Here is a 139999-nt window from a genome sequence, read left to right on the forward strand (position 1 = left end):
CCAGTCTTGCACTGGTTTAAGAAAGCCTACATTTTTTGTACAACGAAGGATACGCAGCAAGTTCATGAGCACTCTACATCAATAATTGCACGCATACATCCCCGCTACTTTTTTTATTCGATGTTAATTGAAAACAGTTAATGAGTTCAATTAGGCAAGCTAGGCCATTGTGAGTGACAGTATGTTAGCATGGTTGATCAGGTTGCTTCAGATGATGTTGTTCTTGTAGTCCCTTGCACTGCTACGCGCGCGACAGCGATACTAGAAAGTTGTAATTATTTGAGGAGCTAAAACCATTAGGCTGTTTTATTGCAGCTAACCGTGGTCACAGTGTTGCGTTAAGCTAACAACGCCACAATGAAGAGCGAAAGGAAAATTATAATAGCCGCCATTCAACTGAGTGGTACTACGTCCCTAAGTCTAGAGACTGCAGTTTCACACATGATTCTCATATATATAATGTCCAATTTTAGCGTTCCTTTATAGCAGCAAATCATACTACAAAAGCCCACGATTTATGTGGGAGGCAAAGTGAAATCACCGTAGGGCCCTGAAAAATTCTCGTCGAATAACCTTTAAGCGAGAGTCATGCAATTATCACAATAATCACAATGCACTAAATTGCAATATAAAGTGATATGATATAGGTGCATACTTACAGTTCATTTTTCTACTGATAAGTAATGTTTCACATGAACAAATCCTGCCTATTCACTAAAGCGCGGCATTCACTTTCGCTGTTGCAACTTCAATTGTTAAAAAGCGCGGTGAAATGCTTTTTCAGGATGTACTCGAAACACGATATGATGATAAAATTTGTAGGACGGTGGCGAGCAGAGTTTGCGACAATCACACATCGCGCGCTCGACACGTGCATTCACTAATCTTACTACAGCGCAAAGACGACAGCGCAAGGCTAAATGTTTTTGTGCATTGTCAAGAAATGCAGACCAAGCCTTTACGGCGGCTATAACTGCAGGATAAACTGCATTTAAAGATATTCACACCGCACACGCCCATGTAAGCACGTATAGTGTAGACTACGCGTGGCGCAATTCACACTCTCCGCTGTTCGGCCAGTGCCAGCCATGCGGCGACTCTGTACGATCTCGTGGCCAATATATTCTAGGCTTTCGAGGCCTCTGTGTTCTTTCACTGTTCTTTCAGCGCATAGTTGAATGCCATTCGGTGCCACTAACGACGTGCCCAGGCTCATGCTTCTTGTCTTGCAGGAAGTGACGGGCCCCGTGCAGCCAAGCATGGTGTGGGGCATCACGTGCGATGGCTCGGACAGAATAAAGAGCGCCTGCGGGCTCCCAAACATGGACGTGGGTGACTGGTTATGCTTCGAAAACATGGGCGCATACAGCATCACCATTACCTCCCCCTTCAATGGGTTCCCCAACGCAGACATTCATTACCGAGCCAGCAAGTTTGTGCAGTGAGTGCAAATGTGTATCGATCAATACCCTTTGAAATCAGTGATTCTGAATGTCTCAGACCTCATCGGTACAATGGCTCGAGCCATGCCGGCTAAGTCCCTATGGCTTTCTTCTACTTAGCACGGTGTGGTGGCTTCGATTTTGCCAGTCAATGCTGACAGGCGCGTGACGCAATAATGCCCGTGTACACATTAGATTTATGTGAATATTAAAGAACTGCACACTCTCAAAATTAGTCAAAAAAGCATTCCGCTTGGGTGCCTCACATAGACCCGTCTTTGCTTTCGGACAACAAAGTCAGAAAGTCACCAACTCCAGTGATCACCTCCCAATATTTCTTAGTCACGGACCTACATAAACCACGTCGCTCATCGGATAAAGAGCAAGTCTCCTTTCAAAATATTAATCAGATTTCACTAGAATAATTCCGAAACGATGTACTGAACATTGACGGGTCGGAAACATACAAAAAGGTTGATCCTGAATTAGCCTATAACTCCTTTTTACATCTATTCAAATGCACTTACATCAGACATTTTCCGAATAAAACGAAAACGCGCAACAGATAAGTACGGAAACTTTATATCACAAAGAGCCTTTTATCTTAAAAAACGAAAAATATCGACTATAAATTTTTACAAACGAGAGATTAAAATAATTTCCAGAATTTCAAGTCCTTTAGAAACAAATTACCACAACCTTAGCGAGGCTAAAAATAATTATAATGGAGAGATATTGACAATGTATTCAATCCACAGACAAGGAAACGTAACGACGTCGTCTCGTAAAGGCTACTAGGGAGAGTAAACCGGAATGCACAGCAGTCTCAAGGAATCATTCTAAATTGCACACCAATGGCAGGTTCTTTATTAGCACATTCATTTGATGATTACTTTCTCTTACATACAGCCCCCATCATCCTGCTAGCTTAGACCATCTTGCATCTGATAATGCTGTCATAAAATACTCAACGTCCATGCTCTTTCGCTTTGATTCCTGACTTGTCAAGGTCTGGTCAGCACGGTGTTACTACAGATCGTGGCACTAACCGTCTATGTGCCGTATCCTTATCCTATTAGTTCGAGTAAATTGACTGGAGAGACGTTCCGCTTCTTGGAGTATCCCAGTGTATGCATGTCGGATGAAACGAAACATAAGTTTTACGTGTTTGTAGTACGTGTTTCTCACTCAGTAGGCGCTCCAAAAAAGCTGTTGTCTCGATAGGTTTGTGACACTGGCACCGTACCAGGTTGATTAGGCAGTATACGTACAGAGCACACAGTGGCACGTAGAGTTGCCAGACATCCATATCAACCTCCGCCATATAACATGGACATAAGCTGCAATGTTCAACAACCCAGAGTCATGAACCGCACTATCCCTTCTATTATTATTCTACTATCCCTTCTAGCATATTGAACCATAATATACCATAATATGGTAAAGAGCACATCGTCCATGGGCGACGGTGTGTTGTTTAGCATGCATCGACCTCAAAGGCACTGGACCTTCTCGCAGAATTTTAATGGGACTCGACCCCATTTTTGTATCTTCATGTACTCTGTTCGGTCGCTTTAATGTTCCTCTCTACTTTCACATCTACTTTCTCGTTCGCATTCTACCAAATTGTGCATTACTGTTACTGCAGTTATGGATTACCTGTGTAACTGATATGCATGATACTTGTAAAAGCGCAGACCTTGTCAAGCTTCTCTTGCTTATCGTGTGTGCGAATATAGGCACCCTCCTAATAAGAAAGTACACAAAACTTCAAATTGCAGTTTAAAGGAAGAAAAGGTTCTTTGTAACCTGTTAGTGACATGATCCCCTCTTGAGACATGGCATGCAAGTGTTTCATATTTACCTGGTTGTGGCACTTTAAAGCTCAACTGATATTTACTAACCTTTGCTAGTGATACAAAATGTTAAACGAAATTTTAAGAGCGGAGCTGTTTAAGCTGAGCGGTAGCCCGTAACGTGCGAACAGAAATTGTGGGCGGATCCTGGCGGTGGTGCAGAAAGGGTCCAAGCGCAATGGCACATAACCCTGTGAACTAGCGAAGCTGATCCTGGCTAAGTCAAACTAAGCATACTTGGGACTACTTAAGCTTAGTCAGTCACCGATAGACAATCGATAGCCAATGAATGGCAAATCGATAATCGATCAATAATCAATAAATTGCGGGAAATGCTGGGGATGACTTGGTGGTGCTTAGCCTAGCCCAAATACGTGGCCAATACCTTGCGATAGCCAATCAATAGCTAATCGATAACCGACAAATAATCTATCAATTCCGGGAAATGCTGAGGATGACTTGGTAGTGCTTTGCCTAGCAAAATACGGGGCCAATACTTTGCAATAGCCAATCGATACCCAATCAATAGGCAATTAATAATCGATCAATAATAAGTAAATTCTGGAAAATTCTGGGGAGGACGTGGTAGTGCTTAGCCTAGCCCAAAAGCCAGGACTAGCTAGGTGCCTATCAGCTCCCCTGTCTCTTTAGCATTGCGCCTCCAGTGCTAGCTACGCTAATTTTTTGTCTGTCTTTTTTATTTTTCAGAGAACGCCTGCGCCGAAAACAAATTGCTGCGCTCCTGGCTACCGCTTGATAACATCCATACCCTTCTTACCAAGTGACATTTTCTGCTAAAATTGCTAGAAGATCATGTGTCCCTGAGAACGAGACGATGGCTAGAGGCATATTCAGAGGTCGATGTCATTAGGAGAACTTATAGCTTAGTTAACCTCAAGTCGGAAAACCTGTGGACCTTCTGTTGGATACGTATCACCACTGGACAACAGCGAACTGGAGCACATCTAGGCAAACTCGTATAGAGTATCTCAACGCCCTTGTATTCCCGACAGTGCATGTGCCGTGCTGTCAAAGGCTCCGTACCTCCTGCGAGTATATATTATACTTCTGAGATATGACAACGGATTGTACTGTTTTGTGCGTCGATTTCATTTGTCAGCGTTCTTAGAGTCCCACATGATGGCTTTTGTTAACTGAGATATTTTTCTTTGAAAATCCGTAAACTCGGCCGTCATGACAGTGACGGCCTGATGTCTCAGCTAGCAGCGCAAGAATTTATGGTAAGTCTTCAACGCTGGAACACAGCTAACCCAACTCACTCTAACAAATGCGACGCATGCATGTTCCCAGCCCCTGACGAAATATACATGCGCAATGCGGAGAGAATTAATTTTCCGCCCTAAAAACAATTAAACACATTCTAGGCGCTTTCATCTGACACTTCAACTGGCTTGATTTTGCGGAGCCAATGTCTTGCTTTGCGACTTCACGGCATCATTGGTGTACAACTAGCGCGTTTCTTGAATGGGAACGGGCGACGGTGGCATTCAGTTGGTGCGGATGCTGTTTCTCTTCAAAATACTTAACTTCTTTGGCAGTAACTAATGTTTCGTGTACAGTTCGATATGTTCGATATTTCAAGTTTTCTAAGCCCCGATTATGCTCCGCAAGTTTTGATGAACTGAGCTATGATCCAGCAAATAATGTTAGAAGAAAAAAAAAGATATTTTTTGAGGGGTTTACGTGCGGAAACCACGATTTGATTAGGAGACACTCCCTAGTGGGAGACTCCGAATTCATTTTGGCCACCTGCGGTTCGTTAACATGTATCCACTGCTTATATTACGCGGGCGTTTTTGCAAGTGGCCGTTTTGTAAGTTCGAACGGAAAAACACTAAACAGACAAAAGCATACTTGACTGCCTGCATAACTTTGCAAAATCACGTACAACGTAAGCCTCGTAGGATACCTGGTCATCTCAACATAGTTTCCAAACGACTTCACAAAGCACTTCAAGAGATTGTCAGCGTAGACAATGCGATAATGAATTGAGCTTGCGTAGGATGCAAATAATTTCGCGCAACACAATGTAAGTAATCCTCCTAAAGGCGCGACGGGCAGAGCGTGCCTCAGTAGCATTTAGCATGCGCATTAGCAATGCCCAACCATCATTTCTCTGACTTTCTTTAAGATTTCTTTAAAATTCGCGAAACCATAAATGTGGTCAGTGTCATCCAGTGTAAGCCGCTTAGACGAAAAGCCCCAACGAACCACCCGCAATGTCTTAATCAGCGAAGATATATGATTTATGCCGTGTGTATAAAATGTCTTTCCGATGAAAGTAAATTTCAGGAGGATACTATTCTGTGCTTGTTGGTGGAGAGCTATTTGTTTGGGTAAAAATGCAAGAAAGAAAACCATACAAGAGGAGCGCCAGCTTTCAAGTCAATCTATCATCAGGAAGCAACACCCAATATATAAGCGGATCTAAGGTGCGCAGATCAACATTAGAAGCGGGGCACGCAGACAAGTTATCAAAGAGCAGTATATAAAAATGAAATTCACTTCTGTGAGGAGAAGCGAAAGCAACACTAATGCAATAATCACCCTCTTTCTTAATGTAATTAGGCTTCCAGCAACACTCGGCCCAGCACCTCTCGGCTTCTTCTCACAAGCGTATCCTCAAACTGCGGTACGCGGCCGAACGAGGTCCAGTAGAAGGGCAGGTGTGATCCCGAACCTTGCGCCACATCATTGAATAAAATAATATCATTCGGTAGTGGCGTTTGCGCATCCATCTACACCGCTGTCGATGATTCCGTGCGCTGCGATGGAATAAAAGTGACACTTGTGCGTTGTTGGCCAGATTGGGAGACAATTGCTTGTGACCTCCAGAAGTTGTCAACACTCCCGGACAACATTGAATCGGCTATGCCTTGAACCTATATACTGTTTTGTGAACACTCTTTATTTGCTCTGCAGAAATGTGCTCAACCACCTTAGACAGAAGTGCAGATGTCTGTACCTGCCCGTGTTCACGTTGCGTGTGTATCACTTTCACGCCCGATCGCCTGTGACCGTAGTAGCATACCTCGGAATAATATAGACCACCTGGGAGTTCTTTAACGTGCAGCTAAATAAGCTACATGCACGCTCTTTTCTCTGCCGCCCTCATCGGAATGCGGTCCCCGCTGCATACCATCGAATCCAAAAAGGGACGGGTGGGGGGCGGGGGGGAACACAATCACTACAATCACCCAAAGTAAACGTCATGTGCAAGAACTCTAGTACAGTGTCACGGGCGGGGATACTGAGCGTTTCGCCAGATGCTATCAAACGAGTGGCCCTGAATCTTCATTTCCCAAATAGCGGTCACGTTGATAGCCACAGATTACCGTTTCGCCATGCCTTGACCTTCGCTGTTTACCGCCGCGTCGCTTTCAAAATTGAATTACTTTTTCTCACCCCAACGGCAGCTACAGCGTAGCGAAACGCGTGGTTTCGGTATCGTGACGTAGCCGTAGCTGCAGGAAAAACTATTACCGCCCGCAGCGGATAACCGAGTTTAGAGCATCATGTCAGTGTACCTCGACCGTATGTTGCCAAGGAGGCGTACGTGTACAAGGACACATTCATTTACGTTGCTGCGTTTGGTACCCCCCCCCCCCTCCCCCAGTGCACATGTACCACACAGTAAACCATCGTTCCTCTTCAAGGCGCCAAAGGTCTGTATGCTTCGGTATAATTCTCAGTTAATGTTACTTCCGTCTAAACAATGCTCCTGAGTTTTCTCTACAATAACAAGCTCTTGCATACCGGCCTCGTATCAATAATATTGTCTGTCAGGGAACTCTTTTGACGTCCCTTAAATTTCTTTCGAACAAAGTTTTGCTAGATACCGTTACTCACAAGGCCATGCCTAGCTCACATTATCAACACCTGATGATTGTGGCGTTTCAACTTTTACTGGCGAATGTTGTCTACCAGAATTTCTTTTTCTAGCTGAGTTTTGTTGTTGAGTATGCGTAGGATGGATAACCGGTGGACCATTAGATTTACAGAATGGATACCAAGAGATAGGAAGCGCAGTCGAGCACGGCAGAAAACTAGGCGGGGTGATGAAGTTAGGAAATTTGCAGGCGCAAGTGGGAATCAGGTAGCTCGAGACAGGGGTAATTGGAGATCGCAGGGAGAGGCCTTAGTAGACATTAGTATTAGTAGACAATTCTCAGAATTTCTGTAGCTTTTCTTCTTTAATTGAAGTGCACAAGAAACATGTTGAGTAGCAATATAAGTGCATTACTTTCTTATTATTGTATTGTGATCATGCACTAGAAGTCGTATGCAATGTGTGGTTTGCTTCAAAAAAGACTTCATAGTTCTATATTTTCTGCGACTCTTCACCAATAGTTTAGACACGCAGTAAAGTTTCTTCTCCGTAGTGTTGAGGGACGAGGTCCCTATGATGTAGTTCGGCGGGGGTGAAGTATCAGACAGGAAACGTGGTAAAAACTTCAACGAACTGTATTTACAGAGAGTGCGAAGGGCAGGCCCTCGCTCTTCTACACTTTGCTGGGTGTTAGAGCCGACGACACTGTCAGGACGTACATACGTACTACGGAACCTCACCGTTCTACCACTGCATGGTTACAGCCCAGACTGCCCGTGATGCCCCGTACTGCGGTTATAAAGGCAATAAAAAAAAGAAGGAAAAACAAAAATGGGAAAGAGAAAGCAGAAGACCCTAGCAAGAATGGAGTTGTGCTCCCTCTCGCTGCTAGCGCTGGCTGTGCAACCGGCTCACCCCTTTCCCTGCTCGTGGCATGCACAGTTGTAGATGGTCACGTACACTTGACCCCCGCTCACCCCGCTGCCAGTAGCGGTCAAGGCTGCCAGACACGACAACGCGGCTAATTAGGTGCGAAGAGGGGGGGGGGAGGGGGTTGCCGGCAATCGGTTTCCTGGTCCGTTCTTCCTGTATGCCAAGGGAAGTAAAGGTTCAGCGTCCGGCAATGCATTGTGTGCTTAGCTGTGACGAGCGAGAGCCGGTCATTAACTTGGGTTAGGCCGTTCTTTCTGAGAGAGCACAACCTGTCACTGCTGTCAATCATTCGGCCTTACAAATGACGCGTACCTCAATGACGCATGCTCGGCCTTACACACGGGTAACGAAAACACCAGGAGCACAGTGGCCAAGTGGGGCGACTGTGTGAGTACACGGCGCGGTGCATTTTCTTCTAATGTTCATTTTGCTCACTGATCTGCTAGTCCTCTTGCAGACGGCATATACCTTGCATGTCCAAAAGATGCACTCGGTTATGTGTGCCCTTATTGTATTCAAAGAGCTTAGTTCTATTCCTGGGGAAAGGCGTATTTGTTCAAAAGCCAAACTTTCTATATAAATAAATTCCACTGGACCGAACTTATGACACTTGCGAGCCGTGTTAACCAGGTACAGCACACCTTCTGTTATGGACATATACTGGACTGTCCTCACAGCGAGACATCTGCCTTGCTTGGTTACAGAGTTTATTCGTTATGTTAAACGACTGGGTCCTCCGAAGAGAAACCCCTGCCCATCAGAAAGCCATATACGACAGCGTGCTGCGATACTAACTTAACCGGGGAACACTCCGGAAGCACCAATATGGTTTCCTTTTAATTATTTATTTATTTTTGGAAATAAACGTATACTCACTGTCTTTACAGCTTCTCTGCATACACGTCTCCACAACGACTCGCCATTACAAAATCCTTGGCATAACATTCCAAGGATCCAGCATTTGGAATGGTATGTAGGCGCCATTTGTGGAAGCACTTCAAAGCAACGACAAATCCGCCAGTGTTTTCGATTTTTACTCTAGAATGGCGTTACTTTACCCACAAAGCTGCCCTCGACAGTTGCTGATGTTTGTGTCACGTCGCGTATGCCAAATATTTCAGTTACGTCGAGCAGGTGATCTTGTAGGGTCGGTCCGCTGACATGGTATTCACACCCGAAGGCGACGAAGGCACTACCAAAGTTGCTCCGGTCAAGCGACGTAGTGAACGACTTTGACACTCCCGCGTTATTTTGTGCATGGGCGTGCTTGTTTTTTTAAATATCTCTATCTCTCTTTAACTTCCCCGTTTTTCGTATCTCATTTATCTCTATCTTGCTTGGCAGTTTCTTTTTTTAATCTTCTGGATCATTTAGTTATGGCCCCGCCTCAAGGTCTGAGTCATCCCTCTTTGCAACTTTCACCCTCCTCGGCGATGTCGGTTCGTGTTCGTCCAAAATTCTGCATGCCTAATGTGGCATTCGTTAAAAAAATATTTCCGGTATATCCTTTTGCTCTTTACGTCGCTGCTCATTTGCATGTTTTCTTTCTAGCTTATATAAGATGCGTGATTATTATCATCATCACCGAATCACTCGCCGACATATTTCTGATTCCTTCGAAACACCATTACGTTATATAACTTCTCTTGGTGAACACAATTTTCTTGTCAATGTTTGGTTCAGCACATTTTTTTCTTTTTACAATTTTTTGTAACTGCATCACTCCGAACTGTTTGGGCAGAGGCCTCGTCAGGCACAAACTGCTTTTAGGTTCTGTCCCGGCATCAGTCTTTATGTGTTGTGTGCTGCGAAAACTGAAAAAAAAAAAACGTTTACATATAATCACAAGAGGGTTCTTTACCACTTTGCTTCGCTGATCGCTCACGTTTTTTTATTTAATGAAATACTGGGATGATAGGTAATGTCAGCTTAGGCCACGCGCCCAGCACTGTAATAGATTGCCGTTATACAGCTATTTATTTAGGCATTTGTCGAAACGACACGAGAGGCGCACGGTTCGCTTGGCAGCGAAACAACATTTAAACTTCGTGGAATCGTCGTCACGTTTCGCTTGTGTACCGTCGGTTCCGCTTATAGCTGACTTCATAGCGGAGCCACAAAACCATTCAGCTTGATGCAGCAGCCACGAAGATACAGCGGGCACGCAGTACTTTCACCAACCTGGAGCAGTGCATGGCTTGCAAGGATGCAAACGTATGGGCGCGGTCGCATTGTAAAGGCTTAGCTTAAAAACGCCTCGTTAAATCTTGTCGTGACTCATTGACTAGGCACTCTGCTGCCAAGCACAAGCTCGCGGTTTTGATTCCAGGACTCACCGGCCGGCTTACGGCGGAGGAGGAATGCAAATTCACTCGTGTAGCGCGCTTTTCGAGAACATTAAACAACTACGTGTGGTCAAATTTGACCGGGAGCTCTACAGTACGTCGCCACTTCATATAGTCCCGTTTTGCTATTGGAAGTTTAACGCCAATCAGGCAGTATTGCAAGATAGCGCGCAGGCTTGGTACAAAAATAATCTACACATAGAACGGCGCCGTCATTGATTGCCTATTGAATATAAGCATCAAGTCTTCACCAATACAAACCCAGGCGCTACGAGGGAAGGTGGACGTTGTGGGCCATAAGCACTTCAATCTTGCAGCTCCCGATTTGATTATTCGAATCGTGCATGTATTGTGCATATTGTTCACAGTACGAAGGTTACAATAAAGGAGTCAATGTACGTAGCGATAACGAAGAAGCGCGTTTAATAGTAAGACTACATTGCAAAATATTTGTTTACAAAAAGGAAACAGAAAACAAAATGAAGGCGCTGCCAACTATTGCACGCGACTGTCTCCATGCATGGGCTATTTGTCGCAGTTATTTAGGCTCAACAGTCACTCTAAAAAAGAAAAAAAAACACCCTGTTGGCCCTTTATTGAATCAGCAAATCTGTCCGATATATCCGGCACACTGAAGGTCCCTTTTTATTTAGCCACGCAGGACTCTTCATGTCACTGTCTATTTCAGATAAGACATGGGGCCTACGACCTTTCTGTTTCTTTTTTTTACCATCCGTCCAGACACTGTGAGTTCTGCTGAAACGTTGTTTACACTTGGACTGACAGCCTGACACACCTTATCTGACAGCGGCGCATCCGACGTCCTGTATGTCAGGCGGCAAAAGCCCTCGCAGCGCTCAGTCCAATTGCCCGCGTGGTACAATCGCAGACAGCTGGAATTCCGGCTCTGTGAGACGAGGCTCGCAATGCGTCCGCTGTCGGCTGGGAAAACCGGCTCTCAGTTCATTTTGGATGTGGGAGGCTACAATGACTTTGAACACTACACGGCAAAGGAAGATCTCGATGCCTTGAACAGAATACGGTTCCATGGAAAGCCACGTGACTGCCATCGACACTTGGACATTGGGTGCGGACCGGGGACCTTCACGAAAGACTACCTCGTTCCCTCATCCTTGCCCTGCAAGACGATCCTGGCCATCGACAAATCGCCTTCGATGATCGACTTCGCGAAGAGAAACTCCGTGCACGACAGCGTAGAGTACGGTGTGTTCGACTTCGGTGGCAGTGACGTCGCGGAGCTGCTGAATGCATACGGCCACTTTGATCGCATCTATTCGCTCCTGTGCTTCCATTACGTCAAAGATCAGCCCAAAGCCTACAGGGATATTGCGCAGCTGCTGACACCGAATGGCGGAGAGTGTCTTGTGACGTCAGGGGTTGCCTGTGAGCCAGTGGATGCTTGGCTCCACCTACACCTAATGGAACGCTGGCGAGATGTGATTCCCGTGAGTATCGGACAACTTCGTACGGGCGCCGTTTCAGAATCGATGTTTTACTCGCGCACGCCATCTTCCCAAATTAAAATGGTGCTTACGTTATAGAGCTTATTGTATTTTAGCTAAAAGAAAGCGTGCTCGTTCCCGCACAAATATGCCTGATTGGCATGCCCAATTAACGAAAATTTGTGTGGTTGTTGAAAGTGATGAGTGTTCGTGCACTCGAACGCTCAACGAGCCGAAGTATCCGCCCATCGTACTACTAAAGACTCCGTCCATACTAAGAGAGAGAGAGTAAGAAAGAAGTGAAGGCAGGGAGGTTAAGTAGGCGGGCGTCCGGATCGCTAGCTTGTACGTGGGAGAAAGGATGAGATATTAAACAAAAAAGGAGAAGGCGAAAATGTGAGATTGTTCCCTCGCACAAACGCAGAGAGTGCTTAAAGTCAGGGGGGGGAAGGGTTTGCCCCCCCCCCCTGACTTTAAGAAGGGGCTTGCACCCCCCCCCCCCCCCCCCTTCGGCAGGTCAACTTTAGCACTGCGGCACACATTCGACAAGCGCTGGAGGCGATGATATTACCAGTAGTGCTTTCTGCGGAGTTACTCTAACGCTCCAATTTCTCGATTAATTATTTACTCCTGAATAATTGGTTGATAGCGCATGAGTAAGAACAGGAAAGCAGGTATTGTCGCACTTCTCCTGGTATTTCTTCTCTTCTTTGACTTGTTTCACTATCAGATCATGCGAATCAACGCCTAACTTATATATAATAAGCGTGTGTCCGCGCGCTATACTGGTCGCCCCCCCCCCCCCCCCCCCCCTCTCCGCTGAAGCTAGACTTTAAGCCCTGCTGGCAAACACAGGGTACCTATAAGTGTCTTTTTGGAGGTGCGTTGATTTTAGGAATGACAGCATGTCTAGCCTTCTGGGTTGACGATGGATGGGGCTAAGCACCCAGGACCATTGCCTCTGTAAGGGACTTCAATGATGCTATTGGATCTTGAAATCAATGCCCACAACTTCAAAGTACTCATTGCTGAAGCTAGCCGAAATTTTTCGTTATATACATGTATTTCTTACCTTAAATACGGTGCGCCATTCTCGTAGTAAGGAAACAATACAGCGTGTAAGACCACATATTTAGACCACAGATGTAAGATGCGTGTTGTTGCCATTCCTTGAACTGATCAGCAGCTATAAGAATTTCTTTTTAAATATGCTATGTGATATACGAATGGCGCTGTAACTAAGTACACTCGAATGCGATGAAAGAAGCATCTGCTTTCTGACCGATACCAGCAGAAAAAAGAATGTAGAAAATTTATTCAAGCAAAGGTCAACATTTCTTTTTTTTTGCACAAAAATGCGCTCAGGCAATGCTTAAGCTTTGGCTTTATGTAGCCGTTAAAGTACAGTCAAATATGTTCTGTAAATGAGTAATATACCAAGAGAACCAACTACGTACATCACCATGGTGAAAGGAATGGGTACAAACGTTCACTTTGCTACTGCGGTCTAGCCAATGCGCATTCAGTTTACTTTACCAAGCAAACGTTGCATGGTAGAGTCAGGTGGTACTCATCTTAAGCGTTAAAGCCTTCGAAAAAAAAAAGAACACACAACCAGAATGTGAGTACGCTACTTGAACACTATTTACCGTCGACCGAATCGCGAATCTATGGCTTTAGCAGAAATCGGATCATCGCAACCGAGGGAAAGCGTATACGCAGTGTCGTTGTGCAACTCTGGGAGTTCGTATTCAGCCTACACTTCTTGCTAACGTCTCGATTGCTTAGCTGATGTCGGCAGCCATGTATACATCAGTCATGATTGCATAGCTTGATCGCGAAGTTGCGCATTACTCGCATTCCTCTAGAATTAACAATATGGCATCCGTGCTGCAAGAAGGGACGCGATGCACTGTTTAGATTACGGATATCAATTGCCTTCTTGGCTACAGACTGTCAACCGCATCGGCAGCTTCCATCTTGTAAAACATTGCGCCGCTCGTATACAGTCAGCGAGACCCAACGAACCCTAGATATAAAACGTAGCCTGCACGCTCCAAATTTTGACGTCGCGCGTGACGGTGAACAGTACGCAACTCGTTGAAAAGCTTCCTTAGGAAAACAAGATGATCTGAGGGATCGGCTTCGCCGTCTGACGTGGGGTCACGGTTCGGAGCGTGCATGATGAACTTTAAGAGGTATTGTGAAGGGCAGAAAGAACCAGGGGTACTACGCTGACCAAATCACAGATTTAATAGGAAAAAAAAAAACGTTTCGGCCTCCGCGCGGGGCCCTTGTTGACACGTAAAACGAAATTTTTACTTATTTATTGAATACTGCCAGCGGCCTTTTGGCAGCCAAGGCAGGGGTGGTACAGGAAGAAACACGATAACAAATACAAGGGTAACAAAACATTGTCGGAACATGAAAACAACACAGGTGCCGAGGGTATTAGGATTACAAAATAAAACGAAAAGGACACTAAGTCACCGTACGTAGCGGGAAAAACAGAAGTTTGTGAAAATAATAAAAAGACCCCCCCCCCCCCTTCTTTTTATTGCGATAGCATTGATATGGACACTGCAAGCCGATTTCAGCCGTCACCGTCGCCGTGAGGTTCCGTATAGTCCAAGGGCGATAAGATCGTCGCCGCGTGCCGTATGCTGTACGTGCGAGTGAAAGAAAGCGCGAGTGACGCGCACTTTCACGGAGAGCGAACGCACGGCGGAGAGCAAACGTGACGTCTCCGTCGCGCGAAAGACCATGGGGGGATGGACGCGAGAGGGGGGGGGGGGGGCGCCGCTGTGCTCCGGAACCAACTGCGCATTACGACCCGGTGCAAGGGGATCTGGCTATTCATTATCACACGCGAAAGGAGCAAAGTGGGAAGGCAGCGCGGGAGGGAGGGGGTCTGCGGCGTGGATCTATTCATGTTTGCTTGTGCGCGAGCACCAATCCAGGTTTTTTCTGACAATGATGATGATGATCATAGTAGCCTTTCTTATTTCTCGTTTTTCCTCACGTCGCGCGAAAGCAACACCTGTAGCTCTGGGGGGATGGACGCGAGAATCAAATACCGGCCGCGGGGCCCATTTCGGGGGGACATGGCCCGTGTTCTTGCGTTGTAGTGCTGTGCAAAATTAATCCGGCCTTCCAACGGCGTGCCTGATAATCAGAACTGGTTTTGCACGTAAAATCCCACCTTACGACCAGGTATCGGTTTCTCCGAGCTTATAGGAGAAGGGGCCATGTGCTTCTGGCTGATAATACAGGGTGTTAAAAACTCATGGTTTTCTTAAAGTTAGGCACAGGCACGAAGACCACCGCAAATAAGTTATGTGGAGCACAAAGTGGATGATAATTAAGCAGCGGCAATTGTTTTTTGTTGACTACAGTAAGTGGGATGTTTGGCTATTCATTATCACACGCGAAAGGAGCAAAGTGGGAAGGCAGGCGCGGGAGGGAGGGGGTGCGACTTCTACTCTGCCAACAACTGCGTACTTGTACTTTGCGCGGCGGCGAGCGGTCGCGCGCACCGTATCTTGAAAGCGATCTGCACACAGCTGCTACCTTTGTATGCGCTGTTTGCAGCTCAGTTTCCGTTGAAGCGATAAACCGCACGAACCTCGCTCGCTGCTGACGCCGCGCTTGCACACGCCAGCATTTTGACAGCGGTTGTCTGCGGTCATCGCGTGTGATCTATTCATGTTTGCTTGTGCGCGATGACACTGTGCTTGTTATTTCAGTTAATGCGCGTACACACTAGCGGCAAAACGTACGCGGCGCGCCGCCGGTGGCATGACGCGCGCCGCATAATTTTTACCGCGCGCCGCGGATGAAGGAGACCAATGAGAGCGACCGCTTCCATGACGTGCGCGCGGGAAACCGGTTGATGTGGACCCGCCCGACCGCTCGTTTCGTACTCGCGTCCGGTGTCAGCCGGAAACTCGTTTCTCACTACCGTCTGCACGCGTCACGGATAGTTCGAGAAGGGGGGAGGAGTCTATCCTGTCACGTGACTGCCGCAGCGGCCCGCCGCCGGTTGGTGTGGCCGCCCTGCCGCAGCTGCGCTTTGCCGCCGGCGGCGCACCGGGTGCGTTTTTCCGCTAGTGTGTACGCGCCTTTAGTAAGCGAATGTGTCCAAGTTTATGCAGCCGATAAAACAACTATATCCTTACTCCGTATAGCTCTCTACTAATTAGCTATCGCAATTGATGCTTCGCATTTCGTGCGAAACTGCGACTTTTTTTCTTTCCTTCCCTTAATTATTTTTCACATTTTCTTTATTTCGAATCAAACGATGGGCAAGGAACCTTACTAAGCAATATTAGACACGGCTGATAAAAAGAATGCGGGAGACGTCATTTGTGCCACCTCGCGTGGCAGTGAATTCCATTCCGATATCGTTCGTGGAAAGAAAGGGTAGGGATAGGCGTTGGTTCTCGTTTTGGGCATTAATAATGTTTTCTCGTGTTTGCCTCGTGTCTGTCATCATCATCATCAGCCTATATTTATGTCCACTGCAGGACGAAGGCATCTCCCTGCGATCTCCAATTACTCCTGTCTTGTGCTAGCGTATTCCAACTTGCGCCTGCGAATTTCCTAACTTCATCATCCCACCTGACTTTCTGCCGTCCTCGACTGCGTTTCCCTTCTCTTGGTATTAATTCTGTAACCCTAATGGTCCACCGGTTATCCATCCTACGCATTACATGGCCTGCCCAGCTCCATTTCTTCCGCTTAATGTCAACTAGAATATCGTCTACCCCCGTTTGTTCTCTGATCCACACCGCTCTCTTCCTGTCTCTTAACGTTACTCCTAAGATTTTTCGTTCCATCGCTCTTTGTGCGGTCCTTAACTTGTTCTCGAGCTTCTTTGTTAACCTCCAAGTTTCTGCCCCATATGTTAGCACCGGTAGAATGCAATGACTGTACACTTTTCTTTTGAACGACAGTGGTAAGCTCCCAGTCAGGATTTGGCAATGCCTGCCGTATGCACTCCAACCCAATTTTATTCGTCTGTAAATTTCTTTCTCATGATCAGGGTCCCCTGTGAGTAACTGACCTAGATAAACGTACTCCTTTACAGACTCTAGAGGCTGACTGGCGATCCTGAATTCTTGTTCCCTTGCTAGGCTATTGAACATTATCTTTGTCTTCAGCATATTCATCTTCAACCCAGTTCTTACACTTTCTCGATTAAGGTCCTCAATCATTTGTTGTAATTCGTCTCCATTGTTCCTCAATAGGACAATGTCATCTGCAAGCCGAAGGTTGCTGAGATATTCGCCGTCGGTCGTCACTCCTAATCCTTCCCAGTCTAAGAGCTTGAATACTTCTTCTAAGCATGCAGTGAATAGCATTGGAGAGATTGTGTCTCCTTGCCTGACCCCTTTCTTGATAGGTAACTCTACTTTTCTTGTGGAGAACCAAGGTAGCTGTGGAATCCTTGTAGATATTTGCTAAGATATTCACGTATGCCTCCTGTACTCCTTGATTAAATTGCATATACGAATGGAAGTCTACTTTTGTTCGGCCGGTGACGATGCTGAAGAGCATCTGTAAGCGGTGAAGTTTGCGGCGCGATTCAAGCAAGGGCAGTCCGGATTGCGTGTGCAAGCTTCAATATAGGCATCGTAGGTAAATCAGAGCGCCTTGTTTTGCAGCTTTTCTATGCGACTAGTATCCCTCTTTGTGTGCGGGTCCCACACGGCATCGGTATTAGAGCACATCACGGGCCGATGTTTACACTGGGCTGCCCGCCCGAACCCGACCAAAAATTTTATGGCGAGAACCGGGCCCAGCCCGGGCCCGGAAATAATCTACGTTACCCGCCCGGCCCGTCCCCCCCCCCCCCCCCCTTTATCCTAGGCCCGGCCCGAGCCCGGCTCGAAACCGGCCCGAACCCGGTCCGAGACTGAAAAGGACACGTTTTTCAGAGTCGAGACGCGCGAGGATAACTCGCTGCACGTTACATGCACACCACCAGAAAGTCCGGTAACATATTCTTGATATAAGCGCGAAGAAGACACGGACGGTGGAGGAAGAAGACAGGACGAGCGCTAACTCACAACTAAATCTTTATTGGAAATAACAAACATATATATATATATATATATATATATATATATATATAAGTGATTGCAGAAACCGTAGCAAAGAAAACATCACATGGCCAAAAGGATAGCAGTTACCAGAAAAATCTAATCAGGAAATGGTGAAGCCGCTAAAATTTAAACAAAAAAAAAAAAGAAAGAAAAAACTCTACTTCGCACTGACGCACGTGCTGAGCAAATATTGAAATTCACCTTCTGACAATGATAATGTTGCCTGGCTAACACAGGTTTCTCCTAGTCTTTTAATGTGAAATGCAGAAAGTCCGAGCCCGGCCCGGGCCCGGGTCGAAAAGCACATGCCGTGCCCGAGCCCTACCCGAGCCCGTGAAAAAACTGCTCTACCCAGCCCGGCCCGGCCAACGGGTTCGGCCCGGCCCATGGGCCCCGGCCCACGAACCCGGCCCACGGCCCGGCCCAGGCCGGGCCCGGGCTTTCGGGTAAGCCCGAGCCCGTGCAGTGCTCTAATCGGTATATTCAAGTAGCGGTCGTATGGTACTTGTGTGGGCGACTTACCAGTGAAAAGGGCCCCCGTGTGAGCGCCGGAGCGTGTTGTTCTTTTAAGTCTATACTTTCGCCGGCGTAGTTCTCCGGGTTTTGTGTATACCCTTCACAATGTTTCATGCCTACCAGACGGGAGTTCCGTCAAACCTTCAACTTCTTTAAGAGGTATTGTACCTCTTAAAGAGGTATTGTACCTCGTATTGTACCGGCCTGGAAACTGCATTTGTGTGAATATTGAGACTTTTGAGAAGGCGCGAAAATAAGCGTTAGCCAGGAAAAGTGAATTGCTGAGTCGGCTACAGCGACGATATTAAAGTGAAAATGGTATTTTTCACGTGTGGTCAGTACTATAAAATTCGCATTAACACAGCACTCCCAGCATGCTGATCTTAGCAATGCTATCGTGTGTTTCCTTCTATCTTTACAACTGTGTGGCGCAGAGCCGACGACAGTCAAGAGATCGTAGATAACGCAGGGCATTTGCGCTATCAGCAACGATATCAAGTGCGGACAGTAAGCAAACGAGCATGCGCTGCAACGGAGGACTCTGCGCCCCCAGACGCTTTCGTTCGCTTTCTTTACAACAAACTTTTCTCCAGGCTTATATTCTCCCACTCAACAGCCCCCCCCTCCCCCCTCCCTCCTACAGGCATAGTAACAAGGGAGCCAGCGCGTATATATCCGTAATTTTGATTTAACCTCAATATACCCAGAAAAATACCGAAAGTGGAAACATTCCACTTCTATGGAAAGGTAATCACACAGGTTTCTTGTCTTCAAGTATGCCGCCTAGATGATTGTGAGTTGATGCCGACACTGCGGTCGCTTTGCTTGGCGTCAAACGCAGAAAGGCCGCCTCCAGTCCTGGCTAATCACGTGGTTTCAGCTAACACGCAATGGAACCTCTTGGTTTTCATTATTGTTCTCGCTCATTGGATATGGAAAGTGGCAACTTTGGGAGCGTTGATAACATAAGGTAGCATATGAGGTTTGCTAGCCAGTTGCCTGCTCCTAAGCTCACGTACAACGTGAAGCCTGCTGGTGAAAGGCTGTTCCACGTCCACCGCCATGGCCGTGAATGTCGCCGGCTAACACTGTCAGAGCTAGACACAGTCCACACATGCAAATACCCAAGGAAGTGGACGTCAAGGTTGCCGCCATGGTAGCTGAAGTGACAGAGCATCGCACGCGTAATTGCAAGTTGTGGGTTCGGCTTCCACGTCCGTAAAATTGTCTTACTTGTCCACTTTTATCCCTTCATTATTTTCTTCCGCCATTGTAGCTCAGTGACCATGGCGTTCTGCTGCCGAGTACGAAGTTGAGCGCTCGAATCCTGGCCTGCGGCGGCCGCATTTCGACGGGGGTTCAAATGCAAAAGCGCTCGTGTACTTAGATTTAGATGCACGTTAGAGAACTTGTGATGGTCAAAATTAATCATGAGACTTTCAATATCGCCTTTCAGGCAGAACGCCGTTTCTTCTAGCCCTACTCTTTTTGTGATTTGCCAGTGAACTGCTGTTTCCTGCTTAGTTGCGATGGTGATGGAGTCTCAAACTCGTCCGCCGGACTCGGCTGTGCCCGCGGCAGGGGCCTCCAGGAAACGCAACAGCACCAAGAGCGATGCTGACAGCGACGACACCATGCAGTACTAAGCAGTAAATATCTTGTGACGGCACCTTCGAGCTGGTGCGGAGCCGTACAGCAAAGAGAAGGTTTCTCAGTGCAGCATCGAATTTGAGTGCGCCCACCATGAGATCTTTGCGGAATACCGAGGCACTCACCATCCTTTCTGCGCGAGTTCTCGCTACGAACAACCTGAGATGCCTCAACAGGCGAGCCGTGTCTTCACATCTAGAGGCACTGGTTCCGAATGAAATCAAAGACGTCTGGATAAACACCCGTAAGAACGTCCTAGCGATTGACGTAGAACATGCAGCTGCGTTGGATCCTTTGCTTAAAGTCACGGAACTGGACGGGATGCAAGTCTGCCCTCATATTCCGCTGGACAAAGAAGTCATTACTGGCGTAATAATCTACGATGTCGACGAGACCATTGCCAACACCGATCTATCTATCTTAATAAAGCCAGCTACAGAAAATACCGTCATCGCAAACGCGTTTCATCACGGCACGTCACTGTGTGTAAAGATAATATTTAAGGGCGAATTCCTTCCATCACATCTAAAGGTGGGCCACTTCCGACACGCAGTTCGCCCCTTTCTACCAAAACCGCTCCAGTGCTGGAAGTGCCTGAAGTTAGGCCAGTGTATGCAAAAACACTACCGTGTGTTCTCGATGCACGGGGTCCCACACTACTGAGACGTGCGAGGCCAGTGTGCTAAAGTGCACAAACTGCAGCGGCCCTCACGATGCATCCTGGAAAGAGTGCCCTTTGATTCGATAGGAAATGGCAATATTGAATAAAATGGTTAGAGACGACCACTCGTCTCACCAAGAAGCGGCAGCATCTATTAAGCGACGACGATCGCGTCACCGACGCCGTTCAAGAACCACCAAAGCCTCTGTACCACAGAGCTACGTATATCACCGCCCCCTCTCCCGCCCAGTCCAAACGCAGTCCGCTTGGCCTGAACTCCCGAGGCTACAAGCACCTACTGAGCGAGGTCAGACTACTACAGCAAGGGACACTTTATCTGTTCTTGATAAATTGCCGGACCGACATCGACAACTTGTTGTCATGCTCAGCTCTCTGGTCAGTGCTATTCGTGTTCTTCTGGACAAGCTGCAGACACAAACAGCTCGAATTGCGTTGCAAGTGTTGGATGCTGTCAATCCGGTTCTCGCAAGCATTCAGAAGTCCAGTGCTTGAGAATTTATAAGCGGAACTATGGCTCGTCGACGACAACACCGATCGTTCCGGGATGATGTCAGAAGCGCCTCCATATACCAATGGAAAGCGAGAGGCTTGATGTCACGCATTTCGGACATCCGGCAGTTCGTGTTTGAAAAACGCTTTCTATATTGGTCATCTGGTGAACGGAACTTATCACGTTTACTTTAAACCACGCGTACCCCAAGTAGTTAGGTTCTGGTTTACATTCGCAGGGACCTTACGTATTTTGCCCAGCCCGTACAGCCGCACGACGACAACAATACGTCTGTGTTACTGTGAAAAAGAAGAGGCTGTCTTTTACAGTTATTGGCGTCTACGTTTCACCAACAAGTCAGTTCAATAGCAAAAGACTAAAAGGCATTATGGCTGCGACTCCCGGTCCTTGGATAATAACAGGGGACTTCAACGCTCACCCCCAGGTATGGGGAAGCTCCATAATAAATTGAAGGGGCTGGTCACTCTTATCCTTTGCATCAGGCCACAACCTGTGTCTTCTAAATGACGGAAGCCCCACATTTCTGCGAGGAACAATGTACAGCAACTGCTTAGACTTGACACTGGTGTCACGTTGCCTGACTTCGAGCGTGCAGTGGTTCACTGATACAGGACGATCGCCTCCTCGCAGCGCACCACGATGAGCTCTGTACGAAGGTTGGTGCTGCCGACCGGTCGATTCTCGTGCATAATTGCAAACCGGTTCCGCCACCCAGTGCGTAGACGAGCAACGATGTTGTTGTTACGGGCCGTGTACATAGGGCTCTTTGACATGCAGTAGCAGAGGACGTAGGGTAAGGTCTCCCTCTCGTACCCACCTACTCTACACCACTGGTCACGACCACGGGCAGACTCCGTTTAAAGGTCGAAGGTTGAGCCTGATCTTGTGGGTGAACCGCCAGTCCGCAAACGGGTAAAGGGCCCGGATCGCATGAAGTGAGAACTGGCCGGGTCGGCGGCCACGCACTGCTGCACCTTTCCTCGATTAGGCTTATTCTTATGACGTTCGCACCGTCCTCTCTTTGTCGGCATTCCAACCACTTGCATGCCTAGTTCCCTGCAGCTCTCCCAGAGCGGCGGCACCGTCGCGCGTGTATATAAGAGCAAGGCGCCGTTCCCCATTTTGAATTTCACTTCTATTCTCGTTTTAATGGGTATACCGTGTGCAGTGCATACTTCCAGCGTCGATTGCAATGTCCTCTCTGTTCCTGCCGTCACACTTCATAGGCGCGTTGGTGCTCGGGAGTCCGGACTACACACGGTCTCCCAATGATGTGTCACCTCTGTGTCGCATATAAACAGCTTCGCTGGACATCCACCTCCACAGAGTGGAATGGCTCACGATTTTTTTTATGTTGTAGCACGCCTAATTCGAAAGCATGCGCCACGGTGGCCGCCCGGCGACCGACTCGATCATATTCTAGCTCAGGGTAATCGAAACCTATTGGGAACTGAAAGAAAACTCATCGGATCATATTTGATACTTGTTGCACGTCGCGCTGTGCTTGGAATCTAACATGGGACTTCTGCGTAACGATCAGGGATATACTTTCATGATGACTGTTGGCTTATACGCCAGCAGATATGTGTGAAAGTCAGTCAGTCTTTGCGATAAAACTTCTACACCCTTTCACTAAGCAGGCTGGGTGTTAAAAGATTGCACGTCACCGGAGCTATACGGCTCGCACGTCTCGTCTATGCCTAAAGTAATATGTCAAAAACTGGCTTCCCGGGAAAATTGCAAACGTCATAAATCAGTCAGTGCGATCTATTGATTCATATTTGAGTGAATTTTCTCGCGCTTCGCCGAATCCACGTTTTCAATATTTATCGCTATTAAGTGTGTTAAAACTTTTCATAGGATACTGACAATGCATGACTGTTTTCCAGGACCCAAGGTTAGTGTACTCAAATCAATTCAGGTTTGACTTCGACAAGAACATATCTGACGTCGAATCGGAAATGCGATCAGTGGTCTCAGAAGCCGGGATGACGTGCACTGAATGCTCTGTTTATGAAACACAATGGCCGTTCCCTGATGTCAAAAGCTGTGTCGGTAAGTGTTGAGCGCGTTGCGTACGAAATATTTGTCAAAGAAAAATCGCCTTATATATGTGATCATTTTGGTGCTACTCATATTTTCTGCGGGCGCGAAAATGGATGTTGCACGATTTACACGCTCCCATATATGTCGCATATTGGCGGTAGCGGACGGTATAATGAAGGTTTTACCTAAACAGCAACTAAGATCATGTGATTGATCATAAGCAGACACGGTAACTGAAGCATAAGCAGTTTGTGACGTCCTGGGCATTAAGCAAAACAACCAGCGCCCCTAATAATTACAAAAGGTGCTAATTATGTGTTCATAGCATGTACTCTATTTATTAAAACAGCAGTTTGAGCTTGTTGGTTCATGTGGTTATCCTAACTCGTATAGTGAACCAATGACCAACGGATAACGAAAAGGGGACATAAAACTACACTACATAAAATTGCTACATAAAACTTGGATGTCCGCTCAGCGGTTTCCCTAATATTCAACAATCTCTTTAAGGAATAACGCATTTTGTTTAACGAATTTCTTTGATCTACGTTATTTCGTTTTTTTTTTGGTTAAGCAATTCTCTATATACCACTGGGTGTTTCCGTTCTTGGTCAATGCTCCAAAATGGGTAAGGCCCACTGTTACACTAGAGGTACAGAATACCTAAATGTAGCCAGATATGTGTCGTACTTCCGTATGCCTACACCTGTGGTTACTATGCTTCGTTCGTGAAGCATCAGACATCGCCTTAGTCCTCGCGATGATCACTGACGTTGTGCACCCAACTGATTCGGTGTTTGCATTTCATCTCTTGTGAGCAGTGTATTGAACGAACATAAAAATTTCATGAGATTAATGTTGTGACCTTTGTAATGGATAAAGATAAACATGTTTACACGTTTCTTAGGTCGAAAGTAAACACAATACTAGGCATCACTGTTCGTTTCATAGCACTTATTTAATTGCATTACTAACGCTTGGATGCCCATAGATGCCAACATGTGCGATGGATCTGCGGAATGTTTTTTTAGCCCTCGCCTACTCCTATGTTTTGGGATCAACAGAATGAGGTTTCCTTTTATTTTATTGATAAACTACGGGCTCAACTTCTCGCAGACCTAAAAGTTATTTTCTCATATTATGCTCCCGATTCTTGCATTTATTTTTTGGTGACGAGTATAGGCCGACAGAATGCACGTCTTTAGTAAATTGTAAAACATATTCAGTACGTGAAGGCAGCGCGCAACGTACCATTTGAAGACGGTTAACCATTTTGTTTGAAAAAGCTTGAATAAGAGGCGAATAATTCTCTCGGCTATAACTTTTATTCTGAAGCTCAAGGAATCTTTCAATAGCGTAGACGCTTAAGGTGCCTTCCGTGACGAGGTATATTCGTTGTTTGCTGCGCACTAAATATCTTTCTTTTTTGCAGATGCATTTTTTGAGGCGTTTGAATTATTCAAGAGCGTTCCACCCTCGGATGTCGATGACGCTAAGAAGGACTGGACGCGCATCCTTGATCACCGCTCAGGACAAGGGCCTGGAGCGTTCGCCATGAAGACAACATTGTACTGCGTTCATGCTCAATCGCCGGTCACATGAATGAGCTGTTCGTGGGGAACAACATGAGCTGAAAAATTGCATTTCTTTAAGAATGCTTACTTGCGGTTCTTTTCTTCGTTCCTTTCTCCATCATAGTACACTATAAGGATGCATTAGAGAGTTACGAAACGTATACGGAGCGATATAATAAGATGAGTAGCAGCTGTATCCTACAATTAAGAGAAAGATAGAGCGGCGAGAACAAACCAAATACCTCCATCTGTTCGGCAATCGTGTTTGTATGCCATGTCTTTGTCTAGAGAGAGAGAGACAAAAATTGTAATGATATGTGGAGAGACTAACACATAGCGACAGGCCTAGCGTGTGACTCAAGGTGAAATGGTGAGGGTTGAAAGAATGTGAGTGAGATAAAGCAACAACAAAGCACAGAGGCAGACACTAACAGATACGCTATCACTAATTCACACGAAAGATATCTACAGAGTCTCATTGATCCCTGCGTTTGAGCTTTTCATTTCATTAAAACAACGCAAGAGTTAGGCGTGAGTTCTCAAATGCTTCGATATGATGAAGCAAAACGTTAACCTTTTTTTTTCGTTACGGAGGAATTCTACAGGAGGGGCTGCGCGAATTAGAATTGTCATAATTGGAGTCGGAATTATTGGAATTGAAAACCCTTTCCCAAACTCGTTGATGATGACGATTATTATTTATTGGCATCCCCTTTGAAGTGCGGCCGGGACAAATAGTCACCTGGCTTGCTTGATTTCAGATATGCTCTACATGTTTTTATATAGCATTTTTGTATGCGTCTCATTAAGTATTTTTTTCTGAAACTCTATCTTGCACCGCTACCTATGCCTGTAAGATATCAGGTCGTATCAATTTCTTCTCTGCTTTTTTTCCATTAATACTCCGAACTTCTCCTACTTATCTCGACTGCTGACCGGTTGATGCTTCTGTCCACCTTAAACCGAAGCTCTTCCGGAAGGTCTACGTCCCATTGGACCACCAACGTCCTACAGATGTCGCCCAGACATCCGAAACGGGACATTCGAACGTCTGTAGGATATACGTAAAAATCCTCTGGATCACCACTGGATGTCCGTGGGATCGCTCCATGCACGTGAATTGGCGAACCTTGTACCATCCTATGAACGTCCTTATGAGATATTGGGACGTCCAAGAGATGTTTAAATATGGATATTTCTTATTGCATCATCCCGACTACGTCCTAAGATATTTTTGTCAAAATGTAGGGCACTTCTGGGGCATCTGGTGCTATAAGTCATCCAAAGGACGTTTGTGCGACAGTTGTTTGCGGATTTAGGACATCCACAGGACGTCCATATTGATCAAAAATAACATTATAGGGACATTCGTCAGAATGTGCCCTAGCCGCGCAGCAGGCCGGCTGGATTTACCCACATAGGACTAACAAAGTAGGCTAAGTATAGCTTGCATGTCCTGACTGATTGTTTATATTATATGTTCTGATTTAATGGATTTTGATCAAGTTTTATGTAATTTAGTCTACCGTAGCAGGGAATTATATGCACAGTGTTAGCTGCACTGTGCACGTGATTCCCTGCTACGTTAAACATTATATAGAACTTAAAATAATGCATTAAATCAAAACATATAGTACAAACAATATTCAGTCAGGACATGCAAGCTAGACTTTTCTGCGCGAACAGGAACATAGCTACAGGACTAAGTTCTGCAATCTGCTGAATCATTTGACAATACCGTTAAAAGTACAGCATTTATTTCAATAAAACAGCTGCCGGAAGATCACAAGTTGAACTTTTAAATGCACACCGCGGTTTTCAGTAAAACACATCAATGCAAACAGATAGGACTCATTAATTTGACCATACAAGCTCTGCCAATGGAGATTATGACGCAACCTGGCCAGTAAAAGAGTAGAGCAATCAAGAAGTTTACAAATGCACAGTGGCTAGCAAGAAAACTTAATAACTCGTGGTGAGGCCACTACCGAAGCTATGAGGCTTAGGTTCGGACGTGGGCACTAAGTGAAGCAAACACTAAATGAAGATGGTAGAAGTCAGTCATGAGCATGACTCAGCAAAAATGACAATGACGCAGCGAAAAAAAAGGTTACCACTAAAAAAACAATGGAATGGGTTCGGATGTGGTACTAAGTGAAGGAAAAGGCGAAAGGTTGATGGTCGAAGTCATAGCCATGAGCTTGACTAAGGCTTTCGCCTTAAGGTCTCTTAGGTCGTAGCGAAAGGGACTCCTGAGGACTCATGACATGAATGTTATCTCATGCATGCGATGTAGATCATGAAACAGCCGCCTACTTCTTGGTACTCTCATGATCATTTCGTTAACTTGGTTGGCTCGCCGCACACTGCTTCGCATAACATCGATTCACACAGGGCTTTGGATCTGCTGTTTTTTTTAGTAGTTACACACACTAACAGAAATAATGCGAAAAATGTCACAACTACATTAGGCGTTAACGAAGTTACTTGTTCAGTGGTCATTGACACAAACAGCTGCTATATGGTCACCCATTTAAAATGCAAATGATCTCTGCATTGATGACAAATTCTTGTAAAGGTCACCAAAGCAAACATTGACACTGTCGAGTAGTGATGAGATAATTCCAGTTGAGCAAATATTTTGTAGAAGCACCTCGGCCAGTAAAAGAACTTTAGAAGCCCTCTGTAAAGCTGGGAGGCACGAAGGAAGTTAGTAGGAGGCCACTGCAGGCTGGCTCACTTCAGCGTTCGCACGCACATAAATGCAAAATTTACGGAAAAGTTCACAAATTTCCTAGCCATCAAATGCTCCAGGCTTTCTGCAGGCTTGCTTCAGTGGTCGCACACAGTACAAAATACTAAAAATTTGAGATACATTGTGCTTTAATAAAATTACTATTATTTCAGCAGTTACAGGCACAAACACTGTTTTGTGCTGAAGCAAGCGTCTAGTAATTGCTTTTGTACCTGTGCAAACTGAGCTCACAGACTAGAAGTTTCAAGATACTTGCTGTGCTTGAGTGGTCACAGACAAAAATTCACCCTAGGAGTTCACAGGCTCAAAAGCCTCTAAGCACGTCAACAGAAGCTGAATACACTTCCGTGGTCGCAGCCAAATACTGCTGAAATGGTAACAGGTACTTTGGCGACTACACAATTTACAAAGGCTTGCTGCAGGCTGGCTTCAGCGGTCGCAGACACAAAATGCACTGGAGTTCACAGGTACTACCAAATTTAGTACGGCATTTTTGTAGACTTGGATCAACAGTCACAGACACACAAATTAACCCAGAGTTCACAAGTACATAGGCTTCTAAGCAAGTTAACACTGGCTGGGCGCAGCCTTTCATCCCTGGTTTCAGATGCAGAACAGAAGAGATCACGAGTACGTCGGCGGCTACACAATTTAATTGTTATGCTGAAGGCTCATTTCAGCGGTCGCAGACACGGAAATGCGCTGTTCATATATCACAGGTACTAAGAAAGTTAGCGGAAGTTTTCTGTGGGCTTGCTTCAGTGGACCAGGCTGATGGTAGGCACACAGGGGGGCTGTAAAGTATGCATGAAACCGGTGTTAGAAATATGTGCAAAAATTACTATCCACCATGTCCATGTTAAGAACCTGCACTTCTAACAGCAATCTGCTGGTTCTGGTAGCAACTTTGCTTCCTTGTGGGTTTATACAAACTAGCTGAGCTAACTGTCAACAGAAAAGTTGTGATAACTTCAACTCTGTGCGAGGATAAAAGGAATTCTTGAAAGTCTGCGTGGCCTTGTCAGACAAGCTGACAAGAGTAAAAATGTTGCATTTTCGCCCGAAACGCGAAGCAGTGATTGCGATACAAATTACCAGAGAGCTATAATAAGTAAATTAAGCAGCTTACGTGTTATAGCCAGTGTAAATTAAACCTTCTCGTATTAAATTAACAACCTTGGTGTCGTGCGCAAAGGGAAACAAGAACACATCTCACTCGATGGCAGGGGAACTTGCTGTCGGAATGCTGGTGTGATGAAGCGATGCAGCCGCGACAAGCGATCACTTTTTGCTGCTACAGCTACAACGCGTTTCCAGATCTCGCATGGTTATGTTTACGCAACCTTCGACAGTAAAGCTGCGCGAGAACTGCGCTCACGAAGCCACAACCCACGGCGGCGCACGTACTCTGCGTACGCCGCATCAGCGCAATTTCGCCTGGAGCATCCCTATAATTGCTATCGCAATAATAATAATAATAAAAATTAGGCGATCGTCGACTATAGCTTCACAAAGACTATAATGACAATATGGGGATGCAACAATGTCGTAGTGCGAAAGCGACAGCGTGGTATGAATTTCATATTGTACAGTATGTCGCGCGCCCGTGTCTATGGCCTAAATGATAGCAAATGCGAGAGGATGGAAAACTGAAACAGCGTGGTTGGCCAACTGCTATGGCGTGCCTCATAATTATATCGTGTTTTTTTTTGGCACGTAAACCTAAATTTTTTTGGCCGCAATCGCCACGGCAATGCTTCGTCGTGCTTAGTAACAACTATAATGAAGCTTTGAATTCCGAAGCTTATTGTGTACTTTCAGATCACCAGCGTTGCGTGTATTGCCTTCCATCAGCTCAAAGGCGAAAGCATTCAAAATCATGATACAAGAGTACAGAAAGAAAAAAACATTCTGCGCTTGTGTACATGCCTAGCAGTGGCTCCGACATTGTTCGCAAATCAACGCACCTGACTGGCAGGATTAAGCAGGCCAGTTCACGGGTGAATATTGAAGGTTACGTTTCACTGAAATGTGCAGGCACACAAAGAATGTTTCAAACAGGTTTCTTATAACACAAAGTAGCCCTGCTTGGGTTTATCTACTTCATAAATATATGTGTGCGCTCAAATCATAACATCTGTGACCGGATGAGGATCACATAATTTGCTGACTACAACTAGCCTAAGTTGCATACATAGATTTGTTGAGTGAAGAAGGATGCCAGAAGAACACACCCATTGTTCGCCACATCAGAATATTTTACGCTAGGACAACGTGGACAAGAATGAAATAACGTGATACTAACACGGACGACAAGCTCTGCCTTTACAGTGAGCAGTTGCCGTGCCTTCCGTCGTAAGTCAAGGCAATATAAATGCAGTAAAGAAATTGCTTGAGTGCATTTGGTAGGTCTGGACGCTGCTCCTTTGTCTTGGCTATGTAAATATACAGCAAATAAACAAGAGTGCACGGGACTTGATGGTTTCGTGTCCTGTGGTTTGTATGCAAGTGAATGAGGCATTCGTGACCGCGAGAAGAGAAATCAGCATATGGCTAGCGTGCACAAAAACAAGGTGGCGCACGCGTCAGTGAGTGTGAGTGAGTGAGACAACTTTAATAAATATCCGGCAAATTGATGGCCTGGGTCTAGGCCGCGCCGGGGGCAGCAGAGAGACCCTGTCTCTCGGTAGCTTCCCGGGCTTGCTGGATGGCCCAAAGTTGGTCCTGAATATCAGAGCTAGTCAGTGCGGTTCTCCACCGCGCTCTTAGATCATCCGGGGGGACTGCAATTCTCCTCTGAACTATTTCACAATTCCAGAGTATGTGCTCTAGGGTGGCTACTCTATCATTACAAAACTTACATTTGGCCTCATGGTATAAATCCGGCGTCAGTGCCTCACTTCATTTTTGACAGCGAAGCTATGTATGGCTAGGGCATGTCCGCGAACAAAAACTAGCATCATCAGCAATGGCTCGAGCGTAGTCGTCTACTTCCACAGCTCGTTTCCGCTCGTGCCACTGCTCGCGCGTTCGTCGTCGTCGTCTTCTTCCACAGCTGGCTCCGTTGCACATCCGCTAGAACGTATTCCCCCGTATAACACAAACGCTCATGCGCGCAATGTCATACGTTTGAGCAGATTAAGTTGCGCTATTATTTTAGCTCCGCCTTCGCCATGGGACGGCATATTTCTGCGCGCGCCGTGCGTGCCACCTTGGCCTGCGTATCGTGCCACGCGCCATACGTGTTAAAGCGCATTGCCTTCATGGCCACGGATAGCACGTGGCACAAACCACAGTACAAGGTGGCACGCATGACGCAACCAGAAAGGACACGCGACTGTCCTTTAAGATGTTGACGATCATGTCGAAGAGCTTATTCTCGTATATCGTGAACTCCAAGGGGTCGTTGTTCCACAACTCCACCAGGCGGTGGACAGTCGGGCTAGTTACGGTATCGGCAATAAAGCGTCGCCATGCTCGTAGCCAAAGGAAAATTCTGTAACTTTTGCATATGTGGCTCTACCTTTTCAACCTACATAGCAATAAAGTAAAGTCATGGAATTATATGTCGAAATAAAATGTGTTTTTGGCTATTTTATTTTTTTACCATGCTATATATTATTTATACGCTCCACATGTTGGGCCAACGGGCGGCGCTTTCGTTCTTATCGCTTCGGCTGCCATTCCGTTCGTCTGCTCCTGCCGCTATCTGCAGCTCTGTACACATGCACGCCTTTGCCTTCTACTGCGCGCTGCAACATTTTGTTTCTGTATCGGCCGGTGGCTCCAGCGATGTACGAAAAACAGAAGAAATGCCACAAGACGTTTCCGCGCGGCTCCGTGGTTGAGCACGGCAAGGGACAGCAGGGCCACTTTTATCCGCTTGCAAGAGAATAAAGGTAAGCACGCTTTTTATGCTGTTGCTATAGCGAATATCCGCTAACCTTATAGAAACGGCTGTAAGATGAAAGGAAGGGTATTCCGTACGCGGTATATTTCTCTGTGGTGTGTGAATACATGAAGTTACCTATCCACAGCAGCTTCTGAGACGAGTGAGTGCTAGCTGAACCGCTGACGGAAATTGCGTTTCGTTATATCTCGGCGACTGCTATTCGCTTTATGGAATAAACTGATAACTTTTCTGAAGACCCTTGAAGGCTTGCTGCACGGACGAAGGGGTTAAGTTAGAGACTTGCCTGCTCTTGGTTAGACATTGCAAGTCGCCTGGAGCTTCACAAGGTGCGGAGACCAATTGAAGGAGCACTGCGCTAGTGCAGAAAACACTGCAAGCGCCGTTTCTTTCGCGTTCCCTCTACGGCACCGGGTACATTTTACGTTGCGCCGCGAAAAAAAAAGAGAGAGAGAGAGAGAAAAAAAGAAAACGCCTGCGTGTCTGTTCTTCTTTATCGAATATTCATCTGCGATGAGCGATGTTCGCGGTTGTTAACTGAGAACTAAGCAGCCGAGCAGTTTTTGTTCAGAACGAACGAATTTACGTTCGGGTCAAGTCGCGCTGGCGCGCAATGCGTACGAAGGTGCTTACGTCGGCGCTGAGCGATCCACGCGGTCCGGTGTTCCCGCAAATCCTCCTGTGCAAAACAAATTGGTCTATACTAGGAAATGCTCATAGATCGTTTACCAGTGGATTACAGCTTATATCCGGATATATCTAAGCTTATATCCAACTTATACCTAAACTCGTATATCCGCCCGCAGCGGATATCCGAGTTTAGAGCATCATTTCAGTGTCCCTCGGCCATATGTTGCCAAGGAAGCGTACGTGTACAGTCGCAATCTTTTTGAGGGTGAACACGGGAGCGCGTGGCTTTCTATATCACCAGCGCCGTCAGCTACAATATTGCGCGCATGCTCGGGGAGGGTAGGCTCTTTTCGTGGGCATTACGTCATCGCTGCGCGCGTGTGTCGTCTGCTAGCAGTGTTTCCCCTCAATAGAAACCAAATTATGACAGAAACCACGATTTTGATGCTTTTAATTCCGAACGTTGTGCTTCTTATGCTTGGCGTTATTGTAATTACTTCAACATTTCACTTTGTTTAGTTTTCCTTCTGCTGTGTTCTTATCGTACAATTAACAGGCAAGGGAACACAAACATCCGAACTTTTATTTGGTGCAATTTCAACAAAATATTGGTCCGTTTAGAAGTAGTATTAGTAAGCAGGAATAATTTTCTCTTTGATGATGTTAGTATTTTGTCATACAACCCTTTGCGGAAACGACTGCTGCCATCCTAGAGGGCAGTGACGCGTACAGCGGTGGCAGAAAGTCATGATGCGCTCGAAGGTCCTCCCATTCTTGTCAAACGGCTGCCCACAGCTCATCCCCAGTCGTCGGGCGGACAGGTTTTCGCACCATGTCTGCTTTGATGTACCCCCATATATTTTGGCAGATGTTCATGTCAGCGCCTGTGGCCGGCCAGGAAAGTTTCTGAGATTTTCTGTTCTTGACAACTTTTGCAGTGAGAACTGGCGCCAGGTCATCTTGAAACAAAGTCGACTTCAGGAAAGACGCTGTGGGCGTAGGGCAGCAACACATTGCCCAAAATTTCTGTGCATTATCGCTGCGATGTAAGGGCACCTTCTATGCGATGCAGAGGCCGAGACCATGCCTTGACACCGCGCCCCACACGTTCACGCAGTTTCGGCCACTCGCGGCGACTCCCTGCACATTGGCTGGCTCGTAACTGCATGGAAATCGTATTTTTGACCATACTTCGCAAAATACAACGTGCATTAAGAAAAGTTTCTTACCGTGTGCCTCTGGTGCGCCAAACTCGCATTCGTTGGTCTCGGCGAGTTGTAAAAATCGACTCATCCGAGAAGATCATCATGCCCCAGTCATCTGCCATCCATGAGGCGTGTGCTTCGGCAAACTGGAGACGTGACTTCTTGTTCGAAGCAGTGACGACTGGCTTTCGTGCAGCTACAGAATTTCGCAGTCCACCACTTCGGAGGCGTCGCCGGACCGTAGCAAGGGAAGCGTCCACATCTAGCTGCTCCCGCACTTGCCTCGCGGACTGCAACGGGTTCTCGACGACAGCAGCTACTATAAGCGCGTCTTCATCCTCCGTCGTTGCCTTTGGTCGACGCCTCTGTTGGGCATCACAGAGTCGGCCTTCCTTGCTGAATGCCTCAATAATCCTGTTGACGGTCTTTAGCGGCCTGTGCACGAGAGCACCGATGGAGCGCTGTGAATATCCCTTGAGCGAATATTGTACGATTTTCCTCCTCTCTTCTTCGGGAACACAGGCCATGCTGAAATTCAGTTGGTGCTCTGACAGATGCGGTAGTGTGCAAGAATATATTTACGCTCCTCAAAGACGGAAGCCGCTTTTTAAGTACGCCCACAAGTGTCATGAGCATGCGTGGCCTGGCTACAGATCAACAATGATCTTGAGAACGCCCACAAAATATTACATATATTTTCAAGTTTATTGATGCATCGTGGGGAGCGTAATGCGAAGTTCAACATCGTCATCAATCCCGAACCGTACGGCTACCTTATTGCGGTACGCGCGCAGCAGACGACACGCACTTGCTTGCGTGATGCAATGCGCGCGGCGGGAGCATTTGCGCACGTCGGACACACTGCGCATGAGCAATACTTCTTGTTGCCGCCGCTGAACCGCGCTGTGAGCTCAGAAGGCCACGCGTTCCCGTGTTCACCCTGAAAAAGATTGCGACTGTACAAGGACACATTCATTTACTTTGTGGCGTTTGGTACGCACCCAGTGCACATGAACCGCACAGTATACCATCGTTCCTCTGCAAGGCGCCAAAGTTCTGTACGCTTCCGTATAATGCTCGGTTAATGTTACTTCCGTCTAAACAATGCTCCTTAGTTTTCTCTACAATAACAAGCTCCTGCATACCGGCCTCGTATCAATAATATTGTCTTTCAGGGAACTCTTTTGACGTCCCTTACATTTCTTTCGAATAAAGTTTTGCTAGATACCGTTACTCACAAGGACATGCCCGGCTCACATTATCAACACCTGATGATTGTGGCGTTTCAGCCTTTACTGACGAATGTTGTCTAGGGAGGAGGAGGAACAAACTTTTATTTAAACCAGCAGTTTAGTTGGCTGGGCCTAGGCCTCCCACGTGGGGACGTGGATGTTGTCTACCAGAATTTCTTTTTCTAGCTGAGTTTTGTTGTTGAGTACGCGTACGATGGATAACCGGTGGACCATAATATTTACAGAAGGGATACCAAGAGAAAGGAAGCGCAGTCGAGCACGGCAGAAAACTAGGTGGGGTGATGAAGTTGGGAAATTTGCAGGCGCAAGTTGGAATCAGCTAGAGCGAGACAGGGGTAATTGGAGATTGCAGGGAGAGGCCTGAGTAGACATTAGTATTAGTAGACAATTCTCAGAATTTCTGTAGCTTTTCTTCTCTCATTCAAGTGTACAAGAAACATTTTGAGTATTAATATAACTGCATTACTTTCTTATTATTGTATTGTGATCATGCACTAGAAGTCGTATGCAATGTGTGGTTTGCTTCAAAAAAGACTTAGGAGTTCTATATTTTCTGCGACGCTTCACCAATAGTTTAGACACGGGTAACGAAAACACTAGGAGCACAGTGGCCAAGTGGGGCGACTGTGTGAGGACACGGCGTGGCGCGTTTTCTTTTAATGTTCATTTTGCCCACTGATCTGCTAGTCCTCTTGCAGACGGCATATACCTTGCATGTCCAAAAGACACACTCGGTTATGTGTGCCCTTATTGTGTTCAAAGAGCTTAGTTCTATTCCTGGGGAAAGGCGTATTTGTTCAAAAGCCAAACTTTCTATATAAATAAATTCCACTGGACCGAACTTATGGCACTTGCGAGCCGTGTTAACCAGGTACAGCACACCTTCTGTGATGGACATATACTGGACTGTCCTCACAGCGAAACATCGGCCTTGCTTGGTTACAAAGCTTAATCGTTACGTTAAACGACTGGGTCTTCCGAAGAGAAACCCCTGCCCATCGGAAAGCCATATACGACAGCGTGCTGCGATACTAACCTAACCGGGGAACACTCCGGAAGCACCAATATGGTTTCCTTTAAATTTTTTTATTTATTTTTGGAAATAAACGTTACTCACTGTATTTACAGCTTCTCTGCATACACGTCTCCACAACTACTCGCCATTACAAAATCCTTCGCATAACATTCCGAGGATCCAGCATTTGGAATGGTATGTAGGCGCCATTTGTGGAAGCACTTCAAAGCAACGACAAATCCGCCAGTGTTTTCGATTTTTACTCCAGAATGGCGTTACTTTACCCACAAAGCTGCCCTCGACAGTTGCTGATGTTTGTGTCACGTTGCGTATGCCAAATATTTGAGACGTCGAGCAGGTGATCTTGTAGGGTACGCTGACATGATATTGTCACGTAGTAGTGACGGTAAAGAAAACAGTCGTAAAACTGTGTATGACGAAACTGGTTGTTTATTGGGCGAACCTGTGCCCACAAAAGCAAGCTACACTCAAAGCACAACGATAGCGGCGAACACAGTCGGCGATCGTCGAAAATCTGATCAGCGGCGAAACGCGTCAGCTTTTATACCCGAGTCACCGAAGGCTCCAGACCAATCCCTGATGCCCGCGCGTCTTCCAGAAAGCTCTAGACAATTCGCGTCGCTCATACGACCAGATCACATGAGTGTCGGCGACCACAGACGAAGGATAGAAGCATCGATAACGTTCGAGAAGCTTCCGATGCAGGCGCGTCCTGCTCCGAGCGATAACGTTTAACACTTGTTAGCCGGTGGAAAGCGGCCACCGGTGAAAGATAAACATGTATACGTGTCAATACCCTCCCCTTAAAAGAAGCATCGTCCCGATGCTACAAACACGAAAGCGAAAACAAAAGCACGCGTAATAAAAAAAAACAACAAAGTAACAAAGTACCTAACGTCGTCAGCGGGCGTAGAAAGGCTTAAGACGCACCACATGGATGACTTCAGGTCGTGCCCGGCGCCGCTGTGATTGCGAAATGCTGTCTGGCACGACCTCATAGTCCAGTGCGCCAATACGTCGGATTATCTTATATGGTCCGAAATAGCGACGGAACAGTTTCTCGCTAAGTCCTCGTCGGCGAACCGGAGTCCAGACCCAAACACGGTCGCCGTGCTGGTACTCGACGTAGCGTCGTCGAAGATTGTAGTGTCGGCTGTCGGTCCTCTGCTGGTTCTTGATGCGCAGGCGGGCGAGCTGTCGACCTTCTTCGGCACGCTGCAAATAAGTGGCAACGTCGAGATTTTCTTCGTCAGCGACGTCCGGTAGCATGGCGTCAAGCGTCGTTGCCGGGTTCCTTCCGTAGACCAGGTTGAACGGCGCCATGTGCGTCGTTTCTTGCACGGCCGTGTTGTATGCGAAGGTCACGTACGGAAGGATGGCATCCCACGTCTTGTGTTCGACGTCGACGTACATTGCCAGCATGTCGGCGATGGTCTTATTCAGGCGCTCGGTGAGGCCATTCGTCTGCGGGTGGTAGGCGGTGGTGCGGCGATGGCTTGTCTGGCTGTACCGCAGGATGGCTTGAGTTAGTTCTGCCGTAAAGGCCGTGCCTCTGTCGGTGATGAGGACTTCTGGGGCACCGTGACACAGGAGGATGTTCTCAACGAAGAAACGGGCTACCTCGGCGGCACTGCCTTTGGGCAAGGCTTTTGTTTCGGCGTAGCGGGTGAGGTAGTCCGTAGCGACGACGATCCATTTATTCCCGGACGTCGACGTCGGAAAAGGCCCCAGTAAGTCCATCCCGATCTGCTGGAACGGTCGGCGAGGTGGCTCTATTGGCTGTAGAAGTCCGGCTGGCCTTGTCGGCGGTGTTTTGCGTCGCTGACAGTCTCGGCATGTCCTTACGTAATGGGCGACGTCGGCAGAGAGGCGAGGCCAGTAGTATTTTTCTTGTATCCTCGCGATAATGCGGGAAAAACCGAGATGTCCAGCCGTTGGGTCGTCATGGAGAGCTTGCAGAACCTCTGGACGCAATGCTGAGGGTACCACGAGGAGGTAGTTGGCTCGGAGAGGCGAGAAGTTCTTCTTTAGGAGAATGTCGTTTTGCAAGAAAAACGACGCCAATCCTCGCCTGAACACCTTCGGCACAATGACGGTCTTGCCTTCCAGGTAGTCTACAAGGCTCCTTAGTTCCGGGTCGGCTCGCTGTTGTTCGGCGAATTCGTCGGCACTGATGGGTCCCAAGAAAGTGTCCTCATCCTGGTCGTCTTGTGGCAGCGGTTCGACGGGGGCGCGAGACAAACAATCGGCGTCAGAGTGCTTTCTCCCGGACTTGTAAACGACGGTGATGTCGAATGCTTGAAGTCTCAGGCTCCATCGTGCGAGGCGACCTGAAGGATCCTTCAAGTTAGCTAGCCAACACAAGGCGTGGTGGTCGCTCACAACTTTAAAGGGCCTGCCATAGAGGTAGGGGCGAAACTTTGATGTAGCCCAGATGATGGCGAGGCACTCCTTTTCTGTTGTGGAATAATTTGCTTCCGCCTTCGATAGCGACCGGCTAGCGTAACTTACAACCCTTTCTAGTCCGTCAGTCCTCTGCACAAGCACGGCGCCGAGTCCTACGCTGCTTGCGTCGGTGTGGACTTCGGTATCGGCGTTTTCGAGGTTCGGTGCGAGAGGTACGGGGATCGATACCCCGCACCTCCACCAGATGTCACGTAGTAGTGACGGTAAAGAAAACAGTCGTATAACTCTGTATGACGAAACTGGTTGTTTATTGGGCGAACCTGTGCCCACAAAAGCAAGCTACACTCAAAGCACAACGATAGCGGCGAACACAGTCGGCGATCGTCGAAAATCTGATCAGCGGCGAAACGCGTCGGCTTTTATACCCGAGTCACCGAAGGCTCCAGATCAATCCCTGATGCCCGCGCGTCTTCCAGAAAGCTCTAGAGAATTCGCGTCGCTCATACGACCAGATCACATGAGTGTCGGCGACCACAGACGAAGGATAGAAGCATCGATAACGTTCGAGAAGCTTCCAGAAGCTTCCGATGCAGGCGCGTCCTGCTCCGAGCGATAACGTTTAACACTTGTTAGCCGGTGGAAAGCGGCCACCGGTGAAAGATAAACATGTATACGTGTCAATATACACACCAGAAGGCGACGAAGGCACTACCAAAGTTGCTCCGGTCGCGTATTTTGCTTTCCGCGGATGATTGCCACGCGAGAGAGAAAAAAGAGGGCGAGGAGGATGGCACCGGCGAGACGCCTCCGTTGCAACGCCGCCGGCGTTGGAACGGAGAACACGCTGGGCTGCTGGTGACTAGGCACAACTCTGGCTGCTGTTAAGGGATCCATGGTATTGCTAAATAAACGCATCACTGTTTTGATGATCCAAATATAATCTCACTATCAGGGAGGGAGCAGTCTACCTGACTGGAGCAGTATTTTTTTATTTGGGGTGTTGCTACGCTGCGCTCCGCAACACCCCAACGACCGCCGTTTCGCGCCGGCGCCAGGCACCGCGGCTTCCGCCGCGGCACCGGGGCACAAACTACGGCGCCTCCAAACAGATAGGAAAAAAGAAAACGGTGATACCAAGAAAAAAACAAGCCGATAGGGGTTTCGAACCCGCGTACCCCCGATCCCAAAGCGAGCGTCGTAATTACTACGCCATACATCCACTTTTTTTTCTTTATTACATGGGAGCAGACTCTTCAGCAACACAAGAAACAAGGCGCTACAGGTACATATTCAAAAGTCAGGCAAGCATGTGCACGCGTCCAATAAAGGCATCCAGTCCGGCGCTGTTTCTTGAGCAGCGTACACACTACGAATGTAGGCAGCAGATTCCCGAAAAAACGACCGAGTGCTTCGCGGTGGTTCAGCGTGCCTGTCACACATTCTACTGCGCCAAAGACTATGTAGACCAAGTACTATGAACATGTCATATGGTGGGTCACAGGAATCTTTAAAAGGTAAGAAACGAATTGTGTATGGTGTGATGTCTAAATCGTTTTTTAAGTGTTCTTTGGAGAATGTCCCAGAAGAACACGGCATCCCTACAATCGACAAAACAGTGATCAATCGTTTCAGCATGTGGACACAAACGGCAGTTTGTAGACCACGGCAGGAAACAGCCCCTTTTTTCTAACCAGGTTTTGACAGGAAAGGTTGCCGAATGTAAGTTAAAGAAAAAAGTTTTGATCCCTGGAGGAATGATCATTCGACGGACACGCTTTAGTAAATCTAAGTAGCAACATTCCAAATAAGGCGCACGATAATGGGGAACAGGAAACAATGTGTCTATCAGTGCAGCAGAAATTTCTTTTCGGGATGCAGTGAAAATATAATCCAAGCTAAAGCGAGCTTTAAGAAAGTGAAAGCCTTAAACAACCTCTTTCAAGAAGCCCCAAGGAGCAGGTGGTGCATCACTGAGATATGACGACACAACTATTTCTCGAAGGTAATTCATTAATTGAAGTTGTAACATCTCTCTTAGAAAAGGACTGTTTACATCACGTAAGAAGAATAACCGGGAGACAAGTTGCCTAACAAAAGGGTGAGCTAGGCCAAGACCACCACTCTCAAGAGGAAGAAAAAGGTTATCACGCCGCATGGCCTCAACACGTGAGCTCCATACATAGGTAGCAAACACACGATGGAAAGCTTGCAACCTAAGTCGCGAGCAGTGTAATACCTGCAGGACATGCATAAGTCGAGCTGCTAGAAACAGATTGCAAGCTTCAGATCGGCTAAATATGGACAACTGCCGCCCCGGCCAGTTGTTAACCTTACGTTGTACTTCTGCAACTTCCGCTGACCAGTGACGATTAATATTGCGATATTGCGAGAGGGGTACACCTAAGTACCTAAAGTCTTGCCTCCACTGAATACCTGCGAAGTGAGTTGGCATTGTACACATTGACTGAACCAAAATCCGGAACTCTTCTCAAAGTTCACAGTTGCACCAGAAGCTGAGCAAAACTGCTGCGGTATGGCAAGGGCAGTCTCCACACTTTTCTTCTCAGCGCAGAAGAAGGCTATGTCATCTGCATAGGCAAGTACGCGGACCTCATTGGATAACAATATGAACCCGTGAAAGGTATGATCCTAAAAATTCGTGTACAAAGTGGTTCCAAGTACAGAGCGAATAATAGAGGTGACAAGGGACAACCTTGCCTTACTGATGCCCTGAGGTAGATAGATTCATATAGACAAACATTAACTATTAGCCTTGTTGTGCCATTAGCATAGCACATGGAGATGCCTTTAAAAAGAAGAGATCCAATGTTTATGTGCTCTAAAACACTAAACAAGAAGCAGTGATTAACTTTATCAAATGCTTTTGCCAAATCAACCTGAACTATTGCAACCTGACCCGCACTTTCTGTCACACACTCTAGCACAGACCGTGCAACGTGGATATTCGTCTGAATTGATCTTTATCTAATGCAACATCTTTGATGGTCTCCCACCAATGATCGAATTACTTCTTGAAGGCGACTAGCTAATATCTTAGCAAATATTTTATAATCCACGTTGCAAAGTGATATGGGCGATATCCCTCAACTTTCTGAAATTTTGTTACATCACTGCTTTTTGGGATAAGTACTGTGTGCCCTCGATAGAGCGTGGTAGATAGGTATCCACTCCTGTACGCTTCTTCATACAGTTTAAGCAGAAAGGGAGCCAATATAGAGCAGAAACACTCATAAAATTCCGCACTCAAGCCATCAGGCCCAGGAGTTCTGTCTTTATTTAGCGAAGCACTAGTTGTTTCCACTTCCTTGATACTTATGTCTCTATCAACGTCATCGTATGCTTCTTGACTGAGCTGTGGCAGCAACGAAATAGTTTTCCTTTACAGCTTCACTCTTAATTACTTTATGAGACTGAAAGATATTCTCGTAATGATCCGCGAACGCTTTCATTATTGTATCCTGGTCATTAACAATCGCTCCGGTATACTCTATCTCGAGAACTTGCTTCGACAGAGCATGCCGACGCTCATCACCAAGCGAACGACTACAAGGCTGTTGCTCCAAATACCGACGAGTCCGCGCTCGAACTAGTGCACCTCTGTATCTCTCAGTGTCCATTGTCTGCATTTGTGCCTTAACGTTGTCAATGTCCTCAATGTACTTGCCAGGATGCAGGCATTCAAGTTCGTGTAGCTTATCTAGCAACTTGCACAACTCTTTATATTTTCCTTTTTTCTCAAAAGACAATATGGAAGCTTCTTCAATAGCTATCATTTTAACTTGTTGCTTGAATATCTCCCATTGCGCGAAGACAGATAAAGAACTACGACTTGAAACGTCAATAAGAATTTCCGGGACGCGCTTGAGAAAAGGCTTATGTAAGAGTAACTGATTGTTAATTTTCTATAAATCCCAGTTCATTCGCGAACTTTGACACTGCCGGGTGCCAAAACAGACCGACACCAAACAATGATCACTGAAGAACACAGGGTGCACACTGTAGCCGTATAGTCTAGGGAGGATAGGTAAAGATACATAAATCCGATCAAGCCTTGCATGAGATGTACCTTGAAAATGTGTGTACCGAAAAGGGACATTTTCATGATCCCCTACATCAACAAGCTGGTAGTCACATGTCATGGCATTCAAAACGTCAGCGCTGGTATCATGGCGTTGCCTTGTAGACGACCGATCCTGACCACTACACACATAATTAAAGTCACCTAAGACAACTAATACACGGTCATTGCGTAAGTGCTGGGTCAATGAGAGAAAGTAGTCCTCCCGGTCGCGTGCCTTACGTGGCGCATACACGCAAAGAAACCTCCAAACATGACTATCCATATTGACATCACACCATACAAGGCGCCCTTCCCTATCAGTGCACAGTCCCAACACGTTGCATTGCCGCGTTTTTCTCACAAATATCATACATCCTCCAGAGACACCAATCGCGTGGCTGACACATACTTCATACTCCGAAAGAAATGGAGCTACAGCAGCCGCTGCGTCGTCATCGCATTCAATTTTTCTTCCTGAATTGCAATAACATCTAACGCTCGGCTACGCAACAAGTGTAATAACTGACCCTGCCGTCGCTTACTACGTAAGCCACGGACATTCAGTGTTCCAAACGTTAAATGAAGGGCGCCCGGCATGATTCCACTACTGAGGCGCAGCACCTACACGTGCGCTGCTACCTTTGTTCTGCCTGTTCCATCCCTTTGAGGAGTCGCAGCTGCAGCAACTTCTTGAACTGCAGCCGCATCTGCACTCACAGGGGCTCCATGAAGGGGTTTCTTCGCATTAGCAGCCGGGACCTTTGGCTCTTTTCCAGAGCACTCCAAATCATCTGCCGGCGCTGGACGCTTCTTGGATGTCTCAGTCATTTCAGTATCCTCGACAGGATGAAGCTGGTCCCGAAATGGTGGCGATTCGGCCCACGTTGCACAAGGGTCCTTTTCACGGTTAGTCACTGTTTGTTCTTCAGTAACCTTCGCTGTAGCTGTGTCCGCAGCTGTCGATATTTGCACTTCCTCAGCCCAGTGGTTTTCAGGAGGCACTTCGCCGGAGGCATCTACGACCTCACTTACATCCATGAGGTGGTTAACGATGGTGTCATCATCCAGCGGTTTACTGCCACGAAGCTTGTCAGCATACGTGCCAATGCATGCCTCTGCGTTATGACCACAACGGTGGCACTTCGCGCAGCGTGGTGTTTTGCACTGTCTTCTTATGTGCCCTACTCTGTTGCATCGAAGGCACAAGGGAGGTCGTCCGGGAATCAAAAGTAAGCATTGATGTCCGAAGATCGTCAGAAGATGAGGGAGGGAACTGGTAGAGAGGCCTTCTTTGAGCGTGAATTCTACATCACAATTCGTCATCTGCCAACTCTCCATGCCTTCGCAACGCCACATTTCTCTGGTTATGGATTGCACCATGCTATGTGGTTCCAATGCTTCAACAATACGCTTCTGTTCTAGGTGAGGAGGAAGCCACAGAAGCTTCATTTTGATGTTCCGCCTTTCTGGGTCGATCACAAGGCACTTCGGTCCTTTGACTAGTAGCTCACCTTTATCGACGAGCTTCTGCTTGGAAAGGCTGTTCGCACAGGTGACGAGCCACAGATGGCTCCTCTGATACTGGCCTGCTCCGAGAATGTCCTTGGTATCGAGCGCCGAGAGCAGGGCATCACGAAAATCCGGGGCGCGGTACGGCCGACCAGCGAAGGTCCACGTGTAGGAACACTGAGTTGAGAACGGTGTTTCCCGATGGCAAACGAGGAAGAACGATCTTGTAATTACCGGTAACGGTAGACGTTGCAAGAGATCCTCGGCCTAGGGCCGATGCGCTGTTTCCAGCAGAGCACATTTTGAACACGGCCGTTCGAAGCGGCTTCTTCTTGCTTCCAAACCGTGCATTCATACAAACCAAATGATTGCGTTCGAGCGTCGTCGTCGCCAAAAGGTCGCGCCATCCTCCTCGCCTTCCTTTTTTTTCTCGCGTGTGCAATCATCTGCGGAAAGCAATATACGCACTCCGGTCAAGCGACGTAGTGCCCGACTTTGACACTCCCGCGTTATTTTGTGCATGGGCATGCTTCTATTTTAAATATATCTATCTCTCTTTAACTTCTCCGCCTTTCGTATCTCATTTATCTCTCTTGCCTGGCAGTTTTTTTTAAATCTTCTGGATCATTTAGTTATGGCCCCGCCTCAAGGTCTCATTCATCACCTCTCTGCAACTTTCGCCCTCCTCGGCGATGTCGGTTCGTGTTCGTCCAAAATTCTGCAAGCCTGATGTGGCATTCTTTAAAAAAATATTTCTCAGTATATCCTTTTGCTCTTTACGTCGCTGTTCATTTGCATGTTTTCTTTCTAGCTTATATAAGCTGCGTCATTATCATCATCATCACCGAATCACTCGTCGAAATATTTCAAATTCCTTCGAAACACCATTACGTTATATAACTTTGTGGGAAGATGTGACGCGTTTGGTTGCCCACATTTATTATATGCCCCCTCACAGACGTTGTTGCTCTTGCCGCCGTTCTTTCTTGCGCTCAGCTCGCACGTGCGGAGCAGCCGAGGGGCAACATCGTCGTCGTCGTCGAGACGCTGACACAGACGCTGACGGCTCGCCATAACTTCTCTAGGTCAACACAATTTTCTTGTCAATGTTTGGTTCAGCACATTTTTTTTTACAATTTTTGTAACTGCATCACTCCGAACTGTTCGGGCAGAGGCCTCGTCAGGCACAAACTGCGTTTAGCTTCTGTCCCGGCATCAGGCTTTATGTGCGGTCTGCTGCGAAAACTGAAAAAGCTCCGTCGCATGCCCCCGCGCGAGGGACACGTGTAAATGCAGAGCATAGTGGGGTTCCGTGGTGTTGGTGTTGTTGGTGTGGTGGTGATGGTGGTGGTCTGGGTTGAGAGAGAAGAGGGAATCGTAAGTAAGTAACGTAAAGTTGTTATTATTTTATTGACATCACTGCGATTCTTATTATTATTTGAAGGTCTTGCTTCCATCGCTTATCAACTGCGACCGCCGACGAACGCGAGAGCGCAGGAGTTGACGAGTGGAGCACGCGCCAACCCGCTTTATATTCCTAGGGCGCGCGTTAGAGGGAGAGGGGGTGGAGAGAGGGCGCGCTATCACGCCAGCACCTGCTGTTGCTACGGCGCTTGCAGCGCCGGAGCGCGACTAGGGTGCCTCGATGCCCAGCGCCGCCGTTCAGGGTGGAGACAACCCCGCTGGCGCCGCCATATTGAATCACACGAGCTCAGACTCAGCTACGCTTGCGTTCAAAAATAGTGTTACTCGCGGCGCACTTCTAAGTGCTTTGCCTTGATGAGGATTTTTTTATCGGTATCGCATCTGCACATCTTTATAACCAATAGCCGTGAACTCGTCGAAGGTCCAAGACGTAAATGTATGGCGCCGGCAACATGCCCCAAGTTGCCTAATTCAATCACATTTAATATGCCGTGTGTATGTTTGAAATACGCACTATCTTTTTTGCGCTTCGATGCTTGGTATATAAGGTTTGCGACCCCCTGTGTGTGGGAGTTTTTCTTTTTCGCTGTTGTATTTTGGTTTACACGTCACGCCTCCTTTACCGTAGCCAGCCACCCGCGCACGGCGGTTAGTTTCCCTTGCGTTGCGCGTGCTCTTCGCGTTCGTTGCAATTATTTGACAATATCTACGCGCAATTTTGCTTTTTTGCCCACAAAACTGTGTGCTGACAGGATTAAGCTGGTGTAAAAATAACTGCGATGTGAAAATAAGGTTTAGTTAGTGCTGTAGAGAAAAATGCAACGTAACTTGTCTGTGTCAATCTTGCGTAGTACCCACAAGAAACCAAACGATGCACAAAATGCATTTACTTAGTAATGTCTAGTACAGTCAATCACGAAAGAGATATGTACATGAAAAATTATATGTACTGTGTGGCGCCTGACGGTTATGTTGAAAGACGAGATAAAAAAAATTCGCAAGGTAGGCTCGACACACACAATTCGGAATAGGGAGAGTTCTTTTTATTGCGATAGCAATTATATGGACACTTCAACAGGATTTCTGCCGTCGCCGTCGCCGTGAGGTTCCGTATAGATAAAATCTACGCCGCGCGCCGTATGCCCCAGCGGAAGCGTGCGGGGACGCGCGCTATCACCGAGAGCGAACGCACTCAATCTCCCACGCGCAAGCAAGGAAGCGGAAAGCCAGCGCCGGAGGGAACAGGGGGGGGGGGGGGGTGCACTTCACTGCCAACAACCGTGCTCGTCGCTCGTCCGCACAGTCTCTTATCTCTCCCACGCGCAAGCAAGGAAGCGGGAAGCCAGCGCCGGAGGGAGCGGGGGGGGGGGGGGGCGAACTTCTACTCTGCCAACAACCGCGCTCGTCGCTCGACCGCACCGTCTCTTATCTCCACACGGCTCTGACCTTTATGCACTGTGCATTCGCCGCTCAGTTTCTGTTGAAGCGATAGACCGCACGTACCTTCGCCCGCTGCAGCGTATGGGCTTGCTGCCAGCGTTTTGACAGTCGTTGTCTGCAGTCATTCAGTGTGATCTATTCATGTTTGTTTGTGCGCGCTCACACCACGCTTGTTCATTGAGTTAGCAATAGTCGGGCCACATTTTCCAACGCACGCTACACATGTAATGCTGCCCGGATCGGCAGTGCAGCGCTACAGGTGTGTCCCTTCGCACGCGCTGCCCACGGGAAGCGCTTCTCATCAACACCACCGTTTCACACGCGCCTTCTCGTGGTCATCGAGTCTCTCTTCATGTCGGTATACTTACGCCGCAGCACACCTGCTTAGTTAATCAGCTCATGTTTACTACAATTTATATTGCTACCAAAGCCGCTCACCTTACTTCGTATGACATTGCTGTGTTGCTATCGCATTCATTGCTTCGCCCTTAGGGCGAAACTGTGACATTTTTGTAGCGTTAGCTACACTGGCCTAGCCAAACCCGTTTCGCGCGGCACATCAAGAGCCGTGCTGCGCATGCGCAAGGATCAGTGATGTCACACGGCTTGCGCACCGGAGCCACCGGAGCCGGCACCTCTCGCGCACTCCGCCGCCGGTCTGCGCATTCCAGAGGAGTGACGTCGTAGCCGTGGTAGACGCACTGGCGCCGGCGCTCGCTCGCTGTGCAGTCGCCGTCTGACACTGCGCTGGAGCCGCTGCGCTTCTGACTGGCGTTTGCCAGTGTGGTATAGCCATGGAGAAGGAGAGCGCAAATGCTGCTCAACAGCGCAGAAGAACGGAGAAGCTTGACTCATCGGATCCCGAAGTAGTTGCCTGGCAATTAGCGGTTGAGCGTAGGAGACAACCAGGAAAGCTAAGAATAATCAGCTGAACCTTTGCTAACCGTACGTATATCCTGGCATAGCCGAGCTAAGCCACTGCAACTTTTTTAATTTATTCATTACATGGGGGGGTTCAAGTGAGTACATCAACCTTATTACACACAATATAAATCGAAAATAAGAATACAAACAAGAAAACGCAACCGCGGATAATATTAATCAAGATATCCAGCCAGAATACATCAGCTACCATCGAATACGTCGCATCAGCCAAACACATCGATGGCGAGTAGAGAACATTTTATAAATAACCATTAGAACACTGATAACCACATTAAACAAATAAACAACACTGCATACATATCGCGTACAAAAACCGTAAATGAAACTAAGGCAGTCAAATACAGATTAGCAATGTTTTTCACTTCGAAAATATAGTCCATGATGATGTAGGGCTGTTGATATTAACAGACGGCGCCCATCCTGTCGATTTCCCTCGTACTGGTCCTCTTCAAAGTGTTTCTAAGTACAAGTAAAACAACAAAGTGATTATTGATATGAAAAGTTACCTTGTAAATACAGAAAACGCATTACAGTGCTTAAAAATAAATTTTCGCAGAAGTAATGCTGTATTACCTCGCTTCACACGTTTCGAAGAAATGCACAGGCTACAATTAACAGACACCATGCCAGAAAGGGCCGAAACATTTTGGTCCCATGATGCCCCTTAACTCTACTACACCTGGGCATACCGTGCACAGGCATTTAAAGACCGTCACAGTACCCACTACGATAGGGAATGAGCACGAATGACCATCGGCTTACGAGCACCATGCTACAAATATATTCGTCTAAAAAGTCAGCTATATAACGTAACAACATGAGATCCGCAAGATATCTGCTGAGAATAGAGAAAATCACAATGCTTCGCTTGCCACGTACACAACAGCTGCTCTCCCCAGAAGAAGCACTGCGTTCTTTAGTCCCAAATAACCAGTAGCGAAAAAAGAAACTCACGGAGAAAAAAAAAAAAAAAAAAAAACGAGAGACACATGATGTGTGCTTCCCGTGAAAAAGTAAACTAGGTGGTTTACATGACGATTTGTAGCTAATGTAAGGCTATTTCGCGGCGAAGCATTTTCGTCAGTCCTTAAAATAAGGGTACTATACTCGCATAGACTGCGCCGATCAAAACGGCAAAAGCCTATGCGACGCGCGCTCGCAAACCATAGGCTACTCTGACAGCATCGGTGCAGTGCTTAGTTCGTGAGCCAACGTAGGTACGTGAGCGAGGATCAGAGAATACTTTCTTATTTAAATGAAAAACATGGTGCGAAAGTCTAAACTTTCTTGACACTTACCTCGCAAATGTAGGAGCTATCCGTTGCCTTCCAGTGATACCGCTTCACTTGGGCTTCCCATCTCTTCCTTCGCTCTGGGTCCCGGGGGAAGCGTAAACAACGAAGCCCTTTACGCGTCGATCCGGTGCACTTGGGAACACAACAGCCCGTCATGTCGACTCGATGCACTTGACAAGCTTGTCATTCATGCGGCTGAACACTGTCCAGCAAGTAGAAGCGTCAGCGAAGCATCCGCGCGCACTGTGTCTCGAACTAAGCACCGGCACCAAGCACTCGCAACCGCTCGCTGTGATTCTAGATGGCGTCGCAGCGAGAAAGCGGCGGCGCGGGGGCGGTCAAAGGATGGCACCACCCTGAACGGCGGCGCTGGCATCGAGGCACCCTTAGGGTGCCTCGATTCAGCTTGATGCAGCAGCCACGAAGATACTGCGGGCACGCAGTACTTTCACCACCTTGGAGCAGTGACATGGCTTGCAAGGATGCAAACGTATGGGCGCGGTCGCATTGTAAAGGCTTAGCTTAAAAACGCCTCATTACATCTTGTCATGACTCATTGACTAGGGCACTCTGCTGCCAAGGACAAGCTCGCGGTTTTGATTCCAGGACCCACCGGCCGGCTTACTGCGGAGGAGGAATGCAAATTCGCTCGTGTAGCGCGCTTTTGGAGCACATTAAATAACTACGTGTGGTCAAATTTGACCGGGAGCTCTACAGTACGTCGCCACTTCATATTGTCCCGTTTTACTATTGGAAGTTAAACGCCAATCAGGCAGTATTGCAAGATAGCGCGCAGGCTTTGCACAAAAATAATCTACACATAGAACGGCGCCGTCATTGATTGCCTATTGAATATAAGAATCAACTCTTTCCAATACCAAAGCTGGCGCTACGAGGAAAGGTGGACGTTATGAGCCATAAGCACTTCACTCTTGCAGTTCCCGATTTGATTATTCGAATCGAGCATTTATTCCTCATATTGTTCACAGTATAGAGGTTGCAGTGAAGGAGTCTATGTACATAGCGATAACGCAGACGCGAGTTTATTGTAAGACTGCCTTGTAAAATATTTGTTTACAAAAAGGAAACAGAAAACAAAATGAAGGCGATGCCAACTATTGCACGCGACTGTCTCCACGCATGGGCTATTTGTCGCAGTTATTTAGGCCTAACAGTCAGAGTCTAAAAAAGAAAAAAAAAAGACACCCTGTTGGTATTTTATTGAATCAGCGAAGCTGTCATATATATCCACCACACTGAAGGTCCCTTTTTTTTAGCCACGGAGGACTCTTCTTATCACTGTCCATTTCAGATAAGACATGGGGCTTACGTACTTTTCTCTTTTTTTTTACCATCTGTTCAGGCACTGCGAGTTCTGCGGAAAAGTTGTTTACACTTGAACGGACTGCCTGACACATCTTATCTGACAGTGACTCATCCGAGGCGGCAAAAAGCCCTGGTACAATCACAGACAGCTAGAATTCCGGCTCTGTTAGGCGAGGCTCGCAATGCGTCCGCCGTCCGCTGTGAAAACCGGCTCTCAGTGCATTTTGGATGTGGAAGGCTACAATGGCTTTGAACACCACACGGCAAAGGAAGATCTCGACGCCTTGAGGAGAATACGGTTCCATGGAAAGCCACGTGACTGCCATCGATACTTGGACATTGGGTGCGGGCCGGGGACCTTCACGAAAGACTACCTCGTTTCCTCATCCTTGCCCTGCAAGACGATCCTGGCCATCGACAAATCGCCTTCGATGATCGACTTCGCGAAGAGAAACTCCGTGCACGACAACGTAGAGTATCGTGTGTTCGACTTCGGCGGCAGTGACGTCGCGGAGCTGCTGAATGCGTACGGCCACTTTGATCGCATCTATTCGCTCCTGTGCTTCCATTACGTCAAAGATCAGCCCAAAGCCTACAGGGATATTGCGCAGCTGCTGACACCGAATGGCGGAGAGTGCCTTGTGACGTCAGGGGTTGCCTGTGAGCCAGTGGATGCTTGGCTCCACCTACACCTAATGGAACGCTGGCGAGATGTGATTCCCGTGAGTATCGGACAACTTCGTACGGGCGCCGTTTCAGAATCGATGTTTTACTCGCGCACGTGGTGTTTCCCAATTTAAATGGCGCTTACGTTATGGTGCATATTGTATTTTAGCTAAAATAAAGTGTGCTCGTTCCCGCGCAAATATGCTTGATTGACATGCCCAACTAACGAAAATATGTGTGGTTGTTGACAGTGATGAGTGTTCGTGCACTCGAACGCTCATCAAGCCGAAGTATCCGCCCATCGTACTATTAAAGACTCCGTCCATACTAAGAGAGAGAGTAAGAAAGAAGTGAAGGCAGGGAGGTTAAGTAGGCGGGCGTCCGGATCGCTAGCTTGTACGTGGGAGAAATGATGAGATATTAAACAAAAAAGAAGGCGAAACAGAGAGATTGTTCACTCGCACAATGGCAGACAGTGCTTAAAGTCAGGGGGGGCCCGGGAGGGGGGGGGGGGGAGCTTCTGCAGGTCAACTGTAGCACTGCGGCACCCATTAGACAAGCGCTGGAGGCGATTATAATACCAGTAGTCCTTTCTGCGGGGTTATTGTAATCCTCCAATTTTTCGATGAATTGTTTACTCGTGATTAATTGGTTCATGGTGAATGAGCAAGAACAGGAAAGCAGGTTTTGTCACACTGCTCCTGGTATCTTTCCTATATGCTTCTATTCTTTGACCTGTTTCACTACCCGATCATGCGATTCAACGCCTAACATATATGTATATATGTATAATAAGCGTGTGTCCGCGCGCTATACTGGTCGCCCGCCTATTAGGCCCCCCCCCCCCCCCCTCCATTGAAGCTAGACTTTAAGCCCTGCTGGCAGACACAGGGTGCCTATAAGCGGCTTTTTTGAGGTGCGTTGATTTTATAAATGACAGCATGCCTAGCCTTCTGGGTTTACGATGGATGGGGCTGAGCAAGCACCCAGGACCATTGCCTCTGTAAGGGAATTCATTGATACTATTGGTCCTTGAAATGAATGCCCACAAATTCAAAGTACTCATTGCTGAAGCTAGCCGAAATTTTTCGTTATATACATGTATTTCTTACCTTAAATACGGTGTGCCCTTCTCGTAGTAAGGAAACAATACAGCGTGTAAGACCACATATTTAGACCACAAATGTAAGATGCATGTTGTTGCCATTCCTTGAACTGATCAGCAGCTATAAGAATTTCTTTTTAAATATGCTATGTGATATACGAATGGCGCTGTAACTAAGTACACTCGAATGCGATGAAAGAAGGATTTGCTTTCTGACCGATACCAGCAGAAAAAGAATGTAGAAAATTTATTCAAGCAAAGGTCAACATTTATTTTTTTTTCGCACAGAAATGCGCCCAGGCAATGCTCAAGCGTTGGCTATATGTAGCCGTTAAAGTAAAGTCAAACATTTTCTGTGAGTAATGTACCAAGAGAACCAACTACGTACATTACGATGGTGAAAGAATGGGTACAAACGTTCACTTTGCCACTGCGTTCTAGCCAATGCGCATTCAGTTTACGTTGCCCAGCAAACGTTGCGTGCCATAGTCAGGTGCTACCCATCATAAGCGTTTAAGCCTTCGAAAAAAAAGAACACACAACCAGAATGTGATTACGCTACTTGAACACTATTTACCGTCGACCGAATCGCGAATCTACGGCTTTAGCAGAAATCGGATCAACGCAACCGAAGCAAAGCGTATACGCAGTGTCGTTGTGCAACTCTGGGATTTCGTATTCAGCCTACACTTCTTGCTAACGTCTCGATTGCTTAGCTGATGTCGGCAGCCATGTATACATCAGTCATGATTGCATAGCTTGATCACGAAGTTGCGCATTACTCGCATTCCTCTAGAAGTAACAATATGGCATCCTCACTGTAAAAAGGGACGCGATGCACTGTTTCGATTATGGAGATCAATTGCCTCCTTGGCTACAGACTGTCAACCGCATCGGAGGCTTCCAGCTTGTAAAACATTACGCCACTCGTGTACAATCAGCGAGACCCAACGAACCCTAGACATAAAACGTAGCCTGCACGCTCCAAATTTTGACGTCGCGCATGACGGTGAACAGTACGCAACCCGTTGAAAAGCTTGCTTAGGAAAACAAGATTATCTAAGGGATCGGCTTCGCCGTCTGACGTGGGGTCACGGCTCGGAGCGCGCATGATGAACTAGAGGTATTGTGAAGGGCAGAAAGAACCAGGGGTACTACGCCAACGAAAGCATAGATTTAATAGGAAAAAAAAAAAACGTTTCGGCCTCCGCACGGAGCCCTTGCTGACACTATAAAATGAAAGGATCTTTATTGTTAATTTATTTTCATTTATTTATTCAATACTGCCAGCGGCTTTGGGCAGCCAAGGCACGGGTGGTAAAGGAAGATATACGATAACAAATACAAGGGTAACAGAACATCGTCGGAACATAGAAGCAACACAGGCGCCGAGGGTGTTAGCATTACAAAAGCGAACAAAAAAGGACCCTAAGTCACCGTACGTAACGGGAAAAACGGAATCTTCTGAAAATAATAAAAAGACCCCCCCCCCCCTTCTTTTTATTGTGATAGCAATGATATGTATACTCCAGGCTGATTTCAGCCGTCGCCGTCGCCGTGAGGTTCCGTATAGTCCAAGGGCGCTAAAATCGTCGCAGCGTGCCGTATGCTGTATGTGCGAGTGAAGGCCCGAGGTACGCGCACTTTCACGGAGAGCGAACGCACGGCGGAGAGCAAACGACGTCTCCGTCGCGCGAAAGACCTTGGGTGGATAGAAGCGAGAGAGAGAGGGGGGGGGGGCGTCGTTGTGCTCCGTAACCAACTGCGCATTAGTGACCCGGTGCAAGGGAATCTGGCGATTCAATCTCACGCGCGAAAGCAGGAAAGTGGAAAGGCAGCGTGGAGGGAGGGGGTGCGACTTCTACTCTACCAACAACTGCGTACTTGTACTTTGCGCGGCTGCGAGCGGTCGCGCGTACCGTATCTTGAATGAGATCTGCACACAGCTCCTACCTTTTTATGTTCAGTGCCTTTTGCCGCTCAGTTTCCGTTGAAGCGATAGACTGCACGAACCTTTGCGCGCTTGCGCACGCCAGCATTTTGACAGTGGTTGTCTGCGGTCATCGTGTGTGATCTATTCATGTTTACTTGTGCGCGCTGACACTATGCTTGTTAATTCACTTAAGCCGCGTACACACAAGCGCCAAACGCACGCAGCGCGCCGCGCAAGCAGCCGCGCAGCAGGTTTTTCTTGCCGCGGGAGGTATCGCTCCTGTACTGGATTTTTGCGGTTTGCCGCGTGCCGCGGATGAAGGAGACCAATGAGAGCGACCGCTTCCGTGACGTACGCGCGGGAAGCTGCTTTCATGCTGGACCCGCCCGACCGCTCGTTTCGTACTCGCGTCCGGTGTCAGCCGGAAACTCGTTACCCACTATCGTCTGCACGCATCACGGATAGTTCGAGAAGGAGAGAGGAGTCTATCCTGTCACGTGACGGCCGCAGCGGCCCGCCGCCGGTTGGTGTGGCCGCCCTGCCGCAGCTGCGCTTTGCCGCCGGCGGCGCACCGCGCGCGTTTTTCCGCTAGTGTTTACGCGCCTTCAGTAAGCGAATGTGTCCAAGTTTATGCAGCCGATAAAACAACTATATGCTTGCTCCGTATAGCTCTCTACTAATTAGCCATCGCAATTGATGCTTCGCCTTTCGGGCGAAACTGCGACGTTTTTCTTTCCTTCTGTTAATTTGCACATTTTCTTTATTTCGTATCAAACGATGGGCAAGGAACCTTACTAAGCAATATTACACACGGCTGATAAAATGAATGCGAGAGACGTCATTTGTGTCACCTCGCGTGGCAGTGAATTCCATTCCGATATCGTCCCCGCAGGGGCGTCTGCGTCAGCAGGCGTTTGGTGAGTTGCGCCACCACGTATCCGAGCACATGAGGGTTGGAGCCTCCCGCATGTAGCATGCGCGGCTTTGCCGTGTCTGGGGAAAGGGGGATCCTGGGGTTTGAGCCGATGCGGGGTGTTCGGACCTTTAAGGCCCCCCGGCGGAGGCAACACACCTCTTCGGCCTCTGCTTCACATAGACGGCACCTCCAGACTGACCCACCTGGAGGAAATCGGCAGTCGCCTTTTCCTGTCCCCCTCTTCAATCTTTTGTCTTTCTCTCTCACTTTTCCATCGGTCCTGTCTTCTAGTCACTTCTTCTCGAATCCGAATTTCTGGGCGGCAAGGGTTAACCTGGTGTAGCTATTCAACCTTGGGTATTTTATATTAGGTTATAGCGGCGATGCATGGCTGGCGTCTGCAAGCATTCCAACCTTGTAGCGTCCCCTTGTTGGGCTCGGTGGTGGGTGGCTACCATCGCCGCCGAATTTGGCAATTTTATATGGCAAATGCTTTTCCCCCACTTCCTGATCGCTCCCTGAAAATTGGGCGCACCGATGACACTTTCAACTTTTTCATGAAACCCAAATAAATATTTCCCAAGTACCATGTCATTTATAGCCAACACGAAACGAAGACAGCCCGTACTATATCTCCATTTGTCGTAGCAAAATGCCTGACAGAAGCAATCGGCCCAGGTTACAAGGTAACTAAGATGGGAAGTGGAGACCTTCTTCTGGAAGTGCGTGATAAGCCCCAGTATAACAAATTGTCTAAACTTGTTGCATTTGGTGACATCCCCGTCTCAGTGGGCCCTCACAGGTCAATGAACACTGTACGTGGTGTCATCTCTGATGACGACCTTCTAGAACTCAGCGAAAGCGAGCTGTTGGATGGATGGCAAGACCAAAACGTAGTAAAGGTTCAAAGAATTAAGTTAAGGCGTGACGACAAGGAAATTCCCACAAAGCATGTAATTATTACGTTTGGAACAAGTGACCTTCCAGATTCAATCGAGACCGGATATTGTAAGCTCCGTGTACGACCGTACATACCCAATCCGCGCCGATGCTTCAAGTGTCAGCGTTTTGGGCATGGGTCTCAGAGCTGCCGAGGGCGCGCTACTTGTGCAAAATGTGCTTGTAAAGAACACGCCTCAGATAACTGCACTTCCACAACCCATTGTGCCAACTGTGATGGAGACCACCCCGCCTATTCGCGATCGTGCCCGTCATGGAAAAAAGAAAAAGAAATAATACAACTTAAAGTCAAGCTAAACATTTCCTTTCCAGAGGCGCGCAAGCGTTTTTCGGCCCACAACCAGTCCAGTCCTTCCTACACCGATGTGGCGCGCCGGGGGGCAGCGTCACATCCTGCGGCGGCCGCCTGAGTCACACAGAGTGTGACGGCGGTTACGCCATCAGCCCCCCTGGCAGGAGCAGCCAGTGCTGTTCCGCCCCCTACAACGCAGGGCCAGCAGTCCTCCGGGCCTGCCGGTCCCAGGGCCACTGCTCGTGCAGACCGGCCCCAAAAACCCCTAGTGTACCCGCGGAGCGGGCAGCAGCCAGCGCCTCTGACGAGGCAATCGATGCAAGCATCACTACTCCGGCGTCCCAGGCGCCGAAGGAACGGCGTAGCTCCATGGAGCGCGTCGGGAGAAAAGAAAAATCCCGTATTACGGGGCCTGGAAAGGTCTCGTGAGCTACCTTATTTCTCTTGACACACACCACAAAACACCTCCAATATGGCTACACAGATAATACATTGGAATGTAAGAGGTTTATTACACAATTTTGATGACATGAAGGAACTCTTACATAAGCTAAATCCAAAGGTGCTGTGTGTTCAGGAGACGCACCTCAATCCTTCACACACTAACCTTATCCGACAATATGCCATTTACCGCAGAGACCGCAACGATGCCCTCACCTCATCTGGTGGTGTGGCTATAATAGTGGATAAGGGTGTCGCCTGCCAGCATTTACAGCTGCAAACGCCCCTTGAGGCAGTTGCAATCAGAGCCGTGCTGTTTAATAAGTTAGTCACAATTAGTTCTCTATATATCCCTCCCAGCTATGAACTTTCCAAAACAGAATTCCAAAGCTTTATCACAGAACTTCCCGAACCTTACATCGTAGTAGGCGATTTAAATGCACATAACACACTCTGGGAGATTCTCGTTGTGATTCAAGAGGGCGCTTAATTGAAAGCTTTCTTTTCTCTACAGATGCGTGCTTGTTAAATGAAAAAGAGCCAACATTCTACAGTGTGGCACACAAAACATACTCATCTATAGATTTAAGTATTGTATCAAGTACACTTGTGCCATACCTAGAGTGGAACGTCATCAAAAATCCATACGGGAGTGACCATTTTCCAATCATCTTAAAATTAACAAAAGGCGATGAGCGTGCTCCACATCTGTCCCGTTGGAATGTTGACGGTGCCGACTGGAAACGATACAGAGAGCTGACTTATATGACCTGGGATGACAACTGCACTTTTCCTATCGATGATGCAGTGTCATATTTGACGACCTTTATAACTGATGCTGCGTCACTCTGTATCCCTCAAACGAACGGATCGCCTTCTAAACGCCGTATTCCCTGGTGGAATGAGGAGTGTAAGGAAGCTCGCAAAAATCAAAATAAGGCTTGGAGTCACCTTCGTGACTTTCCAACTGCCGAGAACCTAATCAACTTTAAGAAAATAAAGTCGGAAGGTAGAAGAAAGCGCTGCCGTGCTAAAAGGGAAGGTTGGCAGAGATTTATCTCCAGCATTAATTCATATACAGATGAAAGGAAAGCCTGGAACAGGGTAAATAAAATAAAGGGCCGCGAAACTCATCCTCTACCATTAGTAAATACACAAGGAGACACACTTATTGACCAAGCTGATTCTCTAGGCGCACATTTTGAAAAGATTTTTAGTTCATCCCACTATTCAGATACATTTTTGAGATACCGGAAACAAGCGGAGCGACTACCTCTGGATCGTAAAGGAAATATAAATGAACCCTACAACCGCCCATTTAATTTGGCGGAATTTCAGGCTGCACTACATTGTTGCAACAAGTCCACTCCAGGAACTGACAGAGTCCTGTACGAGATGATCAAACACCTAAACCCCGAAACCCACAAAACACTATTATCGCTCTTTAAATCAGCGTTCTCTGCCGGCTACATTCCGTCCGCCTGAAAAGAAGCAATCGTCATTCCTATTCTCAAAGAAGGCAAGCACCCTTCCTCGGCCAGTAGCTATAGGCCTATAGCTCTGACAGGTTGTATATGCAAATTGTTTGAGAAAATGATTAACCGGAGCCTCATCCATTTTCTTGAAAGCAACAAAATACTCTGCCCTACAATGCGGTTTCAGGGAAGGTAGATCCACAACAGATCACCTTGTCCGCATCGAGACAAATATCCGCGATGCCTTTGTGCACAAACAGTTTTTCTTATCAGTATTTTTAGACTTGGAGAAGGCATACGACACAACCTGGCGTTTTGGAATTCTCCGTGACCTGTCTGGACTGGGAGTCCGAGCCAACTTATGAAATGTGATTCGGAGCTACCTCTCTGATCGCACGTTCCGTGTCAGAGCTGGCAACGTCCTGTCTCGACAATTCACGCAGGAAGCTGGTGTACCATGTCATACCACGTACAATGTTTTATTCTGTATATGTGGATGACGTACAAATAGGTTTTAAATCATGTAGTATTTCTATCTGCGAGCGACAAGTACAGCTTGGGCTAAACAAATTATCTAAGTGGGCTGACGAGAATGGATTTAAACTAAACCCCCTAAAAAGCACGTGTGTTCTCTTCTCGAACAAACGAGGTGTATTATCTGACCCCACTATTTATCTTAATCGACAACAGCTACCTGTGAGCCATGAACATAAATTTTTGGGCCTCATTTTAGACTCTAGATTAACATTTATCCCCCACCTGAAATATTTGAAAGCGAAGTGCCTGAAGACAATGAATCTACTGAAGATCGTGTCCTGGACATCTTGGGGAACTGACAGGAGGTGCCTCTTAAGCTTGTACAAAAGTCTCATACGGTCGCGCCTTGATTACGCAGCCATATTCTATAACTCTGCTACGCCTAGTGCTTTGAAGATGCTAGATTCCGTTCACCACTTGGGTATCCGTCTTGCTACAGCTGCCTTCAGGACTAGTCCTGTTGAAAGCCTATACGTTGAGTCCAATGAGTGGTCTCTGGATCTCCAAAAGACATATTTAAGTCTCTCCTATGCCCTGAAAGTTAAATCAGACATCCAGCATCCATGTCATTCTACCATTCGCGACATGTCCACTGTCAGGCTGTTCCGTAACCGCCCAGCCAACCGGCCCCCTCTGTCTCTGCGGTTGGAAGCACTGTCAGAAAAAACAGAGGTCCCTCTTCTAGAGGTTGTACTAATGGTCCCTACTTTGCTTCCACCGCCTTGGAATGGCAGACTATTCAGTGTGACATCTCTTTCATAGAAATATCCAAACAAGCACCGGAGGCACATATACATTCCCATTTTCTTGAACTCCAGGAGAAGTACTCCTGCGCAGAATACTACACAGATGCTTCGAAGTCCACTGCTGGCGTTTCTTACGCAGCTCTCTGAGACTCATTTTCTACATCTTGGGCACTAAATCCACACACATCTATTTTTACAGCAGAAGCATACGCTATAGTATCGGCTGCTAAACACATAAGGCTCACAAATCTCTCTAGGGCCATTGTGTTCACTGATTCATTAAGTGTAGTCAAAGCCCTAAGTAGTCTACGGAAACACAAGAACTCGGTTTTTAATGAACTGTACAGTTTATTGTGCTCTGCATATCTGTGCAACCAAATGATTGTTGTATGCTGGGTAGCTGGCCACAAAGGTATAAAAGGCAATGAAGCTGCTGACAAAAATGCTACGTCAGTAACCTTTAGTGATAGCAGACGCAAATATCCCCATCCCTGTCACAGACCTAAAGTATTTTCTACGCCGTATGCTAAGGAAGCATTGGCTAGGAGAGTGGGATGCCCTGGTACTAAATAAGCTACACATGATAAAACCAAAACTAGGGTACTGAATAACTGGGAAAACGGCACGATATAAGGTAGTAGTTGTTTGTCGATTAACAATAGGACACACTTACAGTACTCACTCTTACCTCTTGACTGGGAATGATCCTCCGATTTGTAGTAAGTGCGGCAATATTCTGACAGTTGTCCATGTTCTTATTCAGTGCCCTGCAATAGAAGCAGAGAGGAAAAGGTATTTCCCTTCTGCATATCGCGAAAACATACCTCTTCACCCATCATAATGTTACGGGAAGGTAGAAGCGTACTGGTATTTACAGATGGGTTTTAATGGCTGCGCAGAGAAGCGAAAACCCAGAATCTTCTTTGTCGTCTCCCAGGGCACCAACCATGTCCTCTTCTTTCCACCTTACGCACTGTGACATTACCCCCGTCAGAAGAAGCACCTTACTGGTGCGACTCACTGGTTCCAGAAAGGAACGGTTTGAGGCGGCTGACTGTGGACGACATCAGATAGAGGTGAAGGCACGGTAGCATCCAGTGGAGACACTTCATATGTGACAGGCGTCACCTGGCGGAGGATGCGATAAGGGCCGTAGTATTGCGATAGGAGTTTCTCCGAAAGACCGACACGTCGAGATGGAGACCAAACTAGCACAAGAGCACCTGGTTCGCATTCGACATCGCGGTGGCGCTGATCGTAACGGCACTTCTGACGTGTCTGTGAAGCAGAGAGACGAAGACGGGCAATCTGGCGTGCCTGGGTCGCTGTGGTTATGACATCACGAGCGTACTCCGTCGGCGAGTCGAGTGTGGTCGAAAGTAGAGTCTCGAAAGGCAAGGTCGGTTCACGGCCATATAGAAGGTAGAAGGGCGAATAACCAGCTGTGTCGTGGCGCGAGGAATTTCACGCAAACGTGACAAATGGTAAAGCAGTGTCCCAGTCACGATGATCGGAGGAAGCATACATCGCGAGCTTGTCCGTTATTGTCCGGTTCAGGCGTTGAGTAATACCGTTAGTTTGAGGATGGTAGGCTGTAGTAAGCTTGTGTTTAGTAGCACAGGATCGAAGTAAGTCGTCGATGACTTTGGAAAGAAAGTATCGCCCGCGATCGGTGAGAAGTTGACGAGGTGCGCCGTGGTGTAAGATAACGTCGTGAAGCAAGAAGTCAGCGACGTCTGTAGCGCAACTGGTGGGAAGGGCTCTTGTAATGGCATAGCGGGTGGTATAGTCTGTAGCGACGGCAATCCACTTATTTCCGTCGTTTGATATAGGGAATGGTCCGAGATCAACGCCAACGCGAAAAAAAAAGGGTCGGTCGGTATATCCAGAGGCTGCAGCAGACCAGCGGGATGTACAGCTGGTCGCTTTCGGCGTTGACACGACTCACACGCGGCGACATAGCGACGGACGGAGCGGTTGAGACGGGGCCATAAAAATCGTCGCCGAATTCGGTCATAGGTCCGAGAGACGCCAAGGTGTCCAGCAGTGGGAACGTCGTGCAGTTGCTGGAGTACCGTCTGCTGAAGATGAGACGGAATGACGATTAGCAGCTCGGGCCCGTCTGGGTGCATGTTGCGGCGATACAGGGTGTCATTTTGTAGTACGAATATGTGAAGGGATGGGTCAGACGGGTCAGAGAGCAGGCGTTCGATAAGCTGCCGTAACGATTCATCGCGTCGCTGTTCAGCCCCCATGTCTTTCAAGGCGGAAAGCGAGAGAACGCAGATCGGTGCGGCATCCACTAAATCGTTCGGTGCATAGACGGGGTGACGAGATCAGGCAGTCGGCGTCCTGATGTAAACGACCCGACTTGTAGACTACAGTGTATGTGTATTCCTGAAGGCGTAGGGCTCAGCGACCGAGGCGTCCGGTGGGATCCTTGAGGGAAGAAAGCCAAGAAAAGGCGTGGTGATCGGTTATAACCGTAAGTGGTCGACCATATATGTAAGGTCGGAACTTGCCCACAGCCCAAATGAGGGCGAGACAGTCCCGCTCAGTAATCGAATAATTGCGCTCAGACGGGGAGAGGAGGCGGCTGGCGTAGGCGATAACGCGGTTGTGCCCACGTTGGCGTTGGGCTAAAATTGCGCCGATGCCGTATCCACTGGCGTCAGTGCAAATTTCTGTCGGAGCAGAGGCGTCAAAATAGGCGAGAACAGGAGGTGTGGTGAGTAGCGTGATGAGGCGCGAGAAAGAAGTCGCTTGTTCAGAGCCCCAGCAGAAAGGAACGTCTTTCTTGAGGAGGTCAGTCAGGGGACAAGCAACATGCGCGAAATTTTGCACAAACCGGCGGAATATACGCACTATGATACGCACTGTGACGCACTGTGACAATATTTTCTTAGTTATGAACCGCTTTTTAACCTGAAAACAGTTTTAGAATTCCTAAATGAAGTAAACACCCTGAAAATCATTTGGCCAGGTAATTTTAGCATGTGATTAACTGCCCTTGTATTCAAGGGCTCTCTTCAAGCCCTAGTATCACTGTTAGATGTCTTACATCATACGTTTTTAACGAAGCCTATTTGCCATAGCCCACATCACTAACTAGTTAGTGTCATTATTTTACCACCTACATGTTTTACGCCATTTACAGCGACAGTTTTTAGGCCCTTCTACAGCCATGTCACATCTACCATCAAGAATTTATTGTCCACGCCATCCACAATTAATCGATAGCGTTACCATTTGTCATGGCGCTCTTTGGCCATACCTGGACCCTTGCGCCATAAAACACCACACATCATCATTCCGATATCGTTCGTGGATAGAAAGGGTAGGGATAGGCGTTGGTTCTTGTTTGGGGCATTAATAATCTTTTCTCATGTTTGCCTCCTGTCGGTCGGGTGGTATTAAATTGCATATACGAATGGAAGTCTAGTTTTTTTTTTTTTTCGGCCGGTGACGATACTGACGAGATCGGTGAAGTTTACGGCGCGATTCAAGTAAGGGCAGTCCGGATTGCGTGTGCAAGCATTGTAGCTAAATCCGAGCACCTTGTTTTGCACCTTTTCTATGCGACTAGTATCCTTCTTTTTCTGCGGGTCCCACGCGGCTTCGGTATATTCAAGTAGCGGTCGTATGGTACTTGTGTAGGCGACTTACCAGTGAAAAGGGCCCCCGTGTGGGAGCCGAAGCGTCCTGTTCTTTTAAGTCTATACTTTCGTCGGCGTAGTACCCCGAGTTTTCTGTATACCCTTGACAATGTTTCTTGCCTACCAGACGGGGTTCCGTCAAACCTCAAACTTCTTTAAGAGGTACGTATTGTACCCACCGGCCTGGAAACTGCATTCGTATTAATATTGAGACTTTTGAGAAGGCGCGAAAAGAAGCGTTAGGGCACGTTCACACCGGAAAATCCGGCGTCTACAGCGAACGGAATTCTCCTGCCGCCGGAATTCGCGCCGTTCACACTGCTTGCCCACCGCACCGCCGGAACGCGATACAGCGCCATCTGTGGTGTAAAGCGCTAACCTCCAAACAAGCGCGGGATATACCGGATGCGCCCTCAGCCTCGAAACTGCGCACTTATCTCCGCTCGCGTAGAGTTCGCATGGTTTTATTTTGCGCCTCATCGCTGCAAGCAACGACAATGAACCCTGAGCAAGAAGAGGCAGTACTGATAGGCTTGTTGGCAAGCACCTTTCTGGCGATGCATGACGCGCAGAAGCATTCGCAGAAGAGATGACGCCAGCGGCGGTGGTGGGTTCGTCCTGCTTTGCAAGAGCGCGAAAAGCTTGGTCACGCCACCAAAATACTACATCTTCTGCGAGATCGCGACATGGAGTACTACCGAGAGTAAGTTGAGATGTATTGTTATTCGTGACAAAACAAGTTTCGGACCAATGCGATCAGCATTTCCGACATCGCGACAGACTTCGACGACTGCGACAACGCGCGCGCGTCCGACTCGGCCGCCATCTTCGAAATTCTTACTCGCGCTCCGATTGGCCCGCGGTGAAGGAATCCGGCGGCAGCTGCCGCAAAAATCGGTCCGAGACCAATAGGCGCGGAAGGGGCTATTCCGGCGGATCTCGCCGCCGCCGAACTGGGTTCCGCACCGCTCCAGACGCCGAATGTCTCAGTGTGAACGCGCCCTTAGTCGGGAAAAATTAATTGCTGAGTCGGCTACAGCGACTGTAAAAGTATGTTTCCCGGGTGGTGAGTGCTATAAAATTCGCATTGACACAGCACTCCCAGCATGCTGATCCTAGCAATGATATCGCGCTTGTTTCCTTTTATCTTTACACCTGTGTGGCGCAGAGCCGACGACAGCCAAGAGGTCTTAGATAACGCAGGGCATTTGCGCTCTCAGCAACGATATCAATTGCGGACAGTAAGCAAACGAGCATGCGCTGCAACTGAGGACTCTGCGCCCCCACACGCTTTCTTTCGCTTTCTCTACAACAAACTTTTCTCCAGGCTTATATTCTCCTACTCAACAGCCCCCCCCCCCCCTCCAAAAATAATAGTAACAAGGGAGCCAGCGCGTATATATCCGTAATTTTGATTTAACCTCAATATACCCAGAAAAATACCGAAAGTGGGAACATTCCACTTCTATGGAAAGGTAATCACACAGGTTTCTTATCTTCAAGTATGCCGCCTAGATGATTGTGAGTTGATGCTGACACTGCTTGGCGTCAAACGCAGAAAGGCCGCGTCCAGTCCTGGGTATCACGTGGTTTCAGCTAACACGCAATGGAACCTCTTGGTTTTCACTATTGTTCTCGCTCATTGGATATCGAAAGTGGCAACTTTGGCAGCCTTGGTACCATGAGGTAGCATATGACGAAGAAGAAGTAGTTTATTGATGTGAAAAAGTAGAGAGGTCGGCCGGAATATGGAGCATCTGGCCTGCTACTCTACGTAAGGGAAGGGGAGGAGGGGAAGAAAGAGGGTCACAATGGGGGATGATAATGGGAGGAACTAGGTGAAAGGACACATTGCACAGATGATTATCACTTTACGGACGCATATGACGTTTACTGGCCAGTTGCCTGCTCCTAAGCTCACGTACAACGTGAAGCCTGCTGGTGAAAGGCTGTTCCACGTCCACCGCCATGGCTGTGAATGTCGCCGGCTAACACTGTCAGAGCTAGACACGGACTACACATGCAGATACCCAAAGAACTGGACGTCAAGGTTGCCGCCCTGGTAGCTGAAGTGACAGAGCATCGCACGTGTAATTGCAAGTTGTGGGTTCGGCTTCCACGTCCGTAAAGTGGTCTTTCTTGTCCACTTTTTTCCCTTCATTATTTTCATCCGCCATTGTAGCTCAGGCACCATGGCAGTTCTGCTGCCGAGTACGAAGTTGAGCGCTCGAATGCCCGCCTGCGGCGGCCGCATTTCGACGGGGGTTCAAGTGCAAAAGCGCTCGTGTACTTAGATTTAGATGCACGTTAGAGAACTTGTGGCGGTCAAAATTAATCAGGAGACTTTCAATACCGCCGTTCAGGCAGAACGCCGATTCTTCTCGCCCTACTATTTTTGTGATTTTTTTTTATTTTTCCAGTGAACTGCTGTTTCCTGCTTAGCAGTAGCGCACCCAGGATCTCTGCTAGGGGGGGTTGACAGTGTGGCAATACCATCTAAACAGCACTAATTTCGATTTCTTCACGGGAAATTGTCAAAAAATTCGCTTTTTTGCGAGTGTGCAGACGATTGCGCCGTCTTACATCTCAGTTGCAGTACTCAAATGCGTAAGGAAAGAAAAGGGGTTAAAGAAAAGGGGGGGGGGGTTGAGTCGGCCTCAGGGGGGGGGGGGGTTACAACCCCCGAATCCCCCCCCCCCCCCCGTCGGTGCGCCACTGCTGCTTAGTTTCAATGGAGATGGAGTCTCATGCTCGTCCGCCGGACGTGGCAGTGCCTCCGGCGGCTGCCTCCAGGAAACGCAACAGCACCAAGAGCGATGCTGACAGTGACGACACCATGCAGTACCATGTCAGCAGTAAAGAATCTTGTGACGGCACTTTCGAGCTAGGTGCGGAGCCGTACAGCAAAGAGAAGGTTTCTCAGCGCATCATCGAATTCGAGTGCGTCCAACATGAGATCTTCGCGGAATACCGAGGCACTCAGCATCCTTTCCGCGCCAGTTCTCGCCACGGACAACCTGAGACGTCTCAACAGGCAAGCAGTGTCTTCACATCTAGAGGCACTGGTTCCGAATGAAATCAAAGACGTCCGGATAAACACCCGTAAAAACGTCCTAGCGATTGACGTATAACATGCAGCTGCGTTGGATCCTTTGCGCAAAGTCACGGAACTGGACGGGATGCAAGTCTGCCCTCATATTCCGCTGGACAAAGAAGTCAGTACTGGCGTAATAATCTACGATGTCGATGAGACCATTGCCAACACCGATCTATCTATTTTAATAAAGCCAGCTACAGAAAATACCGTCATCGCAAACGCGTTTCGTCTCGGCACGTCACTGTGTGTAAAGATAATATTTAAGGGCGAATTCCCCCCATCACGTCTGAAGGTGGGCCACTTCCGACACGCAGTTCGCCCCTTTCTAGCAAAACCGCTCCACTGCTGGAAGTGCATGAAGTTAGGCCAGTGTATGCAAAAACACTACCGTGTGTTCTCGACGCACGGGGTCCCACATCACTGAGACGTGCGAGGCCAATGTGCTAAAGTGCACAAACTGCAGCGGCCCTCACGATGCATCCTGAAAGGAGTGCCATTTGATTCGATAGGAAATGGCAATATTGAATAAAAAGGTTAGAGTCGACCACTCGTCTCACCAAGAAGCGGCAGCATCTATTAAGCGACGACGATCACGTCACCGACGCCGTTCAAGAACCACCAAAGCCTCTGTACCACTCGAGCTACGTATATCACCACCTCCTCTCCCGCCCAGTCCAAACGCAGTCCGCTTGGCCTGAACTCCCGAGGCTACAAGCACCTACTGAGCGAGGTCAGACTACTACAGCAACGGGACACTTTATCTGTTCCTGATAAATTGCCGGACCAAGATCGACAACTTGTTGTCATGCTCAGCTCTCTGGTCAGTGCTATTCGTGTTCTTCTGGATAAGCTACAGACACCAACAGCTCGAAGGGCATTGCAAGTGTTGGATGCCATCAATCCGGTTCTCGCAAGCATTCAGAAGTCCAGTGTTTGAGAAGTTATAAGCGGAACTATGGCTCGTCGACAACAACAGCGATCGTTCCGGGATGATGTCAGAAGCGCCTCCATATTCCAATGGAATGCAAGAGGCTTGACGTCACGTATTTCAGACTTCCAACGTTGCCTGACTTCGAGCGTGCAGTGGTTCACTGATACAGGACGATCGCCTCCTCGCAGCGCACCACGACGAGGTCTGTGCTGCCGACCGGTCGATTCTCGCGCATAATTGCAAACCGGCTCCGCCACAAAGTGCGTAGACGAGCAACGATGTTGTTGTTACGGGCCGTGTACATAGGGCTCTTTGACATGCAGTAGCAGAGGACGTAGGGCAAGGTCTCCCTCTCGTGCCCACCTACTCTGCACCACTGGTCACGACCACGGGCAGGCTCCGTTTAAAGGTAGAAGGTTGAGCCTGGCCTTGTGGGTGAGCCGATAGTCCGCAAACCGGGTAAAGGTCCCGGAGCGCATGAAGTGAGAAGTGGCGGGGTCGGCGGCCACGCACTGCAGCACCTTTCTTTGATTAGCCTTATTTTTATAACGTTTGCACCGTCCTCTCTTTGTCGGCGTTCCAACCGCTTGCGTGCCTAATTTCCTGCAGCTCTCCCGGGGCGGCGGCACCGTCGTGCGTGTATATAAGAAAAGTTGTCGTTCCCCATTTTTAATTTCACTTCTATTCTCGTTGTAATGGGTAGACCGCGTGTAGTGCGTACTCCCAGCGACGATTGCATTCTCCTCTCTGTTCCTGCCGTCACACTTCATAGGCGCGCTGGTCCTTGGGAGTACGGACTACACGCCGTCTTCCAATGATGTGTCACCTCTGTGTCGTATATTAAACAGCTTTGCTGGACATCCACCTTCACAGAGTGGAATGGCTCACGATATTTTTTTCTGTTGTAGCACGCCTCATCCGAAAGCATGCGCCACGGTGGCCGCCCGGCGACCGACTCGATCATATTCTAGCTCAGGGTAATCGAAACCTATTGGGAAGTGAGGGAAAACTCGTCGGATCATATTTGATACTTGTTGCACGTCGCGCTGTGCTTGGAATCTAACATGGGACTTCTGCGTTACGATCAGGGATATACCTTCATGATGACTGTTGGCTTATACGCCAGCAGATATGTGTGAAAGTCAGTCAGTCTTTGCGATAAAAATTCGACTGGCTTTCACTAAGCAGCAAGATTGCACGTCATCGGAGCTATACGGCTCGCACGTCTCGTCTATGCCTAAAGTAATATGTCAAAAAATAGCTTCCTGCGAAAATTGAAAACGTCGTAAATCAGTCAGTGCGATTTATTGATTCATATTTGAGTGGAACTTCTCGCGCTTCGCCGAATCCAATTTTTCAATTTTTATCGCTATTAAGTGTGTTAAAACTTTTCAGAGGATACTGACAATGCATGACTGTTTTCCAGGACCCAAGGTTACTGTACTCAAATCAATTCAGGTTTGACTTCGACAAGAACATGTCTGACGTGGAATCGGAAATGCGATCAGTGGTCTCAGAAGCCGGGCTGACGTGCATTGAATGCTCTGTTTATGAAACACAATGGCCGTTCCCTGATGTCAAAAGCTGTGTCGGTAAGTGTTGAGAGCGTTGCGTATGAAATATTTGTCAAAGAAAAATCGCCTTGTATATGTGATCATTTTGGCGCTACTTATATTTTCTGCGGGCGCCAAAATGGATGTTGCACGATTTACACGCTCCCATATGTGTCGCAGATTGGCGGTAGCGGACGGTTTAATGAAGGTTTTACCTAAACAGCAACTAAGATCATATGATTGATCTTAAGCAGACTCGGTGGTTGAAGTATAAGCAGTTTGTGGCGTCCTGCGCATTGAAGAAAACAACCAGTACCCCTAATAATTACAAAAAGGTGCTAATTATGTGTTCTTAGCATGTACTGTATTTATTAAAGCAGTAGTTTGAGCTTGTTGGTTCATGTGCATATCCTAACTCGTATATAGAACCAATGACCAACGAATAACGAAAAGGGGACACATGCGCAAAGAATATTGTGTTAATATGCCTTCTCTGACCCTCTCCTATAAAGAACTTCATTTTGTGACTCAGATATATAGCACGTGCTTATGGCGTAAATCGATGATGTACGCTGACGGGAGATAAAGTGTGTTCATTTTATGTTAGTCTTTTTTCCGGATATTTGGTGACTGTCAAGGTATTTATGTCCACATGTCAAAAAAATGAAATCAATTGTAAGTCATCCCCGTGTTCGTTCTTTCGTCATCTTTGTTCCGTCAATATTGCGCTGCTCCTCTACATTCGCACCGTGATACTGTTATTCCCTATAATTTTGTTATGTAGTGTTTCTTCGTACTTCTCTGCGACTCGCCCCTTTGTAGTATAACACCGAACATATGATAATACTGTTTTCTAATACACAACATTGCAAAGTTATCTAACATAGCCGTTTGTAAATATTGAATGACCGTGTTTTTATGAATTTTACACTCAAACTATTTCAACATCACGCTGACTGTCAAATAAACGGAGGCTCGAAGCTCTTCGAAAGGGTATCTCCACCTTAAAGAGAGGCCTTTTTTCCTTCCTATCCGGATTTGACGTGAAAGCAGCTGCTGTGCTGCTGGTTCGGCTGCCATCTCGGCGGATATATTTGTGAATAGATATACTGTGACGTCTCGGTTGGGACGACGTTTATTAGGCCCGGGAGCTCGTCAGCGAACAAGCGCAGCACATAGGCGATGATGGTGATCACATATACAGGAGAAGAGGAGAATAGGTAAAATTGTGAGGTTGATGATAACATACAGATGAGGAAGATGTGCGTAATAAAAGCCCACGCTAATTTCCCCCTGACGTGAAAGCGGCCATCCTGGCCAGCCGTCAAGGTTTCGAGGCACGCCGCGTGAAGGGATTCATGCGGGAGACGTGGACAACCTCGGTATTGCGGCAACGGCGGTCTGTGGGGGCGTCAAGAGGAGTGACGCGATAGACTGTCCAAGGACTATGTACTGCCCGATGAACCGTGGCTGGAATTTTTCACATAAACCAGGGGTGCGAACAGGAGTCAGGAGCAGGACCTCGTCACCAGGTCGAAAAGATACAATGCGATGGCATTCGTCGTAAATATTTTTCCGGTCTTGTTGTCTGGCCTCTGTGTTCAGGCGAGCACGCTGGCGACAGTGGTCGAGTCGGGAAACGTACTCTTCGCACGATCATAGGGATGAATTAGCCTTGGAGTTGAAGAATGAAACGTCCAGAAAGAAAGTAGGGGAGCGTCCATAAACGAGGTAAAATGGCTGAGAAGCCAGTTGTGCGCCTGCACGGCCGTGTTATAGGCGAAAGTGACGAATAGTAAAAGAACATCCCAGTTTTTATCTGGTGTTGCGTTCGGGGCAGTGACCAGTGCAGATTCATTGTGGAATCGAACAACTCCTGATGTAAATGCTATGCCTTTAGTAAGGCAACGGGAAGAAGGGAACGCCAAGACGTCACCATGGTCAATGTCGTCGGATAGGAGAGTGACAAGTTGGTTTTGTCCTGGGAGAAGTTCCGTATCTTCCGCAGCGGTCTGGTGAAATGGCGTGTGGGTTTCTTCGCCAAGCAAGTGTTCGGTGTCGGTAAGGTGTATCACACGCTGCCCACAACAAATAGCAGTAGACGCAGAAGATAGAAAATCCCATCCCAAAATCAGCTGGTGAGAGCACGGATATAGTACAGCAAACTGTATGTGATGGAGAATGTCATTGATAAGTATGTTACGTCGCTACCGACTTGCCAGCCTCTCCGGATGTTCGGCGGTACCTGCACAAAAATCGATCCAGCCGTGTTATCAGGTCATTTCCCGGATTTTTATTTAGCCCTTCTTTGAGCGTGCGCACCGCTCTCTCGGCCAACACACTAGATTGCGGGTGATAGGGTGCTGTTGTTAGTTGCTGTACCTCGTTACGTGCCGAGAACTCGCGAAAAAACGCGCTCACAAACTGTGGTCCTTTGTCGGACACGAACGTGTCTGCCCAAAGCCCAAACCGTGCAAATATTGACCGCAGAGCTCTGACCGTGGTTTCTGACGTAGCACTCTTCATTGGCAGCGCTTCGATTCCATTTTGTTGCCGAGTCTACGATGACCAAGACCATGTGTCCGCCCACCGGACCTGCAAAATCAGCATGCAGATGGCTCCAGCGTTCCCCGGTCGCTGGTCATGTCGCAGGTACCTGGGCAGGTGGCATTGCGGAAGCCTATGCACAAACATAGCACGAGCTGACCAGTCGCTCAATATCCGAGTGTTGTCCTGGATACCAAAATAGCGTTCTGGCGATACTCTTCATGGAAACCATACCCGATTGAGTTTCATTCAGCAGGTTTATTGCGCGTCTTCTGGCCGCAAAAGGCATAACAATGCGATGGCCCCAGTATACCAAATTGTCACTTACGGTTAGTTCCGTGCTCCTGTTGAAGTACGGCCGGTACTGCTCGTGATCCTGGGGTCGAAACCGCAGCCATCCTTATAAAATCCATTCTTTGACATGTTGAAGAGTAGTGTCTCGATCGGTCATTTGTTCCACCTCTCGGGCGCATATCGCCGTTTCCTCCATCGCTTGGGCAAACAAAACGTACTCCCGTTCGTCGGAATAACTCTCTCGTGGCTCTGTAACCGCCAGTGGCAACCGGCTGAGGGCATCTGCATTTGAATGTTCACTGCCTTTACGATATTGCACCGTATAGCTGTAGTTAGCGAGAAACAAGGCCCAACGCTGAATCCGGGCGGCTGCCATCGGTGGTATCGCTTTTTTAGGATTTAATAAACCAGTGAGAGGTTTGTGGTCTGTCACCAGGACGAATTCATGTCCGTACAAGTAGTCTTTGAACCAGGCAACCCCGAACACAAGTACTAGAGCCTCTTTTTCTAACTGCGAGTAATTGCATTCTGCCCCTGTAAGTTTCCTGGAGCGGAAACCAATTGGGTAACCAACACCATTGATCCGGTGGGACCAAACGGCTCCGATATCTACTAGTGACGCGTCACACTCCAGCCTCAATGGCTTATGAGTGTCCAAAATGGGTCAACAACTTCGAGGCTTCTATTGCATTCTTGACTTTCCGAAAGCATTCTTTGTGCTCTTGCTTCCACTGCCACCTGGCACCTTTGGCAAGAAGGGCGTTAGCGAAGCCAACAAGGTCGCGAGGTTCGGCAAGAATTAGCCGTAATAGCTGACAAGACCTAACAATGCTTTCATCTCACTCACCGAAGTGGGCTCCGGCGCTTCGCGGACTACCTTGATGTTTTCGTCTTTCGGCCGCAGTCCGTTAGCGTCGATACGATGACCGAGAAAGGTGACCTCGTCTTGCCGAAACTTGCATTTCTTCTTGTGCAACCGAAGACCATATTCTCGCAATCTTTGAAGGACTTTCCGCAGCCGTGACAGGTCATTTCGCTTTTCTGCGACAATAATATCGTCGAGATACACCTGTACTCCTGGAATATCGCTCAGGAGCGCGTCCATTCGTCTCTGAAATATGGCCGGTGCGGAACTTATGCCAAAAGGCAGCCGTTTAAAACATAAAATACCCTTTTGAGTGTTCAAAACTGCTATCTTCTGGGCGTCCTTATCCAACGGTAACTGATTGTAGGCATGGCGCAGGTCCAACGTCGTGAAAACTTCCCCGCCGTTCAGCTTCTCAAAAATGTCATCCACTCGCGGCAACGGGTACTGCTCCATCGCAGTGGCCGCGTTGACAGTCATCCGAAAGTCTCCGCAGATTCTGAGCGACCCATCGTTCTTTAGAACGGGTACGACTGGCGTTGCCCACTCGGCGGTTTTCACTGGCCTAAGGACGTCTTGGGCTACTAGCTCATCCAGCGCTTCCGTCATCTTGTCCCTCAAAGCGTAGGGTACAGTACGAGCCTTGAAAACCGCGGAACAACATTTTCCTTCAGCTGAAATGTTACCGGTGGTCCCTTGCAAAGTACCAGACCTCGAGCAAAGACGTCAGCATATTCGTTAAGTAGGGTCTCTAGTTCTGTGTTGGCTACGTTGCACTTCATCGGTTGCATGCTCGCGACGACGTTTGTCAGCATGGAAACTCCGATTTCGTTAAAAGCCTTGATCGTGTCCCTGCAACATAACGACGGTCCCGAGCTGTCGACCACTATGACCGTGCCTTGAATATCCTTCCCATCGCATCTGGCCGTCATGATTAGTTGTCCAAGCACTGGAAGTTCACCCAGGCAGGACAGTTTTAGCTGCGTTTTTCGCAACGGCGGCCACTTCATTTCATACTTCCGAAACACCAATGCTGAAATGATGCTTACAGGTGATCCGATGTCCTTCAGCATTGTTAGAGGAACGTTATCCGAGCTGACAACTCTGTAAATCGGTTTAACCTTGCGGATACTTGCCTCTTGGTGAAGGACGGCCTTTATAGTGTACAAGGTCTCACTATCGTCCGTGGTTGCACAGTCTTCAGCAGTCATTGCGTACGCCCTTTGCCGTCGTACATCCGCATGTGGAAACTGCTGTCGGCGACTAGACCTGGCTGACTGGCACATTCGGCTCAGATTGCCTCGTTTGCCGCACCTGTGGCACACCGTACGCAGGTGTGTAAATTCATCTTAGGCATGATATTCGCTACCACAGCGTCCACATCGGCCGCGTGTATCCGGCTGTGGCCGGAACTTTCCAGCCCGACTCCGTTGGCGTGTAAAATTTACAGCACCTTGCTCTGTAGAGTGCATCATTCGGGCGTTCTCAGCGGCTTCTTGTGCCGAAATCGCAAAGCACTCTGCCTGTTCTAGCGTGAGTTTCCGTTGCGTCAATAAATGTCGCCTAACGTCTTCATCGCACACGCCACACACAATTCGGTCTCTCAGCATTCGCTCCAATGATGTCCCGAAATTGCACCTCCCCGCCAGCCGTCTAATTTCAGCAATGGAATCCTGAACAGTCTCACCGGCTTTTTGCGCTGGTATGAAGAATGCATAGCTGGCACCCGTTTCGTTGACTTGAGGGGTATAATGTTCTACCCGACGACTTGATCGTAGCTTATTTCGTTGACCTTCTTCGAGTGGCAACGCCCCTGAACCACTCCCACTGCGCTGCCCGTGAGCGCTGATATCAGGAGTGCTCGTTTCGTCTACGATGTTATGGGGTTCAAGGTAAGCCTCCAGGCGAACACGATACGTCGGCCAGGTACCCTCCGCATCTCCAAATTCTGGTGGCCGCCTGGCACTCATGCTTGCGCGGGTCACTCGTCGCCACTGTTACGTCGCTACCGAGATGCAACAAGGAAGCCAGATAACGCAACAAGAACGATGGTTTATTGAGCAGCTTGTTTTTATAGTAAGCGCACGTGACGTGCACTGATGAGACTGCATACGGCTGACACATCAAAATACACGCGCAGTACAGAAGGCAGAAGGTCGAATAGTGTTCCCTTCGGCTGCAACCAGCGTGGGACCATCGTAAGGCGTCATAACTTTCTTTAGACGGGATCACAAATGAGCATTCATAACCGACAAAGCCGCACCAGTATCCACTAAAGCATCCACGGGCACCCCTTCAACGTACACACGAATCATATTGGATGGGCGCGCTGGAGGAATTTCAGTCTTGTGCGTGTGTGCAGTTTTTCCTCAGGAAACTGCATCGCTTATAGTTTTCCGCGCGAACGGTAGAGGTAAGTGAGGCAGGCCGAAGTGGTGACGATGAGCGCCGGAAGGGCGATGGAGAACGGCGTCTGGCTGAAAGGTAAGCGCCTCGTGCTTCGAGGGATGCAGGCGGAGATGGAGAGCGCTGCGAAGGTGAAGAGTAACGCTGCCCTTGGTAAGAGGCCCCACCATAAAAATCGCGCTCACACATATCGTAGCCCCGACGCTCGTCTTGCTGGCATTTGCGGCAAAGGCGTGATATGTGGCCGCGATAGCCACAATAATAGCACGTAGGACGAGACGGACGCCGGGGGGGGGGGGGGGGCTAGTAGGGGGTGTTCGGTGTACCGTGTGACAGGGAGGTCAGATGGGCCGATGACGGGAAGTGAACCGTGGGCGCAGTAGCAACCGACGCGTAAGTTGGTAGCGGCAACGGAGAAGTGACGTGGCCGAGAGGCTTGGCAGCAACTTGCGCGTATGTCGGTAGTGCGGTAGTTGGTAATGCGTGAGGGACAGGAGCTTGTACTGGCACAGCGCAGGTCAAGGACGCCAGTTCTTCCCTGATAACGTCACAATATGACGCACCAAAAGGTTGGCTGGGACACGTTGAAGGTGAGGGTAACGCTTCGATTGCAACTCTTCGCGTGCGTATCAGTGTACGTAGATCGTGGTCCCCCGTACCCCGCAGGGGCGTCTGCGTAAGCAGGCGTTTGGTGTGTTGCGACACCACGGACCCGAGCACATGAGGGTTGGACCCTCCCGCGTCTAACCGTGCGCGGCTTAGCCGTGTTCGGGGAAAAGGGGATCCTGGGGGTTGAGCCGATGCCGGGTGTTTGGACCTTTACGGCCCCTCGGCGGAGGCAACACACCTCTTTGGCCTCTGCTTCACGTAGACGGCACCCCCGGACTGACCCACCCGGGGGAAATCGGTGGTCGCCTTTTCCTGTCCCCCTCTCCAACCTTTTGCTTTCCTATCTCCTTTCTTTTGCTCTCCTATCATCTCTTCTCTTCCGTTACTTCCAAATTTTCACAGGCGGCTTGGGTTAACCTTGTGTATGTGCCCTCCCTTAGGTATAATATATTAGGTTATAGTGGCAATGTACGGTTGGCGCCTGCAGCCTTACGCGTTAAGTGCTGCAGCGTCCCCTAGTTGGGCTCCGTGGTGGGTGGCCGCCATTGCCGCCGAAATAAAACAAACCGTTATGGGAACACCAGCTTTTCCCCGCATACTTGATCGTCATCCTCTAAAGAGGGGACGCACCGATGAACTTTGCCTATCTTTTAACCGACCAAAAGATAACTATCCAAAATACCATGTTGTACACAGTGAGAACTCTCAAAAACCGGCCAGATCAATTTCACCATTCATTGTTGCGAAATCTTTAACCGAAGCTTTAGGGTCAGGTTACAAAGTGATCAAAATGGCTAGCGGAGACCTTCTTCTTGAGGTCCCTCAGAAACAGCAGTACGAGAAACTCGGCAACCTTGTGACGTTCGGCAACATACCAATTTCTGTATCACCACACCGATCAATGAATAGCTCACGCGGAGTCGTATCAGAAGCAGACCTCCTAGAATTATCGGAAGCAGAACTCCTGGAAGGGTGGAAAGATCAAAACGTCACCAATGTAAAACGTATCATCATCAGACGGGACAACAAAGAAATCCCCACCAAACATCTTGTGCTAACATTTGGATCTAGCGTTCTGCCTGAAACAATCGAAACAGGATACATTAAGTTAACTGTCCGACCATATGTCCCTAACCCTAGACGGTGCTTTCAATGCCAAAGATTCGGCCATGGCTCGCAGAGCTGTCGTGGTCAAATAACTTGCTCAAGGTGTGGAGTCCAGGGCCACTCCTCTGACAATTGTAGTGGCACTCCTCACTGTGTGAACTGCAGTGGTGACCACGCATCCTACTCACGTTCCTGCCCGAACTGGAAAAAAGAAAAGGACATAATCACCCTAAAAGTAAAAGAAAATATTTCTTTCAAGGAAGCCCGTAAGAGGTGCTCACTTTTCCACAGCACACCTTATGCTGATGCGGCGCGTCGGGGGGCAGCGTCGCAGCGGCCACTGCCACCTGCCCAGCCCGCGCGCAGCGAGCTGTCGCTTGTGGCTCCTGCCCCTGGGGTGGAAGGATCTAAGCCTACTCCACCCAACCAGCAAACAGGCCCGGTTACTCTAGGGTTGCCGGTAGCACAAGAGCCCGCGGCGACAGCTTGCGATATGAGTAGCGAACCCGCAGGACCGCCAGCAGCTCCCACGGTGGGTGCAGTCAAGGCTGCCTCACCCTCTCCGGCCTCTGCTGGCGCTGGCAACAGCCGGCGCAGCTCAGGCCCAAAGGCAGCCCCATCGACCTCCGGGCTGGTGGGCACAAAGGTCTCGTCCTTCGCGGCGAGACCTTCTCGCGAAATTTCTCGCTCGCAAGAGCGTGTGTCCAGCGCCTCACATGAGGCAATGGACAACACCCATCCCGACGGCGCATCAAGCGCCTAAGGAGCGGCGAGGCTCCCTCGACCGCTTTAGAAAGGACAAATCCCGCGTTACAGGGCCTGGAAAAGGTTCTGTAATCTAAGGCAACACTTCCTTTTTTGTACACACAGCACCAATTTTACTTTCGGTATGGATATACAAATCATACAGTGGAACGTCCGAGGCGTTCTTAGGAACCTCGATGATGTGCAAGAACTTCTCCACGAACACAATCCAAAAGTGCTGTGTGTACAGGAAACTCACTTAAAATCGGAACATGCAAACTTTCTTCGACAGTATGTTACGTTTCGTAAAGACCGCGATGATGCTCTTGCATCTTCAGGCGGTGTTGCCATTATAATTCAGAAAAGCATAGCGTGTCAACGTATACCGCTGCAAACGCCCCTCGAAGCAGTGGCAGTTCGAGTTGTTCTCTTAAACAAACTCGTCACCATTTGCTCGCTTTACATACCCCCACATTACCACTTACACAAACATGAATTCCAGTCCCTAATAGACGAATTGCCAGAACCTTATCTTGTTCTTGGGGATCTCAATGCACACAGCGGACTGTGGAGCGACTCTCGCATCGATGCTCGAGGCCGTCTAATTGAAGGCTTTCTTTTCTCATCCGGTGCATGTCTGCTAAACAAAAAAGAACCCACATATTATTGTCTTGCAAACAAAACTTTTTCTTCTATAGATCTCAGCATAGCTTCTCCATCCATATTATCCGAACTTGAATGGGAAGTTATAAAAAACCCTTACGGGAGCGACCATTTCCCAATACTGCTGAGAGCAACCAGACAACACGAATCTCTACCACATGCTCCCCGGTGGAAGGTTGATGCAGCGGACTGGGAGAAATACCAAACACTTACCAGTACGATCTCGTGGGCTGACATGTCTTCGCTCGAAATTGATGAAGCCGTTGAGTATTTTTCTAACTTGATAATTGATGCAGCTTCTAAGTGTATCCCCCAAACAAGTGGACTTTCTAACAAACGCTGTGTTCCATGGTGGAATGAACAATGCCGGAACGCGCGTAGGCAGCAGAACAAAGCATGGAGGCAGCTTCGCGATTCTCCTACTGCTGAAAACCTTTTCAATTTTAAGAAAATCAAGTCCCAAGGTAGGAGAACGCGCAGACAAGCCAGGAGAGACAGCTGGCAAACATTCTTATCAAGCATCAATTCATACACTGATGAGGCCAAGGTTTGGAACCGGGTCAATAGAGTAAGAGGACAACAAACACATCCGCCTCCCCTGGTAGACACGCAGGGAGACACCCTGGAGGACCAAGCGAACCATCTGGGTGCACATTTTGAACATGTGTCCAGTTCATCTCACTATTCTACAGCATTTACAACATACAAAGCAGACAGCGGGACTCAACCAGGATTCTTCGATGTGCCGCAACGTGGCAATGACACTGCGGACCGTCTACTTGTCAACGCCTACCCCACAGGAGTGACGTCATCGCTGGACAACCTAGAAAAGGCGCATCCCGGCATCGATTTCTTCAGAGGGCACGGCAGCTTGCTGGTGGACAGCATGCCTAAATCGCCATTACTGCTTGTGCAGGTTTTGCCGTGGTATCTACAGCAAACAACGGGACTCAACCAGGATTCTTCGATGTGCCGCAACGTGGCAATGACACTGCGGACCGTCTACTTGTCAACGCCTACCCCACAGGAGTGACGTCATCGCTGGACAACCTAGAAAAGGCGCATCCCGGCATCGATTTCTTCAGAGGGCACGGCAGCTTGCTGGTGGACAACATGCCTAAATCGCCATTACTGCTTGTGCAGGTTAGTCAGCGTGGTAATTTGCCTGCTTATCGTAGTGATAATAGGTTTTTGTTGGTCATGCCGTGCCCTCAAAAGTGTTCTGCAATTTTGTCTGACTGCTGGTCGATGCTCATGTTGTTGCTTGTGTCCGGTGACATAGAACAGAACCCTGGGCCGAAGGTTAATGAAATGTTGCAGGTTATTATTGATAAGCAGGAGGTTGGAGACCGCAAGATGGACCAAATAAGAGAGGAAGTTGCGGCTGTTAATGCTAAAACTGATAAGTTACAGGGTATTCTGACTTTGTTCGAGGAGATGAGCAACAAAATTGAAAAATTGGAATCTGTTGTCCAACAGCAAGCATTGAAGTTAATCGAGTATGAAAACAGAAGTAGGCGTAACAACCTCCTAGTATTTGGAATCAGTGAAAGTGCTGATGAAACAGAAATTAAACTCAGAGAACAGGTCCTGGACGGTATTTTTGACAATACTTTGGGGGTCCCCGTCAGGACAGTTGAGAGAATTCACCGTATTGGAAAAGCGAATCCGGATAGGTCAAGACCAATTATTATGAAGTTCCTTGATTCCAGGGAAAAGGACAGTGTACTAAAGAACTGTTTTAAACTGAAGGGCACTAATGTTCGTGTCAGCCAAGACTATGCTAAAGAAACAGCGGAAATACGAAGAAAGCTATGGGAAAGTGCAGCATCGGATCGGTCAAAAGGCACGAAAGTCAAGCTTATCTACGATAAACTTAAAATAAAAGACAAAATGTACACTTGGGACCTCACACAAGATAAGCGCACACTATGTGGACACGAAGAAAGTAGATCCGGTAAAGAAAAACAGAAAAAAGTTGATACGGCTAGCCGCCCGCCTAACTTGGACGATTCAGGAAGTTCGATGGTGACGCCCAGCTCGTCATCTACGTCATAGCTATGTTTTCTTGTTTTAAACGCACGCAGCATCGTTAACAAAATAACTGATCTGGAATTTCTACTGCTTTCACAGAGCCCTCATATGGTTTTGATAACAGAAACCTGGCTGCACTGTGGTATACAAAATGACGTAATTATTCCCCCTGGTTACCAAATGTTTAGGAAGGACCGCGATTCACGTGGCGGAGGAGTGTGTATCATAATAAAAAATTCTGTCCATGCGACCCTAATTGATAGTGACATCCCTGAAACAGTTTGGTGCAGGATTTCTTTTCAAGGTGTTGTTTATCTCGTCGGTGCAATATATCGGCCACCTGCGACTTCCCTGGACATGCTAAACCAACTGAGCGCATTCTTGTGCGACAATGTACATAGGAACACACGGTTAATTATGGCCGGAGACTTCAATTTACCACACATTAACTGGCAGGACCTAGCTTGCAGCGGCGTTGAAGCATCCAGCGCTGATAAACTACTAGATTTAATGTTTTCTTTTAATCTGAATCAAATCGTTCAACAGGATACAAGAATAACTTCTAGGTCGCGGTCATTGTTGGACCTAGTGTTCCTATCCAATAATATAGAAAATCATTTGTTGACAATTGAGGACGGTATTTCTGATCACAAAATGATTGTAGTGAATGTGACCGCTAGCAATGTGCCCCATAAGAAATACTCTACTGTAATTACGATAAAAAACTACAAACGTGCAGATGACAATTCAATTTTAGATTTTTTGGAATTTTCGTTCGGCCAATTTGAGCACCACGCAAAGGAAAAATCTGTAGATGAGCTATGGCATGAATTTAAGGATGTAGTAAAACATTGTGTGGACCGATTTGTGCCAACTCAAAAAAAGAAGTCTAAACAGCGCCGTCCTTGGATTACCCGCGGTATTATTCACATGAAAAGAAAGCTAAAACGACTGCGTAAAAAGAAAAAGGGTTCGGACGAAATAGCGAGACTTCGTGCAGAATTAAGACGTACTCTGACACAATCCAAAAAGCAGTTCTTTGAAAAAACACTGACAGGGTTCCTAAAAAGTTCTCCACAAAAATTCTGGAGATATCTCAGCAGTAGGAAAGATAAAATTGAAGAAATCGTAAAAGGCACTGGAACGTTAACAAAGACTGCCGACATTGCTGAGCATTTCAATTACTTCTTTCAGTCTGTGTTTACTAACAACACAAACGCGAATACAGGCGAGCATTTACAGTATATTATACATTATCCAATGGAAAATCTTGTAATCAAACAAGAGGGAGTATTCGAATTGCTGCTGAATTTAGATGCAAAAAAATCTAGTGGACCCGACGGGGTTTCTGCTGATTTTCTGAAACGCTATGCCGAGTGGATGTCCTACTACCTAACGATAATTTTCGAGAAATCATTACATACGCATTCATTACCCAAGGACTGGCGCAGGGCCGTAGTTATACCAGTGTACAAAGGCGGTGATCGCACGCTTGTAAATAATTACCGTCCCATTTCACTCACATGTATCAGTTGTAAACTTCTGGAGCACATCATCGCAAAACACATCTTAAAATTTCTAGAAGAGAATAGATTACTTTACTCATACCAGCATGGCTTCCGTACTGGACTATCCACCATTACACAATTAATCGAAGTGGTTCATGATCTCGCTGCAGCCTTAGACGAGAAGCACCAGATTGACGTCATTTGTATAGACTTTGCAAAAGCCTTTGATAAAGTGCCGCATGATAAGCTGATCTTTAAACTGAGAGAAATAGGTATCGATGAAAGGCTAGTGCTTTGGATAAAAGAATACTTAAATGATCGCAAACAGACCGTAAGTTTAGATGGCAGTTTGTCGAGTCCACTCCAAGTGCTATCAGGTGTTCCTCAGGGATCGGTGTTGGGTCCACTGTTATTTCTTATATATATCAACGATATCCCATGTGTTGTTGAACAACCGGTGAAATTGAAGCTTTTTGCAGATGACTGCCTAATTTATTCTACCGTAACCAATGTTCAGGATCAACTCAGAATTAGTCGTTGTTTAGAAAATTTCAGTCAATGGTGTAACTTATGGGGAATGAAAATAAACTACTCTAAATCAACATACACACATATGACTAGAAAAGTAAACGTCCTACCTTTTAACTATTACATCGATGGTAATTTGTTAGTTCGTGCTAACCAGTTTAAATATTTGGGTGTTACAGTCACGCATAATCTGACATGGCATACGCACATAGAAAATGTGTGCTCGAAAGCGAACCAGAAACTAGGTTTCTTAAGGCAAAAACTACATCAAGCTTCGCGAGATGTAAAGCTGATAGCTTACAAAACTTTTGTTAGGCCGTTACTTGAATATGCCTCAGTCATCTGGAGCCCTCATCAAAACGCATTGACTACAAGGCTAGAAAAAGTTCAACGTCGTGCTGCGCGCTTCATATGCGCAAAGTACCGCAGATTAGATTCTGTCACACAGATGTTGCAGTCATGTGAATTGGAAACACTAGAAACACGAAGGAAAAGGAATCGGCTCAAAGTGTTTTTCAGGATACTACATGGTCATTTGAAAATTAACAAAGATGAGTACGTGCAACTCCCAGGGAAACGAAGCAGTCGTGTCAATCACCAATATGTTTTGAGACCATACTTTGCTCACAGTGATGTGTTCCGCTATTCTTTTTTCCCCGCCGTGATTGAACTTTGGAATGCGTTACCAAGCTTTGTGGCAAATGCCAGTGATGTTTGTGAATTTGAAAAATCGTTGAACGCGTATTTCTCTGATTTCGCTTCTACTTGATGTACCTGTATATATGATTTGTCTGTATTTAAAACCCTCCCTGTAAGAACCCTCAACAGAGGGTTGACAGTATGATTAAAAAAATACAAATCAGCAATAGAAAAACAAAAACTAGACCGAAAGAGCACCGGGAACGAGCCATACAACTTACCTTTCTCTCTAGCAGAACTGCATGCATCACTCGCCTGCTGCAACCAATCTGCCCCAGGCTCTGACCGCATACTATATGAAATGTTGAAGAACCTGCCCTCCGAAACGAAGAAAACCCTTCTCTGTCTGTATAACTGTATATGGACCTCCGGCAAGATCCCCTCTGCCTGGAAAGAGGCCATAGTGATTCCTATCCTGAAGCAGGGCAAGGATCCATCGTCCGTATCCAGTTATCGGCCCATAGCTCTAACAAGCTGCATCTGCAAAGTCTTCGAGAAGATGATAAACCGCCGTCTAATACATTTCCTAGAATCAAGCAAGCTCCTTGACCCATACCAGTGTGGGTTTCGCGATGGCCGATCCACCACTGACCATCTGATACGCATAGAGGCTCAGATTCGTGAAGCCTTTGTCCACAAGCAATTCTTCCTGTCTGTTTTCCTCGATATGGAAAAAGCATACGACACCACGTGGCGGTTCGGAATACTAAGAGACCTCGCACACTTTGGAATACGTGGCATTATGCTGAATATCATTGAAAGTTATCTGTCCAACCGCAGATTCCGTGTTCGTGTGGGTAGTGCCTTATCAAGACTATGTGTGCAGGAAACTGGAGTACCACAGGGTGGTGTGCTTAGTTGCACCCTCTTTATCGTGAAAATGAACTCTCTGCGTCTGTACATCCCACGCAACATATTTTATTCAGTATATGTCGACGATGTACAGATAGGGTACACGTCATGTAACCTTGCAATCTGTGAGCGGCAGGTTCAGCTTGGTCTGAACAAACTGTCTACGTGGGCAGACGAGAATGGGTTTCGGCTTAACCCACAAAAGTCTACATGCGTCCTCTTCTCCAGAAAGAGATGTCTGCACCCTCATCCCAACATCGAGCTACAGGGTGAGGGTCTACCTGTAAAAACTGAACACAAATTCCTAGGCGTAATTCTAGATGCGAAGTTAACGTTTATCGCACATCTAAAGTATCTAAGAAACAAATGCCTGAAGACAATGAGCATCTTGAAAGTGCTGTCTCGCACTACGTGGGGTAGTGACACAAGATGTCTATTGAATCTTTATAAGAGCCTCATTCGATCACGTTTAGACTATGGTTCCATTATATATCACTCCGCGACGCCGAGCGCCTTGAAGATGTTAGACCCTGTCCACCATCTGGGCATCCGCCTTTCTACAGGTGCTTTCAGAACGAGCCCCGTAGAAAGCCTCTACGCTGAATCAAATGAATGGTCGCTCCATCTGCAGAGAACGTACTTATCCTTGGTATATTTCCTAAAAGTGAACTCAAACAATTCGCACCCTACCTACACAACCATACATGATCTGTCCAGTGTCCAAACCTTTCAGAACCGCCCTTCCGTTAGAAAGCCCTACGCACTGCGAGTAAGATGTCTTGCCGAAGAAATGGATGTGTCACTCCACGAGCACGATGTCATGCCCCCTCCTGTACAGCTGCCACCATGGCAGTGGCAGCTGATTCAGTGTGATCTGTCCTTCATTGAGGTTACAAAGCATGCGCCGATCCTACATATCCGTATGCATTTCCTCGAATTGCAGCACAAATACTCTTGCCCGGAATATTTTACTGACGCTTCAAAGTCCCACGCTGGCGTGTCTTACGCGGCGGTCGGTCCTTCCTTTTCTGCTGCGGGAGTTCTACACCCAAACACAAGCATCTTTACAGCGGAGGCCTACGCCATCCTGGCGGCGGTTAAACACATCAAACAGCTAGACATACGCAAGGCAGTCATTTACACTGACTCCTTGAGCGTGTTGAAATGTTTAAACACTCCAAGTAGGCACAGAAACCCCGTAATTATAACTCTTTATTCCACCATTTGCACCGCGTATGTATCCAAGCAGCAAATTGTGCTCTGCTGGGTGCCAGGGCACCGCGAGATCGAAGGGAATGTGTTGGCCGACAAGCTAGCCACATCAGTTCATACAGACGCTGCCACTTCACCCATAGCCGTCCCTGTAATGGACCTGAAGCCCTTCATTAAGAAAAAGGTCAGGACCTACTGGCAACGTCTGTGGGACAAAGAAACGGGCAACAAATTACACACTATCAAGCCTCATCTCGCTCATTGGCCACCAGAATCGAAGACACGCCGCACACAGGTTACACTTTGCAGACTCAGGATAGGACATACATACAGTACACATGCTTACTTATTGTCCGGTGGCGATCCGCCTGTCTGTGATGAATGTGGCGAGCCACTCAGTGTACTTCATGTCCTCTTACAGTGCCCTGAACTGGAGCCTCGGAGGAAAAACATTTTCCATTACCATCACGGCAATATCTCCCATTACATCCTTCTATGTTTTTGGGCAATGAACCTCTTTTTAAATATGAATCACTTCTCGCGTTTTTAAAAGACATACCTAATTTCCGTGTTATCTACCCAGGTGACGTGTAGCACGGCCTCTCTGCAGAGGCCACTGCTGCGGTATTTTATTAAAGAAAGCACGTGCCTCGTGGTCTTTGTTCACAAAGGCCTTCGGTAGGCGTTGTGCTGCTTTTATATCCTTAATTTTAGCACCATGACCACTTCTCATACATTCACGACCCACAGATCACTCCACACGTCACTGCCATAATTCTATTCGATATATGTTTTACGCTTATATACCGCGATTTGCTCTTAGGCCCCTTTACAGCCACATAGCATCCTACCATCGGAACCCACTGATCATGGCAAACATACCATTCATTGTCTTGGCGCTCTTTGGCCACATTTGGCCCTTGCGCCAAAAAACACCAAATATCATCATCGTGGTCCCCCGTAGAATGGGCATCGTCAATATCGGGCTGTAGGCGGACAGACTCGAGCTCATCGAGGCGCTGACAAGTGGTGACGACGTCAGCGACGGTAGCCGGATTCTTAGTGGCGAGGGCATTGAAGGCAAGAGTTCCAATGCCTTTGAGAATGTGGCGTACCCTGTCTGACTCCGACATTGAAGAATTCACACGTCGGCAGAGTGCAAGGACGTCCTCGATGTAGGAGGTGTACGACTCGCCCAGGCGTTGTTCGAGGCTTTTTTTGGTGAGAGTGGACCGAACGGCCGGTGTGCTGAACACTTCTCGAAGCTGGTGCTTGAAGAGAGTCCAGTCGGTCAAGTCGGTGTCGTGGTTAAAGAACCACGTCTTCGCCACACCCGACAGATAAAAGGAGACATGGCGGAGTATATGAACATCATTGGTGAACAACATCATCATGAACATCATCATATATGAACAACATCATCATGAACATCATCAGTGGTTGGCGGAACTGACTCGCTCATAATCGTCCAGCCAGTCTTCGACATCCTCTCCGCGAAGACCAGCGAAGAGATGGGGGTCACGCTGGGGGCTGTTGATGATAAAGGAAGGAGGCACTTGCGATGTCGGAATGGTGGCAATAGGGGCGCCAGGCTGCACGTCCTGCGGCATGTTAGCTGACGGTGGGCTCAAGCAGCGACCTGAACGAAGCTCCTGGAGGCAGACCGGACGGCTAGAGAACGTAGGACCGAAGAGCACACTCCACGACTTGGGACGTCTCGGTTGGACGACGTTTATTAGGCCCGGGAGCCCATCAGCGAACAAGCGCAGCACATAGGTGATGATGATGATCACATATACAGGAGGAGAGGAGGAGAGGTAAAACTGTGAGGTTGATGATGATAACATACAGATGAGGAAGATGTGCGTAATAAACGCCCACAATACTAAGTTTATATGTGCCTAGTATGGAGGTACTAGCGAACGGTCTTATCTAACACCTGTATGGCTGACCGACGAAGCAGTGCCAGTAAACGTGCTTGTGTTCAGCAAAATAATAATAATTGCTACATAAAACTTGGATGTCCGCTCACCGGTTTCTCTAATATTCAACAATGTCTTTAAGGAATAACGCATTTTGTTTAACGAATTTCTTTGATCTACGTTATTTCGTTTCTTTGGTTAAGCAATCCTCTATATGCCACTGGGTGTTTCCGTTCTTGGTCAATGCTCCAAAATGGGTAAGGCCCACTGTAACACTAGATGTACAGAATACCTAAATGTAGCCAGATATGCGTCGTACTTCCCTAATCCTACACCTGTGGTTACTATGCTTCGCTCGTCAAGCATAAGACATCGCCTTCGTCCTCGCGATGATCGCTGACCAGATGTCTCACTTTGTGCAGCCAACTGATTCGGTGTTTTCATTTCGGCATCACTTGTGAGCAGTGTATTGAACGAACATAAAAATTTGAAGAGATTATTGTTGTGACCTTTGTGGTGGATAAACGAAACATCACATGTGTTCACACGTTGCTTAGGACGAAAGTAAACACAATACTAGGCGTCACTGTTCGTTTCATAGCATTTATTTAAATGCATTACTAACGCTTGGATGCCCACAGATGCCAACATGTGCGATGGATCTGCGGAATGTTTTTTTAGCCCTTGCCTACTCCTATGTTTTGTGATCAACAGAATGAGGTTTCCTTTTATTTTATTGATAAACTACGTGCTCAACTTCTCGCAGACCTAAAAGTTATTTTATCATAATATGCTCCCGATACTTGTATTTATTTTTTGGTGACGAGTATAGGCCGACAGAAAGCACGTCTTTAGTAAATTGTAAAACATATTCAGTACGTGAAGGCATCGCGCAACGTACCATTTGAAGACGGTTAACCATTTTGTTTGAAAACCTTGAATAAGAGGCGAATAATTCTCTCGGCTATAACTTTTATTCTGAAGCTCAAGGAATCTTTCAATAGCGTAGACGCTTAAGGTGCCTTCCGTGACGAGGTATATTCGTTGTTTGCTGCGCACTAAATATCTTTCTTCTTTGCAGATGCATTTTTTGAGGCGTTTGAATTATTCAAGAGCGTTCCACCCTCGGATGTCGATGACGCTAAGAAGGACTGGACGCGCATCCTTGATCACTGCTCAGGACAAGGGCCTGGAGCATTCGCCATGAAGATAACGTTGTACTGCGTTCATGCTCAATCGCCGGTCACATGAATGAGCTGTTCGTGGGGAACAACACGAGCTGAAAAATTGCATTTCTTTAAGAATGCTTACTTGCGGTTCTTTTCTTCGTTCCTTTCTGCATCATAGTACACTATAAGGAAGCATTAGAGAGTTACGAAACGTATACGGAGCGATATAATAATATGAGTAGCAGCTGTATCCTACAATTAAGAGAAAGATAGAGCGGCGAGAACAAACCAAATACCTCCATCTGTTCGGCAATCGTGTTTGTATGCCATGTCTTTGTCTAGAGAGAGAGACAAAAATTGTAATGATATGTAGAGAGACTAACACATAGCGACATGTCTAGCGTGTGACTCGAGGTGAATTGGAGAGGGTTGAAAGAATGTGAGTGAGATAAAAGCAACAACAAAGCACAGAGGCAGACACTAACAGATACGCTATCACTAATTCACACGAAAGATATCTACAGAGTCTCATTGATCCCTGCGTTTGAGCTTTTCATTTCATTAAAACAACGCAGGAGTTAGGCGCGAGTTCTCAAATGCTTCGATATGATGAAGCAAAACGTTAACCTTTTTTTCGTTACGGAGGAATTCTACAGGAGGGGCTGCGCGAATTGGAATTGTCATAATTGGAGTCGGAATTATTGGTATTGAAAACCCTTTCCCAAACTCGGTGATGATGATGATTATTTATTGGCATACCCTTTGAAATGGGGTGGTGACAAATAGTCACCTGGCTTGCTTGATTTAGTCAGATATGCTATACACATTTTTATATAGCATTTTTGTATGCGTTTCATTAAGTGTTTCTTTTTCTGAAACTATCTTGCACCGCTACCTATGCCTGTAAGATATCAGGTCGTATCAATTTCTTCTCTGCTTTTTTCCATTAATACCCCAAACGTCTCCTACTTATCTCGACTGCTGACCGGTTGATGCTTCTGTCCACTTTAAACCGAAGCTCTTCTGGAAGGTCAACCTCTCATTGGACCACCAACGTCCTAAAGATGTCGCCCAGACATCCAAAACGGGACATTCTTACGTCTGTAGGACATACGTAAAAATCCTGTGGATCACCATCGGATGTCCATGGGATCGCTCCATGCACGCGAATAGGCGAACCGTGAAACGTCCTATGAACGTCCTTATGAGATATTGGGACGTCCAAGAGATGGTTATATATGTATATTGCTTATTGCATCATCCCGACTACGTCCTAAGGATATTTTTGTCGGAATGTAGGACACTTCTGGGGAATCTGGTGTTAGAAGTCATCCAAAGGACGTTTATGCGACATTTGTTTGCGGATTTAGGACATCCACAGGACGTCCATATTGATCAAAAATTAACATTATATGGAGATTCTTCACAATGTGCCCTAGCCGTGCAGCAGGCCGGCTGCATTTACCCACACACGACTAACAAAGTAGGCTAATTATAGCGTGCGTGTCCTATCTGATTGTTTATATTATATGTTCTGATTTAATAGATTTTATCAAGTTCTATGTAATTTATTAGTTTACCGTAGCAGGGAATTATTTGCACAGTGCTTAGCTGCACTGTGCACGTGATTCCCTGCTACGTTAAACTAATACATTATATAGAACTTGATAAAAATGCATTCAATCAAGAATTATAGTACAAAATATATTCAGTCAGGACATGCAAGCTAGACTTTTCTGTGTGAACAGGAACAAAGCTACAGAACTAAGTTGTGCAGTCTGCTGAATGATTTGACAATGTCGTTAAAAATACAGCATTTATTTTAATAAAACAGCTGCAGGAAGATCACAAGTTCCACATTTAAATGCACTCAGCAGTTTTCAGTAAAACACATCAATGCAAACAAAAAGGACTCAATAATTTGGCCATACAAGCTCAGCCAATGGAGGTTATGACACAACCTGGCCAGTAAAAGAGTACAGCAATTAAAGGTTTACAAATGCACTGTGGCTAGCAAGAAAACTTAATAACTCGTGGTAAGGCCACTACGGAAGTTATGAGGCTTGGGTTCGGACGTGGGTGCTAAGTGAAGGAAACAAAAAAGGATCGCGGTAGAAGTCATAGTCATGACCATGACTCAGCAAAAATGTACCTTTAGTGCTCTGTTCACATCGTTATTACAATCCAGGAGGTGGCTTGCGGTCGAATTTTCCTGATTAACAAAAACACTTTATCATTGTCTTGTTTTTATTCATTCACACTTAAATTACTTAGAGTAAAACGCTGCAGACATAAACATCGTCATCATCCTTGGTGTCATTATTATTATAATTATTACGCATTTTATTTGCTGTTGGATTCCTTTGGCTAAAGCAAGGCAATTCCATATTATGCAAAGTGCTTGCACCCCCGCCCTAAAGATTCAACCTCCCCCCCCCCCCCCCCCCCTGGCAGAGATCCTGGGAGTGCTATTAAGCCCAGATGTGTTCTCAGTCTGCCTCAGTGGGAGGTAGTTCCTAACACAGTGGATGATCATAAATCATGTGTGTTTTTAGAAAGTGCGTTGATGTTATGCAGCTGTGCATGTATGCTATACTCTCTTCTAGCACTGATTTCTTGACATGTGACTTCAAAAAATGAAGTCAACCGCATGATCATTTACGGGACGGAATCGTGTAAATTATTTAAATCAAAAATCAACCAGGTGAAACCGTCTTGAATGATGCCGAGCAACACAGGTAAGTTAGGGAATGCTTTGGAAAGCATGTTACGTGGCTTTAATTCAAGTTGAATGCCTCATCCAAATATTGCATTGAGAATTATTTTATGCCGGTAAGTGCGCACATATTTGTGTTTATTTCTGATGTTCTTCTTACTCAATTAGTTTCTTCGTTCAGTGCAGATATACAAAGCAAGGGATGCTGGCGTGTTTTCTCTTTACATTGGCAAATTACAATATTCATCTAATAGCACAACTTATATAAATGAGCATACTAAAAGTCACTTGGCGAGCAAAACACATAGTTCTCTTTTTGAATATCCCTGCTTATGTTTTAGTGTGTGCAGGTCGGACACAATTCTTGAGAAGCACTACTTCACTGTTACAAGTATGTGGTGTACAATTACTCAGCACAGCAGACAGATCTAAGCTATTTCAGACTGGTACTTACCACACAATTCAAATCTAATTATGCCTCAGGATTTTTTTTTATTTGCTTGAGTTGCCACACGGCATAATGTCAGTATGCCTCAGGATTTTAGAGGTGGATGCCGAGTACATATTAGGAAGGGGAGGGGGGGGGGGGCGGCGGCTTTGGCATGAAAATTGGTGAAGGAAGTATTATTTGTAGGGGTGGAAGAATATTTGAAGTTTCGAATATGAATCAGATATTACACACTAACTATTCGTATTCGTAACTATTCGAAACGAAAAATCTTAGGACTAACGTTAAGAGACAGGAAGAGAGCGGTGTGGATCAGAGAACAAACGGGGATAGCCGATATTCTAGTTGACATTAAGCGGAATAAATGGAGCTGGGCAGGCCATGTAATGCGTAGGATGGATAACCGGTGGACCATTAGGATTACAGAATGGATACCAAGAGAAGGGAGAAGGTCGGCAGAAAACCAGATGGGATGATGAAGTTAGGAAATTTGCAGGCGCAAGTTGGAATACGCTAGCGCAAGACAGGGGTAACTGGAGATCGCAGGGAGAGGCCTTCGTCCTGCAGTGGACATAAAATAGGCTGCTGCTGATGATGATGATCCGTATTCTAAAATAATTAACTCTTCGGTATTTTTGATTAAGTAAAACTAGCCAAATATTTTTCAGTAACCGAGCGGTAAACCTGTTACTGTTCTCTGTCTGCTAACAAAGTATCACAAATCATCACAAGTGAAGCAACAAAAGTTTTCGAAGCAATGTAGAAATAAAATGGGTAATGCAAGCTTTGTTTTTGGTTTCATGGTGGAAGGCTACATCACAACTCCTGATTTTACTTATAGTCTATCGTTTAATATTATTGACAGTCTATAGTCATGTAAATTTTTATAACCACAGATTTTTTATTTTTTTGCAACAAGTCCTTCAGCAGCTTTTGTCTTCCATTTTCACTAATTCTGATTCTTTTTCGGCAACCATTTATTTACTACTTTTTTACAGCTAGTCATACAGCAGCTATTCATTCTTAGAAACCTTGTTTGGTTTGCCACCAGATTTTCAGAGGTGGTTGTGCAGTTCTTTAAATGTCAATTAGTGAACTTGTGTTCAAAAATAATCCTAATCCTCCCTGATAGCAGTATTTTTTCTAGTCAGTACAAGCATGGTGCTTAATTATACCAAGATAAATATGCCTGTTGTAAATATATGCATCTGTATTCGACAATTCGATAGTTACTATTCCCATTAGAAAAATTTTATATTTGCCAACCTTTAATTATTGCCATTGAAGTAGTGAAGCATTTGACGGAAGCTTGTCTGGTTTGGTCGAAAGAGGCATGGTAAGTACTTTAAACACAAAATATAAAAATGAAAAATGAGAGATGGTTCAACTGGAGCTTTGTTCACAATCGTGGCTCTCAGGCAGCAGCTAAAACATTTAATATTTTTATTTTTGTGGTTGGAATTCCACTTTCAATTGATAATTCTAATTAATTGCATTCATCTAGTCCTAAAGAAGAGGCAATATATTTGGAGTACTACTCTTTGAACTTTGTTTCCATTGCTGAGTTCTTTTTTAATGTAATGTTATTCACCACACAGGTATAACTCATATATTTTCATCCTTTCAAGGACGTCATACACTAGTGGAGGGTGTTATTCTGCGGTTAAATTATGTTCAGAGATTTCCAGCGAATATGTAGTCCTCACAAACAGTACCTAAATAATTTTAGTCTATGTGGTTATTCATTAACCATGTAGACTTCATCAACTTGTGACACGACGTGGTCTTGTCAAACTTGTGAGCTCACAAATTGGAGCAAGCAGTAACACCCCTCCATATTTGTTTCGACGAAGGCTTCTCCTATGGTGCTACTCTGGATCCGCCCCGTTTCCTGTGATTACCACCATGGGCTTCAAGGCAGACGCCCTCAGGAAAACTGTTCATGCACAAACGTGGTTCTTTCACGCTTTTGCTGATAAAGACGGACATTGAAAGCAAGGGTGCATACCAGGCGTGTTGGTCACAGACAGAACTGCGGGGGGGGCTCTGAACGTATTCACCTAGTGGACACGCCCATTTCATCTGGTGCTGCACTGTTGATTGCCTGGAGGCACCTGTCTCCTCACGTGTGCCCCAGCCCAGCCAATCGGAACTTAAGCAGCAGTTGAAATGGTTATGTGCATTCGGTGGACACTTGCAGAATACACCCCCTGTGCTCTGTCCTATCTTTCCGCCCTTTCTCGTGTAATTTACTCAGTAAACAACTTGTTAATATGTTGGTCTCCTTAGTCAATGTTCGAATAGCTCAACGCTTAAATAGTTTTGTTATTTGTGAAGCACGCCACTGACCAAGGTCAAATAAAATAAAATGACGTTTCGGGATCCATACAGATCCCTTGTTCACAATGTAGTGGCGGCTGAGCAAAAGGTTCTTAAGTAGTGTTGAGCGCATGACGCAAAGTCCGGGAGTACACGTGATTTAAAGTGCCAGATGATGTGTTAATAGTATTACTTGTCGTTTGAATTATTAGCGATTCAATATTGAGCCTTGTTATTAAGTGCTTCTCTGTGGCCACGATGCGCGCGTTGTCCCAGTTTATCTCGTGACCGTCTTCTCGGCGTGCTCTGCGAGGGCATTTGTCACTGTGTGGCCTTTGGCGACATCATTCTTGTGCTGCTTGAGGCGCCTGCAGAAATTTCCGCTTTCACCGATATGCACAGATTCACAATCGGCGCACGGAATCTTGTAAACCACGCCAGGAAAACGTTCCCGAGGGAGAGGATCCTTCACGTTCATCAAGTCACCTTTGAGTTTTCTCGCTGGCACATGCGGGATCTGTACACCATGTTTCCGAAAGCCACGCGCTAGAGCTTCGCTCACCCCTCGAATGTACGGGACAGCGGCGCGCTTTTTTCTTGATGCTTCAGCATCCATGGCTTGCGTTTCTGTAGGCTTATTCTTCATCAGGGATTTCGCCGTCTTCCGAATAAAATGCCTGGGGTACCCATTCCTCGTTAGTTCGGCTTCAATGATCTCAAGCTCTTCTTGCAGGCTGCTTGTATCGGAACATGTGCGACAGGCCCGTTCAACTAAAGAACGGACCACTGAGCGTTTGTGGACCATCGGATGAACCGACTCGAAGCCGAGGTATCTGCCAGAGTGAGTTGGCTTTCGGTACACGCTGAAGCTGTGGCCGGTGGGAGCACGTTTTACCAGTGTTGTTGTTGTTGTAGCCTATCACGTATGATGGCTCCTACCCACGGTGGGGGATTGGCCAAGAAATGTTTTACCAGTGCGTCCAAGAAAGGCAGGCAACCGTCTTTTTCTTCTTCCACCGTAAACTTGATGGACGGCTCGACGCCATTTAGGCAGTCAAGGAAACGTTGCATGTCCTTCATGTCTATGACGCAGAAGCAATCATCAACGTATCTCAAGAAGACTTTTGGTCTGGGCTGAAATGACTCTAAGGCCTTGGCTTCTAGTGCTTCCATAGTTAAGTTTGCCGTCGTGACTGAAATGGATGCTCCCATAGCGGTACCGAAAACTTGATTGTAGAATGAGCCATTGTACGAGAAGTACGTGTTGGACAAGCAAAACCGTAATAAGGCGCAGAGCTCAGTGAGGTCCAACGGCGTGCGATCTTGCAATGTCGGGTCGCCGTGGAGCAAGCGTCTCGAGGTTTCTACGGCAAGATCGACCGGAATGCTTGTGAACAGAGAGCATACGTCGAACGACACGATTACTTCGTCTTCATCCACGCTGATGCCTTTCACCTTACTTATGAAGTCGCTAGTGTTCCGGAGGTGAGTTTCCGTCTTGCCTGCGAGGGGGGCTAGGATCCTATGAAGATACCTTGAGAGGCGGTGCAGGGGCGACCTCGTGAAGTCGACGATGGGCCTAAGAGGCGTCTCGTTCTTGTGGATTTTTGGCAATCCGTAGATGGCGGGAGCAGAACCATTCGTGCAGATAATATGATAGTATAGCCTCTTCTCTGACGCCGGACGTCCGAGGAAGACGTCCGATAGAAGCTTTTGCAAGCATGTTTGAACTTTCGGGGTCGGATCCTTGTCAACCTTGGCGAACGTCGTGGTGTCCTCAAGTATCTTCTCCATTTTCGACTGGTATGCCGAACGGTCGAGCACCACCTTGAGCCACCACCCTTGTCGGCAGGGAGATCGGCAATCCTCTTGTTTTGGCGTAAGGCCTTGACCGCTTTTCGCTCGTCTTCCGGGAGGGCTTGTTGAGTGCCAGACTTTCGAATCCTCGAGAGTATACCTATTGCTCTTGTTCGGATTTCGTCTTGCATATCTTTTCAACAAGGCCTATCGCACCTTCGACCACGCACACGACCTTCCGGGTGTCCGGTTGCTTGCCTTGGTTAAAGTTAAGGCCTCGACCTAGAACTTTCTCTTCCACAGTAGTTAGCTTGTAGGAAGACATGTTCCTGACCTCGAAGCTGGGTGCCGATTGTTTCAGGCCTTTTTCCAGCAAGGCATTCAGCTTCCTCTCTTGTGACACACTTTTCCATTCTTCGTCGCGTTTCCTGGTTGGCAACAAGGTGTATTTCAGGGACGACCTCCGGCATGATAAATTCCAACTGCCGCGTAGCGAAGAAAACCCGAGTCTCGAGGTTCTTCACGGTGCGCTTGCAGTCTTCTATGCGTGCTTGAAGAAGCTGCCGTTCTACTCTCGAGATCACTTGATGGCCGAACGCCGATTTCAGAGGGTGCTTTAACCGCAATGATTTTGGGATGAGCTGTTTTGACTTACAGGTTAGGTTGAAACGAAGATGCATCTTGAAGGCTGCCAGTCGTGTCGATGCGCTCAAGAACTGTCGAATCCCAGTGATAGCCGGTTGTCCATACTTGTGGCGGAGGCCAATGTAGTCATGAGTTCGACGGAATACCGTCTGGTCAGGTAAAAGCATTGTTTTTTGTGAAGCAGGTCACTGACCAAGGTCAAAATTAAAATAAAATGACGTTTCGGGATCCGTACGGATCCCTTGTTCACAATGGAATGGCGGCTGAGCAAAAGGTTCTTAAGTATTGCTGAGCGCATGACGGAAATTCCGGGAGTACACGTGATTTAAAGTGCCAGATGATCTGTTAATAGTATCACTTGTCGTTTTAATTATTAGCGATTCAAGATTGAGCCTTGTTATCAGGTTCTTCTCTGTGGCCACGATGCGCGATTTTGACCTTGGTCAGTGACCTGCTTCACAAATAACAATGCATTTACCTGACCAGACGGTATTCCGTCGAACTCTTGACAACGCTTGAATAGGTTTGTACAAGTAAGGCACTGTAAACCCAAGCAGTTAGGTTGGTGATTGCCACCATACAGAATCAACCAATGGCTTCACTGTAGCTTTCCATGGTAACTTTACTGTACTTTGAATGTAGAGAAGGCGGAATATAAAAACAGACTAGCATTTCTCTAATGTGCATCACCCCCTCCACTTTTTTGTGTTGTTACAATCACTATATTCAACCCAAACAAAGTCAGAACAAAAAGAAATTGTGACACTAATTTCATTTCACTGCCTCATTTTTAGAGGTGTAGCAAGATTCTTTAATTGCATTACCAGTTGTTACTCAGGTTTCAGCTATCAAGGCCTTATGGCACCTTCGGACGTTATCTGAACTGAGTAAACGCTACAGATTGCATAATTTCTCAATACATTTTCACAGCTTCCTTCACCTTTAGTTTTTGATTAAAGCCAGCATTTCTCTTGTGACCATCTTTAAAGAGCTTGTAGTAATGTACACTTAACATAAAAGATGGGTGCTTTGTAGTACTAGTATGCTCTGCCCTAGAGTATATTGTGTATGGAAAAATTGCCGATACAGAAGTACGACAAATGCCACATCAAGCATTGGTGTTTGCTACTCTGACTGGTGTTTCAATTTTACCTCATGTACAAATTTTACCAGTGCACCAGTAAAAAGGGTTCGAAGCTCTTCCTGAAAACTCTCACAAGCACTTATCACAATCAATTCCCCATATAAGTGGTTTTGCTGAAGAGAATACAGGGATACAAGCATAATTATACAATGAGGAATGTGGGTAGGAAGACTATTTTCAGTACACTTGTTTTTTTTGATGAACTGCTTCTATACTGGTGAAATCTGTGATTTTAATAAAAGTACACTGTGCTGCTTCATCACTCCATGCCAAGCGCAAGTGTCCTGTACCAGGAAGTCAAACCAAGACGTGGGATGTTCAGTCAGTGAAAATAAAGGAGTTTGAAACATTAACGCCTAAAAAGAAAAGCACACTCAAGAAAATAAACACAGCACAAGAACAAATCCAACGAATCAGAATTACATTTGATAGCAAACATAGTTTCTATGGCACAGGGAAGAAACCTTATTCCTCCGACATTTTTTTTTTGTGAGAAAAGATGAAAGTGCACGTGTTCTATCCCATATTGTGTATCTTTCACCTTTTCACACACAAAAAGATGTCTTAACGTGCCCAACTATCTTGCATATCCATATCTCTGCTCTCACACCATAATACCTACAGTTAAAGGTTGTAGTAATGCTTAGCTTGAATGAAGCACACCAGCTATGTGCACTGTGCTGCTAAACATGGCAACGTAAGTTAACGCACAGCACATTCATGTGCTATATACGTTTGCTCTTGATTGTAGGTAAGATAAATAAAAGGAAGGCATGTAAATAAGAATGGCCCCTGATGTTCTATGCAGAAGTGCTCTCCCATTTGGACAGAAGCCAAGCACAACCACAGTGAACAAGAAGACAACTTATACAACATTTCAAATCTAGGAACTCAATGTGCTGGAGATTTTTCTGAATTCATGGTAAAAAATCTAGATGCTAAAGGTGATGCATATATAAACAGGTCTCTGCTCAAACTGGTAATGCTATATGTAGCTTAGTTTTACAAAATTGGCCCTAACACTGGTCGCCCAAGCTGAGGCTGCAGTTCAGTTGCAACTGCAAATCACTCAATTACCTCTAGGGCACACTTGAGCAAAATGCGGACAAAAATTACTGCACCACTGAGAATGTACTAGAGGCTTCAACAAAGCAGCTGATAGCCTGCATGGACTGGAGCAAGAGAAGTGCGTTTTGGGTCTAGGTGTGCACAGCTTGCAGTTGCTCATGGACGCTATTTAATATATTTTACATATTTCACTTACTTCTTGGTTTCAGGCAAGAAATATAATTATTGTGCATCCTTTCCACTGTTAAATACTCAAACCTAGGATACCACAGATGTGTTTTTGACATCTGATTTCTTCTCAGAAAACTACCCCTCGAAAAAAATTTCACAGGTACTTAACCCCAAGCTCTCTTGAGAAGAGCCTGGTTTTTAAACATGATAAGGACACTAATTACACAGTGACTCCTTGCGATGTGATGTACGTAAGCACCTTACAAAGTACAGAAAAATTTAATAGCAGTATGGCATGTACACAACAAAGCAAAGGATAGAACATTACACACGCTGCCATCAATGTTCATGTCTCCATTTCAATGTGTATGTTTTTAGCAGTGAATATGTCATTATAATGAATGTCATATGACAAAAACGAAAGGGCAAGAGTCCTTGCATTGTGAAATGACAAATGTGCTTTAGTATGTTTCACCGTAATACACAATGTGTTTGCAGTGAAGCATACTAATAGCGGCAAGGGCGAACCTATCATGTAGGGCTTCGTCAAACTACGGTGGACGTGTCCTGCATTGAGGCTTCGTCTGTATCGCGGTAAAGCATATTGATAGTGACAAGAGCTAACTTGGCATGTAAAGATTTAGCCAACAAAAGTTCTCGAAACATCCTGCTGCGAAAATATGCTTTGCTGAGACTAGAACATTGAGACTTGTAGGGTTTGTCGCTGACTGAAACCATACACCTGATTCGCGTGAACCCTTCCCACTATCGGTATGCTTCACCGCAATACACAAATATGTTGCGGTGATATCATCATCAGCCTATATTTTATGTCCACTGCAGGACGAAGGCCTCTCCCTGCGATCTCCAATTACCCCTGTCTTGCGCTAGCGTATTCCAACTTGCGCCTGCAAATTTCCTAACTTCATCATCCCATCTGGTTTTCTGCCGACCTCGACTGCGCTTCCCTTCTCTTGGTATCCATTCTGTAACCCTAATGGTCCACCGGTTATCCATCCTACGCATTACATGGCCTGCCCAGCTCCATTTCTTCCGCTTAATGTCAACTAGAATATCGGCTATCCCCGTTTGTTCTCTGATCCACACCGCTCTCTTCCTGTCTCTTAACGTTAGTCCTAAGATTTTTCGTTCCATCGCTCTTTGTGCGGTCCTTAACTTGTTCTCGAGCTTCTTTGTTAACCTCCAAGTTTCTGCCCCATATGTTAGCACCGGTAGAATGCAATGATTGTACACTTTTCTTTTCAACGACAGTGGTAAGCTCCCAGTCAGGATTTGGTAATGCTTGCCGTATGCACTCCAACCCAATTTTATTCTTCTGTAAATTTCTTTCTCGTGATCAGGGTCCCCTGTGAGTAATTGACCTAGATAAACGTACTCCTTTACAGACTCTAGAGGCTGACTGGCGATCCTGAATTCTTGTTCCCTTGCCAGGCTATTGAACATTATCTTTGTCTTCTGCATATTCATCTTCAACCCAATTCTTACACTTTCTCGATTAAGGTCCTCAATCATTTGTTGTAATTCGTCTCCATTGTTGCTGAATAGGACAATGTCATCTGCAAACCGAAGGTTGCTGAGATATTCGCCGTTGATCCTCATTCCTAAGCCTTCCCAGTCTAAGAGCTTGAATACTTCTTCTAAGCATGCAGTGAATAGCATTGGAGAGATTGTGTCTCCTTGCCTGACCGGTGATATAACAGTGATATAATAGTGGCCAAACAGGCTGATGCAAACGTTTCGACAAGAGAGCTTGCCTTCATCAGGGCAGATAGGCGTATTGACCGGGGGGGGGGGGGGCAAGGGGGGGACTTGCCCCCCCCCCCCCCAACTGTCAAAAGTGGTGAGCAAAGTATGCCATTTGCCCCCCCCCCCCCCCACACACACACACACACTTTTGAAAGCGGGCACGTTCCAGAAGGCTGCATAGTCGAAAGTCCAACAAGACTACAGCTGAAGCTAAAGTTTCTTTCTTAATAGAGTGGCCATGTGAGTAATGCTTTTCTTTGCTACGTATCCCTTGCTTGGAGAGTGAGAATTGTCTTTTTGCCTCCTCGGGACGCGCGACGACATGCGGGATTCTCCATACATGCTCGCGCTGCGGAGAAGGCCTGGCGCTGGGCAGTTCCCGCCCTAACAAATGTCAGCTTGTGCTATTTTCATCATGCCCAGTGTTTTGAGACCACTATATCCGTATTTGAAAACACAATCAGCTTATTTAACATGCGGGTGAGGGGGAGGTCAGGATAACGTATTATAATCAGCCGTGTCCAACGTATGGTGTGGTTTACGGCATGGAATCATTGGATTTTCAAATGCTGGAACTATTTAACCTCTGTCCGGAGACAGCCGACATAGCGTTGCAGTCTGAGTATTTAATCACCATCAAAAAGTCTATCAAACCTTTTATAGGTATAGCTCCCGAGTTTCACTGTGTAATCACGACTTATTGTAGATATGTTCGTGAAAGTGATCTTGTTCGAACGTGCACATCAATTTAAATACCAATAGAACACGGACTTGAATTTTTTCTAAAGGCTTGTGTCACTTTGACCTTGTCGATTTCATTTTCAGGCTGTTTCTAAATAAGAGCTACACTATTACTTGTGTCCGAGCCGGAGCAAAGACAGAAGATGTATTATATTTAGAAAAAATGAGGGCCACCTTTTGGTGGCGTGTATTGAAAATTTGCACTGTGTAGGTTCCTTAGGTGCTCCGAAAACAGTTACTGAATAGTCTCCTTTCCTAATTTTTATGCGTTATACACGACATTTAGTTGTCTTCCCCCAGTATCTCTGGTAAACTATACGGGGCATGGTGTTTTTATTTATTCGAAGTACGAAGAAATGTTCTGATTGATGACCGATAAATGTTCATTCCGTGTAGATTCATTACAGTCTTTTTAGAAAGTTATTCATTTGGAGCATTCCAGGGAGTCATACTGCCGCTAATCGAAATGTTTCCCAGACTCCTAAAGCAACAGCACGAGAGACGGTTGGAATTTCATGAAAATAGAGATAATTTTAAGCGCAATGCGTTGCGAAACATTCACTTTCCTGCTTTTAATGCAAGTGTTGCAGATAATTACTAAACCCTCGTTTTTCCATGTGTTTTCGTGCATCGTTCGAGATTCGTAGTTTGTTTCTCCGGTGTCCTCTGTGAGCTAAACAAGGCATGGTATGGGCAATCTGTAGGCAATGTTCGAAATGGGTGGGTTAAATGCGCATTTCCCAGTAGAATACTTATGCAAGTAGGCCATTGTGTTGTGGCGGCCTCACGGTCGCACAGCAGCAGCCAGACACCCCCTCTTCCATGTTTGACTCGGTAAAATCTTATCGCGTTATGTGCGGGAAAGGGAAGTGGTGCGAGGGTGCGCAACCGAGCCGTAGAGGCTGTACGATTTGAAAATAAAAGTTAGTTGTTGCTTGTTCTTCAGGGATGCACTACTCGCTTCTGTCTGCTGATTTCCAGCCACGCTCGCGTCCCACACAACATTGGTGACCCGGAGGAGCAGCTAAGGGCTATGGTCACACCTCAAGGCACCGAAATTCCGACGCTCTCCGGCGTCGACGTCAAACTGCCTCCGTTTTGGACTGCGGGTCCTGCATTGTGGTGTATTCAGGTAGAATCACAATTCGCTACACAGCGCATCACAGCAGATTCCACGAAATACCATTATGTGGTGAGCAGTCTGCCCCCATCAACCGCTAGCGAAGTTCGAGACCTGTTGCTTTCTCCATGAGCAGACAACGTTTACGAGGCGTTGAAGGCAACACTCATTCGCAGGATCACGCCCTCCGAAAGCCAACGGCTACAACAGCTTCTTCATGAAGCCTACCTCGGCGACAGAACGCCAAGCCAGCTGCTGCGTCACATGCAGCAATTATTGGGCAGCAAAGTGGACGGTCTTGACAGCCTGCTGCTCCGATAAATATTTGTACAGAAAATTACCCCGAACGTCAGAATGGTCATGACTGCCTCAAATGAGAACAATCTATCCAAATTGGCCGAGTTAGCCGACAAGCTCATGGCAGTAGCTCCCACATCTGTCGCGGCCGTCCCAAGCGAACCGTCTCCACATGAACAGCTTCAAGAGATGAAGAACGAAATCTCGCGTCTCGTGGATTCCGTCTCCGCCCTCCATACCGCGTCACGGTCACCCAGTCAGGTGCTCCGCAATCGCTTACGAAACGCCAAAAACTATGTTGGTACCATCGCAAGTTCGGCAATGCTGCATGCAAATGCGTACCACCCTGCGAGCTCTCGGGAAACGCCCCAGGCAGGCGCTGAGGGCGACCAGCGCTTCTGCCATGCAAGAACGTCGCTTATCAGTCTTTTTCCTAACCGACCGCAACAGCGGCTTCCGCTTCCTCGTCGACACAGGCGCCGAAGTGAACGTAACCGCGGACCGCAAGCGCTCGAACACATCGCCTCTGCAAGCAGTCAACAACACGGCCATGGCCACGTACGGAAACCGCTTCCTAGCCGTTAATCTGGGCCTGCAGAGAACGCTGCGATGGAACTTTATACTAGCCGACGTGAAATTCGCCATCCTCGGGGCCTATTTTTTGTGCCACTTTGGAGTGTTAGTCGATGTGCGTAACCGGAGGCTACAGGACCCTGTGTCACAAAACGATGTAAAAGGCAAGCCTTCAAGACACATGCCGCTCAGCCCTACGCTGATTAAGCCAACAGGCCCTCTTCGCTTCACTTCCATACTCAGCGAACTTTCTGACCGGACGCGCGAGCGCCAACTGGGATCCCCAGTAAAACATGACGTGTTTCACCACATCACCACAACTGGACCACCGGTTCACGCTCGAACACGTCGATTGTCGCATGAAAACCTAGTGGTGGCAAGACAGGAATTCGACCATATGTTGGAGTTGGGCATCATCCAACCTTCTTCCAGTCCTTGGGCCTCTCCCCTTCGCATGGTTCCTAAACGATCATCGGGTGACTGGCGTCCTTGCGGGGACTATCGGGCGCTGAACAGTATCACAACGCCCGACCTGTACCCCGTGCCACATATTTACGACATTCTGGCAGGTCTGCATGGGGCCAATTTTTTTGCAAAAAAATGATCTCGTGCGCGCATACCACCAGATACCTGTGTGATCACCGGAAGACGTCCCAAAGACTGCTATCACTACACCCTTTGGTCTATTCGAATTCCTGCGCATGCCATTCGGCCTTCGCAACGCGGGCCAAACGTTCCAAAGGTTTATCGACGGTGTTCTACGGGGCCTCAATTTTTGTCGCGCCTACCTGGATGCCTTGCTTATCGCGAGCACCACCCTAGAAGAACATGAAGTGCACCTGCGGATTAGTTTTTCGGCGCCTATCTGAGCACGCCATTATCGTCAACGCGGCCAAGAGTGAACTTGGCGTGCCTGAGTTATCATTTCTGGGCCACATCATTTCGAACTCAGGGAGTACGGCCACACCCATCTAAAGTGCAGGCCATACAAGATTTTCCACTGCCGACCACGAAGCGCCAACTACGCGAATTTCTCAGATTACTAAACTTCTACCGCCGCTTTGTGCCCAAATGCGCACAAATCATACAACCACTTCACGGACTGCTGAAGGCAACGCAAGGATCTTCGAATGACCTGCCTTGGTGCGAAGAAGCGAAAAGGGCTTTCAACCAAAGCAAGCAGGCCTTGGCAAATGTGGCTCTCCTGCAATACCCACAGCTAGGAATTCCCCTGTGTTTAATGGTCGATGCCTCTGACATAGCTAACGGCGCCGTGTTGCAACAGCTGAGCGACGGCACATGGCACCCAACTGCATTCTTCTTGAGAAAGCTGACGCCTACTGAGCGCCGCTACAGCACCTGCGGGCGCGAACTGCTAGCCGTCTACTAAAGTATACGCAACTTCCGGCATTTCTTGGAAGGCGTCGAGTTCTTCATTTTAACCGACCATAAGCCGCTGACCTATGCTCCATACTGCATTCTATGCCCTCCATACTCCACCTATGCTCTATGCGTTCGGACGGTGGCACGCACACAGCCCGTGAACTTCGGCAACTGGAATACATCTCCGAGTTCACGACAGACATCCGCCACGTAAAAGGGAGCGACAACGTTGTTGCCGATGCCCTGTCGCGGAGCGCTATAAACTTCGACAATGATCCAGAAGGAGTTAACTTCGACGTGCTGGCGGCAGCCCAAAGAGAAGAACTAAAAAGCCTCCTAACAACAAAACGGCCCTCAAACTACAGTGGATGCAGATTCCGAGATCAGGCGACCAGATTTGCATTGACACCTGAACGGGCAACCCACGCCCCTTCGTGCCTACCAATCTACGTCGCCGCATTTTTCTTTCTGTTCACAAGCTATCACATCCTGGAATCAAAGCTACGCAAAAGTTGCTCACAGCAAGGTTCATCTGTCCAATTATCAACCGAGACGTGCGTTGCTGGGCAAGAGGATGCATACCATGTCAGCGTGCCAAAATTCATCGACATACTGTGACCCCGTTGGCAAAGTTCGTGCCTCCAGACGCGCGTTTCGACCACGTCCACCTCGACATTGTCGCACCTCTGCCGCCTTGCCAAGAGCATGCCTATTTACTGACGTCCATTGAAAGATTCACGCGCTGGGCGGAGGCCATACCTATGGCGGATATCACTGCTGACGCGGTTGCCCGCGCCTTGTTGCACCACTGGGTTGCTCCTTTCGGTGCACCATCCATAATAACAATGGACCGTGGAAGGCAGTTCGAATCATCACTTTTCGCCAGCATTACACGTTTCATTGGTGCTTCTCGCCTGAGAACAACCGTCTACCACCCAATTAGCAACGGCATGGTGGAGCGTTTCCACCGCCAGCTCAAGTCTGCGCTCGCCGCAACAGAAGAGCGCAACTGGATGGAGGCACTACCACTCATTCTCTTGGGAATCCGGACAGCTATCAAGACAGACTTCGGCTGCAGCGCGGCCGAACTAGTCTACAGAATGACACAACGCCTTCCAGGAGAATTCTTCACGGGCAGTCCGCAAAACGGCTGTACAGCTACCGCAGCCTACGCACTTAGGCTACGAGACATAATGGAAAACCTTCGTGCTACGCCACCGCGACGGGCAGCGCCACACGCGGTGTACGTACCATCAGAACTCGGTTCGTGCACACACGCGTTTGTGCACCATGACGCAGTTCATCGGCCACTCCAACCACCGTATAACGGGATATTCCGAGTGCTACGTCGAGGTAACAAGCAGTTCACTATCGACGTGCGCGGTCGTCACGAAGTGGTATCACTCGATCGGCTGAAGCCAGCGCACATTGAAGATGCAGACGCCATTTCACATGCAACGCCATCTGTGACACCGCCCTCCAAGGCTCTACTCGTTCAAACACGCCAAGTCACAAGGACACGCAGTGGACGAGTGCTCCAGGGCGCCACTTCGTATGGACTTCTGAACAATTTAAATCGTCCTGTGAACGTTCGTTAACTCACTAGGAGGGGAAGTGATGTGGCGGCCTCACGGTCGCACAGCAGCAGCCAGACACCCTTTCCCATCTTTGACTCGGTAAAATCTTATCGCGTTGTGTGCGGGAAAGGGAAGTGGTGCGAGGGTGCGCAACCGAACCATAAAGGCTGTACGATTATAAAATAAAAGTTAGTTGTTGCTTGTTCTTCAGGGACGCACTACTCGCTTCTGTCTGCTGATTTCCAGCCACGCTCGCGTCCCACACAACAGCGTTATTAGTCTGTTTTACGGGAGGTGTAAAACTTGGGCGGCTACGCTGGCATAATTACAACTACAACTGAGGTCAAATTTTGCCAATATAAGGGGAACAATACGGCAAGTTTATGTGCGATGGTAAATGCGTGTTGATCAAACATAGGTTTAAAAAATGTCACCAATTGTTTGGATGTATCACGCTGCTACTAGGTTTCCCAACGTCCCAAGAGAACTCTGAGTTTCAGATATTCTCTACTTTGAAGGAATAGGCGGATTTTAAGTGCAATGTGTCGCGTAGTTTTAACGTTTCTGGCTTATTTAGAATGGTTACCATTAGGTATTGAATCCTCATATTTTATTTATTTTTACTTTTTCATGCATACTGTAATAGAACGGTTCGCCTGGCGTCCTCACTGAACTAAAGGAGGCAGTTTCATTTTATTTGGTGACTGTAAGGACAAGTTAATTATTGATGTGTAGGAACATTGATGAATTCTACAGCATTAATGAGAGGGTAGCAGTCGTCGTAATAAAGCTGAATAGGAGGTATGGAATGAAGGTTGTACAAGCCTACGCCTCAACCTCCAGTCACGGTGATGAAGAAATAGAACAGTTTTATGAAGATGTTGAATTAGCAATGAGAAAGGTGCAAACTCAGTATACTGTAGTCATGGGTGACTTCAATGCAGAAGTGGGGAAAAAGCAGGCTGGCGAGCAAGCGATTGGCAACTACGGCATCGATTCTACGAACACTAGAGGAAAGATGTTGGTAGAATTTACGGAAAGGAATAGGCTCCGAATAATGAATACCTTCTTCAGGAAGCGCAGCTACAGGAAGTGGACCTGGAAAAGCCCTAATGGAGAAGCAAGGAATGAAATAGATTTCTTACTCTCTGCCGATCCAAGCATAGTGCAGGAGGTAGAAGTGTTAGGTAGGTTAAAGGGCAGTGATCATAGGTTAGTGAGGTCTAGGATTTCTCTGAATTTGAAGAGAGAAAGAGTAAAATTAGCCAAGAAGAAACAGGCCAACCTAGGCGCAGTAGTAGTAAAAGCAGACCAATTCAGGCTCGTGCTTGCAAACAAATATGCAGCTTTAGAACAGGAATATAAAGAGAACATAGAGGTAATGAATGAAACCGTAACTAGGTTGATCTCAGAACAGCAATTGAAGTTGGAAGTAAGGCACCAAGGCAACCAGTAGGTAAGCTCTCCCAAGTAACAAAGGACCTAATAAAGAAACGGCAAAACATGAAAATGTGAAACTCGAGAGATCAGATAGAATTCGCTGAACTGTCGAAACTGATCAACAAGAAAGTAATGCATATCCGAAATTATAACGTGGAAAAGATTGAGGAAGCAGTAAAATATGGATGCATGAAATCAGTGAGAAAAAAACTAGGCATAGGACAAGGTAAAATGTATGCACTGAAGGATAAGCAGGGTAATATCAGCAGTTTCGATGACATAGTAAAAGCAGTGGAAGGATTCTATACTGACCTACACAGTACCCAGAGCAGCCAAGCTACTTTCATTCGAAGTAGTGATGAACAGGATACAGAAGCGCCTTCTATAACTAGCAATGAAGTTAGAAGAGCCTTGAAAGACATGACCAGGGGAAAAGCTGCTGGAGAAGACGAAATAACAGTTGATTTAATCAAGGATGGAGGAAATATCATACTTGAAAAGCTTGCAGCCCTTTATACGCAATGCCTCACCACTTCAAGTGTACCAGAAAGCTGGAAGAACGCCAACATTACACTCATCCATAAGAAGGGAGACGTTAAAGAATTGAAGAATTAGAGACCTATTAGCTTGCTTTCAGTATTGTATAAAATATTCACCAAGGTAATTTCAAATACAATCAGGGCAACACTTGACTTCAGCCAACCAAGTGAACAGCCTGGCTTCAGGAAGGGATATCCTACTGTGGATCATATCCATGTCGTCAATCAGGTAATAGAGAAATCTGCGGAGTACAATCAACCTCTCTATATGGCTTTTATAAATTATGAAAAGCATTTGATTCTGTAGAGATACCAGCAGTCATAGAGGCATTGCGTAATTACGGAGTACAGGAGGCATACGCGAATATCTTGGCAAATATCTACAAGGATTCCACAGCTACCTTGGTTCTCCACAATAAAAGTAGAAAATAACCTATCAAGAAAGGGTGAGGCGAGGAGACACAATCTCTGCAATGCTATTCACAGCATGCTTAGAAGAAGTATTGAAGCTCTTAGACTGGCAAGTCTTAGGAGTGAGGATCAACGGCGAATATCTCAGCAACCTTTGGTTTGCAGATGACATTGTCCTATTCAGCAACAATGGGGATGAATTACAACAAATGATTGAGGACCTTAACCAAGAAAGTGTAAGAATTGGGTTGAAGATTAATATGCAGAAGACAAAGATAATGTTCAGTAGCCTGGCAAGGGAACAAGAATTCAGGATCGCCAGTCAGCCTCTAGAGTCTGTAAAGGAGTACTTTTATCTAGGTCAATTACTCACAGGGGAGGGTACCCTCATCATGAGAAAGAAATTTATAGAAGAATAAAATTGGGCTGGAGTCCATACGGCAAGCATTACCAAATCCTCACTGGGAGATTACCATTGTGGTTGAAAAGAAAAGTATACAATCTTTGCATTCTATCGGTGCTAACATATAGAGCAGAAACTTGGAGGTTAACTAAGAAGCCGTACAAAGAGCGATGGAACGAAAAATGTTAGGCCTAACGTTAAGAGACAGGAAGAGAGCGGTGTGGATCAGAGAACAAACGGGGATAGCCGATATTTTAGTTGACATTACGCGCAAAAAGTGGAGCTGGGCAGGCAATGTAATGCGTCCGATGGATAACCGGTGGACCATTAGGGTTAGAGAATGGATACCAAGAGAAGGGAAGCGCAGTCGAAGAAGTAGTAGTTTAATGATTGGAAAATGTAGAGAGGTCGGCCGGAAAATGGAGCAAAACTAGGTGGAGTGATGAAGTTACGAAGTTCGCAGGCGCAAGTTGGAATCAGCTAGCGCAAGACAGGGGTAATTCGAAATCGCAAGAAGAGGCCTTCGTCCTGCAGTGGACATAAATATAGGCTGATGATGATGAAGTTCAGAGTAGATAAGTAATTGGGGCTTTCTCAATAAATTACACATGCAAGCACTCTAGAATGTTATGAGCGCGTCTAACGAGCGGCGAAGAATTGAGCCCACTGCCCTGGCAGAACTATAAAAGCCACCATGACCAAATTTAGCCAAAATTGGTGGTATGCTATGGAAACTCTCTGTGCGAAGTTAAATGTGGTTGGATCATACACAGCCTCTGTAAAAGATTTCTTATTCAAGTGCTAAAGCGTGTCATATGCTATGCTTCTCAGTATCCCGACATAGCTATAGAGCGTTTTTCATGGGCGCCGCCATTGCGTAGGTAGTGGCGCCATCTATGGGCAGTTGGCATGCTGGCTTGGGCGAACGCTCGTGTTGTATGCTATGGTCTACGCTCAGCGGCAGTTTGTGGTGTTTTTTTTGGCACTCGCGCGATCTATTTAGCATGAAATGGTGTCTTCTACGTGGGGAATGGTCGTGTGAATCGTAGTGAAGGAATTTAGGTCTGATTTAGTTAAGCGGCTGGAGTTTATGCTGACGTTAGGGCGGACGGAGCACCCAGCGCGAGGTGTGCGCGTTTGTTTGAGCTTACAATCGGCCTCGGATATCAGTTAGGTATTTCTGAAAATTCGTTTCACGAATGTTACCTTACTGCAGCATTCTCAGCACAGTAATTCTAAGCTCTGGTTTAGCTGCAACGAGTACTTACGAAACATTTGACGATCTTAACAGCGTGGGTACCGTTCTGCGGGAGAATAAGTCGTACTGTTTACTTTGACAAGCGTTCAAGTTCTTATCTGTAGATACATTGGAGGACTGCCTTGTTTGCTGGGCAAGGTTTGAGCCCACAAACAAAATAATTTCGTTAATAATAACCGCATACCATACAGTGTGAATCACACTTTTTGAGTGGTCGAACGACCAGCTGCAGACTGCGCGAGCGTCCGCGGCAGTACTAAATGCTGTGTTATAGATCTGTTTGCTCTATATAGCGCATGGTACAAGTGGTCCAAGCATGCGGCACGACCATGCGAAGTCTCATTGCGTCGTTATCGTTCTGTTTTATTTTGCCGCAAAAGGAAAACATATAGGAACTTTCAGTCTCGTAAGTTCAGTCATCTACGACGCGTTCACCTATCTTACGGAAATTGTGGCCTTACGAAAAAGCTGTTGGATTCTCCTTATGCAATCCCCTTAGTATATTGTGCATTACAGGGTAAAAAGGCAATGCCGATCTAAGCACGAAGCTTGTGTGTATACGTTGGTTTGCCAACCGCAGTGCTCGCTGTGTTGAGCTACGCCTTCGGCCTCTTGCCGGAGGCTAACGTAGACATAGTGATTTGAAGTCTACTAGGCTTAAAATGCGTTAGAACGATGCTGGTGGCTGACGAAAATGTTTTACAACAACTCTTCGTTGAGTGAAAACCAATACATCCAACATAGTTCACAACACATACACACACCGCGGCTGATAATGCGCATCGTATTTCTGCACATCCAAAAGAAATTTACAGATACTGCAGCTACTGCTGCACCTAAAGGCTACACAGTGGTTGTTCGATGACCTCGTAACAACAGAAATCCCGTAAATTGCACTCAGAACTAGCTAAAGCACCTCCAAATCGTCCCGCAGCGCGCGACCGGCAACACATTCAAGCCGCGCCGCGCCGGCTCGCACAAGCCAGAGAGGAGGAACGGCTCGTCGCGCGCCCTTTCCTCCTCGCCCGATGAAAAGGTCTATAGGTTACAGCAGGTTTATATTTTGTGCAGTGAGGGGGGACATGGTAACTGCAATGTGTGAAAAAAAATTTGACGTTCCTCATGCAGCTAGAAGCGTTGCGAATAATTATTGAACCGTCTTTTTTCTGTCCCTATTTTCAGCTGCCATAACACGTTCAGACTTGGTTTGTTTTGACATTTGTTTACATTTGGCGAAAGTAAAGAGCGCGTTATGGACAATATGTAGGTAAACATTAAAGACAGGGGACTAATTATGGCATTTGCAGTAAATTACGCATGCAAGTGATCCGGAGCTTTATGAATTTGTTTTACGAACAAAGAATTTATCTCGTAGCTCTGGCAGAACTGTGAACTAAACCGATATCAAATCTAGCAGAAATTGAGTAAGCAGGGTGAGGGGAGGAGTCAGGGAGGGAGAGAGGGAGGGCACCATGGTAAATGTTATGGCGAAGTAGCATGTGTGTTGATGAATTACGGGCTTTTTAAAAATTCCCGACAAGAATTGCTCCAAGGGATTACTTGCAGGCAAAGCTTCAAATGGTACAGTCATATACGAGCAACTTTTAATGTATGCAATATAATTACAAGAAATTGAAAGTTTTATTGCAACTGTTCGAAAGAAACAGCTTCGCTGGAAATCGGGTTGTCGCACACATCTGCTGTCATTTTTTTTCTAGTGAATATTGGAAGTAATTTATGTTTATTGTACTTTGTTGAGTAGAACTTCGACAATATTATTACCTAAACTAGCGATACATTTAGGCTGTAATCTTTAATACCAAGTACGTATAATTATTAATCTTGTTTGGAGCAAATGTACATGTTTTATGTGCGCTCTACTGCTGGTACTGGGTGGGATCAGAGACCTCAGCGATATAGTTGCGATAAATAAATGCAAATTCCAACAATTTTTCAGGCCGCGATAGTCCCCTTTGTGTGATTGAGAAATAGGTCTGTCTGTTTAATATAAAAATAACCGACAGACGCATTTTCAGGATCTTTCACCTATTGTAATAGTAATTCGTATTATATATATATTGTGAGACGACGCCCGGGACGAAGGCAGCGCTCTTCTATTGTCACACACCGCGAGACAGCCCACGAACACCAACCCGACGAAATGATGTTGATTATGTGGATGGGTATATATATGCACATGAAGACGATGATGAACTGCACAGGTAGCGCTCACACTAACTACCCCCCCCCCCCCCCCACGAAAGCGACCGCTAAGGCAGCGAGTCAGAAACGGTCGGAACGCCGAAGATACGGCTTCAGGCGAGAGACGAACAATTTCGGTGCTGTGACAACGGCGGTCAGTAACCGAGGTAACAGGAGCTACACGATAGTTCACGGCAGATGTTCTTTCAAGCACGGTATATGGGCCGCGATACCTGTGAAGAAATTTTTCACGGAGCCCTGGCACTCGAACAGGTGTCCAGAGGAGCACTTCGTCGCCTGGTCGGAACGAAATGACACGGCGGGTTGCATCACATCGGACTTTCCTCTTGTCCTGAATGGTCGCGGTGTGGGCGACGCGGGCGGCGAACTCCTCTGGTAGAGATGTGGATGGAACAGAACGCGTAGACAGAAAGGTGGTGTCCAAAACAAAAGACGGTGCACGGCCGTACACGAGGAAAAAGGGGCTTAGTTTGTTGTGCGTTGAACGGCAGTATTATATGCAAACGTGACGAAAGGAAGTATAGTGTCCCAGTTTGTGTGGTCGGGTTTCACATACATGGAGATCATGTCGGACAGAATTCGACGGAAACGCTCGGTAGGACCATTGGTCTGGGGATGGTACGCAGAGGTGGTCTTATGAATGGTGTTTGAGGCTTGCAGGACTTCAGCAAGAACATGGGAAAGAAATGTCTTGCCATGGTCACTTGGAAGAACACGAGGCGCACCGTGGCGCAAGATAACGGCTTGCAGGAGAAACTCGGCGACCTCAGAGGCCGCACCAGAAGGAAGAGCTGCCGTCTCAGCGTAGCGAGTGAGACGGTCCACGGCGGTGACAATCCAGCGGTGACCCGCGGGTGTAAGCGGAAGGGGTCCGTATAAGTCGATGCCCACGAATTCAAAGGGAACGGACGGGCACGGCAATGGTTGTAAAGGGCCGCCGGGAAGAGAAGTCGAACGTTTTCGATGTTCGCATGACGCACACGAACTCACGTACTTGGCAACACTTGTAGACAGGCCAGGCCAGAAACAGCGAGTCTTAATGCGGTCGTAGGTTTTATGAAATCCTAAGTGACCAGCCGTTGCGTCATCGTGAAAAGCTTGTAAAATTTGCAGTCGAAGTGAGCGAGGGACGACTGGGACCCATCGGTGACCGGTAGGGTGGTAAACTTGCCGCAATAATGAGCCATCATGAAGTTTAAACCGTGCCAGTTGTCGTCTTAAGCGGCTGTTGGGAGGACGGGATAAGCCAGTGAGCCGGTCGATAATTGTGCTGCAGTAAGTATCTGCACGTTGGAGGGAGGCGAGGTCTTCTGAGGACAGAATGTCGACCGAGGTCACGAACCGTACCGGGGCCATGGTTGTGGTCGGTTGGCTGGGCGGTTCCGAATGGAGGGAAGGTGAGACAGGGGGCATTTGGCGACAGCGGGCAACGAGATAAAGCGTCAGCATCGTGATGGTGCCTGCCAGACCTATGTGTGACAGTGTAGTCGTACTCCTGCAAACGCAGAACCCAACGGCCGAAGCGTCCGGACAGATTCTTCAGGGAGGACAACCAACACAGAGCATGGTGGTCAGTCACAGTTGTAAATTGGCGGCCATATAAATAGGGGCGAAATTTTTGTATGGACCATACGATGGCGAGGCATTCTTGTTCGGTGATAGTATAGTTTCGCTCAGCAAGAGAAAGAGTACGACTCGCGTAGGCCACGACTTGCTCTTCAGACGCGTGGTTCCGCTGCAGCAGGACAGCACCTATTCCATGCCCACTTGCGTCAGTGTGGAGAATAGTAGAGGCTGTGGGATCAAAGTGACGTAGCACTGGTCCTGATGTGAGGCATCGCTTGAGGGTCTGAAAGGCGGCTTCACATTCATCCGTCCAGGTAAAGGGTATGGTCGTGGTCAGGAGTTTAGGAAGAGGAGCTGCGATAGTCGCGAAGCCACGGACAAAGCGGCGGAAGTAGGACGCTAATCCGAGAAAGCTGCGAAGGTCTTTAGGTATGGTTGGTGTTGCGAAATGCTGTACAGCAGCGACCTTGTCGGGATCTGCCTCAATGCCGTGCTTGCTCACCACGTGACCTAATACTTTGATGCTGCGGCTCGCAAATCGACACTTCTTTGTATTGAGCTGGAGACCGGCCTCGGCTAGACACGTGAGAACGTCGTCTAAACGTTCTAGGTGCTGGGAGAAGCTGGACGAAAAGATGACAATGTCGTCTAGGTAACATAGGCAGGTTTTCCATTTGAGGCCGCGTAGTACGGTGTCGATCATTCGTTCAAATGTGGCTGGCGCATTGCACAGACCAAAAGTCATTACGTTGAATTCGAAAAGGCCATCAGGTGTTGCAAACGCCGTCTTCTCTTTGTCGGGTTCATGCATCGGGATCTTCCAATATCCCGAACGCAAGTCGAGGCTCGAAAAGTATTCGGCACCTTGTAAGGTATCCAAAGCATCGTCAATACGGGGCATAGGATATACGTCCTTACGGGTAATTTTGTTTAGTGCCCTATAATCGACTCAAAAACGTACCGAACCGTCCTTTTTTTAACTAGGACAACAGGAGATGACCAAGGGCTTGCTGAAGGCCTTATAACGTTCCGTGCGAGCATGTACTTGACTTGGTCTTCTATAACTTTCCGTTCAGCAGACGATACACGGTAAGGGCGGCGACGAATGACGCGGGATCCGTCGGTTTCGATGTGATGAGCGGCCACGGTTGTTTTACCCAAGCCATCCGAACACACGTCAAAGCAAGGTAAGTGTTTCCTTAAGATGGTCAGCAAGGCATCAGTCTGAGTTGGGCTCAGATCTGAACTCACAGTGGCCCTGAGAGCACTGGGTGAACCGTCCGTGGGCGTACACTCGGCGAAGGAGGAAACAGGCGAAGCAGTGACGACGCATACTGGTGCTGCGTCGATAAGCATGGCAACAGTGGACCCCTCCGGCTGCAGAAGTGACTCTGACGTCGTGTTGTAGGCGGTGAGACTGGCGCAGCAGCGTGAGAAACGCCCTAGACAAGAAGCGATGGCGATTCCCCGAAAAATGCAGCCCTGAGAAGGGGAAACCACTGCGTCGCCGTCGATATTTTCGCTAGATCTAATGGTGAGAATGCGGGCTTCGCCAGGTGGAAGAACAAAATCTGCCACTGTGATAAGGTGGAGCGGTGAGGAATCGGCAGCGTCACAGAGCTCGGTGTCCGTAATATGTATAAGTGGTTGTCCGCACGAAATGACAGCAGATGCAGCTGACAAGAAATCCCAGCTTAAGATGATCGGATGAGCGCACGACGGAGGCAGAGTAAACTGTATATGATGGCGAATTCCGTCGATGAGGACACGAGCAGTACACTGTCTGGTAGGGTAAATCGGACTGTCATTGGCGCCACATAAGACCGGACCAACATACGGAGTTTCCACTTTTCGTACACTCTAAAACAGTTGCACACTTTGGGGCGTATTTTTGCCACAGAACAATAATCGTCATCTCACTTGCGTGGCTTTCCTTTCTTTAATGCTGTGCGCCCGGCACTTCTCGGTCACGAACGACAAGAGCGTTATCAGCGTGACACAGCGTTCTCGACAGGAAAGCAGAAAGTGCACAGTTTTCAAGATAGGAAACGCAAGAAAGACAGATGACGATTATTGTTGTGTGGCAAAAATTCACCCCAGTGGGTGCAACTGTTTTTAGAGTGTATACGAAAGCATAGTGCGCGATGAATAACAGAAATGGCGGTGCCAGTGTCAATACGAGCATCGACAGGAACACCTTCCACACAAACATCGAGTAAGTTAGTCGGGCGAGGAGGAGGAATTGGGACAGTTCGCAAACAAGCAGTTTCGCCTCCAAAAACTGCAGCGTCTAGTTTTCCGGATGGTTGTCGAAAGAAGTGGAGGCAGGACGCAGGGGCGATGAAGTACGGCGGCACGGAGACGGGAAACGACGAAGGGGTGAGCGAGAAGACCGGGGCATCTTTTGGGACAACGGAGGTGAGGAGGGTATATAGGGTCCTGGAACGTAGGCGTCCGAACTGGGCACATAGTCTCGCTCATAGGCGGAATAGCCACGTCGTTCATCATGCTGGCGCCGGCGGCAGAAACGAGAAATATGACCACGTATGCCACAGTAGAAACATACTGGGCGGGAAGGGCGCCAGGTAGAGTCGTATGGTTGCACGGAGGCCTTCGCTGCCATAGAGGCCAGGTGGTCGCAGACAACGGTGGCAGGTGCCGATGGAACTGGGACCGCAGGCCGCGAAGCAATCTCGGCGTAAGAAGGTGCACAAACAGGCGCCGGGGACCGGGCATGTGTGACACTTGGCATGGATGCCAGTTCTTCTTTGATGATCTCGCGCAAATTGGGAGGAGGAGCGCGCAGAGACGCAATGGCGGTGTTGGCTGGACCATGGCCGTGAAGCTCCTCTCGCACAATGATGCGGATGAGCGCTGGCAACTCGTCGTTGTCGGTAAGGTGAGCGTCGCAGAAGGCGCGTGGAAGACGAAAGGCGCAGATCGTGGCAAGGCGTTGGCATGTCGTTATGATGTCAGTAACTGAAGTGGGGCTCTGGACTACAAGAGCGTTAAAGGCAATGGAGTTGATGCGCTTCAGAATATGGCGGATACGTTCCCCTTCGGGCATGTCACTCTGAGCGCGACGGCAGAGAGCCAGAACGTCTTCAATGTAAGAGGTATAGGATTCCTCGGGTCCCTGGATGCGGGTAGCGAGCTTCTGTTTCGCTACTTCGGAGCGCCCAGCAGATGTTGTCGCAGCTGCGCAGTAAATGCTGGCCAATCAGGGAAGTCGCGCTCATGGTTGAAAAACCAAGTTTGGGCGACCTGCCTCAGGTAGAAGGCAACGTTGCGGAGCTTGTTTGACTCGTCCCAATGGTTGAGAGCGCTCACCCTGTCGTACTGGTCAAGCCAGTCTTCCACGTCTTCGCCGCGAAGGCAAGAAAAAACCTGAGGGTCGCGTTGCGGTGTGGTGACGGACCAAATTGGCCCAGCTGGCGGAGCTGAGGTGGTAGCAGCAGTGGATGCGGTGGTTTGTGCCATGACTGGTGTTGGCGAGCACAACCGCCGACCAGAGCGGAGCTCCAGGGGTGACCGATAGAGCAAGAGGACGGGGATAACAACGCACGCTCCACCACTTGTGAGACGACGCCCGGGACGAAGGCAGAGCTCTTCTAATGTCACACAGTGCGAGACAGCCCACGAACACCAACCCGACGAAATGATGATGATTATGAGAATGGGTATATACTAGAGCACTGCACGGGCCGACTTTTTCAGCCCGGGCCTGGCCCGGGCCCGTTTTTACGTTGGGCTGCCCGCCCGAGCCAGATCAAAACTTTTATGGCGAGTCCCGGGCCCGGCCCGGGCCCGGAAATAATCTACGTTACCCGCCCGGCCCGGCCCGCCACCCCTTTACCTTAGGCCCGAGCCCGGCCCGAGCCCGACTCGAAACCGGCCCGAACCCGACCCGAGACCAAAAATAATGTTTTTCAGAGTTGAGACGCCCGAGAATAACTCGCTGCACGTTACATGCACACCACCACAAAGCCCGAGCCGTCAAGAAACCCGAGCCCGGCCCGGGTCAGGGTCAGGGTCAAAAAGCACACGCCGTGCCCGAGCCCGCGAAAAAACTGTTCTACACGGCCCGGCCCGGCCCACGGGCCGTGCCGGGCCCGGGCTTTCGGGTAAAGCCCGAGCCCGTGCAGTGCTCTAGTATATGCACATGAAGACGATGATGAACTGCACAGTTAGCGCTCACAATATATGTATGTATTGTTAAGATGAAAACATGCACTTGGGCTCGGGCGCTCGGACAACGGGCGCCAGGGGGCGAACGAGGAGAATACGACGACGAAGCAGTTAATAGAACAACCGGCCCAGTGAACGGGTGCTGTGTCTCTGTCTCCGTTCATTACAATGGCGCAGTCGAAAATGAATCTGCCTTGAGGTGTTCCAGCCATTCAGTGTTCCTCGCACGGTGCTTCGGCGTGCCGGGTCCCTCCGTCCCAGGAGCGCCGTTCACGCTTCCCCCGGTATGGAGCCCGCCACCCTACCGTCGCAGGTACCCACTGCACCGTCCGGGGACGGCGTCCAAGCCTCCTCGGCGGCTCTCGGGCAGGGATGTACTGATGCCCTCGCCCACGCCATCACCGAGCTGACACAACAGCTCCAGGGTATGACGACCGCGTTCGCGTCCGTCGGTGGTTGCATCCTGCCTGGGAACGCCGTCCACGCTTCCCTGCCGCCGGCGTTCGTGGAAATACCAACGTTTCGCGGCTTTCCAGACGACGTCACCCTTTGGCTCCGCAACATCAATGCCTTGGGTGATCGTCATGCCTGGCCCGACCACACAAGATGGCTGGTTGCAGCACAACGACTATGCGGTGCCGCCAAGGCATGGGAAAGCTATGAAGGCATCAAGCAGCTTTCCTGGTCTGCATGGAGCGCAACTCTGATAGCTGCTTTCGGCCCGCTTTCCTATACCTGCGGTGAGTCCGATCAGCACAGTTCTGCGCACGGCGCTCCGGAGAGCTACCGCTTCGGTCCTGCGCCAGGTGTGCCAAGCAACGCCTCAACAGGGAGAGCCGCAGGCTGCCCCGCCGTAGGTTCCGGCTCACCGGCTGTCGTCGTCGGCTCTGCCGAAGACAGTGGGACAGCGCTTCGGGCCCTCCGTCTTGGACCTGCCTTGCCTGGGAACGCCGTCCACGCTTCCCTTGGCGAAAATATCATGCCCGGCACTTCTTCGACTCTTCAGCCACCAAGGTATGCCGTTGATGTTTCCATTGCGGTAGAACCGGCTGCCGCGACAATCACAACGACCCCACTGTCCGTGGACACCGGCCCTGGTTCCTCGGGCCGATGGACAGGTAGCCTGGCGGAGATGATACGCTGCGACTTCCAGCAGCCGGATTTCATACAAATACCGACATTTCGCGGCTTTGAAGATGACGTCATCCCTTGGATTCGCGCTATCAATGCCATGGGTGACCGTCATGCTTGGCGAGACCAAAAAAGATGGCAGGTTGCGGCAAACCGTCTTTGCGGTGCCGCCAAGGCTTGGGACAAGTACGACGGCATCAAGCAGGGGTCCTGGCTTGAATGGAGCGCAGCTCTGATAGCTGCTTTCCGCCCGCTCCCTTATGCCTGCGCTGCCCCTACATCCCCGAGCATCAGTTGCGGCTCGTCGTCGTCGAAGATCGCGGCTGAGAACCAACGGTTCAGCAACAGAGGCAGCGAGTCGAGCCCTCAGCCGCCACCATATCAGTCACAGGCCTCCGGTTCGAACTCCATGTTGGCGTCCTCCGCCATCCATAGCGAACCCGGCAGCAAGGCCTCCAAGACAGTAGATGAAGCTGCATCAGCAGCAGCGTCGGCAACAGAGGCATGCGGCGACGACGCGGCCGATGTAAAGTACTGCGACCCTTTGGACACCAGCCCAGCCGCCGTGGCTCTGCGGTTGCTGAGGGCCGAAGAGCAGCGCAACAAGAGCTCCCCTCCGGCACACGCCACCCCTGCTGCAGGAAGGGCGCCGCAAGCCGACGAGATGGTCCACAGCCCTGTCCTACTCCTCCCTGGGCTGCAGCAGCAGCCGCGTGCAGGCCACCTCCACCCGGTGCCATCCTCGTCCTCGTCTTCCGGAGTGTTGGTTGTGACAGGTCGCAGAGGAGGCATCACAGGACAGCCTTCACTGCGGCATGCCTGTTGCCCGGGGCCACCACCGCACCAGGGGAGTGGTGGCAGCACTTCGGCATCTTCTGGTGTTTAGCAGCGGCCAGCACCGGTACCTCGTGGTTCCAGTAGCCGTGGTGGTGGTGTCAGTGGGTTCCGGTCTACGTTCTAGGACAATGTGTCGTCGTCCTTGTTTGCGGACGGTCCCGACAGACCTAACGAGAAGCCAGGCCGGCAAGGTCCGCTACAGTCAGGTGCTACTGGTTCCAGCCATTTGGCAAGCACGACAATTCCTCTTCGGAGTGGCTCCGACTGTGCCCTCCAGTCATTCAGGGCATCGCCATCCATTCACAACCTATCCAGCTGTTCCTGTGGTGGTCCTCGAAGGTCTGAGAAGAGGCGGGGAGGACTGGTCGCGGTCGCACCACCCATAGTGGTCAGCGGAACATCCTTAGAGGGAATCTCCTCAACTTCGGCGGAAATTTCCAATGATGAGCGGCAGGATAATCGTCAGCAAGACCTGCGACCAGCGCGCAACAGCCAGTGCCGCCCGCCAGAGAAGCTGGCTGCAGGCTGGACGGCTCGCCAACGACGACTCAACAGGTTGCCTCCATTTTAAGTGGCGTGTTTGCAAGCCATGCCCGAAACTTGCAGCGTGGCCGAGTGTGAAGATGCAAACATGCACTTGGGCTCGGGCGCTCGGAAACCGGGCGCCAGGGGGCGAACGAGGAGAAAACGACGACGAAGCAGTTAATAGAACAGCCGGCCCAGTGAACGGGTGCTGTCTGTCTGCGTTCATTACAATATATATATATATATATATATGGAGAGAGAGAGAGAGAGAGAGGTCGGATTTCTTGCGGTTTGCCCCCCCCCCCCCCCCCATCCCACCAATGGGGGGCATGGGGGGGCAAACGGCAAGAAATGGTTGGTACGCCACTGTGAGGGCACAGCTTTTCTTGGCAGTTTTTATATACGTGAACACACCTGCCAGTACACTTATTGCGCTCCTCGGCGCGCGTAATGTGATGGGGGACGGTGAGTGCGCGCGTACATAGTTAAGGAACACATACTGCATGTCCCGTGATAGCGGCCCCTTTTAACTTCTGGTATGCTTCACTGCAATAATGTTTTGGTAAGCTTCACCGCGTAACACTAATCTACTGCGGCGAAGCTGACAAAGCTGACTTTAGGAAGCCGATTCATTCAACTCGTTTTACGAGTCAGGTCCGCCTATCACACTTGGCAACATTTGATCACCACACTTACCGCATTCATTTCTTTTGTTCTTTTTAATTGTATTGCCATAGCGACCCTGCATCCCGCAGTAGCAGGCTAATACTGCGTCATAATCGTTCTAATTGCATCAGGACAGCGTGTAGTGGTAGGCGTGCATGCAACAGGCAGGGCGGAACTGGCTGTTGTTGGGAAACTTCGAGACGCTCTTTCGCGCAGTAATGCCATTTGTCCTATTAAAAAGAATGCAGGTAATGAGTAAGTGAAATGCAGCAAAGCTGTAAAAAAGCAGTAGCAAAAGCTGTTCGACCATCTCGCGCAAAAACGCAATTTAACACGATCTGGTGGACCAGCTCACCATGCCAGGGTTTTCTTACGTCCTCGTTTTTTCACGCATCATTCACTGAACCAGACTACTGGATGGTTCTGTACACGTACTAACGATCGTGACTGAGGCGTATACTAACAGGATGCCATGGCCCATTCCACGGGCCGGCTGCAATTTGACGCGGCCACGAGGCAAAATATGCGCGCAAGATAACTAACGGCTACACATCAAGCAGCTGACAGACCCAACCTTTTATTACATGCATATAGAGTGGAAAATGGATTACTTGCGCTGTAACAAGGCACGGAATACGGACCGCTTCACAACGCGACCGGCCCCGAAAAACAGCCGCCATGAAAATAAACGGATGTGACATCATGGGTTATAGCGGACGTGACGTCATGGGTGAACGCAGACGTTTTGGGCACTTTTTGTCTGCTGGGACCCGGTCGCAGCAGTGGCGGCCAATACAGAACGTGCAGAAATTATCTACAATACACGAATCCACTTTTCGACAGGAGCGCTATGTACCAGCGAACATGTTTTATTGTCGCAAAATTGGACTTTAGACGCTTGAAAAAAATTGGCAATTCTCGCGCGGCGTCAGTGGCGAGCTTGAACTGCAGTGAAAGGCTGCTGAAAACGCTCCCGTGTGTTGCACAATTAAATTGCAATTTACGTGACCCCACCAAGAGTGTGCCGAGCATAACATGCGGCAAAAGGTCATAAAAAAGACTTTCTCATCTGTTAGTTCGCTGCTGAGGTTACGGTGAAAACTATTCTGGAGGCGCTGTAAGAAGAGTGAATGCGCAATCTCAACACCCGCTATTGTAGATAGGAAGATACGAGTAAAGCACTTCTGTTTTTCAACGAGGGCTTGTGTAGATGCTATAGAGAGCCACGACCCGGATTCTTGCACACTGCCGTTAGAATGGACGGGCTGCTTATATCCGTCAAATGGATTGAGTAAGAGAATCGTGAACAGTGAGCCGAGACCTCCGAAGAGCATGCCTGGTGTACCGCGTGTCGAATACACAGGGCTCGCGAGCACCGCCATGGTAAGTTCGGCGGAGGGTTCGAAAGACTCGTACGTGAAAAGGTAAGGCGTGAAGTTGGGGGCCGTTGCAGACACGTATCCTCGGTGCTTCCCCATCAGCAGGTGGCTCAGACACTCACGCACTGCCAACCAGAGCCGCACAAAAGATGTCTCGCTTAGGGGACAGTGGGCGTAGAGGCTTTCCACTTTTTCGGCGTCGTCAAACAGACCAGGAGGCCATAGGCGAACCACGGTAGATTCGAGTCGCCATGCGAAAAACTGCCTGCTCTCGAGGTCAAGCCACGATAGCTGGTTGACGGCATCCACAGCGCGTTGCGTCAAAGTCTGGAAGAGCGCGCTGACATGCCTCTTGCCGGTCGACGTGAGACGCGAACGAACGTACAGAGCTGCCAGGAGGGGGTTGTAGACCGCGTCTAGTTCTCTCGCACACAGCAGAGTGATAAGAGACGATGCCTGCTGCTTGTCGCTGAAGATGTCTTCGAGGAGCGTCCTGTCGAATATCACTGAGTACATCTGGACGACCTGCCAGGATACGTGCTCCAGGACTTTTTCGTCGCCTCTGCCCTGGATGAACGCCCTGAGCCTATCTAAGAAGTCTGTGTTTGCGATGAGTACGTCGTCCAAAGGCGATAACGGCTCCAGAGGGAAGAGGTGGTCGCTGAGACTCTTCACCCAGTAGCCACCTGTCTCATTCCATGTATGTTCGCTAATGTTCGAAATGCGGAATATCGATGGCGTCACGTAACCCCTCGTGGAAATTATTTGAAGCATAGCCACACTGCTCCCTTGCCATTCGGCGCTCGATTTGATGAGATCTGAGACGTTATGTTGTGGACGTTGGCCCCAAACGAAGTTATAGATGAGATGCCAGTACCTGCGAGTGAGTTAAGTGTCAATGCATTAATTGGCTGATGTGACCAAGATTTAACTACAAACAGGAAGCATCAATTGCTACAGATTACTTTAGGCACAAGCAAATCTGCCCAACCGCAGAAAGTTTTGAACTATCTTTCACATTACCATGCACAGAAAAGTCAGATGCTGAACTTTGTATGGCACGTGTAGTAGATGTGTACTTTGCGCTAGGAAGCACAACTTTAGACGACGGTATACAGTAGATTGTTATCAGCGGAAAAATATAAATTAGATTCTAGGGTCTCGCGTGCCACAACCCCGATCTGATTATGAGGCACGGCGCTGAGCGGGAGGAGGTGGGGCTCCGGATCAATTTTGACCACCTCCATGGGGTTCTTAATGCGCTCCAAATGGCAAGGGCACGCGAGCATTGTTACACTCCACCCTTATCGCTATGCGGTTGCCGCGGTCGTTACCGAACCTGTGACCTCGTATATAGCTGCGCAACGCAGCAGCTGTTCGGCGAATACAGAACAATGAAGTTCCATCACATAAACGAAAAATTTGTTGAGGTGCGTGTTCTTGCTCATACTTGGGCATAAATTGTGTGCACAGGTTGTTCAAGTAAAACAGGTATAGCGCATTCGAAGCTGTCTTTTTTCTTTACATATAAATAATAAATTTTGCATTATGTAAATTTTGTTTTGGACAAAATAAAATTGAATTCAAAGTTAAGAACTTGACTCCTATAAAAGGTCGTTGTAGTTACTGCCTAGTTGGCATAGCATTCATTACCTTGTTATATCTGCAGTTGGTAACGGCAAAGTAGCATTACTGCCTAAACAAAATCGTTACTGCTAGTAATGGGTCTCAGCTACCAATTCGAAACACAGCACCACGAGATACAACGTTGCCATCATACAACGCCTTTATCGGAATTGCTGACATAATCCATGGTGGGTCCGATAAATGTGTTACAGGCTGTAAGCTTTGTATCCGGTGGTGCTAACTGCGTTTGGAATTGGTAGTTCAGACACATTAGTAATCATCGACATTGGCGGGTCGTGAACGGTGGATGGTATACAAGTGAGCGAAATGAATCCGTCCATTATACTAGCCCGGTACTTGAAGAACGCTTTATGATAATATTTGTTTTCGACCACATTACTCGCATAGTGTGTAAGCATGGCACAGTGCTATCGAAACTAAGAAGCATCTCTCTATGTCTTCTTAGCCGGACCGATCCTGAGATTTTGAACGAGCAGATCAGCCCCAAAATCAGCGTTAACACCACAGCAGTCTCGGGTCTATTTTACCGGCAACATCGCGTAACATTGAAGGGTTGTACAGTGTTCAGCGATTCAAAGGCTTTAACGAACCGCAGGATGGCCGGCGCTTCTTGGTCCACTGGGAAGCACTGGGTGATCGCTGGCGGTTAAAACCCAGTTCCATAGCGCCACAAGGGCTCTCGCTTTCAACGTAAACCGCAATAGATCATCTTGGTGTCCCAGTGCATACCAGTGGCGCAAAAAGTGCCGGCAGCCATATACGAAAAAAAAGTGTGTTTCAGAGATACCTGGCACTTTTCAGCGCGAACATTGTGACCGGTATTTCTGTATCACATACGAACGTCGGATACGAGATAAATTGCCATAGAATTGCACCAACTAGACTGTGCAACGGTTATTTGCATGGCAATCTTGTTTTGTTTCGAAACAGTAACCAGTGTAATCCACCAGAATTCTTGCAGTACTTATCAAGCAGGAAGGAAAATGCGTGGTTGTGATTTCCTAAAACACTCTTTTATTCACACTTTGGGCAACAGCCAATGCATGGTTGGTTATATTGCTTTAAATGTTCTGTACTACAGCACGAATACAGGTAAACTCTAGAGTACACAGCATAGAGGTATATTGTTAGGCATGCTTCGCATATTTCGGCCGGTAGAAATTTTATGATATAGGCGGCCCTCCCGGAATTTCGACATCGAGGTTATGCCAACGTTTTCAAAAATAACGTTGCTTTGGAGAAAAAGTCGCAGTTTCGCCCGAAAGGCGAAGCATCGATTGCGATAGCAAATTAGTAGACAGCTGTACGAAATCAGGATAGTAGTTTTATCGGCCGTATAAAGTTCTAAATATTCGCTTACTAACTAAATAAACAATCAGAGTGTCACGCGCCCACAGGGTAAACATGAACAGAACAAGAATAGGTCGGTTGACGAGGCGGCCCGGCAGCGACGACTTGCGACAAGGGCGCAGGCTCCGGAGGTGGCAGACGATTGAAAGGCAAAGCGTCAGTGACCTCTCTCTCTATAACATGGCGTATCACTGGGGCCAGATGTTGAGCCTGGGCTGGCTCGAGCGTGCTCGATTAAATGGAGAGGTGTCGGGCGACCTTCTCACGTACGAACTGCTTGATCTGAAGCAACAGTGCATTCTGGTGGCCAAAAGTCAACGCCACAATCGAGTCGTTCTGTTCCAGAGGGCGGCGAGTTTGGGCACGTTGCTTGCGCAATTCGTCGAAAATCTCACCCAAGCTGACAACATCGGCGACGGTTTGTGGGTCTTTTGAAAATAGCATTTTAAATGCGTCATCAGCTATTCCTTTGAAGATTTGCTTGATCTTGTCCGACTCGTGCATCGACGGGTTTATACGCTTACACAAGTCGACGACGTCTTCAATGTAACTGGTGAAGTTCTCACCGGGTTGTTCAGTGCGTTCACGAAGTCGCTGTTCTGCGCGGAGTTTGCGTACCGTGGGGCGGTCGAAGATTTCCGAAAACGTTGTCTTGAACGACGCCTAGTTATTGATCTCGGCTTCGTGATTCCGGAACCATAGACTGGCGACGCCGGTCAAGTAAAAGATTACATTGGTCAGCCTAGTCGCATCGTCCCATTTGTTGACTGCGCTCACCCGCTGATAAGTTATCAACCAGTCCTCGACGTCCTTGATCGTCAGTCCCGTTGGATATCGGAGGGTGACGCTGAGGCAGCACGCCGGGACAGACTGGTGGCTTGAGTCTGGGAGGAGCCGTGCATGGTGGTTTCTTCCGGCATCGCTGACGCTGGAGGTAAGGTACGGCTTCGTAGTTCCAGGTTGGGAGACTGGGAGAATACCCTGCACCTTTCCACCAATCTGTGAGGGGGGTTATTTACAAAGCAGTTAGGGCTACGCGACAGCCTTGGCTCAAGAGCGTCGGTCGCTGTCTCACGCTCTCCGGGCTGCTGTACTTCGTCATCCTCTCTCAATGGCTGCAGACTCTCTTCCCCACTACATCGCAATGCTCTCCGGGCTGCTGTACTTCGTCATCCTCTCTCAATGGCTGCAGACTCTCTTCCCCACTACATCGCAATAAAGGTTGATCGGGCTGAGGTTTGCCGGAATCTGCCCATTGCAATTTATGGGGCTCCCAAGAGACGCCGTAGCGCAAGATGCTCTGTATGTTCTATCTGGTACTGACAGGAACGCGGCAATATCGCGGAGGCGGTGTGTTCTATAGGCGGGAAGGTGGTAGGTTTCTGTTGAAATGGTATTCCTTCCACGCCGAATTATGGAGCTTGCCATCTCACTTTAATGCCCACATATTCGAATATTCGCTTGTTGGTCGATTCACGTAAATACATGATTAGGAATATTGCTACGTGCACATTGCGTGTTTCTTCTGGACGATGCGTGCGGGTGCCTAGACGAAGAAGACGAACTTCTCTTGGCTCTCGAGCTATCGGCTGATCTGGCGAGCGCTGCAGCTATCTTTTGTAAATATACTTGTAAATAGTCTCCAGTATTTAATCCTTCGTTCGCGTAACATTTTGGTGGAGCGTGCCGTTCCCCGTCCTCGCCACGGAGCTCCGCAGCGGCCGCACCGTCCAGCTTTCCACCATGGCTCCCGGCGACACCTCGTCTGCTGCTACTACTGCAACTCCAACCTGCAACGTACGTCACGGTTGCCACTCCCCGCGATCGTGGCATATTCTCCGGTCAAGATAATGTCGACGTTGATGACTGGCTAAGCATGTATGAGCTTGTTAGCCGAAACAATCACTGGGACCCTACCATAATGCTAGCGAATGTCCTCTTCTACTTGGGCGGAACACATCGTGTCTGGTTCCGGACACACGAGGAGGAGATCTCTAGCTGGGACGCTTTCAAGGAGAAGCTCCGCAACCTGTTTGGAAATCCGACCGGTCGGCAGCGGGCTGCAAGAAAAGAGCTTGCTACCCGAGTATAGTCTTCCACTGAATCGTATGTCTCGTACATACCAGACGTGCTAGCTCTTTGCCGGAAAGTCGACGAGAACATGGTCGAAGTTGACAAGGTTGGCCACGTTCTCAAAGGGATTGCGGACGACGCGTTCAACTTGTTGATCTTCAACAATGTGTCCACCATCCACGTCATTGTCAAGGAATGCCACCGCTTTGAGCTCGCCAAAAGCCGCCGCGTCATTCCACAGTTCTCCCGGCTCCCTAACACGGCTGCGTCGCCCTTACCGCTTCACCCCCCCCCCCCCCCCCCTCCAATGAGACCGTCACGTGTATTGTTCGCCGCGAGCTCGAGGCTGCCCGTCCTACCACGTTCCATCCACGCCCACTTGACCCCACCATTGACCAACCAGCCCCAGCGATCTCCCTCATTCAGGAGGTTGTGCGGCAAGAATTTGCCAACCTCGGTTTTCCTGCTGCCTGCTCCGTCTCCCGACTTGACGCCCAACTGGTGCCGACAGCTGCGCCTCGCAGCGATCTGTATTCCCCTCCCAGATACCGCAACCCTACAGAGTGGAGAACTCCGGACGACAAGCCCATTTGCTTTCGTTGCCACCGCATTCGCCACGTCGCTCGCCACTGCCGCACCTCCTGGACATCGCCGTATTCGAGCTACTTTTCCCCGTCTCCTCGCCCATATGCCGACCCTCGCCGCTACTCGCCTCGCCGTATGCCTTCTACCTCTCACGTATCCGTCGATGACAGTCGTCCCACTCGCTCTGCTACATGCATATGATGCTACATATACATGCTACATCCATGATCGTCCCACTGCTACATGCATATTGCGTGTTTCTTGTGGACGATGCGCGCGGGCGCCTAGACGAAGAAGACGAACTGCTCTTGGCTCTCGAGCTGTCGGCTGATCTGGCCGCGTATTTCCAATTGCTAGTAGGTACAGCGTTTGACCGCTGGCGCCACGCTGCTCCAGCTCGCGCGTACCATGTTTCTAGCCGCCGCCGTTGGAACGGAGGAGGCGTTGACGGAGAAAACGCTGGGCTGGTGGTGACTAGCCTGCTGTTGGGATCGGTGGTATTATAAACGCATCACTGTTTTGATGATCCAAATACAATCTCACTATCAGGGAGGGAGCAGGCTACCTGACTTGAGCAGTATTTTTTTATTTGGGGTGTTGCGGAGCGCAGCGTAGCAACACCCCAAACTACTAGAAATTATGCTGATGGAACGGAAGGTGGTATACTAGAAATTATGCTGATGGAACGGAAGGTGGTATGACGACCAACGCATTTAGTAATTTTTAGCCAACCAGACACGCTTCTGAATAACATACCAGCCTGCTCCCTTTCTTTTCTCCTATTCCTTCACTAGAGGCTTTGCAAACATATCCTCTGCCGTTGAGCTCAGTACGCCAGTGCTCTAGCTCATTAGACCACGATCACACGTTTACAAACGTATCTTACCAACAAGTATATTATTCAAGCTCGAACTTAGGGGCAACATTGAGCTTGGGGGCTCCTATCGAAATACATGGGAAATCGGAAATAGTTTCTCAGAGCAACCAATGCACCAAATTTGATGAGTTATGTTGAATTTAGAAAAAAAATGAAGTGTAGTGATTGCCGAAAGGGATATTTTATTATAGGCTGGTCTACCTTTCTTACGTCAAATTTTAAAGAATTGCCAAAATTCGAAAAAGAAAACTTGGCGTATAGAGCTATGTAGCTCAGCAGCTAAAAATGATATCGGAATTCTGTAAACTGCACCTAATAATACATCGAAAGCGGATAGCAATCATATATCATACACCATCCTGAAATATACCGCTATGTTGTGAATGTTGCATTTGCAAAACCCTTCCAAACATTATAACAAATTCACGTAAGTTTTAAGTTAAAGCAAAAAAATTGTTCGCTTTTGATGCTCCAACGGGTGAAGTTTATAGAAATGCCATATTTGTTTTTAATGGCTGAGTTTCGGATTTGTAAACTTCATGCTTCTATTTTTTTTAATTTACGAACATCCTACGATTCTTTGAAAACATTACACTATCTAAACGAAAATTCTATTTGCTGCAGTCTCTGAAATTTAACTTTCCGTCTTAAATGCAACCCATTTCATTCAAATCGGTTCAGCGGTTTTCTCGTGAAAGCATTCCTGCATTTTACATGTATTTGATAATCCGGCATCGAAGATAGGCCCGAGCTAAAGCTTCCTCTTAAACAATGGATCACGCCAGTTTTGTAGGAAACCCATGAAACAGAACCCTGACGTATACCCAAGACCGTGGCCACAGTGGTGTACAAATAAAAAGTCTGCTCAAGGAAAAAAGATATATATTCATCGGAAGCTTCGCGGGAGCCGTTATCTCGATCAGACATCTCTCCAGAATGCGGACGAGCTTTCTGGCGAAGTGTCTACCAAAACCGTCGATTCATTGTGAGTAGAGCAAGTAGCTGGCCGTCTTCGAGATAACGCTGATACACAAGCGCGCTCGTTTCCAAGCACCGAGGTGAAGCCACAGCTTCAGGGTGTGTTTCTTTTTATTGCGCTTTCTTTAGTTGTGCGTCATAGCTTACGTCATAGCGGGAATTTCGAATTCTTTAAGGTCGATACGCCACGTGGTGGCGAAAAAACGAAACTGTATGAAATGTCCCTAATTCCTGGTATTGAGCTTCAGAATGGGCATGCCCATGTTGTCGCCTATGCCAGCCGTCTCCTTTCCTTAGCCGAACAGAACTACTCTATTACAGAACGGGAGTGTCTTGCTCTCGTTTGGGCGGTGGGCTAATTGCGCCACTATTTACATGGCCAGCATTTCACTGTGACTACCGATCACCACGCACTTTGCTGGCTTTCGTCGCTTAAGGGTGGTAAGCCGTCGTAAATTTGTGTTTTGTCGCGCAGGAGCGAAGCAGGTCATCGATAACTCTGGAGAGAATGTAACGGCCACGGTCAGCGAGGAGTTGACAAGGGGCTCCATGATGTAAGATGACATCGTGTAGCAGGAAATCAGCGACGTCCGTAGCACAACTTTCCCGAGCTGATGAGGCACGTCAAATTGCACGCCGTTGCCTTAGTATACATCGCAAGGCCACCAGAAGCACCGCTACGACTCCCGTCATCGCGACGTTATCTATACTCCGGGTGCCCTTGTGCTTCTATGGACTCCGACTCGGCGTGTTGGACTCTCAGAAAAATTGCTTTCGCGGTACTCCGGACCCTACCGTGTCTTACGCCGTGTGACAGACGTCACGTATGAGATTGGCCCGCTCGAGTCTTCCTCGCCAACCGTTTCATCACCTACTGACGTTGTTCACGTATCCCGCCTGAAACCTTACCACTCGCCTCGATCATAGCAAGCACCGTGACGGTGCTTGAGCAGCCGGGGGTCATGTCACGGTATGATTCATCTAGAGGAGCATCGGTAAAGAAGACGCTGATGATCTGGCGCGCGCTCTCGGCCATATAGTTGACGCTTGATCGCCTTGTAAATATACTGTAAATACGTTTTCCTGTTGTGTTTGCCACCCCGTAACAATACGAATCTGAGATAGCCGTTCTATCATCTACAGTCCAAATGCAGCCAGAGCAGCTTCAGCGGCTGCACGATGTTCAAAATGAAAGCGAGCAATTTAGCCGCAATGCTAATTTTGAAATTAACGGTTTTCCACAAGAAGAACACGACGACTTGAAGCAGACCTTGGGGCAGCTCGATGCAAAACGGGGATTAGTGGACTTCAGCCTATCTGCGGTGGTAGCGGTTCATCGCATACAAGACAAACGCGACTCGTTTCCCACAGTCTTGGTGCGCTTTCACGTCTGTTACCGCTAAGGAAAGATGGTTCGGGGCTCGCGCCAACTTGCGCGAGCTCTATCGCTCTAATAAGCTGCCAACCTTGTTTTTTCAATGAAAATCAAACCAAACAAAGTCTACAATGGTTCTGGCGAGCAAAGACAGTAACTAAAAAAAAAAAGGATTCAAGTTCGCCTGTCTCAAAGCCGGGAAGATTTTCACAAAGAAAGATGGATCCTTGGCTCTTATTCGGATCAGCACGCTAGAAGACGTTGAAAAGATGCCACGAGCTTCCTGATTTTCAGTCGTTCTATGACAGCTGCAGTCACAAGTGGAATGACGACTTCATAATTATTAATCTTATCATTAGAAGCTTATGGAAATACTGGGACGAATTTAAAATGATTGCCACGTCAACGCTTAGTTTTGTGGATATGTTTGTTCTTACAGAAATTAACGTCTCAGAAACAGGCCTGGATACGTTTGTTCTGCACGGTTATCAATCGGACTTTGGGACACGATCACTTCGGCGAGCAGGAGGGATTGCTATTTCCGTCAAAAACGTGTATGACGTGTGACACATTCATGTATATTGACACGTATACATGTTTATCTTTCGCCGATGGCCGCTTTCCACCGGCTAACAAATGTTAAACGTTATCGCTCGGCGCAGGACGCGCCTGTATCGGAAGTTTCTAGAACGTTATCGATGCTTCTTTCCGTTGCCTGTTTTCACCGACGCTTATGTTATCTGATTGTATGAGCGACGCGAATTGTCTAGAACTTTCTGGAAGACACGCGCGTACCAGGGATTATTCTGGAACCTTCGATGACTCAGGTATAAAAGCCAACGCGTTTTGCCGCTGATCAGATTTTCGACGATCGCCGACTGTGTTCGCCGCTATCGTTGTGCATCGAACACAGTAAAACACAGTAAAGTGTAGCTTGCTTTGTGGGCACAGGTTCGCCCAATAAACAACCAGTTTCGTCATACACAGTTTTGCGACTGTTTTATTTACCGTCACTACTACGTGACATCTGGTGGAGGTGCTAGTTCGTTCATGCACCGAACGCCCCCGCAAAGCCGCGACCCAAGCCCGAAACCGGAGGACGAGACCAACGTCGCCAAGGACCAGCGAGCTAGCGGTAGGCAGCAAGGACTTGTGCCGGAGTTCGGACTTCTTCCCGAAAAGACCACCGCAATCAAGGCCAAGTCAACGACCAGAATGGCAGCACCAGCGTCCCCCATCCTGCTGCAGCAACCTCCGGAGCCACCGACTTTTCGTGGATCATCGGCTGAAGACCCTGAAACCTGGCTGGAGACATACGAGAGGACCGCGACGTTCAACAAATGGAGCGACGACGACAAGCTGCGCCATGTTTATTTTTCATTGGATGATGCTGCTCGGACCTGGTTTGAGAACAGAGAGACCACCCTGGTGACGTGGGACCTATTTCGTGAGAACTTCGTGAGGACCTTCACGAATGTCGTGCGAAAAGAAAGGGCCGAAGTTTTATTAGAAACCAGAGTGCAATTGCCGAACGAGAACATCGCGATCTTCACGGAGGAGATGACTCGCCTCTTCCGCCACACCGACCCCGATATGTCTGAGGAAAAGAAAGTTCGGTTCTTGATGCGGGGTGTCAAAGAGCAAATATTCGCCGGATTGATGCGCAACCCGCCCAAGAGTGTCGCCGAATTTCTTTCCGAGGCCACAACGATCGAGAAAACGCTTGAAATGCGCGCCAGGCAATACAACCGCCGTGCCCTGACCAACTACGCCGATGCTCAAGCACTAGGCGCCGACGACCTGCGCGAGACCATCAGAGCAGTCGTTCGCGAGGAGCTGCAGAAGCTCTTTCCCGGGTCGCAGGCTCAAGTGGCATCTATCGCCGAGGTCGTCAAAGAAGAAGTTCAGCGCTCACTTGGAGATCCCGATGTGCAGCCGCAATCGCCACAACCCCAGCCGGAAGCGCTGACCTACGCCGCCGTTGCCCGTCGTCAAGGCCCCCCTTCACGCTCGCGCCAGGGCGCCGTAACGCCGCAGTTCCGTCGTCCACCGCCGCCGCCGCCAGCACGCCCGCCCGTCGCCCAGCGTAGCTACCCAAGAAAGACAGACATTTGGCGCGCCCCCGACCACCGCCCGCTCTGCTATCACTGCGGGGAAGCCGGCCATGTCTACCGCCGATGCCCATACCGCGAGATGGGCCTACGAGGGTTCGCCGTCAACGCGCCGCGTCCACAGCTTGGCGAGCGACCACGTGACATCGCCGACTACCTCGCCGGAGCCCAGTGGCAACCACCACGACCCTCACGCTCGCCGTCACCGGGCCGCTACATCTCGCCGCATCGCCGTCAGTACACCGGTCCCACCCGGGGCCGATCTCCGAGCCCTTACCCGGGAAACTAAAGGCAGCAACCGATGGAGGTGCGGTTGCTGTACGACGCAATGCCGAAGATCCTCCGTCGCCGACGACGACGACGATTCGCGAATCATCACGACGAGATATCAGCATGCCGCCTAGCAACAGCCTTGACAGCACTTCGCCGCAGAAAGAAGACCTTCCGACGCAACGTAGCAGCAGCAGAGCAAGCCGATGCAGCCGTGATCCGACGCCACGAATTAACCGCAACGCCAGACGCCGGTCTACCGATCTAGACGTGCTCATCGATGGTCATAACGTCACCGCTCTCGTCGACACTGGCGCCGACTATTCCGTCTTCAGTGGCGCGCTCGCCGCCAAGTTGAAGAAGGTGAAAACAGCCTGGCAAGGACCCGATATCCGGACAGCGGGAGGCCACCTAATAACGCCGACTGGAATCTGCACAGCGCGAGTCACGGTAAACAACCGCACTTACCCGGCGAGCTTCGTAATCCTGCAGCACTGCTCCAGGGATGTCATCCTAGGCATGGACTTTCTAAATCAACACGGTGCAGTCATCGACTTAAGGTCCAAGTCAATAACGCTTTCAACGCACAACGTGATACCACCGGCTACAAGCATAAGTTACCATGCCTTGAATGTGCTTGAAGAACAAGTCACCGTTCCGCCTCGCTCCAGCCTAATGATTTCCGTCGGTACCGAAGTGCCTGCAGACATGGAGGGCGTCATCGAGGGCGATCATCACTTACTGCTCTACCGTGAAATTTGCGTCGCTAGAGGCATAGCTGAGCTACGTGCAGGGAAAGCAACGGTGATGCTCACAAACTTCAGCCCCGAATACAAGCACATTAACAAAGGCACCACGGTCGCCTACATCGACGAAATAGTACAAGCCAGCAGTGCTTTCGCCTTCACGGATTCCAGTGCACCCGCAACGACGACTATAATACCTGAACCAACTTTCGACGTCAATCAGAACCTTCCCAGGCATAAGAAAGAACAACTAAAAGCTCTGCTCCTGCAATACAAGGATTGCTTCTCGTCGTCGTCAAAAGTTCGACAAACCCCTGTCGCCAAGCACCGCATCATAACCGACGAAAAGGTCCGCCCACTGCGTCAGAGCCCGTACCGAGTTTCGGCGCGCGAACGCGAGGCCATAAGGCAACAAGTCGACGAAATGCTACGCGACGACATCATCCAGCCGTCCAAGAGTCCGTGGGCGTCCCCCGTGGTGTTAGTGAAGAAGCATGGAACCCTACGTCTCTGCGTCGATTATCGTCGCCTCAACAAGATCACGAAGAAGGACGTATACCCCCTCCCACGGATTGACAACGCCTTGGATCGACTATACAGCGCAAAGTATTTTTCGTCGATGGACCTCAAAACCGGCTACTGGCAAATCGAAGTCGACGAGAGGGACCGGGAGAAGACGGCCTTTATAACACCAGACGGACTGTTCGAGTTCAAGGTCATGCCGTTTGGTCTTTGCTCGGCACCTGCGACTTTCCAACGCGTCATGGATACAGTACTGGCAGGCTTGAAGTGGCAGACTTGCCTCGTCTATTTGGACGACGTCGTTGTGTTTGCCTCAAGCTTCGAAGAACACCTGCGGCGCCTTGAAACAGTTCTTCAAGCAATCAAAACCTCCGGACTCACGTTAAAGCCAGAAAAGTGCCGCTTCGCATATGAGAAGCTCTTGTTTTTGGGCCAAGTCATCAACAAGTCTGGAGTGCGCCCCGACCCTCAGAAAACTGCGGCCATCTCCAACTTTCCTCTGCCCGCTGACAAGAAGGCAGTGCGTAGATTTCTTGGACTGTGCGCCTATTACAGGCGCTTCGTCAAGGATTTTTCACGGATCGCAGAGCCACTGACGTATCTCACGAAGGCCGACGTCGAGTTCAAGTGGGAGACGCCGCAACTCGAAGCATTTGAAGAACTGAAGCGACGCCTGCAATCGCCGCCAATACTTGCGCATTTCGACGAAAACGCCGATACCGAAGTCCACACCGACGCAAGCAGCGTAGGACTCGGCGCCGTGCTTGTGCAGAGGACTGATGGACTAGAAAGGGTTGTAAGTTACGCTAGCCGGTCGCTATCGAAGGCGGAAGCAAATTATTCCACAACAGAAAAGGAGTGCCTCGCCATCATCTGGGCTACATCAAAGTTTCGCCCCTACCTCTATGGCAGGCCCTTTAAAGTTGTGAGCGACCACCACGCCTTGTGTTGGCTAGCTAACTTGAAGGATCCTTCAGGTCGCCTCGCACGATGGAGTCTGAGACTTCAAGAATTCGACATCACCGTCGTTTACAAGTCCGGGCGAAAGCACTCTGACGCCGACTGCTTGTCTCGCGCCCCCGTCGAACCGCCGCCACAGGACGACCAGGATGACGACACTTTCTTGGGACCAATCAGTGCCGACGAATTCGCCGAACAACAGCGAGCCGACCCGGAACTAAGGAGCCTTGTAGACTACCTGGAAGGCAAGACCGTCATTGTGCCGAAGGTGTTCAGGCGAGGATTGGCGTCGTTTTTCTTGCAAAACGACATTCTCCTAAAGAAGAACTTCTCGCCTCTCCGAGCCAACTACCTCCTCGTGGTACCCTCAGCATTGCGTCCAGAGGTTCTGCAAGCTCTCCATGACGACCCAACGGCTGGACATCTCGGTTTTTCACGCACTCTCGCGAGGATACAAGAAAAATACTACTGGCCTCGCCTCTCTGCCGACGTCGCCCATTACGTAAGGACATACCGAGACTGTCAGCGACGCAAAACACCGCCGACAAGGCCAGCCGGACTTCTACAGCCAATCGAGCCACCTCGCCGACCGTTCCAGCAGATCGGGATGGACTTACTGGGGCCTTTTCCGACGTCGACGTCCGGAAATAAATGGATCGTCGTCGCTACGGACTACCTCACCCGCTACGCCGAAACAAAAGCCTTGCCCAAAGGCAGTGCCGCCGAGGTAGCCCGATTCTTCGTTGAGAACATCCTCCTGCGTCACGGTGCCCCAGAAGTCCTCATCACCGATAGAGGCACGGCCTTTACGGCAGAACTAACTCAAGCCATCCTGCGGTACAGCCAGACAAGCCATCGCCACACCACCGCCTACCACCCGCAGACGAATGGCCTCACCGAGCGCCTAAATAAGACCATCGCCGACATGCTGGCAATGTACGTCGACGTCGAACACAAGACGTGGGATGCCATCCTTCCGTACGTGACCTTCGCATACAACACGGCCGTGCAAGAAACGACGCACATGGCACCGTTCAACCTGGTCTACGGAAGGAACCCGGCAACGACGCTTGACGCCATGCTACCAGACGTCGCTGACGAAGAAAATCTCGACGTTGCCACTTATTTGCAGCGTGCTGAAGAAGGTCGACAGCTCGCCCGCCTGCGCATCAAGAACCAGCAGAGGACCGACAGCCGACACTACAATCTACGACGACGCTACGTCGAGTACCAGCCCGGCGACCGTGTTTGGGTCTGGACTCCGATACGCCGACGAGGACTTAGCGAGAAACTGTTGCGTCGCTATTTCGGACCATATAAGATAATCCGACGTATTGGCGCACTGGACTATGAGGTCGTGCCAGACGGCATTTCGCAATCACAGCGGCGCCGGGCACGACCTGAAGTCATCCACGTGGTGCGTCTTAAGCCTTTCTACGCCCGCTGACGAGCTTATAGGTACTTTGTTACTTTGTTATTTTCTTTCTTTATTACGCGTCGTTTTGTTTTCGCTTTCGCGTTTGTTTGTAGCATCGGGACGATGCTTTTTAAGGGGAGGGTATTGACACGTATACATGTTTATCTTTCGCCGATGGCCGCTTTCCACCGGCTAACTAATGTTAAACGTTATGGCTCGGCGCAGGACGCGCCTGTATCGGAAGTTTCTAGAACGTTATCGATGCTTCTTTCCGTTGCCTGTTTTCACCGACGCTTATGTTATCTGATTGTATGAGCGACGCGAATTGTCTAGAACTTTCTGGAAGACACGCGCGTACCAGGGATTATTCTGGAACCTTCGATGACTCAGGTATAAAAGCCGACGCGTTTTGCCGCTGATCAGATTTTCGACGATCGCCGACTGTGTTCGCCGCTATCGTTGTGCTTTGAGTGTAGCTTGCTTTTGTGGGCACAGGTTCGCCCAATAAACAACCAGTTTCGTCATACACAGTTTTGCGACTGTTTTCTCTACCGTCGCTACTACGTGACAATATTCACTTTTGCGGAATAGCTTCCTATCAAAGTGGCTCGACGGCGGTTCCTTTTATCGGTATTCGCATTTTATCTTCCTGCATCAAATAGTGTCAGTCGCTTTTTAATAGAATGGGAAGCCTTCTTGCAACGATCTAACCCGGTGGATGACATATGCCTAGTTGGAGACTTCAACGTAAACGCTCTTTGCCACACAAAGGGTGTGGTAGCGGACTACTTATCACTGTTAGCTTCCCACGGGATTAAAAATACTATAAACATTTCAACCAGAGAAGAGCTGGTAAATGGACATTTAGTCAGTTCATGTATAGATCATATCGCGGTTCGTACTTCGAACAATTCTTTGACTCATGTGTCATAACTCAACGTCTGGCAGATCGTTATTTTGTGGCTTGCCGCTTCGCATCGCCAGTCCCAAGAGCAACACATGCTTGCGCAGATGACTCGCCTAACAACGTTGTCAAAATGTGTATAATAGACCAGTGCAAGCTGGATGACCTAATTAGAGCGTTTGATTGGTGTGCGGTAATGAAGTCAAAGGCTACACATGTCGTCCACGACTGCTTTCGTGAACAAATACAAAAATTCGAGAACTTGGCAAAAAGAACTGTAACAAGGAAACGCCGAAATAATCACAACTGGATAAATGCTAACATAATTCGTGTTATATCAGAGACAGATGTGTTGTGGAAACGTTCCTCAAAATTTAACACTTCGCGCAGACTACTTAACAGCTAGAAACAAGGCAGTTGCCCGTATTAGATCATCAAAACAACAGTAGTTTTTACGACAATTTAATCTGTCCTTCAGAAACCCGGCAAATACATTGTCTTTAATAAATCACCTTCGAGGTAAAGAAGACCGGAGCTCGGCTACTGATTCCTTTTCGAATGGCCCCGCAACAAGCACTAATAAATTTAACCGTCACTTTGCTCGTTCGTCCGATGGAGCAGCTTACGGGCATGCGTTGGACTGCACGCTCGAAAAATCTGTATCTACCTTCGCCTTCCTTCCAAAGCTATCGGAACATGATCTACGTAGGATAATTTTCAGTTTCAGACAGAATAAACCACCCGGTCTTGATGGCCTTTCAGCGCGCATGCTCCAAATAAACTTTGAGGTTCTGTCAGGATTCTTTTTATGCTGAATGGGCTTTCGGACGATATTTCTATCCCTGAAAAACTAAAAACTGCTAAAATCAAGCCGCTTCACAAAGGAGGAAAAACGGATGTAATTGAAAACTATAGGCCTATATCAATTTTGCCATAATATTCCAAGTGTTAGAAAAGTTCCTATTAAGAGTAATGCTTTCCTTCATTGACAAGTTCTTGATTTTGTCCTATCTTCAGTTCGGTTTTGTAGCTGGTAAAACCACTACAATACTTTTAGAATCCTTTTCTGATGAAACATTTTCCGCGTTTTACAAAAAGCTGTTTAGCATTGCGTTATCCCTGGATATTAGTAAAGCCGTTGAGACAGTTAATCACGACATTCTGTTGAAGAAATTGAATTTATTGGGCTTCCCCGGGCCTTTATATGACATCCTTAAGAGTTATCTGTCGAATCGATCGCAAACGGTAGTACTAGGCAATCACTCTAGCTCTATCTTGCCTATCAAAGCCGGAGTCCCTCAATTGTCTGTTATATCTCCGCTGACCTTGCGTCAACTGTTTCAAAATGCACAGTTATTCAATACGCCGACGCCGACGACACCGTAGTCCCTGGCAAGCATTTATACTATAAATCGGCGATCAATATGCAACAAAAGATGTCTGTAACGTAATCAACTGGTTTTCTAAAAATTTTCTTGTAATCAATAATTAAAAAACGAAGCTGATTTGTTTCACAAATCCCTTGAAGACGACGTCGATAGATGAACATGTTTACTTGCACAGTTCGGTTTGTTTACTATGTAGTTGTACTCCACTCCAGTGGAGGTGGAGTATGTGCAATCTATTAATAAAGTACATGGGTGTATTTTTTTACTCAAACCAGTCGTGGGAAACCCATTTAGCGTATGCATGTAGTAAACTCCGAGGTGTTGCTTGGGTGCTTTGTCATTGTAAAAGTATAGTTCCCTTTTCGGTCAAAAAATAATTGTGCACGCTCTTGTCGTATGGAATATTAAGGAACGCATCACACTTTTCGCCTTCTGTTCCACGTGCTGGGAGAGCCGGGTTGACGCTCTTTGAAAAAAAAAAAAAAAACATGCTCCAAAGTGTACGAATACCTCGCCCCTACTTCCATCGGAAAATATTTACCGCCGTAAGTGTTCTTTCGTTACGCTCGTTGTTTGTTCAAGCAGTGGTGTTACGCCATTTTCGGACTCTGATTGCAAGTTGAGCAAAACCTGCACGCATGCTCCGTTCGGGCTTGCTTTTACTGTACCTCGTCCCTCACGAGATACGGTGAGGCACAACGATGTGGTGTACGTTCCTAACCTGTTTAACAACCTACCGGAGGATATCTTGTCGGCAAGTTCAAAAATATTACTGAAAAATATTATCCGTACTCTTAAGGTAAACC

The 139999-nt window shown here is 48.0% G+C and overlaps 4 protein-coding genes across 6 annotated transcripts in view; 3 read left to right on the top strand and 1 right to left on the bottom strand.

The window, feature by feature from the left end:
- Positions 1–11331: 11331 nt before the first annotated feature.
- Positions 11332–88211, top strand: LOC119462823 (juvenile hormone acid O-methyltransferase-like). Of its 2 annotated transcripts, XR_005194226.2 has the most exons (4): positions 11332–11892; positions 23245–23410; positions 24834–25337; positions 88073–88211. XR_005194226.2 is itself a non-coding variant. In XM_049671873.1 (3 exons), exons 1-3 carry the CDS (start codon positions 11353–11355, stop codon positions 25001–25003), a joined length of 876 nt encoding a protein of 291 aa, XP_049527830.1. In that variant the 5' UTR covers positions 11332–11352; the 3' UTR covers positions 25004–25668. The 2 variants fall into 2 exon arrangements, 1 of the variants encoding a protein (XP_049527830.1); XM_049671873.1 differs by lacking the exon at positions 88073–88211 and having other exon boundaries at positions 24834–25668.
- Positions 50328–87821, top strand: LOC119461674 (juvenile hormone acid O-methyltransferase-like). Of its 2 annotated transcripts, none has more exons than XM_049671871.1 (3): positions 50328–50913; positions 68373–68538; positions 87571–87819. In XM_049671871.1, the coding sequence occupies exons 1-3, from the start codon at positions 50374–50376 to the stop codon at positions 87738–87740; spliced, it is 876 nt and encodes a 291-aa protein (XP_049527828.1). In that variant the 5' UTR covers positions 50328–50373; the 3' UTR covers positions 87741–87819. The 2 variants fall into 2 exon arrangements, with proteins under 2 accessions (XP_049527828.1, XP_049527829.1); XM_049671872.1 differs by having other exon boundaries at positions 50329–50913; positions 68373–68553; positions 87585–87821.
- A 31509-nt stretch (positions 88212–119720) lies between the features above and the next one.
- LOC119462395 (uncharacterized) lies at positions 119721–124300 on the bottom strand. Its single transcript, XM_037723740.1, has 3 exons — positions 124228–124300; positions 121783–122676; positions 119721–119842 (listed from the first exon to the last, which is right to left on the bottom strand). Exons 1-3 carry the CDS (start codon positions 124298–124300, stop codon positions 119721–119723), a joined length of 1089 nt encoding a protein of 362 aa, XP_037579668.1.
- An 867-nt stretch (positions 124301–125167) lies between these two features.
- Positions 125168–139999, top strand: part of LOC119462396 (cytochrome P450 6B1-like) — a 51848-nt gene continuing 37016 nt past the window's right edge. Inside the window, exon 1 of the mRNA XM_049672963.1 lies at positions 125168–125253. Coding sequence (XP_049528920.1) covers positions 125168–125253 — 86 coding nt within the window. The remainder of the gene's footprint in view (positions 125254–139999) is intronic.

This window comes from Dermacentor silvarum, chromosome 8 (assembly GCF_013339745.2).
Source record: "Dermacentor silvarum isolate Dsil-2018 chromosome 8, BIME_Dsil_1.4, whole genome shotgun sequence".
Lineage (NCBI taxonomy): Eukaryota > Metazoa > Arthropoda > Arachnida > Ixodida > Ixodidae > Dermacentor > Dermacentor silvarum.

Bases quoted from the DNA above. Each gene is read 5' to 3' on its own strand.
- LOC119462823 (XM_049671873.1), top strand. From the start codon at position 11,353: ATGCGTCCGCTGTCGGCTGGGAAAACCGGCTCTCAGTTCATTTTGGAT. The intron at 11,893-23,244 runs GTGAGTATCGGA...ACTGTTTTCCAG, and splicing joins GCTGGCGAGATGTGATTCCC to GACCCAAGGTTAGTGTACTC. The intron at 23,411-24,833 runs GTAAGTGTTGAG...TCTTTTTTGCAG, and splicing joins TGATGTCAAAAGCTGTGTCG to ATGCATTTTTTGAGGCGTTT.
- LOC119461674 (XM_049671871.1), top strand. From the start codon at position 50,374: ATGCGTCCGCCGTCCGCTGTGAAAACCGGCTCTCAGTGCATTTTGGAT. The intron at 50,914-68,372 runs GTGAGTATCGGA...ACTGTTTTCCAG, and splicing joins GCTGGCGAGATGTGATTCCC to GACCCAAGGTTACTGTACTC. The intron at 68,539-87,570 runs GTAAGTGTTGAG...TCTTCTTTGCAG, and splicing joins TGATGTCAAAAGCTGTGTCG to ATGCATTTTTTGAGGCGTTT.
- LOC119462395 (XM_037723740.1), bottom strand. From the start codon at position 124,300: ATGGAACTGGGTTTTAACCGCCAGCGATCACCCAGTGCTTCCCAGTGG. The intron at 122,677-124,227 runs GTTCGTTAAAGC...GGAATGAGACAG, and splicing joins GAAGCGCCGGCCATCCTGCG to GTGGCTACTGGGTGAAGAGT. The intron at 119,843-121,782 runs GTATCTTCCTAT...TTTCCGCCGAAG, and splicing joins AAAACAGAAGTGCTTTACTC to TTGAGGAGATTCCCTCTAAG.